Source organism: Dermacentor variabilis, chromosome 3 (genome assembly GCF_050947875.1).
Source record: "Dermacentor variabilis isolate Ectoservices chromosome 3, ASM5094787v1, whole genome shotgun sequence".
Taxonomy (NCBI): Eukaryota; Metazoa; Arthropoda; class Arachnida; order Ixodida; family Ixodidae; genus Dermacentor; species Dermacentor variabilis.
The window spans coordinates 47,463,940-47,608,118 of NC_134570.1; the positions used below are offsets into that span (position 1 = coordinate 47,463,940).

Consider the following 144,179-nt stretch of genomic DNA (forward strand, 5'->3'; position numbering starts at 1 on the left):
CAACGGCCAGTATGCCCGCGTAGCTATAGCTCACGCCATGCGAGCTTGATTTACAGGGATCCGGCATATTCAGCGCGTTGACAAAGCCTATACTACTTCTAGAAGGTCGCCATAAGCAGCCTTCCCTTTTCCGCGCGTTTGAATCCGGAAAAACGGAAGCCGGAGAGCCGGCTAGATAACGGGACCGCGACGGGACGCTGTGACGTAACCTCGTTGCCGGGCAACTGGAGTCGCCTTCACTCTCTCGCTTGTTCTTTGCGGCGAGACTTCGCGAGAACTTTGGGTGGCCGAGAACGTGAGATGGGAAGATGGCGAGTCTGTGCCGAATCAAGTGCTTTCTAGCGCCTTCGTCTCTGTCGCTAGGATCCCATATTGCAAGGTAGGAGGTGCCGGGCGGCCTTTAGGCAGCACTGGCGCCAACTCGCCGACTGAGCTGGAGCTAGGCTTGCTGTTGTCACCACAACGAAGTATGGCGGCGGTGTTTTTTTTCTCGCCAGCCCGGACGGGGTGCGATGTGTGCCGCTGCAGAGGTGACCTACCTCCGATTTTCATTGTGCTGTCGCCGCAGCCAGAAAAGGAATCACCAAGTCAGCCCATCCGGTGGCGAAAATAAGCCTTAATTTCTCGAAAGTGCTACCGCAGAAAGACCGGCGGCGGCCTAATAAACACCACCGTCGTAATGACTGGAGGGTTCATTAACACCAGCCTAACGTAACCAGCCGGCGAAATAACTGGAGCGTAACGACGGGGTAAACGGTCGTCCACAAGGCCGTTACCTTGCGCCACTTGCTGACAAAGAAAAATGTTCACTGGTGCCGTAACTTGCGTTACATTTCCTGTAAAAATGGCAGCTGCCGGATGTTTTGAAGAAACGCGATCCGCTCGTCCGTACCACTGAGGTGGCGACACGGGCGACTGGCCTTACCTTCTCGTGACGCTGTTCACGGCTTCGCTAACTCTTCCGTAGCTGAAGTCCCTGTACTCTTCAACTTCATTCGCGATGTGTTTTAGTTCTCGCTTGGCGCCAACGGATGCTATGTTCCTCTGTCCTTGTTTAGGGCGCTGAGTACGAGCTCGTGCCGGCAAGTGAACAGCTCCGAAGGATGGCTGAGCAAGCTGCTGCACGTGCGGAAGATCGAGCCCGGCAAGGATTCCCACTCCCGACTCCTTTCTGACACTGAAGTGGTTTACGAATTGCAGAGTACGCGCCACTTTCAGCATTTATTGATCGCTCGTTACCGACATGTTCCACCGATGCTTGTTTGTTTACATCGTTTTGTTTACGCGCAGTTCACGATGTCAAGCCGGACGGAGTACAGCCGTATCTGAAGGGATAGTGAGTACCTTTTTGACTTCACCGTCTTTTGTTTAACGCGAGTTTTTTAGCCAGTTATAACAGGAACAGAAGGTCAATATGTTGCACAGGTTAAACAGAACGTGCCCGTCAGTCTATGCTCCCTAGGGTTGCGAGCAAATATAGGAGAGAAAGTAACAGCACAGATCCTTATGCATGAAAGCAACCAATCATAAACGACCCACGCCATGGAAGGCGCCATTATACTTGTACTAGCATGAAGAAAAGAAAAATATAACGAGATTTAATGAACATATTTTGAAAGGAACAAAATTGGCTATTATTAGTTTCGAATTTTCTTGTGGAGCACTAGGTCAGCCTGTGTTATGCAATATGAATAAGGTTTCACATACTTAAGCTTACTTATCGACCACACTGCCTACGTCGGTCTAGTGTGACAATTCAATATGTCTTTCTTTTTCGTTTTCTTTTTTTGCAGTGAAAACTACTGCCAACTCCTCCAGAGCAAGGCACCTGATTGCGAGCTGATTGGCAGCTGGCAGGTGGTCATTGGAGATCAGGACCAATACCGTACGTAGTGTGCTGCCTCATTATGTGTTTGTTACACTGGAGTCTCTGCAGTTGGACATCACCGAAAATAAACCGTCCTAGAAAAGATTGCCTACACACATTTTAAGGTGCACTGTCAATTTTAATGAAAACCTGAGTCATTGCTCATAATCTTGAAAAGTTGTTGAACGTTTGATCCTTGCAAATGTTTTTGATATTGTGCCACTAGCGTAGAGAGGAAGGTGCATGTAGTTGTGGCAACACTGATGTTGCTGTATCTCAAGTTGTCCAGCTGCATGCCTTGAGCTTTGACTGACCTACTGTGGTGGCTGACTGGCTGTAACGTTTTGCTGCTTGATTGTGGGTTCATCATCCAGATGCCATGTGACAGAGCGACTGGGTATCGCAGGGCAAAATGCACGTGTGCTTAAAAATTTAGGTGCGCCTTGAAGAACCTCGGGTAGTTGAAGTTATTCAAACCCCTTTCTGCCATTTCATCTGTTTGAAAGGATCTTTCTAACCTAATGCAGCAGTCATGGCAGCTGTAGCAGTCCCTGTGTCCATGCGTTCTGCACATTCCAACAGTGCTGGTTTACTGTGCCTCACCTAACTTTTTGCTGGAGTTTTATAGGCTCACTGAAATTTCATTTGAGGTCTAATCTGCGGCAGCTTTAGCATGACTTTGTTGGCTTGCAATAAATCTGCTTTAGTGTGTCTTGTGGTAGATAACGCCACTAGAATGTACACTAATCTTTCATTACGTCATCGCAAGAAAAAGTTTGAGACGTCTTATCCAGAAAAGTGATACGATATCCTACATGATCACTCCAGAGTTTCTGCAAGTCGGGCTAGGTCCACATTTGATTGTAATGGAGGCATATATTTCCGCACTGTGTCACTTTCTCACCGCATGCACGTGTCACACACACCTAAAGTTGATTGTTGCGGCTTACGCTATGCTTTTCTCTCATTTCTTCTCCACCCAGTTCACATCTGGCGCTTCAAGCAGGGCTGGCGGTCGGCTCACAGTTCAATCAACCTGTGCAACACAGACAATGACCTTGTCACTCTTCAGACAGATGAGTCAAAGTACCTGAGGGCGCGCCAGAACCAGTACATGCTGCCCTTCAGCTTCTGGGGCAACCCAGAGCCAAAACATCATGGGGGCATGTACGAGATACGCTCCTACGTCCTCAAGGTTAGAGTTTACTGCATTGTCGTTTTGTCATTCTCCCATATAATGGTAGCAGTTTTCCTTGAACTGTGTACATTCGAAGAGCTTGAAGGGCTCCAAAATGGTTGCTGGAGGTATGTGCTATTGACAAGTGTTGTCTTGTGAAAAAAAAAGAATAGAAATGTGAAGCAGAGTGTACATTAAATTGCTCTAAATGCTTCCTCCAGTAACATTAGCTTGGAAACATGTACCCTTGTGCATGTGACTATGATGTTACTATAACTGGAACACAGGAGCATTATTTTGCCATACTGCATTTCAGTTGTCTTTCTTTGTCTCACTTATACTAAGAGGCTGACTCTGGTGAAACCAGCACGTTGGCGTGCTTGTGGCAATGATGATTTTCCTGAGTTGCTGATATTTGCTGGAGTGCCATGTGTGATCGTACAAGGTTTGTCCGTAATATAATGAGACTGCCTGTCGCGCTGCACTGCAGTCGCCAGTAGTGTGCTTCTCCAAGGTAGAATTTGTGGTGGGGGTTCTAAGGTAAGTAATGCACCGGGCGGCAGTCGTGTCTGAGCTCTGACGCAGTGAAGATCTGAAGTGGCGCAGAAGCTGTTTTCTAGTTTTGGCCACGACAGAAAACGTCAAAAATGGAGCATTCGCTGGAGCAGCGGTACGCCATTAAATTTTGCTTTCACCTGGGCAAAACCGCTTCCAAGATGTTTGCCTTCGTTAGGAGGCCTACAAAGACGACACCCTGTCAAAGGGCCCGGCCTTTTCGGTGGTTCAGTGAGCTTAAGAACGGATGGGAGACCATTGAAGACATGGAGCAATCTGGACGTCCTTCAACAAATGATTTAGAGAAAAATGTGACTGAAGTAAAAAATCTCCTGGACTCTGACTGTCGTTTGAGTATCAGATTCAATCGCCAAATACCTCAACACATGCTAAACAACAGTTCACCAAATTATTTCTGAAAATTTGAACATGTGGTAGGTTTGTTTGAAGTTGGCGCCAAAAGTGTTGAATGACGAACAAGAACACCACACTCACACCGTCCTCGTCGTGACCACCTACCTGGCCTGTACTGGGGTTGCAACCTTGCCGCAGCCACCGTGCAGGCTCAATGTGAGCCCGGCAAACATTTTCCTGTTCCCAAAGCTCAAAACAAGCCTGAAAGGTCACCGTTTCAACGATGTTCCCACCATCCAACAGGCTGTCACAGAGTCTCTGAAAGAAGTTGCGGCAGCTGACTTCCAGGGAGCCTTTGCAGTGTGGGAATTGCATTTGCAGCGTTGTTTCGACGCCCATGGAGGCTATTTTTAAGAATTTCAATATGTATCGATCGGATAAATAAATTCTTTTTACCAGACCCAGTCTCATTACCTAACGGACAAACCCTGTATGTGCAAGACAGTGATGAAAGGAAGAAAAGAACAGACCATAAAAATAATTGTAACCAAATCAGGAGCCTTATTTTGCTTTTTACATCTTTTCACCATTTGTTGGTACCTAATTTGTCATAATTAACAGTTAACAAAGGGGCCCTGAAGCACTTTTTGAACATAGTAAGAAAACGTTGGCAACCTGTCGTAGAGGCTACTGTGAACTTGTGAGCCAAATATTACTGCATTGCATGCAGCAGGAAATTCACAATTTCGTGTCGAAACAGTGAGACATTGCTTGCTTCTGCTTACGCAATGTTGTCACGCAGCGTAATTGCAAGCAGCTGGACCCACCAAACTACTGGCTGATTTCAGGATCGCAGGAGCATGTAGCATTCTCAGTAATTCATAGTGATTGCTAATTTTGTGTTAAATGATATACGTTCCCGGCTTAACGTTTTTGGCCAAAACGTTAAGCTGGGACGTTAAGTAAATAAGTCTTCCAAAAAGTTTGTCGTCTCTTTCCTGCGTATATATATAATATGTCTGCATTCTCAAAAGGAAAGAAATAATTTTGCCTATGCACTGCCGATATACGCACAATTGCGTGCAGTCTCTATTAAGGAAGGGAAAATCAGACGTCTACCCGTTACGTGTGGCCTCCGAGACAGCAGCGGTGCACTATGTAGCATAGTCTACCGTGGCTGCCATGATGAACCTTTTTGGCGTCTCCGCTATGTAGCTTCCAGCATGCTGGCGAAGACGAAGAGAGAGAAAGCTTCGTATCAGTGCAATAACTACACTTATAGTTGGTGGATTTGAAGAAATTTTGTGGCTTGAGATTCACAAGACTGTGTCCTTTAACAGGTCATTCTATTATTTGTTAGAAAAGTGTTTCAGAGCTCCTTTAAGTCAAATTTTGCTAAAATATATGCCGTCGTGTGAATATGGTGTGAGGATTCTAAAGTGGTGTTTCCACATGCCACTAGTTTTGACATTCTTTCTGGGTGATCAAATTTCTGCTCATAACGAAACTTACCCATGGGTATAGTCTGCCACTCTCTAACCTACATTTCTGTGTCGTATCCATTCAGATACTCTACCTTGTATTGTTTTGTAACAGTGCTGGCGGTAATCGCTACTTTTCCATTCCAGCCAGGAACCATGATTGAGTGGGGCAACAATTGGTAAGTGTGCTGAGCACTTCCCTCCCACACCATTGTTTTTATTCTATGTTGGCACTGCTGTCATAGTACAGAATTAAGTAGTAGTATGCAATAATTTGAAACTTTCGAATAGTGAATCAAATGTAGTGGTTCAACTTTGAAATCGAATAGTCGCTGTTCATAAGTACAAATCTTTCTGAAATACTTCAGAATCATCAACTGTGCTCACTAAAACAAAATTTGAGCAAAAGTAGGACCAATTTTATCCCCTTGGCCATAGTATACATATAATATGCGAAGTCGTATGCTGGAGCAGGCTATATTGCTCAGGGAGCCAGGTTTTACCAGCTTAATCACGATCATTTGCACTCTCCGAAAAGACCTGTGTATGCAAACGAACAACATATTTGTTCCTAATGTTCCATTTGTGCTTTTAAAGGGCCACACAGCACATTTTGGTTATACACTAGAAGCTGTTACGTGCCCTCTAAAGGGTGTTCTACTGCAAGAATTTTTCAAATTAGTTCATTAATAGCAGAGATGGAAATATGGGAAGTGCGGTGAAACTATGATTTCAGGAGGAGAGTGTCACTGCCAACGTAGACACTCTCTCCACTTGCTCCCATCTCGCTTCCACAAGCAAAATGCTTTCCCTGCATTCTCCCATCCCCGAGCTGGAGGATCGCATGACGGATACGTAACGAGCCCTGCATTCCTTTCGTTTCGTGTTTTCTTTCACGTTTTTTGCTGAGTGGCGCACTTCCAGGGACGATCTTGCACGCAAACTTGTGCGTTTGTCTTGTTTTGCACAGTGCATGATATTGTGTGCCCTGCACAAGAGCACCTGATTAGCTGTATAAGTCGGTGCCACAGTCACGACCACTGAGGCAGACGCAAGCGGATCAAAAGCATGATCGTGCATTGGAACCCTGCAGAAAATGGCGGATGGTTTTCTTTTCTCCGCGCGCGACCGCACGAAGTGTGAACAAGCAGACAAAACCAAAGTATGCCACTTTTTCTAGGGCACGGAGTAAAACAGACTCGCAGACATTCGATTTGTAGGTTTTATTATTTCTATAAACTTTAAATTGTCTATTGAAGCAACAGATCAAAGAAATAGCTGATGTTGTCTTAAATAATTCTCAAAGTCGCCTGTCACTGTGAGTGGTGTCACAGCGCTGCAATTTACTTAGGTGCACATGTGTGATTGACGTTGACTGTCCAGCTGGGAGTGCGGCGCTCGTAAGGAGAAGGGCCCTTTAACAAGCAAGGTTCCATAATGTGCGATGTACACAGAGAAACTTGGTAACATTAATGCTAGAATGTCAACATTGTTCTATAATGATGGTGAAAACAGCTGTTTATTGTTCGAAAACTATTTAATTCGATTTGGTTCTGGCGCTATTTGATTTTTATTTGATTTCGTCTGAGAAATTACTGTACTCCACACCTAGAATTGGGAGTACACACAAAAGTTAGGCACGCAGTTGTGATGCACCTTTCTCATTCAAGGTTTAATCTCATGTACCATATGGTTTCAATTTAATTGTGCATCATGCTAATTAATTGTCTATGGTACTCTACAGCTGAGCGCAATATATAGGTGCCAGCCATGTTAGCCAGAGCCCTATAAGGAAGAAAAAAAAAAGCAAAAAAGAATGCAAGGGCTTTGGTTTGAGTCCAGGAACATTTGTGGGAAGTGTCTGTATTAAGTAGAAGCTGTCTCCGGTCCTAGTGCAGCGCACATCTTTTTTGTAGTGGTGCACTTATGTGGTTTATATAGTACTACAAGTACTATATAGTACTACAAGTACTATATAGTAGTTGTAGTACTACTACAACTATAGTACTTACAATACTGTAGTTGCTTCAAGAAGCCAGAGAACCTTGATCTTAAGTGTTTCTTTGACATGCTGAGAGTACTGACAGAAAATTGTGCGATGGACGAACAGTCGAGCCTAGAGCGTTGCTGGCAATTGCTCCCTGCAGGGCCCGAGGCATCACATTCAGAAGAGCCAATGCTGTGGCCGGCTTCTTTTCCCAGATTGGCCAGCTCTACATGGTCCACCATATCTGGAGTGAGTGGATGACTGCTGCTAATACTTCATGTGTAAAATCACCTGCAAAGTGGCTGTAGAGTTGTTTCATGCATTTTTCTTTGCAATTTGATCAGTTAAATATTGTTAGTTGTCTTAATGGTGAGCTGCATTTCTTTTTTTTTTTTTTCAACTTAACTGCAGAACATTTTTTTACAGTACACCTCCGTTAATTCAACTCCAGTTAGTTTGATTTCTTGGTTAATTTCATCCCCACTAAAAATCTTGGCTGGTGCCCATACCTTCTTATGGGCCATAACCTTCATTATTCGGGTGCTAAAATAGGCCCCTGCCGAACAGTCGGAACTTGGCAACCCCATTCATGACATTGATGGCTCCAGCATCTGTCTGGATAGTGCTGAGGGGTAGCAAATGCATCAATAACATAGTATGTTCTACTGAAAGCACCCATTTCTTCCCTATCCTTGGCAGATTTCAAACTGAGAAATGGCAACTCACAATGAATTATTGCTTGCTTACTCAAGTCTAACGCACCGTTTTCCCAAGAAAATTGGTCTGAAGATTGCCTACATGTTGCAATCAGATACGAAACCGACACCGCACTCACAGTGCTAGCAACAGTAACATCTCAGCCAGTGTCATCACCGTTGCCATTACAAGGTGTCAACAAAACAAGTTATCGCCTAGGAGGGAGATGACAATGCGTGACTTTCAGGATTTAATTATGAAAGCTCATCCAAAGGAAAGTTATTTTACATGCTAAGCTACCGGCAGAGTCCCTTGATAGTTATTTCTGGACATGAAACTCCTATTCGCTGGCTTTATATTAGTTCCATGTAAAACCAGCACTAGCTGTTGCCGGTGGTCATTCTTTTTCATATTTTGTTGCTTTCTTGGAGGTCTTCCATTTGTCTATCACTTTATTTTTGTGCACTTAAACTGTACCAGTTAACATTGAAATATAGATAGCTGAACATCTCGAACGCTAACACGAGACCCAGATAAAAAGTAAGCAAATAATTATGGCATACGGCTGCCGTCTCCTTTAAGCAGGAGAGAGATGGTGTGAATTTGCATGCGCTTTGTTGCTTGACACATCAGAGTCCAACTTGCTGCATACAATGATTGGGACACATGAAACGGGCGAGCATGCAGAGCATAAGCTCCCCATACAAGTGACCAGGGTGTCTACCAACCGGGAAAACCGGGAATTCTCAGAGATTTTGAAGTCTGGAAATAGTCAGGGAAAACTCTGGAAATTTGTGCTTCTATCAGGGAAAATTAGCTGTAATGTTATGGAAAGGTAACGAAGCTAGCGCTAATTCTGGCTCAAGTAACAGAGGAATTGTAACAAATCGTCTTTGATGCCGTGTCATTGCCTGGAGGAGTTGCCAATGTACAGTCAACAACTGATTTTCTGGATGCTAGATTTTTGGGACATGCCCAATAATTTGGACGGTTACGCAGCACCACCACGTGACCCATAGAGTCAGTGCATAAGAACGTATGAAATTTCGGACACAAGAACCCTTTGCCGTGACCGCAGTTCTGAAATGGCATTAATCAAGTCACCGTAGCCGCCACCGCGGCAACGCTACGTCTAGCTACTTCAATGTTCGCTACTGTTAACAATTTGCTGCTGTTAGGTGCTGACTCAGTCTTTGTAATCCTCGCAAATGGCTTCGAAGCTTGGAAAGCAAGACGCGTTGAATTATGCAGGTTTCTGAAGAAAAGCTTCGCCTCAATGCAGAAATGTTACACGGTGAAGCATATGTGAAGTATTGCGGTGAAGCTTAACAAGTGTAAGAAGGAGCAATTGTCACGGGACCCAGTATGTATTCCTTAATTATACACGCATGTAGCCGCCATCACCTGTCCCAACACGAGCACAGTTATGCCTAATAAGTGTACTGGCAGGCCTTCAGAGCGTTTGCAGATGTGCCTGTGGCGATTTGAGCCTTTAAGGGCAGTAAAAGACATGCATTCATTTTTTCGAACTTCCCCATTTTTCGGATGTTTTCGCGACCCCTAGAGAGTCCGAAAAACCGTACTTTCACTGTACAACTGACCAAGAGGATGCTTCAAATGGTCCATGGGGCGAATGCACGGTGGAAGGAGGACAAGAACAGAAAGGATCAACGCATTGAAGAATGAACGGGAAAGGAAGTGTGCCACCGCTTCTTTGAAGGAGCTTGAGCTCAAAGAGCAAGGTGTTGTCTTACACCGAAATGCAGATGTCCCTCATCTAAACCAAAATATACTCTTTAAAGCAGTGAAATGCAACACTGAGGCATTGTGTGTAGACTGAGAGTACGTCAGGACAGTTGGGGTTGACTTTCCAGCTGATGGGAAAGAATCTTACTTGTGACAAAGTTCGGGCCTCATACCAATGAGATTGCTATCACTTTTCCAATATTGGAAAATATTTACTTCTGTATGCTCGGCATGCATCTCTTTTTATTTGTATTTGAAAATGTTCATCTGAATTTGCAAAGGGCTTTACCATTTCTTTTTGAAGTTATTTGATTTGCTTTGTATTTTACTAACCCATTCCTTCTGTTTTCCTTTGAATAAAATAAACACTACACCTTATTATTCAAACTGAATTAAGTCGATTCTTTTAAGATTTTTTAGAAAACATGTTTACTAGAGAATGGCATCATCAAGTGACATTGTTCAACAAGGTTCTGTATCATTCAGGAAATTTTGCAAAGACAATCAAGGAAAACCTAGAAGATTCAGGGAAATGTGGAAATGTCAGCTTGGTAGACATCCTGAATGACGGGCCTGCATACGCGCTCGGAATATACTTCATATTTTTGGGGAAAGAAAAAGAAAAAAAAAGAGCTGCTTTGCATAATCTTCTTTCATTTGACACAAAGAATCTCAATAAAAGCACATCTATTATACATGTGCCGAACTTTGTCCAATGGCGTGCTGTCCGCAGTGTTGCGTGTCGCATCAGCTGACAACTGCTGATCGCTGGATGATCGCGGGAGCTGGTAGGCTTAGCTTGTTGTTGGGTCCACGGCCGATAGCATTTGCAATCCTGCTTTGGCTAAAAGATTCATTAAAAGATTCTCGTACAAGAAACTAATAAGCTATTACATTATTTCCACTAATCTAGTCAAGTAAGTCTATTACAACCGAACCCACTTATAACGATCCCAGATGTAACAATCTGTTGGTTATAATGACCACATTTCAGCGAACTTACAATTTTCTGACCCTCCCTATGGAAACTGCTTCTGGTTATAAAGAATGTTTTCTAAATTGGTGTACTGCTACAACAAACGCTTTGAAACCCGGTCACGGTAAGAAGGCATTAGAAAGTGCCAAAGCATGGACTCACGACCTGACTGGGCACAAGGCAGCGCGCGCCGCCCTATAGTCCAACAACAATGATAATAAGACCTGTAAGATGAGCAAGTGACTACCTCGCACAGATTTCAGAAGCCGCGAAGAAGGTCACGCATGGTCACGCATTTTCAAGACATGGAGGTGTGCCATGCACAGGATAAACAGCACGGCGCGGGATGTGTGCCGGTGCATTATCGGGTGCCACTGCAGTGTCACCTTCGTTTTTGCACAATTATCCATGCGGCATCGTGTGCATTACGCCTGTTTTGATGATTTGGAACAACCATCTATGTTTTTCCACCATGGGAACAATGGCCGCTCAAGCATTCCTGTCGATGTGGCCCTACGCGGCCTGAGTCAGCGAGAACGCTGCCGCCATGCAATGTTGCGAAGGATTGCCGGTTACTACGCTGTTATCAGGAGATCGGGGTTCGACAGTGTTTTGTTTACGTGTTGCCGATTGCTAATAACCATTGGCGGTGACGTTTTACCTTTCGAACATCGCGTTCACTTTTTTCGCCCAAGGCGACATTGATAACATAATTTTACACTCTTGTGTGGCTGACAAGCAGTCATATTGCTGACAACCTTCACAGAATGGCAGCATGCCATAGTAATTTTCGAAGTTTATACTTCCAGCCAACTAGAACGCTTCACTCTAGTTTGCGAAATACTGTCTAGTGCCGCTGGTAGTAAAATATATCACTAGCTCTCGAATAAAAAATGGCAGCTGCAGTTTCTGAATGACTAGTGATCGGAACCTGCCGCTGTTTTGAAAGCACTACAGGATTCCACGTTTCATTTTTAGATGGTCATTTTTAATGGAAGTTTGCAGCTGAGTGCGGGATCGCACCAGGAATAATAATGACACTGAAAATCTAGTTTTGGAGTGAAGTTCTACCCAATTGTAAACTGCTGATGCTAGCTTTAGCGCAGTGAACTTTCACATGTATCTAAGGGCGAGTGCATATATAATGAACTACTGATAAAACGACCATATTTTGTTCAACTACCGTTGTAAACAAGTTCGACTGTAGTGTATTAGTCTAATAGCTCTATTGGTGTATTGATTTGAAAGTGAGTGTTGCATTTGCAGCATTGATCCTCAAACTGATAGCACTAATAGGCCTATATACAGGATGTCCCATGCAGCTGGACAGAACCAAGGTGATATTGTTTGCTGTAGCTTGTAGATACTCAGGTTATTTTTTACATTCTGCCTATTTACATAATTAGTCTCAACCAATGAATCAAGTTCTTGCATTTAGTTGCAAAGTGTCAATGTGAAAATTGTAAAGCAACATGAAAAACTCTCAATACAGCTTTCAGTTGCCCAATATGTGCTACATAAAAGTATTTTTAAGAGCGTGAAAGAAGCCCATGCACGTGAAGCGCGTCGAGCGGCCAGTTGCGCGGAAATTTTGTGTGTATCCGCAGGCTTCTTTTATGCTTCTTTCAAATAATGAAATTGATAGGGAAAGCGAAAAAGCTTGTTGTGAAAGTTCTATTCTCACAAAATGGGGCAGCACAGACAAGGAAGGGGCCTGAAACAAAACTTTATTTCCAAAATTCTGTAAGCCTGCTTTGGCAAGCCTTACCATGCAGTAACTTTATGATGTTGCCTTCATAACGTAGCAAGTGCTAGTCCATTGTGACGTCGTCTTCATGCGTGCCTAAGAATTGTTGAATTGTGTCAAAGGTGCCTAGCACATCCCGCAAGTTTGTCGTCTTCTGCTCACATTCTGTACCCAGGTCTTCGTTATTGTCGGTTTCATACACACAGCTGATGACATCTTTGTTGGTCGTCTCATGGACAACCATGTCTTCATCCAGCAAACGAAATTATCGCTACTGAGTCCATCTGGAACTGCATTGTGAACGATGGCACAAAGCGGTGACATCATTGGCTCATTATCTGCCTGTTTGGGCAAGTTTTCATACAGCAAAGCCGAATTTGCATATCATGCCCATTGGATGGCATCGTAACCCAGTTATACTTCAAGCAGTTCCCAATCATTGCCAAAGGCATGGTATCCCCTGCTGCTCAAGAACCATTAACAAGTCCATGTTGGAAAGACGCTTGAACTGCAAATTGGACAGCAGACGCTAAATGAAGTTTTCTTTCTTTATTCACCCACCGTGGTTGCTTAGTGACTATGGTGTTTGGTAGCTAAGCACGAGGCCACAGAATCGAATCGTGGCCATGGCGACCACATTTCAATGGGAGCGAAATACAAAAACGTATGTGTACTTAGACTTATGTGCATGCTAAAGAACCCTAGGTGGTCCAAATTTCAGATAATCAGATCGTGGTTTTGTCACATAAAAGCACCATTATTTAATCTTTCTATATGCACACTTCACATGCGATGAGTGTTGCAACTGTCCGAAAAAGGGCACACTAACCAGTTTGTCATTCATATGTTTGCATTGAATGCCTCCAGCTTACTGGCAAGCCCTGGCCAACTGCAACTTGCCATTAGCGTTGTACTGAATTTCACTGTGCAAGTTCCTGACTGCTTCCTAACACCTTTTTTCAGCGTATAAGGACCTCCAGGCGCGGAAGGATATTCGTGAAGATAACTGGAGGAAACCTGGTTGGGATGAATGTGTCGCTTACACAGGTAAGGCACCCAATTTGTACACATAAGAATTGAACAGTACTGATGTGTAGGTTCGTTGTGCAGGTGTACTAGTAAAGAAATATTATGAAACAATTATATTTGTCTCTAGCTGCACTAGGTGCCCTTAATCCATGTGCTCACCCAATTTGTCGCTGTGCTAAATCCATATTCATCTGAGGGAGATTTGGTGGTAAGGTTCAATTGCTAAGCGTAGGTTCAACAAGGTAGATTCATTTCTCAAGGCATTCTTAGGTTTCTTGAGAAATAAGTGATTGGAATTGCACCGTGTTTATCAACAAAGACGGCAGAGATCTTGTTTCTCTACAACAGATTATCACTTTTTCAGGACAAAATTTGTTTTTGTTTGTGAAAACGAGCAGTGTACTAGCAAGTGGTCCCTCCAGGGTGCCTACCAACCGGGAAAATTGGGAATTCTCAGGGATTTTGAATAGTCTGGAAATACTCGGGGAATTTGTGTTTCTATCAGGAAAAATTAGCTGTAACTTTATTGAAAGGGAACAAAAGTCGCAGTTATGCTGGCTCATTTCTTAGACAGAAATCCTAAAGAATCATCTTTGACACCATATCATCGGCTGGGGGAGCTGCCAGTATACAGTCAACAACCGACTTTCTGCACGCTCGATCATTCGGACGGCTTCGCGGCACCACCATGTACCCCATAGAGTCAGTGTGTAAGAACGTCTGAAGTTTCGGACGCAAGAACCCTGCGCCGTCCGATTTTCCAAACTTTTGCCATGGCAGAAGGTCCAAAATGGCATTAATCAAAGCACTACCCCCACCATTTGGATTACCTTGCCACCTTGAACTGCTGCTCTCTCATCAGATCCGCAGGCAGCCATAGCCACCACCGTGGCAATGCTAGGCCTAGCTGCTTCGAAGTTCGCTGTTAAGCTTCTTACCGTTCTGTGCCGTGTTTTTCATTGAAAGAATTCACCACTGTCAGCAATGGCACCGACTCCGTCTTTGTGGTCCTCGGGACTGGCTTCGTAGCGCGGAAACCACGGCGCATTGTATAATGTCGGCTCCCGAAAGTCAGCTTCGCCTCAATATAGAAATGCTAGCGGGGAAGCATGCGCACTACTATTGCGGTGAAGCATAAGTGTGGGAGTGGACAATGCTTATAGGACAAAGTATGTATTCCGTATTTATACACACATGCACCCGCCATCAACTGTCCCAGCACGAGCACCGATATGCCTAATAAGTGTACCGGCACGCCTTCAGAGCTTTTTTGGATGTGCCTGTGGCAATTTGAGCCCTTAAGTGCAGTAAAAGACATGCATTCATTTTTTCTAACTTCCCGATTTTTCATATGTTTTCGCGGCCCCTAGGGACACCGAAAAATCATACATTTACTGTCCAACTGGCTAAGAGGATGCTTCAAATGGCCCGTGGGGGGAACGCGTGGCGGGAGGAAGACGAGAAAGAAAGGACCTGCATGTTGAGGAATGAACGGGAAAGGAAGTGGGCCACCGCTTCTTTGAAGGGGCTTGAGCTTAAAAAGAAACAAAGGGTTGGCTTACGCCGAGATGCAGGCGTCCCTCTATCCGTGCCAAAATAAACTCTTTAAAGCAGTGAAATGCAACACTAAGGCATCATGCGCGGGCTGAGAGTGTGTAAGGACACATCTTACTTTTGGTAACAGTGCAAAGGGACACGGACAAAATGAAGAAACGACTACACAGGCTCCCTTGTTGTCGTGTTTCTTTGATTTGTCTGTGTCCCTTTGTGCTGTTACCAAAAGTGTGAGGAATCCTAACCAACTTGCCCACCTTGCTGTCTTGCTTCAGCTTATGTCAGGATAGTTGAGGTGGACTTACCGGCTGTTTAATTTAATTTAATTATGTGGTTTTACGTGCCAAAACCACTTTCTGATTATGAGGCATGCCGTAATGGAGGACTCCGGAAATTTCGACCACCTGGGGTTCTTTAACGTGCACCTAAATCTAAGCACATGGGTGTTGTCGCATTTCGCCCCCATCGATATACGGCCGCCGTGGCTGGGATTCTATCCCGTGACCTCGTGCTCAGCAGCCCAACACCATAGCCACTGAGCAACCACGGCGGGTTTACCAGCTGTTGAGAGAGAATCTCACTTGCAACAAAGTTCGGGCATCATACCAATGAGGTTGCTTATTAGTTGTTAGAAATAGCTCATATTCAAAAATATTTGCTTCTATATGCATCTCCTTTTTATTCATATTTGAGAATGTTCTACTTAATCTGCATTGGGTTTCACCATTTTTTTAACGATATTTTATTCGCTGTGCATTTTATAATCCCTCCCTTCTCTTTTCTTTTTGAATAAAATAAACACAACTCCTTACTATTCAGACTGGATTAATTCATTTTTAAAAACTTTTTTAACATGCTTTCTAGAGAGTTTCTAAGAAAGCCCATCTTGACCTAAAACAAAAACTTAGGGAAGACCTGGAAAGCTTGGAGAATTTGGAAATGTCAACTTCGTAGACACCCTGTCCCTCCCCCTCCCCATGTTGCTTATTTTATCGGTAATGTTAAAGGGGACCACCCCCCATTGGGCTTGGTGAAAAAAAAAAGAAAACACAGTCTGCGGTTAGCACATGCTGCTCTGAACATCTCAGCCAAATTTTGTAGTGGTGCACAGCGCGTGTATCTCACAAGCAGATTGCGAAGTCACTTTCTCTCAATCGCCCTTTTCAGCAGAAGCCTGCTCCTCACTCTTTTCTGGGCACTTTATTTCATAATATAGCTGATTCTCATACGTAGCTGCTGTTGGCCAATAGCTGACATCAATCGAGAAGGGTATTCGGGTCAGTGTGCTTTTTGCCACTGCTATTGTGTACATCTAGTGACAATTGCCAATAACTCCGCATCTGCTGAATGCACTGAACAACCTCTTATGGCAAAGTATTTCTGAAATAATTTAATTTTAACTTCAAATGCATTTCTCGACTTCTGTAAAAAGTTATTCAAGGCCCCTCTAATGCCTTCAGACTTGGTCACACAGAAGTTTGTAGCAGCGCTCCCTGCTAGCTTCTTCAAATAGCACAAATGAGTTAAAAGCTTTTTGCACTTTTTCTTTCAATAGCTGGGAGCTGTTGTAATGGGAAGTGGTCAGTAAAGCCACAAAACATTGATAAAAAAAAGTCTATGTCAGCTGGTAGTCTGTGGGCTCCTCTAATGTCATTTAGTTTGAGCAAGCATAACAATAGAAGCAAATTGGTGACTCTTTTGTTAGTATGCATGTTCAATACTTGGTGAGCTAATCTAGTTAGCATGGCCTCAAGGACTCGACCATGTTTCAGAGATATAACAAGACCTTGATTGTTACTAGCAGCAGTAGATTGAAGGGGCGTCCACTAGACATCCAGCATTCATCCACAAGCACATGTGTACTTAACGCAAGTTGCATCTGCTGTTGATTTACAATTGGCTTCTAACTTCTACTGCCATTTTCTTCCCCTGCCTTTGTTGTCTGCTTCCAGTTCCTCTGATTCGGGAGATGCGGTCAAGATGGATGCGGCCCACTGATTTTTCGCCACTGAAGTAGAGAGCAAGCGTAGGCTGGATTGAGGTGCAGAGGAAGACTGCAGGACTAGGAGTGGAATAGGACTTCACCTGTTAACCGTTATGACTTTTTAAAATCGATTCCTATTTTTTTTTATATCCCTAGTTTATGTTTTCTGAAGCATTTCACTGTCGTAAAGTATAACATGCGAAGGATCGACGGAGTTATATGCCATTTTTTTGCTGTTTGATTATTTTAACCATTTTTTTCCTGTTTGATTATTTTAGCTAACTTTCTTTCCAAGCTCACTTTATTCTTGTTTATGTTTCGAGCTGGGGAAAACGCCTTATTGGTGTATATTGCAGAACTTGTTGCCCAGAGTTTTTTACTCTGTGAAAAGTCTGTTGCTTAGCAGTGTGAGTGTGCATTTGCGCCACACGCTAATGAGAAAATGCGAATATATTTTTTATGTTACCGACTTGGCTAGCCTTGTGCAACTGCTGTAATTGTGCGACGTTATATTTAGCTCAGCAGCTAAGGCTGAGCACAGACTGAGGTTTGTTGAATCAAAGAGCAAGAAAAAAAAAAAAAGGCTGCTGGGACAGAGTGTTCTTGTAAATAATGTGTAGAGATATACAGTGTTAGTTTATAAATAAACTGCCCTGCAGACGACTGATGCATCGTTATTGTGACTCCTTGTTCTCTTTTTTGCATACCCTTTTGATATATATATATATATATATATATATATATATATATATATATATAACCGTTCATTAGGCACCGCGTAATGGTTTTAATTTCGCCGTTTGTCCCTTGTTTTTTTTTTTTGTGCTTGATGTACCAAAGACTGTCTGCGCGATCTTAGCCCTAGTGATGTTGGTTTTAGATAATGAAATGTCACGAGAATTAGGCCTCCCTGTAAGAGAAATGGGTGTTCATGCCCGTCTAAAACTTGGCAGAGGCGCTAACTGTCTTCCTTAGTCCGCTGAAAATGTGCTTGGAAGAAACGCATTTTAGACGCAAGGAACATGGCGTCGCGGCGGGCGCGTTGAGGGTCGGGTGCGGAGCGCGCTTACGCCGGCCGAGCTTTATACAAACGGCATTCTGCCTCTATATATACACCAGCACCCACGTAGAATGGAAGGAAGGCAGAGAAAGTGGGTCCTCCCGACGCCCGGTTTTGGGAGTGGGCGGCACGGAATTACATGCGAAGGGCCGCCAATGGCTCCGTCCCAGGTTTTTGTTTTGCTTCTTGAGAGGAGGCGACCTCTGGCGGACTTTTTTGGAAGCTTGCCGCCGCCTCCCGCTCCTTCGCCCGGAGCAGACGACGCGGTCTTCCGTGTGCCGCAGACGACGTGTTCGCGGCCGTGCGTTGTCGCATCTGCTGCTGCAGCGCGGCATTTGCGACTTTTTCTGTGCACGGTCGAAGTGTGGATTTTCTCCTTTTTCTTTTATAGTTTTTCTATTATCTCTTGTTCCTGGGAGGAAGCTTGTTCTGTGGCGATTTTTTTTTCTTCTACCTGAACTCGCGGTGCTGACGGCCTCAAGATGATGGAAGGAACGCTTTCCGAGTATGCCTTCTATTTACTCTTTCCGTGTTCCCTGCTCGTCGGACTGCTCTGTTTGGCCAAGCACATCATTCGAAGGACCGAATTCTTCCACAGCGACGACTCTCTCGAAGGAAAGACCATTGTTGTGACAGGTAAGTCGTACTAGGAAGTTCCTGGCACGTAGCATCATCTGGGATTTTGTACATCATTGTGCTTGGCGAAGAATAACCGAGGCGAGCTCAATGCTACAGCTTGGAAACGCTGAAGATTTAGCTAAGCGCTGTAAACGTTAAGTTGCACAAGTTGTGTAGATATGTGTAAAAGAAGGCTTTGAATTCTTAATGAATAAAGGGAAAAAGAAAGGTGGGAAAGGCATTCCCATCCTTGAGGGCGACTTGCTGCAAGAAAAAAGATGTTCCAGACTAAGCGTTCGTATATCCACGTAACTTCGCTGTTGTTAAGCTTTCACCTACTCTTGTTGCATTTCGTAGTCTTAACGTTGTGAACATAGCCCTGTTAGGTTGTCTTCCGGTACACTCAAGAATACGAGAGAGTGTAAAAAAGAACGACCTTGCATAAGTCGGTTTTATCGGTGGCTATGGCATTGGTTTCATGAGAGTTTTCGCGAGGAGGTGTCTGCTGTTCCAACATTTTAGCGTATAGTCGGCCATCTCTTGCTAGCTGCGCGCGAAAGCATTTTGCAAAAGTTGCTTATAACCACAACTGTTATGTTTGTGCAATATTTACTTCTTACGGAGGCTGTCTTGTAACATACGCAGACATATGCAGTCTCGGAGGTTCTTTGGGACGATTAGTGTTTTCGTCATAGTCCTTATTTTGTTTAAGCGAAATTTTAGAGTTAAGATGAAGTCGCTCTTACAATGACTACATTATATTAATCATTCTAATGAGGCTGCGCATGGAATATATAAAGGTGCACGTAGAATTCTACAAAAAAAAAAAAAAAACGCGCGCTTGGTGAACATCTAGGCCTTTCCTGTACATAGTTTTGCAGGACCGTAAACAACCACCACCAAAGACGAACCTGTAAACAGTATTAGCAAACTACTGTTGCCTTCGAAAGCTTTAAGACTGCAAAAAGTGTGAAAATATCAAATTCATACTCTCGCTAGAATTAAGTAGATTTATCCGCAATATCGGTTTATGCGAAGCTTTTCGCAGTCACGGTCGCATTTGTACCGGTTTACTCGAAGTGCAGTGGTGCCGGTATTACGATATGCGAAGTGCGGGATATCACTAGCACACGCGACCACACTGTGCAGCATACGCAGGGACCCTTTACTTTCTTATCTTCCTGGAGCGACAAAGAGCGCTGCGATGGTAACTCCACCAAATGATGGCAGCTGCTTAGGCCTAACTGTATCACGCGATGATAGCCAAGAGCTGCTCGCGGGCGTCAGCAGAATATCTGCGCTGGCTTGTCCACTATATCGAGCGTGGGCGCGTTTCAGCATACGTTTTACAAGCTCCCGCGCTCTCGGAGTGTGGGTCCCGCCCTACTTTTACTCTTTTAGAGCCTTTGCTTTTGACGAAATACCGTTTATAACGAAGTACAGCTCTCGTATCGATGACTTCGTTAGAACGAGGGCTTGTTGTATGCGGCGGCCTAAAAGCGTGGTCGGTAGTATAGTACACATTTGGACGAGACATACCGTTTTGGACGAGAATCGCCTGCATGTAGAGCACGCACGACATGCGTTCTTACAAAATAGAGCTTTAGGCTAGGGTACGCAAGGCGCACCCAAGCGTTAGTGGGCGCAAACCGCCTGGCGTGCAAGAGAAATCAAAGCGAGCACAAAAGAGCGCGAAGGGCCCGCAATAGAGTTTGCGTACCCCACGCTTGGGTGTGGCTTGCGTCCATTATCCTAAAACTCTCTATTATTGTAACATATGCACTCTTGAAGACTATATATATTTATGGGCCGCAAAAGAATTTATATTTTCTGTTTAAGCTTCACGATGAAGGCTGAGCGGCTCGTAGTACTTGAATTCCCTTCGCCGTGGCTAAAACTCCGACACATTCGAGTGGTTATACACCAACCTCCTTCGGGTCCGGCTATTAGTTGCAAAGGGTCTAAGTTCCGTTGTTCTTGCCTTCCGGACGTTCTAACGTTATTTTCGAGGCCATAACCTTTATATAGCGAAGAATGCTGCAAAACAAGTCGACACTTCCGTTGCTGTTACGCGCAGCCACATTGTTTCGGCGGCTTCCTGCACAGATTTACGACGCTATCAGTCTCGGCCTCCTCGCGTCGTGGACAGCGAACCGTGCCAAGCGGATCGTTGCAGATGTGGCGGCGTGTATATCTGGCCTGCGAGAACCGCGCGGCTGCAGTCCGACGTCCAGAGACACCGTTTTGCCAGGCGTCGAAAACGAGTGGCCTTGACCGGCTGTTTTCGCCATTGTTTCCGACTCCGGTTAAGGGTGCGTAAACGCGCAAGAGGCCCTGCGCGTGTGCTTTTCTCAGAGCCGATTCTCGCCCAAAGTGTGCGCGTGTGCGTGCGTGTGTGTGGTGCCTGGATAGCGTATGGGGCCGCCCTCGGTAGCACGGTGGGAGCGGGGGAGTCCGGGCGGACACATTTAGCAGCGGTGAGCTAGTCCCCGGCGGGTTTAAGTTTCAACTTCCCGACGGCGGGGGTCTATTTCGGGTCGGCTCGCGAGCCCGTGGAGCGAGGGCTCCGAAGCAGCGTCCAAAGCGGCATTGCCGAGGCGGTCGCCGGTGGTGCGAGCTTGCAGACGTGAGCACGAGTGTATATACAGAGCAGAGAACGCTGGATGTGTACAGTGCACCTGATGGTAAACCAGCGGTATCGTTAACGGTTCGTGTTCAGTGCCCTTACACAACGCTGCGTAATGTCTGCGGGACAGGACGCGCAGAGAGACGATGCGAAAAATCCGAAAGTGCGCTTCTCTGCACACCTCGCGATATATCTAACGAAGATGTATAGAACCTGAAGCTATAGTTGCAAGCGGGTAGAAGAGACACGTGATAATCTTGAAGCCTGCTCATAAAAAGAAAACAGCAACAACAACAAGGAATTGTGGGAAAAGAGCCCAAGCACGTGATGACGAGTCGTCGCGGCTGCGCTGGCCTCATCGTCTGCTTTCGCGCATCTGCTTGTCTACACTGCGCCACTCGGAAGTCGTAACGCGCGGCTAATAGTTCGAAGGTTTCGGAGCTACGTAACGGCAATGTTCAATGTTTCCAGGTGTCGAGGCCGAGAGTTAAAGGCATTAAATGCGGCGAGCAGAAAGGCGATTAACGGCAGGCACGGGCTGCAGCGAAAGGGGCATCATAATGAAGGCGCGTTACCGTGGCAGACAAAATGCCACCATCCGAGCGTCGTCGCCTGTTCCTCCCACGAAATCGAAGCTTTGAAAAATCTTCTAAGTTTTAACAGTGCTACTAGCGGGAACCGGTCATATTAATTATGGCAAGTTATAGATGTCTGGGAAAAGGCCTATATTTACGGTATAAATTTAGACATCCACTGCACACACCGTGGGAGCGGGAGCGCAGCGTCCTGTTGTGGTTGTGCCCGACGTTGCCAAAGTACGCGTAAGCCGATTTGCTAAGTGCAGACTGCACCAGCTTCGTCTCACGCGACAATACAGCGCGCAGTGGATGTGGCGAAAACGTTTTCCGACTGAACAATGATATACTGTCGTGTGACCGACCTCGACGGTAACGCGGCCGTGTTCAAGAGTGAAATGGATCCTTGCAAAATATGACCCCTGATCCGCCATATATCATTTCTCTCTTTCTGTTTCTTTGCTTTTTTAAGTGTCATTCTGTAACGAGAGGATGGAAAGGACCAATGTCCTATTCCATCTTGTGCACTAGGGATGTCTGTAAAGCTGCACGTTATGTTCAAACGTAAGTTGTTTTAGGGGGAAATGAAAACCGCAATGCTAGCTCGATAACGCATGCATTCTGTCACTTTGCGAAACCGCGAGAGCAACAGAGTGCAGTATGAAGCTATATTGGTGGTGAGTGGTCACGTGTTCACATTAGAATCTTATGAATCCACATATGCAGTCGAATCTCGCTGAAACGATCGTGGTTGATACGAATTTCCGGGTGATGCAAACTTTAAAGTTTTAGCCACTTAGCATAAAGAGATTTTACCATATATCGCTTTCATCCACGACAGTGTGATGGACCATCAATAAATATCAAAGTAGCACAATTCCAAGGCGTCGCAGTATATGTTGGAAGACAGTCAAGGTGGGTGGAACGATACGGTTAGTGGGTTTTGTAGTGAGCGCTCCTAATTACGGGGCTAATAATGTAGATGTATTGTGCACGCACTCTATTGTGTGCGTCTGTTTTATCAATAGAATTGAATGACTGGATCTGTGTACATGGCGCACTTATTGCCTGCAAGACTTACGCAAAAAAAAATGAAAAGAAAGTAAGAAAGAAATGGAACCTTTCGCCATCGTTTACTGTCACGTCGAACACACCATCAGATAATGAAGGTAGTTCTTAAAAAGAAAAAAGAAAAGTCCTGTGTGGCAACATGACGTGAAATAAAGCTGAATCGAGTACTTGGGTGGAGGTTGGGGCTCAATTTACCCGAAGCTGAACATATACCAGTCGCATATATGCCCTACAGTGTGTACGACGGGACTGAAAGAAATAAGTAGTACATAGGCACAGCCGACTACGTGCGGAGCAGAGAAAGTTGCGGTTTGCGTTGGTCAATCGTGTGGAACGAGAATCAGAAGAAGGGGTCGTCCAACTCCGACGCTGTAACCGGTGGAATTAGCGGCGGAACGCCAGGATAGCCCCCCCCCCCCCCTCTCTCTCTCTCTCTCTCTCTCTCTCTCTCTCTCTCTCTCTCTCTCTCTCAGACACGCAAACGGTCCTGGTTCTCGATTGTCCGATGAGACTCTTAGCTTTCGCTGCTTATAATATGCGAACCCGGCAACTGCTTTATCGCCAAGCCGGACGCATAAAGTCGGAAACAAAATGTGGCCGACTGCCAAAAGAGACAGAAATTCGTCACACCGCTATATAAAGGGCAGCCGGAAAGTGACTGGTCCATGCATATACTGCGGTGCTATAGCGCGCGCAAAGCTTCGGTTTGCACTGCCGAGTTCCACCCTTGCATGCTTGTAGACCGCGAAGAAATTCCAGTGTTCCCACTGTTCCCGCGCTCCACAATAGTTTGTCCCTGGCTGTACGCACTTATAGTGTTCGTGGTCTTAAGCTCTTAGTGCTTGCACAGAATTTCGAACTTTCTGGGGAACTGACAACAAAACGGCTGTCAGCGTTGACTATACGTATACTCCCACAGCACGCTACACGATCAAGCCTTGTGTAGTGGTAAACATTCGCCAGCTTCTGTGGCGCTTTTTCGAGACTTCGGCATCGCATAGAAAACGACCAGGAGCTCAGCTCAGCTGTAAGGAAAGCCGCGCCTCCGCGCAACCGCGGCTATCTGTACCGGTTCCGCGGGCAGGCGCGGTCTGAATTGCGTGGTTGGCCGTTTGCCTCTCCAGAATTCTCTAGAGTAAACGAAATAAATAAGCTCGCTCCGCTGCGTTCCCCTTTCCCTCTCACTGCCCTGCCCTTGCACCCACTCGCGATGCGTGTATACGTGTGTATAGTACAGTCAGTGGGCAATGGCACACTTTTTTCTGGCCGTGCACAGCTCGGGCGTGGGATAGTTCGCGCACTAGAGGAAGAACTTCCTCTTTGTTGGTGCAGCTAACTAACTCGCCGGCATAAGAGAAAAAGGAACAGCGTATATACTGACCATGGCACAGAATGCCGCTGGCGCCGTCGATTGCGGTTATGTGTGGGCCTTGTCTATTGATCGATAGACTTTTCTTTCTTTATTTCTTTCTTTTTTTTTTGCGATGGTGCACTCAATGCGTATGTATGTTTTGCGAGCATCGTTAATTACAGGGAAGATCGTTGCTTCTTGAACTGGTGGCTCGCGATAGCCTGTTCAAAGGAGATCGACGATACGCACGTGTATTTGGTATAAAGCATCGCACGCGTAATCCGGAGGATACGGGTTCGAATCCCACCGGCGGCGCGAGTGCTTTCATTTCTCTTCTCCTAAATAAGAAGAGAAAAGCAGGCGATAGACATTACAAAAAACATATTCAATGTTACACGGGAAAAATAAGTACGCTCATACAGTCGCACAGCACAATGCAACTGTATGAGGGAACTGATCATAGTACCATTAATACAACGTATTGCATACATAGAATGAACACACATATAAAGAAAGAGAGGGGGGAGCTATAAAGTAGCAACACAAGCAAGGTAATGTTTTTAACAATCGGGGTCTGCCGCGCACTTATATGGGAGGGGGGGGGGTGGCAAAAACCTAAAACATTATCTAGAAACGTATCTCTCAGTTTCAATGGTGACAGTATGATTTCGCTACTGAACTGCCAACTTATTTAAGGATGCGGGAACTAAGCACATTAGCGATAGAAAAAAAAAATTGTTTGGCCGATGATGCTGTACGAGCCATCTCTCTGATTTCGACCTGAGTATGAAAACAGTGCGGGAATTCGTTTAAATGTGCATCATTTTTTTTCAAGAACTCTTGAAAGAGTTTATCTGAAGCGTCTAATTGCGTATCGAAGAATGTATAGCATGCACCGTTTCGTTCGCTTTCGTGGACTTAGTTTTCTGTTGTCTTTATGTGGTCGTGACTGCCTACGTCTATAAGAATAAAGTGTTATAAAGATTGCTACAGTGCAAATTGATTTCGTCGTTTCAACATCGTTTGGTGTTTTAGAACGCCCTCCGAAATGTCGCATCTCGAACATCCAACCTCTGACAGTTTGTCTCACGGACCAGCTGGACAGCAGTTGTTGCGAATTTCAACGTCTCTACGCGCGTAATTTCAGTAAGGGTAGACCCGCTGTGCTGGTTCGGGCCTCCGAGACTGTCTCAGCTAAAATATTCACTGCATTTGGGCAATCTGCTCGCGACGTCGCGGGCACCGCACGGCGTTGTAACCGACAGACTCGCTGTGTTCCTGCAAAATTTATGAAGAGCTCAGCGCTGGATCGCATCGATGATTCTGTAATAGCCGTTTTTAAAAACCTCGCCCGTTCTTTTCATTCAGCTCTTTCGTCTGTAGTTTTCTTTTTTCTTGTATTCTTTTTCTTTTCTTTTCTTTTTTTTTTTTTTTTTTGCTGTTCGTCGTGTCTTTCCACCATCTGCTGTTTCGAACATTAAGCTACGGTTTCAATTACGCTTTTGAAATGACGCTAGCATTAAGCTCAGTTTAAGCGTAGCTCACATTTCTGGAATAGCTAATGGATGGCTTTTACGAAAAGCTGACATTACATGCGCCATAAACCCACGTAACGCTGAAGGATAAGTTGCAGCAGCACATTCCAGTTCCTAAACCATATCTCGATCGTGCTGTGACGTCACATATTACAGCACCGACTGGCTGGGACTGGTACATGCACAGACTGCAGACCGAAAAAGTTACGCAAGGACAATGCACACGGAAAAAGGACACCTGTACGTAGCTATGGTTGTGGAATTTGCATAAAAAGGAGCGAGATATGCATACAGAAATGTGTGGCGTCACTCAGTGACGTTATAAATAGTATTTTACCGTCCAATAAACGTCGTGAAAGTCCCAAAATGGCAATCTACTGAACTAGCCAACCTTGCTTATGTCTTGTGTGCGCGTGCGTGTGTGTGCATGGAGGGGGGAGGTAAACAATAACTTTCGTGTAAACACATCTGAAACGACAACTGAACGTATGGATAAACTGCGGGTTAACGCGCTGTTCCGTTCATTTTCCTTCACACTTTCCGCGGATAACTACACTATATATGAAGAGCGGGATCTGTTCATATATCAAACACTTAATCAATGCGCACCCACGGTTCATACAGGCTTTAAAAAGAAAACAAAACAAATCTTAATCAACGCCACTCATGACGCGAAAGCAAACGATATTCCGCTCTTGCACGGCGAAAGAGCTGGTCATGTCCTTTTCTCTGCTGCATACTGCTCGGCTTCCCAAACGAACGAGCGACCAACCGACCGACTATAGGCAGACTGAAAACGAACGCAACACTACGCACAAACTAACGGAAAGACGGATGCGTTGGCGCACGGAAAAGTGCGAGCTTTCTTCGCGACGGTACATAGAAGGCTCTCAGGCTCGCTGCGTCGCAGTATATAACATCATCATGTGGCACTCATCGGATTCAAGCGTACAGAGGACGCTATATTAGGCTGCATATACGGTAACGCCATTAGCTAATATGGCCCGTGCTAGGTGGCCAACATCTCGTGAAAGCGGAGTGCCTCGATGCTGCAGCGCCGCGGATCGTCATTTTAGTCTCCTCTAAGCTGTGCTCGTCAGCTTTCGATTCCCGATGATTGCATCAACTTTCCTTCCTCTTTGAGGGTGGCTATAGTTGCACCGGTGACCACACGCGCTGCCTGTCCGGTGTGGAATTCCTGGCGCGCGGAAGAAGCCGGCTCTTGCAGAGAAGACCGACAGCTGTAGCCAGGCAATTGTCGCGCTCTCTCAACAATAATGACGCGGACGCACAAACTATGGATGTGCAGTGGGCAGATTCTGATGCTTCGCATTAGTGGCTGGGGTTACGTCAATTTCCAGTATTCAAAGTATCTCAAAAGTGTTTGTGTGAGAAAGGGTGGGGAGATCTCGCGTCGAGAACACCTTGACTGTATCACGTGCATGGCTGCCACTATCGTCAAGAGCAGCTCCCGTCGGTTGATCTACTCGGCGTTCTAAGGTGCTTGCCTTCCCAGAAGGCTGACTGACAGCCTATAGATCAACCTACCTAACCCTTTCGTATTCCGACGAAAACTGGCATATTCATCGGCATAAAGTGGCCGGCGGCCTCTCAAACAGAAAGTGTTGCTTCCCAGAAAGCGGGCATTCTACGTTGCTTTGATTCTCGTGCATTATATTCCGGAACGCAATGGCTGATGTGTTTGCATATGAGCACGACTGCTTTACATTTAAGGTCTCTATTGGGCACCGCTGAATGGTGAAGCTTTTTCCTTCGAACTCCTGAAAAGAAACTTGTGCTACGCCCAAAGACGTGCCGGCTTTGTTCACTACGGAGTTAAGCAATGAAACAAGGAACGGTACCGAAATAGCCTCAGTGCAGCAAATATTCACCTTCAGGCGCATAAGTTCTTAAAGCTTTCTATGCCTTTCTACATAGTGTTTGGCGCGTTTGCTCGGTCGGCTTCTTGCCAAGTAAGGTGGGCCGGTCCTGGAGATAGTGCGATAGTAAACTCTACTGATTCTGGAAATGGCATGACGAAAGATGGGCCGATTCCAGAGACGGTGTAATATGCAGTCGCGTGAACCACGTGCCAGGATGGATTACAGAATGGGTGCCAAGAGAAGGGAAGCGCAGTCGAGGACGGCAGAAGACTTGGCGGGGCGATGAAATTAGGAAATTCGCGGGCGCTAGTTGGAATCAGTTGGCACAGGACAGGGGTAATCGGAGATCGTATGGAGAGGCCTTCGTCCTGCAGTGGACATAAAATATGGTGATGATGATGACCATGACGATGATGATACACGTGCGTCACGTGGTGGGGCTTTCCCCGCGTCTTGCTGATGTGGGAGGGAGGGGGGAGGCAGGCACGTCAAACAGGTTGCAGAAAATGGGCAGTCTTACATAATTTGGCATACCGCATCGCAAGATCTTCGCTTTACATAGGTTTCCAAACGCGCGTGGAGTGTGTGTAATTCCTTTAATTCCTTCTTTTCCCCAGAAGTTTTGAGAGTAAAAGTATGTTATCTCGGGGATCCGAACAAAGACAATATGTTTCACGGGAAGATGGAGGATTGAAGTGATCAATATGCAGCGGTCAGTCAAGGTGTCTCAAGCCGGAGCCAATGTTTCGACAAGACGTTTTCGTCAAGGGACGACGGCGAAGACGAAGGGCCCTGACGGAGACGAGTCCCCTTGCCGAAACGCCGGCTCGGCCTAGCTGCATGATGCATCCCTTGTTAGACCATATTGCCGAGCACTTCTTCATTTGAGAGCGCGAGAGCTCTTGAAAACAAAGTCAATTACAAGGCAAGCAGTCCCCACCGCGCAAATGAGTTCCCAGCACGTCTCCTGTGTATTTTCTTTCTTTTTTTTAACAGTCACCCATTCGAAGATGGCGAGATTTTCCTTGGTTCAGTCAATCGAGTGACGAAGGGACAAGGCCTCCAGGAGCGTGTATGTATAGCACCTAGGGGACAGATATACGACTGCCGGTCGAAGCCCCGGCAACCGACATGTTGTTTGCCTCCCGCTCGTGCCAATAATAGCCGAGACTGACGCGGCGGCGCTCGTATGCCCACCGCTGCAGCATCCGAAAAGACCTTGCTCTGCGGGAGAGTGACGTGTCATATGCCGCATCACGCGGGCGAGTCCGCGATGCGGCGACTGCGTGGCGTTTTGTCGCGTCAGGGCGCCGCTCCACGAGCTTCCCTGCTCGCAGCGTATATTGGACAGAGGATTGCGCAACTTGCAAGTGTTTTGGGTGCGTCGCTCGAGTCTTCCGCGCGCCGCTTGCTAGATTTAGGTATACAGCTAACCGGGGCGAAAGCGACGTCATCAGCGCGCGTTTGCAAAAGAGCGACATCCTTGAAGAAGACGCGCGTCCCCCACCCCTCCCCCTTTAAATCGCCACTCCTTCGCCCGTGCCACGTTGAGAACCGCAGCGCCGTACCGCCTCTGGCTGACTGCCACGCGCTGGCACTGGCGCGCTTGTCGGAAAACATGTTGGCGTCCCTTCCGCCCTGAATGCATAATCTCGGCGTCCGCGACGTCCTCGGTTTGTTGTCACACATACCCGTGTCATGCTCTGTTGCAGTGTTGTCCTATAGGGACGCCCTGGAACGCTGGCCAGAATTTTTGGGGGACGTTCAATAAGATCTATAGTGACTCGATCTCCGAGGTGCTGGCCTCTCCTGCCGCATATATGCGCGATTGAATTAGCAACACGTATCCATGTCATTAATCAGGTTATCGAGAAATCCGCAGAGTACAATAAGCCTCTCTGTACGGCTTTCATAGATTACGAAAAAGCATTTGATTCAGCAGAGATACCAGTAGTCATAGAGGCATTGCGTAATCAAGGAATACAGACCACTTACGTAAATACCCTAGAAAATATCTACAGAGATTCCACAGCCACCTTAATTCTACACAAGAAAAGTAGGAAGATACATACAAGGAAAGGGGTCAACAAGGAGACACAATCTCTCCAATGCCATTCACTGCGTGCTTGGAGGAAGTATTCAAGCTATTAAACTGAGAAGCTTTAGGAGTAAGGATCGACGGCGACTTCTTCAACAACCTTCGGTTTGCCGATGACATTGTTCTATTGTGGTGGTGGTGGTGGTGACGATGAACGGTGCAACACGGCACCGCTACACGACGTCCCAATAATCAGTGGCCACCCATATATACCCCCGCGCATGACTTGGTCATCCTGTAGATTTACCCTGCACTTCGCGAACTGTGTGGTTCCCTACAGTTCGGGGTGCCCGTTTCGCGATATATATACATATAAATAGAGAGGAGGACGAGCCCGGGACCTTCGCCACGAATCCTGTGCGCTACCTGTCTCACGACACTGGTGGATTCAAATATCCACCATCGAGAGAGAGAGAGAGAGAGAGAGAGAGAGAGAGAGAGAGCGTCGCGTTCGCCATTTCTGTGCTCCTCGACGAACTAGCCACACACACGCACGCAGGCTTGGTTCAAGGGAGGGTGCACGTATACCGTCCGTGCGCCAGAGTGATGGCTGGTGCCCGCCGGAGCGAACAACGCGCGCGCGCCTTCCCAAATAACCTGCGCGCATTTTCGGCAGCAGCAGATTGCAGGTGTAAACGACCCTCGCGGTACATGCGGCATCAGGGGGCGGCTAAATATAATGCGACATAAAATGCGCAAGAAGGGGAGAAAAGAAAAGCGAAAAAAAAAAAAGGCCAGTAAAAGCGATACCGAATGTGCCGACGTCATCGTCCGTCTGCGCAGCCCCCATGCTGCTGTTGACTTTTTGAGTTGCTTGTCTGCGGTAAGGGAAACGAAACACTATAGGTAACACGAAAAGCAGCGTCAGCGGGCGACGTCAGCGCTTGGTTGGCTGAACTCGATGACATTTTTTTTTTTTTTGTTCTTCCTTCTTGTTGCAGTTTTCGGGTAACACAGCGGCGTTAATGAACGGTCGCCATTTACTTTATTTATATCTCTCCCCCCCCCCACCCTCTCTGTTGGTCTCTTACTAACATCCTGTGGAAGGCGGTAACGTAACTTAAATATAACCACGGGCGTGCACCTGAAATGTCGTGCTCTTTTTTCTTTTTTTGATTCGGTAATATGAATGACCCCGCGATGAGGAGGAAAAGAAACAAAGATACGCCTCGAGGAGTCGCTGATTTACTAATGAACCTATTACTTCGATTCTGAAATCAAATTGCAATGTGCTTTGTTTCTTTCAGGAATTGTTATCACGCGATCAATCCTTATCTCCCCTCACACACACAAACGCGCGCACACGCCTATATAGGTACTGATAATGTCAATTTACGAACAAGAGCACCAGTTGATGGGCTACCCACCGTGGTGGCTTTGGCGTTACTCTGCTAGGCCCGAGGGCGCGGGATGGAATCTCGGCCGCGGTGTCCGTATTTCGATGGGTGCTAAATGCAAGAAAAAAAAAACGCGGTGTACCATGAATAAGGTGCACTTTAAAGGATCCCAGGAGGTCGAAATTAATCCGGAGTCCCCTACTATGGCATGCCTCATATTTGTATCGTGGTCTTGGTTAAAAAAATCTGATTTTTTTTTCATTGAGTTGGTTCGACATAGTAAGGCAGCAGCGCAAGGAGGACGAGGATAACCAGGACACGAGAAATCAGAAATCACTCTGTCGTCGTCGTCATCATCATCATCATCAAAATGCCGCGAGCGCAGCGGATACGTTTAATCAAGCAAGTAGTCAATCAATCAATCAATCGATCGATCAGTCGATCGACTGTGTTAGGCTCTTGCTACAGGTCACAGTGGTTCAGCTGAGCACCAGAGAATAACGTGACAACGCATAACACCGCTACGACCACACATGGCTTCGTTTTAAATGCGTAAGACTTTCTATGCCTACCCAACGAGGAGACCCGTCCGTCCGTCATATAAAACGATCGCCTTCGAGACAGGGCCCACAGCATGCAGCGAGCGAATTGACATTCGCGCTGCCTCTCCAACGTAAACTAAGCCGCGAGAACGCGGCGCGCACGAAGCTATCAGTACTCGGCGGACTCCGTCCCCATCGCAGATCGCTTTCAAGACAGGGCCCGCGCGCCCGCGCCGTACGCAGCCGTGAAGGACCATACCGTCGGTCACGGTGGTCACGGTTGATAATTTCGACGCGGATGGATGAGGCGCTCAAAGCGCGATGACGGCTTTTTCTATCTTTCGAGTCGCGTGGAACTCGACCGCGCCAACTCCGGCGGGTGAACTATAGGCCAGCATGCATGCAAGAGCCTGCAAGAAGACCTGCGCGGACACTCGCCGTTTCCTTTGCTTTGTTGCCCGTTGAGCTGCAGCGCATGGTCGCCGATCGTCGGCGGGAAGTACGTGGGCAAGTGGCAACGAGCGGTGGCAACGAAGTGACCAATGGCGTTCCGCGAGAGCTTATGCGAGATCGGCAAGGACTGTATCGAGACTGGCGAGGAGACCCACGGAAATGCAGATAACTTGAGCGAGGCGTAAATAAGCCCATGGATAATGAATGGCGTTTTACACATTTCAGCTTCCTTACTTTCTAAGTTCGCATCATAGATATGAAGATCGGTTTTGCATCGGAATAGCCACTGTTATCTGAAACATTGTTCCGCATAGTTGTGCCTATTATCTGGAACATTCTTCCAGGCACCCTTAATTTACACCGTGTCTAATCATGTTTGAAATCGTCCCACACTTAAAGACAGACCCAGTGCAATACGCGGAACGCTGTTCTTTATATTTTGTGATTTTATGTGCAACGCACGCCATTAGCATTCAAGTGTAAAACATTCGTAAGAACCGTCACAATTATATATAGCCGGAACCTAAGCGGCACAAAATTAACGGTGATAGGAAAGCAAGAAAGGAATTATACGGGTCCAACGCACATCTTTGGAACCTACGTGAAACGAAGCTTTCACGAGGCGGGCTTAATCCAACGCTGTAAATTTGCCCACTTCATTCTTGCATCTTCGGCATAAAGGAAACTGACACGCGCACATGGGATCGCGCACACTCATGCCACGCAATATGTGTACACATGCGGCGAATTGTCTCAAAGAGGTACTACGCGGCACGATACGGAAGCGTGCGGTGGTACTGTGGCTTAATGGTACGTCGTCACAGCTATATAGTTGGCGCCAGATATCGCATGGAATGGGGATTCAAATCGAATTTAATGGACGTCGCGAAGATGTCTCTCGAACATATAGCCAAAGTACTGTTTCAGTGCAGGTTTTACTGCCAAAGTACAGGTTTCTGAACGTTATTTGAAGAAGAACGTTTTTGTAGATGGAGGCAGAGGACTGATTGGAATGCATAGCCTGTGGAAAACAGATATGTTGGATCTAAAGGCCGAGTCTATAATTTCGTCAGCAACTATAACTTCCTACAAGTGATCGTCCGAATGAAAAGAAAGCTATACAAACAAATCAAATTTCGTTCAGATTTGGTATTTTGTATTGGCAAGGTGCTTATCCTTACCCCCACTTTAGAGTTTCTTGTGAAGATTGAGCGCGACCTGAGCAGAACGTTTCAAGAATGAAGATGATCTCTATGATGCTCATGTGTGTCTTCTTCGCAGTCAAACTAAAAGAGACTTCTTAGCTCCTTCATCTGTTTGTTTCCCGCAGGAATCATGCGTGCCTGAAATAAATACCACGAAAGGAAAACATAAATACAAGTACCCTTGTCTAACCCTGTGTGATGTGCTACAGCTTCGCTGGTTATCCACCTACACAGGGTGGAATGACACCTCAAATTTTTGAGAAATCGGGGCAGAAACAAAGGGGCTGCTATATTGCTTTGGCCTCGTCGCACGCTGAGCAGGCCGGGCATAGAGCCAGGCTTTTGCTGTATACCTCCGGGATGCTGTCCAGGAGCACCCGGTCAGCAGGCGCAGCAGGAGAGTCTGCTTGCTGCCTTGTCAGGCCGCGAACAGGAAGTGGACGTTGGGGGTCGAACGCTGGCAACGCGCAGTTCCGGGTGAAGCGCCGTAAGCATCCGCTGCAAGTTATAGCTCAGCGAGCCAGCGGGCCAGCGTAGACGGCAGTGCGCATGCGCGTTACAAGATGCGCTGTGGCGTCTACGCTCGCCCACTGGCCCGTAAACCCGCTCGAAGGCCGTTACAGCGGTGTTGACGGGTGCAGTGGCGTGGTGTGCTGCCTTTGCCAGGGCGTCAGCCAGGGCTGCCTTTGCCAAGGCGCCGAAGTGCGAGGGGAGCCACTGCAGCGACAGCTTCAAGCATTTCAATGTGACTGCTGACGGAGTGGCATAAAGATGGCAAGAACGATGGTTCTCTTGTAATAAGTACGTCATCGGTTTAAAAGGAGAACCACTACCGAAAAGAAATCGAAAAAAAAAAATGTGTGGCTATTAGTAGCGAGAAGTTGGAGTGGCGCCTTCTCGCGTGCGACGTCACGGCCAGGACGCCGCTCGCTCCGGCTCGCTCGGCTGCCGCGCGTGGTCGCTCCGCTCCCTTCGTGCATGCTTGGGGTTGTAGTGAACTAGAAAGTACTAGTGCTTCAACCGGCCGGGCTCTGGCGCCCGCTTTTTCCACGTATGCCACGAGATGGCGCCACTGCTACCTTTTCTAGACCACAACATTGTGTGGGATATTCTGGAAGGCAAACGCTTGGGTGACGAATGTCTACAGCTTTTGGGAGATTTACCAAGAAAATACCGTTTGCGTTGAATGGGAAGGGATGAGGAGCGAGGAGAAGGTTCATATCAACAAGGGACTGAGGCAGGGGTGAACTTTATCCCCACTGCTGTTTGTGATGTACATGGTGAGGATGAAGAGGGCGCTAGAAGGAAATAATATCGGGTTTAATTTCTCATACAGACATGCTGGTACATCAGTAGAGCAGCAGCTTATAGGTTTATTTTATGCGGACGACACTGCGTTGCTAACGAGCAAAGGGATTTGCAACGTCCGTCTAATATCCGTGGACAGGAAGGCGAGAATTTAGGTTTGAAATTTAGTGTTAGAAAATCAGGTGTTATGGTATTCAATGAAAACAGCGAAAGTGGCAATACAGGGCCAGGTACGAGAATATAAATACCTTGGTATATGGATAAACGAAGGCGATAAATATATGGAAACACAGGAATAAACAACAGCAGTGAACGGGAAGAGAAATGCAGCCATAATGGAAGCACAGAACGCTATGGGGATTCAATAGGTACGAGGTGCTCAGGGGTATGTGGAAAGGTGTAATGGTTCCAGGACTTAGTTTTGGAAATGCGGTTCTTTGCTTTAAATCGGGTACAATCAGGCCTCGATGGGAACCAAAGGTCAGTGATCGTCTCGCATTGGGCGCTCACGGGAAGGCTACACATGAAGCTGTGCAGGGTGATATGGGTTGGAGTAGTTTTGAAGTGAGGGAAGCTCAAAGTAAAATTGATTATGAAGAACGACTGAGGAATGTGTAAGAAGGTAAATGGGCTGGGAGGGTGTTGACGTATCCGTACAGTAAAAACATTGATTCGCAGTGGAGGAAAAGAACTAGGAAGCTTACCAGCAAGTATGCGGCCTTTAGGATGGGCAACACAAGAACAAAGAACGTCAAGTGGAAAGTCAGAGAGGCTGAAATAATCTCATGGGTGGCGGCAATGGAAAAGAAAGCTGCCTTAAGTAACTACTTAAGAGAAAAAAACGAAATAAGGAAAGAAACAATTTATGATAACTCAAAGGGAAGCTCATTACTTTTCGAAGCGAGATCAGGCGTGCCCGCGACCGGGCCGGTGGGCTAGACCTGCCGGTCCCGACGTGGGACTAGCCGGGTGCGCGACGAGTTCGCGTCCTCGCCGGACCTGCAATAAAGTTTACTCACTCACTCACTCACTCCCTCACTCACTCACTCACTCACTCACTCACTCACTCACTCACTCACTCACTCACTCACTCACTCACTCACTCACTCGAAGAAGCACGTGCTTGTTGCGGTAAAGCTAGGGAAACTATCGAGCATGTTTTATTATAATGTGGAGATATCTGCCCAGCGGTTGATTTAGGCACCACTGGCGTCCTTGAAGCTCTTGGGTTCAGCGAGAGCAGGGGAAAAGTAAACGTGTCCGCGATAGAGATTAGTAAGAGGCGATTGGAAGATTGGTGGAAGAAAAGCAGGGAAACGACAAAAAACGGAGACGTACAAAAGCAAAGTTCGCAATAGGGGATCAGAAAATTTGGTCGTGGGAGTTCATAGTGTTTTTTCTTTTTTTTCTTTTTTAACCTAGGTAGGACATTAAGCAACATAATAACAAGAGCTTGGTGGTGCATCCCACCGCCCCGTTCCAAAGGGGACGCTCATAACATCCATCCATCCATCTTAGCAACTTCAGCCGCATGGTACGGTTCCTTCAGTAACTTCAGCTGCGGCTCTGACGTGCGTGTTTTCTTTCTGGCTAATGCAAACATAAAATAGTCTGGGGAGTCACTGTGTGGCTTAGCTGTTTGTATATATTTTGACAACCAGTATATATATATATATATATATATATATATATATATATATATATATATATATATATATATATATATATATATATATATATATATATATATATATATACCGCCCGCGCTCCGAACCTTCGATACACAGCGACCGCGATTTACGGCTTATTATGGGAATACGCGTTTAACGTGAATTCAACATAATTGTGGTGCAGGCTTATTATATAGGAGGTTAGGGTACAAGATAGCGCTCTGCATCCAACATGACAAGGACATTTCTTTATTTCACTCATTAACGTGTGTTCAAAAGCATTACAATGATTAGCAGCACAAATTACACGTCAGATAGACATGAGCTCAACTCAGCACCTACAGAACTTTAATTGCTTGGCTGCTTCGCGAATGGTGAAGTAAAAAAAAAAAAATGTGACCTCATCTGCAATGCCCTCAAGATGGTCAGGACAGCCAAGCTAGTTTTTCTGCTTCGCCTTAACTTGGCTTAGGACGTCCAGCATGCCGTCAGTATTCTGGACATCCTAAGCAAACTGAAACACATTCTGAAATCTTTTCGCTAGATCAAGAACAAACTGATATAACAGGCTGGAAGGTTAAATAAGGCCACCATTGTCCTTCATGCGTGTTAACTGTACTAGGTTTAGATTTTCAACCTACTTATTTTGCATTAGAAGAAGTTTCAGACACTCTTCGCAACCTGTCTTCAATAGGTTCGCGCGGAATATATCTGGCTACAATATATCTGGCAAGATATATTCGCGCAGAATACAGGGTGTCCCAGCTAACTTAAGCCAGTGTTTAGGAATATGCGAATGCCACGTAGCTGGACAGAGCCAAGGTGATGCTGTTTGCCGTCGCTTCGAGATACTCAAATTACTTCTTTATTCAGCCTAATTAGATAATTAGTCTTAATTAGTAACATCTGCTGCCGGGCTAGTTAATACATGGCTTTTAGAAATGGCTTTAGGCGCAAAAATAGGACACGGACATCAGAATAAAAGACACAGACAGTGCGCCTGTCCGTGTCTTTTATTCTGTTGTCTGTGCCTTATTTTTTTGCGCCTAAAACCATTTGTAAAATAGTCTTAATTAATTTGTCAACTTCTCAAATATCATAATTAGATGAAAAGTGCCAATACGTGCTACATAAAAGCGTTTTTCCGAGCGTGAAAGAGGCCCGCGAATACTCGCAAAGTACTTAGTACTTAGCTATGAGGGATATTGCATTTTACATGGAAGAAAAATCTTGGTATATCGCGTTGACATACGTTATAAGTCCGTGTTAGAAGGACACTACCCAGCGAAGCTTTCATAATTATTCTTACTACTCTGGTGAGTTGTTCTAGTCAATATGACCACTTTGTTAATGCGTAAAAAGAAGAGTTAGGCGCGTTTTTCATGAAAACGTCTGCCGCTATGCTTTCACCGTTCTCTGAATCACTCACCCCGAATACGCATTGCTCGTAGAGGTTAACACGACGACGGGTCACGTAAATGCTTCACGAATAGCATAACAACAATCACCTGGAAGAAAAGTTTCGTGATTATGATCGGGAGCCAATCAAGTGGCGCTATGCATATCGTATACCACAGTGGCCTTCATAGTGGTCCTCGGTAGCCTTTGTCGACAATACAACGGCCCTCATGCAACGGAAGCAACCGACTGTCGTTATGGCGAGACACGCGTTGTTCGCGAAACCCATCAATTCACTACAACTTAGAATTGAAACCATGATGCTGTTTTCACAGCGCCAATTACAACGCCTAAAGTTTACTCGAGGCACTACAGCATAGCATATAGACTGCCTCGAAAAGGAAAATTCTAATACCCTCTGCCTCACCATGCCGCGATCTCGCGTTGTTTAATTATACAAACTGAGAACTATTCGCTTCGTCAGTACGTAAAAGAAAACGCATACCTCCCCCCCCCCCCCACCCCCTTATAAAGAAAACACCACAAGCTTCACATGAATTCACTTTATTTTTGACCACCACCACGGAATGGTGATAGCTTCAATATGTCCCATACTACTAATAAATGGTGCTTCGGCTTCTTTCTGGCTGCATCCATGCGCAGTCCAAAAGGCATATTTCACTCAAGAATTTGGCCGAGCAGCCTGCGTCAGTTCGCCAAACAGATTCAGTCATGTCTGTTCCTCAATCAACCAGCACCAGTACATCGCTCAAGTGAGTTGAATGTAAAAGGGAATAAATATTGGTACTTTCCGTATCCTGCAAACAGTTGTACACCTCAATTAGCTTTACTTGAAATTACCGCCACTTAAAATTAACCAGTGAAGAACGGCCTAATTTTGAGAATCAGTTGAAGAAGCAAGTTCTGCTGGTACAATCTAAACTGCAGTGTTGCTCTTGCAGTTAATAAACACAACGCCAACGTGATAAGTCCTCGTGTTACTGCCGAGCACAATTGTGAAGAAATCCAGAAATTCGTTATTATACCCTTAACTACTCGTCGTGAGCAAACAAGCTTTAGCGGGTCAAAATCAAGGTAAATGCTGTAGAAGTCATATATCGCCAGCGTCTCTGAGATGCTTGTAGCATCACGCCAGGTATGATATCCTTAGTGGATTCTTATGTATTGTGTTTCTGCGTTTATGTTTTTATTATTCACTTGAGCTACCGCTGCAAAGTGTAGCTCCGCGCATGAAAAGCCCACAGTGGGCTGAGCTCCTTCAGCTGGCACTTTAGCGTTTACCTTTAAGAAATATATTGCCGTACAGAAAATAAGCTCTTCGAATAAGTTTACGCGAACGAAGACGTCATCAAAATATATTTGATGCGACCGTCATAAGTATACAAGCCTAGGCAACGAGAGCGAACAAACGGAAACGCTCCAGAAGGCGCCCAAAGGCGTACAAGGAAAACATTTTTCCTCGGCTCGCTATCGCTAGCATGGTGCCACCCAGGGCCTCGGCCTCCGACGTTGCCTCCGAGATTTAAGTTTGTTTACGCTCCGACGCTGGACCGCCGCCGCGGTGAACGCGATGCAGCAGTGGGCACTGACGCCCATTTGGCGACAGGAGCACGCATCACTTGCGTTGTGGTGTATCCTAGGCAACTTCAAGAAACGCCTGTGCAACGTTGCGCAAGGGTTGTGTGCAGGCCTTTGACAACGCCATGCCTCGCTGCCGAAATCCGCGTCGCTCCGTCTTCAACGACACTGAAAAAGCATTCATGCGGAAAAGACAGGCGCCACAGCGAGAAGAAAACGACGGCGGCATGATCATGGAGCCATGTGTTGAGGCCACAACAATAACGATGACACGGTTAGTTTTTGTTTCACTTCAAAGTGCATTATTACCGAGGACGCTAGTACATCAGGAAAGGCTTAACGCCGCATACGTTACGCGGAGCGCGTAATTGGCCAAAATAATTCGACGCCACACAGAGTGACTGAGTGCATGCCATGCTAAATGAGAAGCGCGCATATATTTGCAGATGTGCGTCCATAAGCCTTCAAAGCGGGCTTCAAACCATGAGCACTTTCCTGCTGCCGCGCGAGCTGCTTAGCTCTGACTTGAAGTAGTAAAGGCAAGGCGCAGAAGACCTGGACTCATGCTCAAGTAAAACTCTTGCTTGGGCTAGTTGGTCCATGCTTGAAGCAGTTTTGCTCAAGTAAAACGGCCTTGCCTTTACTACTTCAAGCATGAACCAACTAGCCCAAGCAAGAGGTTTACTTTAGCTCTGAACCCCCCCTTCTTCGTGGGATGTGATTTTCTCAGATCCGCTATGCGTGAAGGAAAAGCGCGTGGCCAACACGTAGTTGTCTCGTATCTTATTGGAATAAAGCGTAGACGAAGGGGGAAACTCTATTAAAACAGCGAGCTTGCTGGGATTCTTCAGCTATAAAAAAAAAAAAAAAAAGAGAGAACGGTAATTTTCAAGGCTTCAACGCACGTCACTTGTGTAATGCGGCGAAGCGTTCAGTGTATTGCAGTGAAGCGAGTGAGAATTTGCGCCCGTATGCAGTGCAAGCAACGCGTTATAAAAACTGTAAACCTCACTTGTCCGCGCTTCTCACCTTTCCCCCGCACTTACTTACTTAGGTCTGAATAGTGCAGTAGATTGGCCGCTGCTGCTCGTGCACTGCACGTGCTACATGTGACAGGGCACGTCACCCATTGCGTCGCATCAATTCACACATTAATTATCGGACAACTTCAGCGTGCGCGCTTCATTTAGAGCTCACCGGAGCTCACAGAGACTAAGGCTTTCAGGTACTAACTACTGTCTGACGCTTTTGAATAAGCCATCGCCAGGTCTTTCATTATTTTAAAGTCGTGCTTGATTATGGTTTTCGGAAATCCCGAGTTTCTCAATAGCATCGCCAAATATTTGCAGGTCGTTTTTTTTTGTACACTTCATTAGAAGGTACAATAATGCCAGAATTGAGCAGTAATATAAGCGCTGAATTGGCGAGTTGAAGAACTGAGAGAGAGAGAGAGAAATAAACTTTATTGTGAGACCAGGCTTCTTGAGCCAAAAGGTGGGTGACTTCAAAGGTGGGCTGAGGAGGCCACCCACCTTCGAAAAACTGAGTGCAAAATAAAAAAAGAAATACCGATATCCGCTGATTTTTCGCGGGAGAAATCTGCTACTATATATGTTTAGATGTCGTGGCAACACTGCCTGGTGAAATTGTGCCGCGATTGTGACTCACTGTACGTTCATCTCTTGTAGAAATAATCTTTTTTCTATACACACAAAAGTAGCGACAGACTCTGAGTGCGCTGTACTGTTGGTAGAAGTATCCGATTTTCTAACCCACAAAGCAATGCGCGGAGAAGAAAAGCGCTCACGCTGCTTCGTCGACCATGGAGGATGGTCTCAGACAAGCGTTCAAAGCGGCGCGCGGGTTTGTAATTCTTCTGCGCATGCTCCGAAGTATTCAACTGCGTCCATATAGACCAGTGCACATTATGGCGTGGTGTGGTGTGGTGCAGCAGGGTGTGGTGTGGCGGGGTGTGCCGTTGCGAACATGCACTACACCCGTTTTAAGGTTGTGGATAGCATCATCTCCAACCAATCTGCTTTGCCGGTAGCCATTTCATGCTTACATCTACTTTCGATTACGGGAGAGCCAGCATTTTTTTTTCCCGCGCGTTCATTGTCCGCACACGCTCTCGCCTGCGTTCTAACTGCGCCACGGTAAAGCCAAATCAAAATGCGCCCCCTTGCCCGCGAGGAGTTCGTAACTCGAAGGACTAGCTACGCGACGGTGTTCAATTGGACATTCATGCTTTTTGTTTTATACGCATTTTTACTCTTATGACGTGGCGCCACCTCCTCCCCATTGGCTGCGCCACCACGTGGCCAGTGGAGTAGCTAGGTCGTCTGGCGTCCGGGGCCTTTAGCTCTTCTGTCACCGCCCCCCTCCCCCCCTCCCCGGGTGTAGTCGAGGAAGGCGAGGATATCGACAATTTTCGGGTGTCTTCAGACGTATATGACACCCCCCCCCTACGGGCCCAGTAAAGTTTCGTTCGTTCTCCGTCCTCGCTTCACCGTTGGAACTTGAAGCTTCTCGGACGATGATCGGCAGTTGTTGATCAAACGCAGGCAGGAAGCGATGAGATCAGATGTACAAGAAATATTTATACGTAAACTTTTTTATATACATGGCAGGTAAAACAAATACATTACAAACTTGAACAATTGAGAAACGAAGTCTCGCTCTTCGACTGTCTCAATGACTGTTAGAGCCCAGACTCGTTTTAACGTACATAGTACGGAGGCTCACTGATCTATCAGCAATCCTGATTTCAGCCAAGTCTAACGTACATGGTACGGAGCCTCACTGATCTATCAGTAATCCTGATTTCAGCCAAGTCTAACGTACATGGTACGGAGCCTCACTGATCTATCAGTAATCCTGATTTCAGCCAAGTCTCAGGGACAGCATGTCGTCCCGATTTTTATAGCCCAATTACACAAAGAAAAAAAAGGCGGTAGGGCCGTTGGCCCGTCCCACAGGTTCAGTTGCCAATCAGAGTCAACCGTTTGTTAAGCCACAACCCACAGGGATGGGCTTACTCTTCAAAATAAACATATTGGAAAACAAAGCTATTTTCCTTCTTCCCTAAAACTCCGATGCCCTCTCATTTCTCCGTAGTTAGTGACGGGGTCAGCAAAACACGCCAGGCCCGAACAAGTTATCGCTAGACCGTTTCAAATCCCAACGGCGTCTAGGCCGCAAATGTCTCGGAAGCAGGGGCATCGATACCACGTAGTGCGGCCGTACTCAAAGTTTGTCCGCGTGGGAGACTGATGGCCCTCCTTGTCCTTCAAACTTATTGTCTACAAGACAAAGTTCTCCGAGTGCGCGTTTCCAAGACGCCGTCGTCCGAATGCACTCTTTACGTGTGCACCGCATTCCTACAGCGTGCACTGTAAGCTGGCCTTCGACACCACACCGGCAGCCGCACCCAACAACAAGGCTGGCGATTGCGTTCCGGACGCGTAGAAGATTAGGTCCCTGCTCACTGCATGCGGAACGGGGTCAGCGTTGCTAAGCCCTTCTTAACCTCGGCGGCGCCTCCAATTAGTCAGGCACTCGGGAGCCACAGCCACAATACCTTGTACAGCGGTCCCTTTCAAGGCTGGTCTGTGTGGACTCGTGTGACCGTCGGCGGACTGCCAACACCGTGCGCACAATGCCGACTTCCCGGAATCGGCACTCGCCCACCTGACACCTGCCGCGACGCGTCACCCAACACCGCGCGGTGCCTGTGACCCCACATAACACAGCAACTGTCGCCCGGCTGACACGGGGGCAAGTGAACCCCCTCTCTATGCACAAAGCACGTGGCCGATTCGCGACACTTTAGAACCCGAACAATCAGAGCGACCTTACACGTCCCTCCTAAAGAGTATACTGGGCTCACAATGTGCCCAGCTATACTACAAGAGCCAAAGGGCGCTGTATCCTAGAATTTAGGCTCTGAAAGTTCCGTCAAAGAAAATTGACATACGCTGCCCAACACGGGTGCTGCGGAGTCCATAAGGAACATGAAAATGAACTGAAAGGACCACGAAAAAAAAACAATTTTCTCACAGCGATAAAAGAAAAGGGCGAAAGCTCAACACATTCATGACAGTGAGCATGCAAAAGAAACACTCATGTATGTACAGGAACACTCCAACGCACTGCACGGCACAACAGCAGCAAAGTAACATATGCAGGTTATATACATAGTATGTCCACAGTCTTATAACCCTCACACACATGGACGACAACAACCACAGAAAGTTCCATCAAGGCTGAACTGTCCCACGCACACGTCCTTCGGGTGAACGGGAACATTCACGCCTGTCCCAGCTGGCATGGCTGTTTTTGTCTATCCTTTCTTTTCTGCTCTTTACTCGATTGGCTCCCATGAACGATTCGAGAGCCTTGATAATGCATCAACATTGGCGTTACATGTTCCTTTCCGGTGACGCACCGTTAGATTGTAGCGCTGTAGTGAAAGCGCCCATCTTGCTAACTTGGCCCCCTGCGGTGTGTTGGTTGTCAAATATGACAATGGGTTATGATCAGAGACAACATTCACCACTGCTCCGAAAAGCCAGTAGTCAAATTTCTTGAGTGCCAAAATAATAGCAAAGGCTTCTCTCTCTATAGTCGACCAGCGCGCCTGTGTCGGATGAAAGCGATGGCTAGCAAAAGCGATCGGCTTTTCTTTTCCGTCCGCTGACATTTGAGCTAAACAGGCACCGGCCGCCGTCGCCGACGCATCAGTGAATAGCCAGTACGGCTCATGAGGCTCAGGCGTGTTCATGGCGACAGCCTGACAGAGAGTTAACTTTTGACTTTCGAACGCGCACTGCGCATCTTCCAACCATGGAATTGAATTAGGAACCCCTCGCCTTGTCAAAGCTGTAAGCGGGCTCCCCGCATCGGCGTAGTTCTCTCTCAGAGTTGAGGGCACCGCAATTTCACCCGTCCAAGTTTGCTGCAACATTGATAGGGACCCATTTGGGTTTCTACCATACAATGGCCTGAACGGCGCCACCCCGGTGGTATCATGCGGCACTTCGTGATACGCCCACAGAACAAATGGGATCAGCTTATCCCACTTTCTTCGGTCCCGTTCCATTACATGATACAACATATTTTTGAGGACTCTGTTCCATCTCTCAACCACTCCGTTGCCCTCAGGGTGTTCGGCAGTGGAGAACCTGGGTGAACAGCCCAGTTTTTCTAACATTAACTGTGTCAGTTGAGATTTAAAGTTAGTACCTTTGTCTGAACAGATCGTTCCCGACACTCCAATACGACTGAGAATTTCCAGTAAAGCCTCGCATGCGGCCCTCGCTGTCAGGGATCGGAGCGGCACTACCTCATTGCGTCTTTCTTCTGGTAGGACCAGCTGTCTGACCTTGACTCCCGCTAAGGAATCCCAATGGTACAAAAGTCCGTCTGACACGAACATGCTAGCTTTTCCATTTCTCGCATCATCCGAGGCCTTTTTCAGGCTTTCATCGGCTATCTGAGCAGCTCGAAATTCCTCCCGCTGACTGGGCACCCCATTGATATCTTGTATCAAACTATTCCCTTGCAATTTAGGGATTTCATCTGTCATTTCTTCGCAACTTAGACCGCAGTCTGGCTCAGTGTTATCGACCATTTCGACTGATCGGACCCGAACGGAATTGGCTACCCGCGGAATATTTTCCTCTCCAAACTCCTCTTTTTCCTGCGCCTGTAGTAGTTCCCAATCTTCCTTTGACAGCAGGCAGTCAACCCCGTTTGCAAGTTCGTCTGTAACCGCGCACACCAGATCGATCCTCTGCGGTTGTATCACAGCCCCTGGGCGATGCATGCCTACGGGCAGCGTAGCTAGGTTAGCTCGAATGGTGTTTCCAAATGCCGACTCGAGCCTTACAGTTCCCGATGGCTCCTGTAAAACGACGGGCAACATACTTTTACGGACGACCGTTATCTCACTACCTGTGTCCAACACAGCTTCTGTTGCTATATTCCCGCACATGATAGGGATAAGGTCCAGCTTTGACCTCCCTGAACTAGCATTTTGAGCTACGACTTGCACTCTAGCGCTTAGCACCCTTTCTTGCTCTGGTGGAGGTTCTTCACTTACAACAGCAACCTTCTGTACCCTTTGTTTTTGCACAGTCGGCGCCTTCCCCTGCTGTTCTTTATTTGAAGCTTTTGGGCAGTCTCTGGCTAGGTGACCCTGTACATGACACACGTGGCATTTTAAGTTTGTCCTCTGCGGGCTAGCTAGTTTTGAGTGCTGCAGCAGTGAGGCTGTTGCGGCTGGCTTAGTTGCTCGTCCTTTCCCTTTAGCTTGCTCGAAAGTCTCGAGCACTTTCGCCACCTCCACTGGCTTAAACCAATCTTCACCCTCCCGCAAAAGAACATATTCAAGGGCTTCTGAGCTTAGACTGGCTTTCATGCGGTCAGCGACCATAAGCTCCGTCATAGCTTCTTTGGTGTTTGCATTTCGAGATTGAAGGTAATAGGCCAAATAAGTTCTCCCGCGAGACGCGAACTGAGCCCAAGTTTCCTCCTTTCGTTTAGATGCCTTTTCAAACCTCTCCAAGTATTTGGCTGGCGTGAGCTTAAGTTCATCTAATACTGCCTTCTTTACAGTCTCATAATCTGTACATTCCTCGTCATTGAGGCCACGCAACAGATAACGAACCCGCTCGGCCAGCGCAGGCATGATCAAATGTACACGGCTATGTGCTGGTACTTGAAAAGATGCAAACAACTTTTCGACCTCATCAAACCATATCGGAACGTCAGCGTCACACGGCAACCGGTATGCCTTAAGCACTTTAGCACATTGTGCTATTCCATCCGTGATGGCACCGCGCCGATCGCTTCCTTCCGACACCGAAGGCGGCCTGCCCGACTGCTCAAGCTCCACTCTCCGTAGAGCAATGCGCTCGCACTCTAGCTGTAGGCGCACCTTTTCCAGCTCCAGCTCCAGGCGTCTCACCGCCATGGCTTCTGGATCCGTCGTGCTCGGAGCCTGCGCAGCGCCTTGCGCCTCACTATCCATTTCAGTATCCGACGTCTCAGACTCGGTCTCTCCGACGCGTTGCAGCTCCTGCCGTCTCTGACCCTCTATTTGTTCAGATGCAGTATCAATGTTTATGTTAGCCTCAATCGCATTTGCTGTTCTGCGCGTGAACACCATTAACCTCACTGAACAACAGCCATGCCAACCTAGACAAAACGCAAGGAATCCCGCTCACCCGTTGCTGCTGGGGGCGCCGCCTGACGTCCTTGTCCAGATGAATTGCAACCCTTGCGGAATTCGCTGGTGGCCCTCCTATTCCTTGCGCCTGGCTCGCCGCTCGTTGCTCGTTGTGGGGCTTGCCGATCCTGTCGGCTGCGCCAGTAAAGTTTCGTTCGTTCTCCGTCCTCGCTTCACCGTTGGAACTTGAAGCTTCTCGGACGATGATCGGCAGTTGTTGATCAAACGCAGGCAGGAAGCGATGAGATCAGATGTACAAGAAATATTTATACGTAAACTTTTTTATATACATGGCAGGTAAAACAAATACATTACAAACTTGAACAATTGAGAAACGAAGTCTCGCTCTTCGACTGTCTCAATGACTGTTAGAGCCCAGACTCGTTTTAACGTACATAGTACGGAGGCTCACTGATCTATCAGCAATCCTGATTTCAGCCAAGTCTAACGTACATGGTACGGAGCCTCACTGATCTATCAGTAATCCTGATTTCAGCCAAGTCTAACGTACATGGTACGGAGCCTCACTGATCTATCAGTAATCCTGATTTCAGCCAAGTCTCAGGGACAGCATGTCGTCCCGATTTTTATAGCCCAATTACACAAAGAAAAAAAAGGCGGTAGGGCCGTTGGCCCGTCCCACAGGTTCAGTTGCCAATCAGAGTCAACCGTTTGTTAAGCCACAACCCACAGGGATGGGCTTACTCTTCAAAATAAACATATTGGAAAACAAAGCTATTTTCCTTCTTCCCTAAAACTCCGATGCCCTCTCATTTCTCCGTAGTTAGTGACGGGGTCAGCAAAACACGCCAGGCCCGAACAAGTTATCGCTAGACCGTTTCAAATCCCAACGGCGTCTAGGCCGCAAATGTCTCGGAAGCAGGGGCATCGATACCACGTAGTGCGGCCGTACTCAAAGTTTGTCCGCGTGGGAGACTGATGGCCCTCCTTGTCCTTCAAACTTATTGTCTACAAGACAAAGTTCTCCGAGTGCGCGTTTCCAAGACGCCGTCGTCCGAATGCACTCTTTACGTGTGCACCGCATTCCTACAGCGTGCACTGTAAGCTGGCCTTCGACACCACACCGGCAGCCGCACCCAACAACAAGGCTGGCGATTGCGTTCCGGACGCGTAGAAGATTAGGTCCCTGCTCACTGCATGCGGAACGGGGTCAGCGTTGCTAAGCCCTTCTTAACCTCGGCGGCGCCTCCAATTAGTCAGGCACTCGGGAGCCACAGCCACAATACCTTGTACAGCGGTCCCTTTCAAGGCTGGTCTGTGTGGACTCGTGTGACCGTCGGCGGACTGCCAACACCGTGCGCACAATGCCGACTTCCCGGAATCGGCACTCGCCCACCTGACACCTGCCGCGACGCGTCACCCAACACCGCGCGGTGCCTGTGACCCCACATAACACAGCAACTGTCGCCCGGCTGACACGGGGGCAAGTGAACCCCCTCTCTATGCACAAAGCACGTGGCCGATTCGCGACACTTTAGAACCCGAACAATCAGAGCGACCTTACAGGCCCCGTGTACCCTCCCCCCCCCACCCTTTGGCGCCAAAAATGCACGCTGGTCTGGTCTGGGTGTGGGAAACCACCACTACAACTGCTGAAGGGGGTGTGCAGTGCTTTAAGGCTTAAGAGTAATGTTGGTACAGCGCTATTTTATAGTAATGGTAGGAATGAGGGTAATGGTAATTGTAATGGTAACTTTGAGAGCTCGCCGGCCCCCATAGCGGTGCTGCAACAACATATGAGTCAGTCGATAGGCTGGTTATTTTATGTACGAAAGGCTAACGACGTCACACACCATGCATGTCGAAAGCTGGCGCCGCCGATCGCAGCTTGCGCAACAGTAATCTTTATCGGGAAACGTATGCGGGGAGCGCTACGTGCTTCGCATTGCTATCGCGAGCGCCTTATCTATTATATGGTTCTGATACTTGTTTCGAGCTTGGTCTTTATTGAAACGTATGCTGTTCTGTATGTTGTATGCGTGATTCCAAAGATTGCATGCACTGTTCGCTTCACTCTGCTGAGTGTTTGTAGCCTCTACCTTACCAAAATTCTCATTACTATCATTCTACCTTACGGGGCTATACGAGCCATTGCATATTTTGCTTGCTTACGGGGGTGTGAGTCATTGATGATGATAGTTTTCTGTCGACGGACGCGATGAGGATAGCAATAGGGGCTTGTTGGTATGGCATATCTTATTTTGTTATAGCGCAAGCTTGACACGGACGACAGAAGGCACATCTGACACACACAGCGCCACACATATCGCTGTGTCACACATAGCGTCACACATAGCGCTGACACAAAAAAAGCACCAGACCACACACACATAAGCACTGTGTGTGTCAGATGTGCCTTCTGTTGTCCGTGTCAAACTTGCGCTATAACAAAATAAGATATGACGGACGCGAACGAACTTCGCTGTGAAATTGTGGCGTAATGTTGAAGAATCGGGCTGCTGAGCTAGGGGACCAAGGTTCTATCCCATCCGCCGGGCACGTAATTAGTTTTCTTTCCTTTCTTTTTTTGTAAGCGTGAGTTATTCAGCAAGACGGCAACAGCACGCAGCAGCTGCAGTCAGGAAAGTCCGTGAGGGTCCACGAAGAAAAACTTCACTTTAACGCTCGCATTGCAAAGCATCCGAACCTGCTGCAGGTGACGGCGCGATGTGACTCAGACGCGGTAGTTTGGCCCGAGAACTTGGCTGCGCCACCGAGCGCAGCTGCGAGAGGGTCAAACCAGGTAGACTGAAGCCGCTTGTGTGTATACCAAGGCAGGAAGCGACAAAGATGGTCGGTGCCCCACCATGTTAAGCTGCACAAGAGGAGGGCGGGGACACAAGTGGGGGGGGGGGGGGGCAGGGCACAAGGGGAGGCGTGAGAGGGGGGGGGGGGTCTAGGCAATTAGAGCGCCTCTTTGGCTGTGCCGCGGTCTTTAATACAGGTGCCAAGCCGAACCGAGGGCGCCGAGGAACGGGGAACACTGGAGAAACCAGGAATCAAGGAATCACAAACACAGTGGCCCTCGTGGGGAGCAAGCAGGGAGGAGGAGGCAAATGAGAGAGGAGGTGCGGAACGCAAGGCCACCTGGCCCTCAGCCTCCGAGGGGTGCTCGAGAAGAAGAAAAGCGCCGGCGTGCCACGCGCCAAGCCGGACGATCCATCACTGGCTGGTCGCTCGGGGCGGCCCGCGTTTCGCGGCGCCGGTGCCTTACTGCGCCCGTCGGGATCTGGTGCTTTTTTAGCTCGGCGCGCGGATACCTGACCTCCCGCCGGTGCTGCGTGCATATGCCCGAGGCTCATTCCGTCCCCACGAGGATATCATTTGCACTGCACGGTCGCGGTTGAGTCACGGACGCGTTCCTGTCCGTTAGTGAATCTGCGTACTGTCACTGTGCTCTTGGCATCTACGGAGAAGGAAATGGCTGTCGCGCGCCTCCGTCACAGCGAGCAATTTGTGCGACCGACGCCACGATAATTAATTTCTCATAACCTGTATAGGTTGGACCGGTATAATGTGCCGGTACAATAGATCGGTGTAATAGATTACACTAGGATTACAAAATGGTTGCCAAGAGATACATTCCTGAAATAATTCTTGAGGGGAATAAAGGGTTCAGTATTTCTTTTAGTCTTGCAAATCTACACAGACTCTAGATCGGCGGTTAGCGCCTTTACTTCGATCTGGCTCCGTTTCCGTCGAAGCCTCTAAAATGCTGGACACTAAGCGCACCATTACTTCGTTTCCGGCACATCTCGATTCTCAGCTAGATTCCCTCACCAGCCTCAATGACACTGCTCAGTCGGGCGCGCTCTAATCCTCCGCGTCGGCGAGGACGCAAGTCATACGGGATGGGTATATACGGGGAGTTTAAATACATTTTATTCACCTTCAACGAAGTCGCCAAGTGCTATCAAATGGGCAGGCGGGCTTTTCCGCCTCCGCGCGGTAAACTTTCCAGGCCTCATGCAGTCACACTCAGGATGTTGCAGACTAGGTCACATCCCAGTTTCGCTTTCCTCAGCATTATTGCTGCGGACGTTTTCGAGTCTACCTGCCCGGACCGCGGGTCGGTTAGCAGCTTAGATCACGTGCTCTGGCGGTGCCCCTCGTTACGGGGGCCCAGTCAAGTCACCGAGGAGGAGTGGCGCTCTGCCATCAAGAGTTCCGAGCTTCTCCCACGACTCCGGGTTGTCCAGAGAGCCCACGATGCGGCGGCGAGGCTATAGGCTTCCCCGTACCCACGTGGGAGCGGCCCGCGATGCTGCTCTAAGGGCGGCTCTTCTCGGGACCCCAGTAAAGTTCTTTGTCGTGTCTGTCTGTCAATGGCTTCCTTTACAAAGCGTAGAAGAAGAAAAAAAACGAATAAATGCGCGGACTTTAGCTCGCGAAGAACACTTCGTAATTGATAGCACCTACAAATTTTTACTTACACATAGCTGTTCTGGCGCCCTCGCATATTTATTCTTCTTGCGGGGAAGATGAGTATATAATTTCTTGATTCATTCTAAAGGATTCTTTATTTTGCGAGAAATAACCTTACAGACAGCACTCCACATACTCGGATTACATTTAACCCAGCCAGATTAGCCGTATCGTTTGGTGCATCGACTCTTGAGCGCAGCGAAGGGAAAATATTTCTCTGCCATGACAGACACTTTCTTTCGGGTTAAACGAAACTTTAACTTACTATATTCTGACCTTAATGTCTTCATCGGCAAATTTAGCTTAATCTGTGTTATGTTCCGAGTTATTACTTTATTTCCCATTGCTATACGTTCTCCAAATTCTGTTTCCTTTGATCCTTATATCTACCTATTATAAACTTGTGGTTGATTTCTTTCTCATTTCATGCGTACTCTCTAATTTATTATTTTGGGATGCTCGATTCTTCACCAATCCCCGAGAGTGTATATGAGCTATAGAGGCGCGACAACAACAACAACAACAACAACAACAACAACAACAACAACAACAACAACAACAACAACAACAACAACAACAACAACAACCTTTGCATACTTCCCGTGGTCTTCCGCGCTCCGCATGATCGGCGGAGTCATTCCGCTTGCCTTTGTCTAAAATTTCTCCTTTGTTCGTGCGCCCGTCCTTTGGAGGTTTCAACGCATTTGCTCGCCCAGCCCCAAGTTTTGCTCCCCGCAACCTCAGTCATCAATTGATTAGTTCAACTTATGAGGAATTCCATAGCTTTATTGATTTCGTTATAGCGACGATGATAAATCGACGACGAGCAAGCTAAATGGTGAACTGGGTGAGTTGTAGTGCATTCATTGTTAGGAAAAGCGCGAACGGGCAAAGACGACAGAAGAACACAGGACAAGCGCTGTATAATATCAAATGAAAAAAAAAACTGTTTTATATATTAGAAACTGACACGTATATCAAAGCTCCATCCAGTGCGCTCGCATGTCACATATAACAGCTTGTCAGCACGCGGACGACGGTGCATGGATTCACGAGACCGAAATTTATCTGCGCTTGCATGCGACAGGCCTCGGGAAATCTACCTCACACGATGATGTACACAACCGCCGTGATACACAACTGCGCGATCGCGACGAAAAAGAAAAAAAAAAAAAAATACGGGGATCACACACGCTGTGGGAATCGATGTAGGCGAAACTTTCCGTGTTGTTTGCTTCGATTGACCATACTTGGCAGTGGCGTTTACAGTGAATGTTTATAAGTTATTCAGCGTTTAGTGCAACACACGAGAGCACGGTGAGAATTGATGTTAAACGTTACCTTGCGCGCACGACTTGTGTTTGTCTACGCGTTGCACATAACACGCAGCGGGACGCGCTCGGTTGAGGCGTTGTTGCACGCCTCTGTTCACAGCCTACGAAAAGATCTGCACTGCCATTGCCTTACACGACGTATCGCATCATGCTGGAAGTGTTAAACGTTAACTAAATCATGTGGCCTTATTTGCCAGACTCGCCATCTAATTATGAGGCACGCGGCTTCAATTGACCACCTGGGATTCTTTAATGTGCCCCTAAATCGAAGTAAGCTAGCATTTTTTTAACCATTTGCCACCCCCCCCTCTCCCCCCATCGAAATGCGGATGCCGTAGTCTGGCTCGAACGCGGGACCTCTAACAACGTCAGAGCCACAAAGCTACTGCGGCGTGTACGGATGTGTTGATTTGATGGGCGGCCGCTTCCGTAGTGTCGTCTGGTCGACGCTGCGGTGCTTTTCTGCACGCCCTGCGTCTATTTTCCCTTGACAAATTTGCGCGGTGTTTATTTTCGCAGAGATAAACAAGACAGTTCGCAAGAAAAAAAAAATAAAAATAAATAAATAAAAGCATAATTAAGCTGAGGCATTTGGCTTGGATTCTCAGTCGTGTAGGAGATAGAGCCGAAAGCATGCCCCGAGGCCGATATTTGCATATAGACTTCTACACCGCCACCGAAGCTCCGAGCTATATACAACAGGAGTCTTCATTCAGGCGTACATTCGCTGTGACGCGTATTTCTCAACTAAGCTTTACGCGATCGCTCTCTGAGCTAAAATGTGATAAACGTTTTTTTTAAGTTAAATTAACGTTTTGTAACCGGTTATATTATTGTGAATCGGCTTGTATCTTGTTATAAAACCTTCATTTCGAAATCGTTCTTGTGAAGTGGACGCGCATACTGGTTCACGACCTTCAGATATCAATGCCCAGTTATCAACCTGCTCAACCGGCACGCGTTCAAGAAAAGGTAAAAGAAACCACGAGGAAGGTGAGAAAGAGAAATATTTAATAAAGTATAATGCTCGCAAGGACAAATGTGTGTGCAAAACGCGCTAATGCTTCTTTGCCGTTTTTCCATGTCACTCACCGTGCGTAAGCTTTGCCGCAATCCAAGCGTGTGCTAAGGCGAAGAAAGATTGCCGGTGCGAATACAGTATGAGGGATAACGACTCTACCGCCGGCCCGGTTCTTGAAATGCATGCAATTGTCGCCACGCGAAATTCACGAAGTTTTGTGGCATCAGACATTTCGTACGTCGCGTTTTGGCGAATACTTTTGGTAATTCTTAGAGATAGTCCAAGCGGGATCAAGATATCTCTTTTTTTTTTTCTTTTTTGAGGGCACGCTATTCGCTGCACGCCTACAGGCTATCATAAATTATCCGATAATCGGCAACGAACTGTTTAATAAACTAAAGTGAGCTCACTGGCTTCGTAAGCAAGTAAAACAAAAAGCTATATTTTTCCGAGTTGTAGCTTAAACTACGCCCCGTTGTCGTTAAAAGTATTTTCCTTGTTCACTTTTTCTGTTTCTCTTTTATTGTAGATTTCTGCGATAGTGTCACGTTGTGGTGGCGTTGAAGAACAAGACAGTTCGAAAGCAGCCCGTCCCTATTATAACTCTTTATTGGACGAACTTGTGCCCAGAAAAACAAGTGACGCTCGAAGCAAAAATGATGGAGCGCCCAGCCCACTCGTCGGATCGCCGAAATCTGATGTACGGGTCAATCGCGTGGGCTATTTATACACGACTCATAGTAATTTATCTGGTTCTCCGAACCGGGCATTGAAGGTGGACTGAATCGAATCGAATTTCCCGAATTGTACATTCCAGCCTAATCGCTGGTGCCTCGCGTAGATTGCAGAAGGTTAAAAACAAAAATAATTACACCATGGCGTTTTACATGCCAAAACCGCTTTCTGATTATGAGGCACGGCCGTATAGCGGGGGACTCCGGATTAATTTTGACCACCAGGGGATCTTTAACGTCCCACACGGGCGTTTTTGTATTTCGCTCCCTTCGAAATGCGGCCGCCGCGGCTGGGATTTGATCCGGCGACTTCGTACTTAGCAGCGCAACGCCATGGCCTCTAATCCACCGCGACGGATCCTCGAGTTTATCGATGAACAAGAATCACACTGGATTTGAAAGAACCTAGCGAGTTTTGAAAACTTTTTCTGAACAAACACGACCCAGACTTGCGAACTACTTAGAAATGCGTGGCGTCTTATCCACGTAACAGAGTTGCGGTCTGGGCGCGAACTTCAAAGAAAAGAAAGTGTGCCCTGTTTTTTTTTCTTTTTTAGTAATAATCACGATCTTCTTCCCCAAACAGACACAAATCGAGTCTTGAAGGTACACTTCACCAGTCTAAATGAAGTGTCGTTCTTTAGTGTCTCCTTGGTACAGACTTTAATAGTAGACGTTTATTTTTTAAAGAATTTGCCGCCCGGCTGTGACATTTCGCATATGACGTGTACAGTGGACGAGTGACGCTTTTGCGGAGCTGGAACCCGCAGTTGTTAGGAGCCTGCATGGTATTGGCAACGACCAAGGCCTCTTTCTTTCTTTTTTTTCTGTAGCTGTTGGACTAATTAATTTCTATTTCTGGGGCATTGTTTTAACCTCATCAGTCCTACTAACCCTAACCTTTCAACCGTCCCCGGAAACGCCTGACAATGCTTCAAGAAGCCCTTCTAAAACAGGCTCGTTTGATTTAGTTCGCCGCGTTAAACGTTGCCAAGTTCAGTGTCTAATGGCTGCCTGCCCAGATTCAAAGGTTCTTAGCATCCCGGTCTGTTATTGCAGCATATCCGACACTGTTGCGGTGCTAAGAACAAGAGATTAATGGAGAGAGGAAGATGTCCGCCCTGATTATGCAAGGCTTGCTACTTCAGCTGAGGTACTTGAGATGACACGAAGAGAAGAGTATATGGCTGTGTTCCAATACTCGCCGTAGGCGGCAAAGTAGACGGCTAAGCGGACAGCGGCCATCTTAAAGGGACACTAAAGCGGAACAATAAATCAGTTTAGACTAATGAAGCATCGTTAAAGAACAAACACTGCAGGCAGTCATTTAAAAGAAATAGTTTGATTATTAGATGAGAAAATGAAGGTTTAAGTATCAGTATTTGAATTTCGCGCCGAAACCCCAGCGCGGGTACGTCAGCGTGACGTAAGGGATTCCAAAGTACGTTTTCGCATTTGGGCCGCGTTGCCTGAATAAAGGTTCCCGAAACTTGCCATGTTTAATATTGGGTTCCTTTAGAACACAATGTGGTCAATCTGTACCGCTACATATAATTAGTAGGCCCTAGAAGATGCCATCAAAATCCACGACATCACAGCCCTTAGGTGCGGGAACTTAACTAGGCGTCACCACCCGTATTTAGTTTTTGCGCTTTTTCTGGCTTACGAAACGTCTTATCGTTGTAAGAGTGGTGTTTTTGGTGTTGTAGAACGGTAATTTACTGATGCAGAAGAAATAATTTTTCACTTCAGTGTCCCTTTAGGCCTCCTTCGAATTCTGACGAAGTCAAAGAAGACAGCTTCGCGAAGACAGCGCACGTCGAAAGTAAAATACGATGCAGGCTACTTTTGCTGTCCAAACAAGATGGCGGGCGAGCAGAAGGCTTGGAAACTCGACGGCAAGGTGATCTGCGCACAACAAAAAATAGCCACACTTTTCCATGCGCTTAATGGAAGTCACGTCGTGTTTCTGATATATATGTTCGCACGCGCAAAGAGTTAGAGTGCAGAAATAATATGTGCTTTTCTCAGCTTTTCTCGTCGACGCGAGGTGGCGCCACGTCGCAGGGCGTCACGTCGCAGCGGTGGATGGCGCAACCCACCGCCCCGTTCCAAAGAGGACGCTCATAACATCCATCCATCCATCCATTCAGCCTTCCCGTCGTCTTCTAGACGGTTCCAGACGCGTTCCATGACTTGGGCTCGAAGCTGTCTCCTTAGCTGTCTATATAGTGCCTAGAATATACTTATACTGTCTACGCAGACTGTCTCCGATGCTGGCCAGAATTGGAGCCCAGGTGACTAACAGACTGTCAGAGAACGTCCACAAGACCCGACTAGGGCAAGCACAATAGCAGAAAGCCATCATGGCTCTGATTGCGTCCCCACTTCTGTTTCAGAGTCCTATAGCAATATATTCCTCGTATACCGAGTGAATTATTCGATGCTTTATATTATAGCGGAGACAGTTGCACGGCACTTGCTCAGTATCGTCACGTGGTTTGCGCTCGTTGCACAGCGGTCAACTGAGTTGCCCGATTGCTTCGCAGCAGCCGAGGGACATGGTTAATTCAAAATTCATGAGAGAGGCAGTGGCCAGTTATTATACCAGCGTAACCGATGATGTTCTAGAGACGAGGGAGTGTGCTTGTCATTCAGTGGGCCTTCCTGTAGTGCCATTGAACCTGCAGCTATATAGTATATACTTCAGCAAGATGGACAATTGGGCTACCTGGGTGGCATTGATTAGGACTGATTTTTCTCTGTTAGCACATTTGCAAGTACAGCTTTCAATTTTAGGATTTTTAAATGCTTTTTTTTTACGATTACCTATCGCTATATCGTTTGGTTTCTTACCCCCTGATTTGCTTTGCATGCGTGATCACATCTATGCACCGTATGTATGTTCAATAAATTCCGGTTGTTCAATAAATTCTTCAGTTATAAGTGAGAGCCCTGTCTTGTCGTTTCTCTGGCTATCGTTTTTTTTTAATTTTTTTCGTTACGCTTTACAAAGTCCTGAAAACAATACCATACACACCCATCGGCAGGCTTTCTGCCGGAATCGGGCTCCGCTGCAAACCTGATGCAAGGTATTGAAACGACCTCATTACACCGTTGTAAACGTCACTTGCAGCGCGCACATAGACAGAGGGGCCGAAAGAACGACGAAGACAGCGCTTGTCATCGTCGTTCTTTCGGTCCCTCTGTATATGTAAATGCTGTGAGTGATGTTTACAACGGAATACCAACTAGAACGTACCCAAACACTGCTTGTTACACCCTCGCATATCCCCTCACGCCCTGATGCATGCACGGGGCGGCGGGCGCTACAACCGATCTCGGAGGCCTGACGCGCCACGCTCTCTCTCTCTTCGGCGCTTTTGCACGCAGGCGGTTCCAATGGGCTGGGCCGCACCCTGTGTCTGGAGCTGGCGCGGCGGGGGGCCCGAGTGGTGATCGCGTGCCGCACGCGACTGCGGCGCGACTCGACGGCCTTCTTCCTGCGCGAGAAGACCGGCTCGTTCAACGTCCGGGTCATGTACATGGACCTGACCAACCTCGAGTCCATACGCGAGTTCGCCAAGGAGCTCATCGCCTCGGAGGAGCGCCTGGACTGCATCGTCAACAATGCCGGTACGCGCATGCATTGTGTGTGCATGCAGTCAACCGCGCCCGCTCTTATACACAGTGCAAGCTGCACTTGCGGTAAAAAATTGACGGTAGACGAAATCTAACAGAGCCGCGCGCGCGAAGAGTCGCCTTCTGCGAATGACTCGAAGGGGCAGAAACGACAGTTTAAACAACTTTCCCTACGCTTTGGTGGGACAGAATTCGGTTTAACAGCAGTTCTTTCTTCTTTAACTGCGATATGGCGTGACATTGCTTTATTTTCTTCTTTTTTTTTCTGCTAAAGATAGAGAAAGGATGGAGTTGGGAACTTTATTACTTCTTTCACCTAGTGCATTATTGAGAAACAAAAGACTCTATTGCGTCAACAAGGGTGCGCAAGACGTCTTCTGAGGCTTGCCAGAGTTCCATGCAACTGCCAGCATGCGGTAACGTAGATGAGTAAACCATCGCCTGAGCATACACGTAGGGTTTACTGCTGCGCCGAATAATGGCAGCGTGTCTTCTGTCACGTTGTGATGATATTAGTCCTCGCGATCACCGTGATCGTGGCTGACTGATTCGTTGTATGATTCATGTGATTTAGGGTCCCAAAGCGACAGAGCTATATGGCTCTGGATTGATATTGACCACTTGTTGTTTCTTTAACGTGCACCGAAATGTCAGTTCCCGGACGTTTTTTCATGTCGCCTCCATCGACGAAATGCGGCCGCCCCGGCAGGTAACCGAACGCACGACCTCGGGCTCAGCAGCGGAACGTATGGCGGGTGGTCATCACAATCTGCCCAATTAAGTCCACTCGCGGAATAAAGGCCTGCACCAGCAGACTGCAGTCAGCTGGTGGAATCTATCAAAACATTTTTCAGCGAAAATATGTCTCAGCTTCTACGGAGGGTCTTGTCAACATCATATTTTTTTAAACAAAGTGCACAGAGCGAGAGTTGCCATGGTCGTTGTCAACGTTCTGAAAAGTACATCTGTCAAAAAGCTGTCGGCTGACTGACGCATTGCGGTTAAATGTTGTCGATCGAAGGTATACTAGCGTATACTTTCGATCTTGCAGGCGTATCAAAGAGATAGATAGATAGATAGATAGATAGATAGATAGATAGATAGATAGATAGATAGATAGATAGATAGATAGATAGATAGATAGATAGATAGATAGATAGATAGATAGATAGATAGATAGATAGATAGATAGATAGATAGATGGGGGGGGTCGAACACCTGCCTCGACGGTCGATACACTAACCGCGTTCGCGTTCGCAGCGATCATGACCGGGCGCGACTTCACGGCCGACGGCATCGACCTGATGATGGGCGTCAACTACGTGGGCCACTTCTTCCTCACCACGCTGCTGATCGACAAGCTGCGCTCGACGCCCGGGGGCATCGCGCGCGTCATCAACGTGGTGTGCGGCGGGTTCCGCAACGGCCACATGGCCGACCTCGAGGACATGGAGGACAAGCGCGTCCGCCACGAGTACGACTACCGCACCGTCTACCGGAGCTCCAAGCTGGGACTGGTCCTCTTCAACAAGGAGCTGGCCAGGAGGTACGCGCTACATGCCGGGCACACTCACGTGCTGGTACATACTCACGCGAACTAGATGGATCGAAGCCGTGGCTTCTCTGCTCCGACTCGTGGAAAGGAAACAGAAACATAATTGTGCAGATCCAACAGTCATGTTGGAATCTATACGCTAAGCGAAGCTATTGTGATGTGGTGTCTAGTAATTTCTCTACAACTAACATGCGATGCGAACAACTATCCTTTATTTCATTTTATTCAGCGAGTAATCTCATTCAACGTTCACGCACTGCACAGGTCGCAACTTTTATGTCATAACGCGACGTCTGGGTCCATGCACCATATACGCCGTTCACGAGCTATGCCGAAATGCAGCCACCAGTTCAGGCCGGCGCACACTGTGAGACTTCGGCGATGTTTGATTTTTGCCGGGGGAAGATATGCGGTGCGGAGGGAAGGGTAGAAACGTGGCCTGTTGCGTGCGCCGATCCCGGAGGTAGTGCCCAGCCGCGCCAAAGAAATTACGCCATTTTCGGGTTTCTGTTATCGTCTAGCACTTTTAACATTTCAGTTTGAGAATATTTAACATAAAAGACATGCGCTGTGGCGTTTTGTTTCGTGAAATTTGTTTGAGCGCTGTCCTTCTCAAAATTCCCAGGAATAACTTTGTCAAGAATGAGCAAAACGAGAACAAGGTAAAAGCAGGAGCCAACGCTTCGACAAGTGGACTTGTATTTTTCAGGACTTGCCGTGAAAAAGAAAAGTGCACTTGCCAAAACGTTGGTTCCTGCTTTTACCTTGTTCTCGTTTTCCTCATCGTCTTGAATTTCCATCTCCCGCCTACCCCGTGTTCGTCAAGAATGTATGACAAGCTATGAGCAACTTTAGTGGTTGTGGTAATATAACCCGTATATTACCGCATGTCATATAGCAAGGCGTGGCATATACATATGCTTAAGCATGTACAGAAATTTCCGCTCACGGCGACGCCGGCGCAGGACGCCGACGCCGGATTTTCTGCGACATGGGTCCCTCAACGCTGTCGCATTAAAACATGCTCTTATACAGAGGCATAATATTATACGGAGCTGTCAACACTACTTAAGCGCTGGCAATGAGCCTGCGGGAGCTACGTCAGTTTAATTCACGAAAATTCTGACGGGCATGGTTCCTATATATAATGGTACAGGATATAATTCTGCAAGCGCACAGAGAAGGCGCGTCTTTATTGTGCATGCTGACTGACTCCCCCGCTTGGCGAAGCACTTGTTTTGTGTACCATGCATGCTCCCCCTTTGGGGCATGCAAACAAGCGTGCCCTATAGACTGTTCCTTTAGGAAACATTTCACAGGCACTGTTCTCAGAACAATGCAGCGAAGGACCATCTCCAGCATGTCTCGGAATCAGCTGGCCCACCGCAAAGCATTATCGGAGAAATTTGAACGCACAAAGACAGGTCCTTGTTAGCATACCCTTCGGCCAGCATGTATATATTTACACGTATTTCTCCTTTTTCTGGTGACCGTTTTACGGGACAATGTGCAAATATATAGCGTCCACTACAGCAGAAGGGCGCAGAGAACCAGAGCGTCGTTTGTACATACGCTTCCTCGAGCCTTTTCATTACGCAGAAACCTGCATACACGCATCTCGAACAGCTGGCCGCCACTGCCGAATTCACATGGGCGCACGTACGTCCCAACCCCCCTCGCAGGTACCGTCCGTTCGACGTGGCCGCTTTCTGCGTGGATCCGGGTCTGATAGCCACCAGCCTGTACAAGAACCTGCCGGGATTCCAGGGCCGCTTCATGCAGACCTTCGCTCGCATCATGTTCCGCTCCACCGAGGAAGCCGTGCAGTCGGTCCTCTACGCCATCATGGCACGCAAGATCGAGTCGGACTCCGGAAAGGTGGGTTGGAGCGTCGCAGTGTTGTATAGCTGTGCAGCTGCCGACCTGTGAACATTACTCCCTCTTCCAATTAAATGGACGCTGAGATCCAGCGTCACCGCGGCTCTGTTACAGAAACTCAGGGTACACAGATCCCAGCTGCATGACCAGCTCACTTCGTTACTATGCCGCATTTCTAGACGTGTCGCTTCCAGCATTCCTTTTGAACGGCCACCTTTTCGCTTGTCATATAGGCAGCCGAAAGTGCTTCAGCGGTTTCCTTAGAGTGCAAGTAATTGGATGACGATATAGACTGCAGTTCCCTTGGAAGCGCGCAGATGAAAAAAAGTTCGCTTCGTTAACCACTTTAATTAGCAGGCAAGCAGTGGGTTTTGAGCATTCTTTCTTTTGCTTCATACTTTGGTTCTTGTTTCTGTAAAGGACCATGCATGTGACGTTGCGAAGGAGATCGCGAGACATTGCGCCCTGATGCAGGCTCCTGTGGAAGGACTACCCAATAGTTCCACGCGAAAGTCATGAAATTCGCGTATAGAAGCGTTTCACCACGCTCTTCGCAGTCAGTGAAGCGGATTGCTCAAACTCCCTGTTGTTTTACTGCTTATTTCTGGGCTAGCACTGATACATACATCTTGCGGTGGGAAAGCTTCTACAGCAAGTAAGGAAACGACCGCACAGAAAAGAGCGTCAGGTGCTACACTACTGCAGTTGTCGCCTATTGTTTGCCCCGTTATTCCCTGACCGCACTGCTTCTTTAACGTGAGCGCGCGGTCTGTTTATTCGTCGCAGGTGATCAAGGACCTCCACGCCTACGACGTCCGCAGCTCGGAGTGGAACGAGGAGGCGACCCGGGGCCTGTGGGAGCGCACCGAGGAGCTGGTCCGCTCCAAGGGCATCCCCTTCTCGCTCTCTCAGGAGGCGGAGGAAGAGGACCTGGGAGGAGGCGTCGAGGCGGCCAAGATCAACCTGGAGGCGTTCGCCCAACGGATGCAGCAGGGCATCCAGCAGGTGCGCCCCGAAGAAGAAGAGGAAGAGGAGGAGGAGGAGGAGGAGGAAGAAGAAGAGGAAGAGGCCTAGGGATCGGGGGAGACGCGCGCTCCCTTCACCGCAGGGCTCGCTACAGGCGCGCGCGAAACCGTGCAGCCGCCGCATTGCCCACATCTATAGCGTGAGCTTCGCCCTGTCCCACGTTATATCGAACAGGCCCCACCATGGCAGCCTTGGGCTTTGCGACCCATAGCGTGTAAGGCAAGGTTGCTTGCCAACGAGGAGTCTTTCAGTTTCAACTGCATGTGAGCGAAGTTTACCGTTGACCGTGGTCCTTGCGGCTTACCAATGACTATGCACTGCCGCGTTGAAAAGCCTTCCCCCGCGGGTTGCTAGCTCGGCACCTTTAAAAGGTCCTGTGTCGCCATCGAGGAGCATGCCCTTGGCTGCAGCAATCGTGACGCTTTAGGCAGACTCCTGTCGTTGCGGCTTGTAAAAGGAGGCACTGTGGCATGCGAGGGAACGACGCTAGCACTGACGTCCCGGCCATTTGACCCGATTCGGACACCCTCAACGCTGGCTTCATTTTGCCTTCCTTCGTAGATGCACCGTATGTGGCCGGTACATACGCATTAAATATCACAATAAATTTTAGTGTCGCTGTGGAAAAGCTACTGTGGAAACAGCTGGCCGTCGGATGTGCTCTTGACGAAATTTCCTGGAGATAAAAGCCGCCTACCTGGAGGCCACAGGAAAAGTTATCCAGCTATGAAGGTTTCGAGAGTAAGATACGTGTAATTTAGGGTTGAAGATTTTCGAGCATATTATGCAGGGTGCTTCAACGAACAGATCCGGCCGCAATGTAAAATGAATGGACTAGCTTAATGACTTGAACGTAAGTGCGGTGCAGTATGCAGGCGTCGTCGTACGTTAAAAGAGATGGATGATGGAATGCGCCGTGTCTCCTTCTCAAGGTGCATGCGTAGCTTGCACCTGTGGAAATCATTGTGAGGCGCGACAGCACGGCCGCCGTAGTCATAAAGTCGCTGTAGCGAGCCTTTCCCTGAAGGGGAGAACCTGTAGGCTTTCTAAGTTCTTACATGCCAGAAGACCACAACGCATGAGTTAATCCTGAAAAACGACCTTGTTTTCGAGGTGACCATTTCCAGTGTGTTTTTATCAGTTGTCAAACCCCTGGCGCCGTAAAGTCTTCTTGAAAAAAAAAAAAAAGAATCAAGCCGCTATGAGTAACATCGCGTGTTACCGTGAGTTCCAGAGCCAGGGCAGGACAAAGCGCCACCTGAAAAAAGAAAATTAACATAATGGACGGATAACAGCCTCTTCTTTGACGTAAGCGGAAATGAACCATGTTCTTTTATGAAAGCGTTATTCTACGCTGTTTTGCATTCGATGCCATCAGAAAGTACAGCCCGCGTCACGCTTAAGTCGAACGAAAATCCCTTCTTTACCACAATCGCCATTATTATATATCACCATTATCGCAATCGGAAGCCACAGTTCGTCCACCACCGGGACAAAGGCCTCTCCCTCTTCTCTTCACGTGTTTGTGTTCAACATCAACCTCATCCATTCCTCCCCCCCCTAATTCCCCCCCCCCCATCGAGTGTCCTTACGTCATCCCTGCACTTGGTTATCTACTTTCCCGCACATTACTTCCCTGCCACCTTTGTGCCCACTTCGCGGATACGTCAATTTGCCCATCTGTTTTCCTGCTCTGCGTATCCAAAGTCGTACACCCAAAGTCGTGCACACACAGGCCTGCTTTTCTCTTTCTCTCTGTTTATAACCGGTGTCTCGTCTCGTATAGCGGGGGTTCTGTGTGCCTGTGTTGAGATTCCCTGCTTCTGCAAACGTCTTGTCTCGGGCTTCCACTATGTATGCGTTATCAAAAATGCCTGCCACAACTGCGGGGTCCCTTCGATAGGACAGCACGAGACTAAGCCAAAGCGTATATGCAAAGCTTCACTCTTCAAGTGCGGCGCGGGCTGTACATTCTGTTTCGGAGGGGTAAAAAAACACACCTCTTATAGAGTTCATTGCTGACCAGCGTATTTTTTTTTTTTTTACCCACAATTTATCCATTTGCGTGAATCGTAAGCGCTTATTAGCTTGTCAGCGGATGGAAGCAATGACCTCCGTCTTTTTCCAGGTTGACGACTGACCTGGCGCTGGAGTTCACGGTGAAGACGCTGACTCATGCGCACGAGCGTCCTTCGTTGTTGTTCTCATTCTATCCTTCCTTCCTTTCCCTTCATGTGTACAGATCGTTGTGACTCTCGTGTGTGTGTGTGTGTGATGTCGCTGTCCTATCTTTTTTCCTGCCCTTTACGTACTTATTTTCGGTTGCCAAATGTCGTATATGTGTAACGCGATTGCAACGTCCCTTTTCGCTTGCTACGGAGTCCAAAGGCCCGTGCCCTTCGCCTCTGTTTGTAGTTGCCCGTGACGTTTTGTTCAGAGATCCCTGCGAAGCGAAAAACTGGCACGCACTCTGATAGGCGATGAAGAAACCTAGACTATACGGCGAACTTACTTGGGCCACCGGGAAATAAACGTTGACTGGGACATGCGGCCAGATGGGAGTCAGTTATAGGGCTTGCGGAACGTACCACGTTCAACCTCCACGTTTCTTTTTTGCGACACTAGTCAGGAGTGCGGCCGTCAGAGTCCATTTAGCCGCCTATCAATGCCAGTATGAAGGAAAGGCAACCAATGCGCGGGGTATCTTCGCACGGTGGGGATTACGCGTGGTTGACCTTTTGGCTGCATATCCTGTAGCGGAGAGGGGGTCTAGCGGTTGTGATTGCTCTGTGAGCAGGCTATGTCACACGGCCGCATATATGGTGATTCAGCTTTGATAGAGAAAGTGTGCACATTGATATACGTTCGTCGTGGGTTCTTAAGCAAACCAAATACTTTATACCAACAGCAACTGCTGTTCTATTTTTTTTTTTGCGTGTGGTTGCCAAGCATTGCAAAGAGGGAGGAAGCAACGATTTTAAAGTCAAATATTAATGAAAGTTGATTTATAAGCACTTGAATGTTTCGTCATCTTTGAAGGATATCCCGACAGGTGGTAGAAAATTAACCCCACCGACGAAACTGTTCTGTGATCATTTCCAAGATCTACATTGTGAAGCACAGATCGGACAGTGTTTTGCTGAACCGATATTATAAACTTTCAACGGATATTGCTTTGTCAGGCTAAGTATACGTGCCAGTAGCGCTGCGCCGTCTAACATAGAAAAAGGCAACAAAACCAGCACAACTACGCTGTGGCATTATCGGATATAATGAATATTAATTAAGTTTTTTTTTTCAGCCTCGCTTTTTAATGACATGGCGTGTATAAATCATGACCCAACCCCACAAGTCACAAGTTCTGCTGTCAAATCGGCAGAATGGTGCCATGTTTTGTAGATACCTATCCAGAATGTTCTACCTGAGTGTGAGCTCGAAGGGAGAGTAATTGTCAATGTTTTTATTGGTGTGTTTCCAATATTCCATTATAGTCTATTCCTTGTTTGTTTCTCTTGTTTGCGTTTTCATAAAAGAGGTAAGTTAAGCACACATCCATTCAGCCGCACAGAGAGAAACTCGACAGCTGGTAGCATTCGCAAGTTAGGCAGCCTTATCAAAAACAAATTTACACAGCTGTGGCCCACGCCACATCGAAATGACTGCTGAACAGAGGCGAAGATCGCACTTGCAAAACAATAGGTTTATCGAAAGCTATACGTCCAGAATGAACGTTTCATTTAGGCCAGGACAGCAGCAGTGTGTCGAGTTCGGTGCCTTCTCGTCTAAAGAAGAGACATCGAATGAAAGTGTTGCGCACTTCTCAATAAAGAAACAAAGAGAACTTCCGTCAGCGTGGATAATCACAAGTCGCTTGTCTCTGAGTCACTTGTTTAACTTGCGCACTTATGGCGGTCACAGAAGATCGTCAACGGCAGAAGAGACGATTGGATGGATTAACACGATATGCTTACATTGTGCATATTGGTGGTAAGACGTACGCATTGAACACACACTGGCAGTAGCACACTGGCGGTAAAAGTGTATGTGCACACTGTGAACACACTTGAATCACACTGGCCCATACACAGCCAGTGTACACAAAGCACTCAAACAGGTACAGTCGGCAACACAGCACATACTGTGAGAACCCTGCACACTGGCGCTAACAACGTACACACACTGTACGCACTATAGTGTACGCTGTGTTCACACTGTATGCACGCTGTCACCGCCAGTATGCGCAGTGTGCTGCTGCCAGTGATCAGTACACGTGCTCACAATATGCGCGCATTGTTGTCACCAGTGTGATCTATGCTGACGGTACGTGTACACTGTTGCCGCCAGTGTTCATAACGCGTTACTGCCGGTGCGCAGTGCCTTTGCATGCAGTGTGTGTGAATTACACACATATGGCTGCCGGTGTGCGCAGTGTGTTACCGCCAGCGTACAATTTGATCGTAATATGCGCAGTGTTTCTGCCAGTATTAGCACTGCCAAATGGCAGTGACACTGTGAACACTGGCGGTAACGCTACACACACGCTGTGAACACAATGCACACTATACACTGGCGGCAACACTGTGCACGTGCTGTCAGCACACTGCACACTGGTGGCAACACTGTGCACATATTTTGAGCATAATGAACACTGGCGTTTACATACTCTGCACACTGGCAATAACAGTGTACGTGCACCAGGAACACAAGCAGACTGGCGTTAATACTGTACACACCGCTGTGAACACAATGAGCATTATAACACTGGTGGATAGCCATGGATACGCACTGCAATCACAACTAATAGACATTAAATACTGTCCGCGGCACTGCACATATACTGTGAGCACACTGTGCACATTGGTGCTAACAGTGTACATATATGCACTGTGGCCACAAGCACGCTATAGTGCTATAACGCAGTGCCTACTATAGCGGTAGCACACTAGACACACTTCTCGCGGGCAGTAGCATACGGAGCACGCTAGCGGTGACACACTGTACACGCTGGTGGCACGAGAAAACAGTCGCGTGGAAGTCAACGTTTGTCTGCTGCTTTTTTTTTTTCTTTCTGCACGGCTCAACCTCTGCACCGCCTTTGCCCGGAGTCGTCGTCAAAGGAAAACAAAGGTCGAGCGTCTCTAAAGTTAACATTTCAGAATATATTGCAGAGAGCTACAGCTGCCATTGCGCAGTTAAATTATTTGGCTTGGCAGGCACCAAGCTGCGCTCAAACTTCACATAAGTGGAATTCGAAAAAAAAAATCATGCGGCTGTATCGAGGACGCAGCCGCATGCTGGGTACGTGAACCGTCTTGTGCGTTCAGCTGAGGGTGTATGTCGCGCTAAGGTACAGAAATGGCGTTAACAGATGCTCAAGCGACATTTATTCATACGTCGCAAAGCTAACATGCTTAACTTATGATACAACTATACGAGGGCCTACGATCTAATCTTGTAACGGTACTTGCTCCCTATTCGTGGTGGGCTCACCGTGGTCAAACGTGGTGGGAGCGGATTGGCATCCCCCTCGCTGCCCGAGCCTTCTCACGCCATTTCTGGACCCTAGGTGCCGAACGCGCGGCCGCCGTATAGCCGAACAACGGTCAAAATTCTGCAACACATTGCACGCTTGCAAGCCTTATAACTCCCAAATGAGCTCATGTTTGAGTTTGGCCGATTACAACGAGCGGGACCACTCCCGCTTAGAGCAAGCTGCGAAGGCCGAGCGGGATGCTAAATTTAGCTCCGATTGCTTCACGCGTAGCGCGACAGCGGCGCCATCTGTGCACGCGACACGTGCATGATAGAGTAATAATTTCAGTCAAACGGGAAAGATCACATGGATGGATGAGTCTTGTTGCATAAGCTGTTGGTCCATACTTGCAAAATAAGACCTGGACAGTAAAGACCATAAAAGGGGGTGACGAGAATTGGGCACATTCTGAAAGCGTACGATTGTTTCGGTTGACTCGGGACAAATCACTTGCAGCAGGTCCCTGTCCGGCAGTCGACTTGAAATAGGCGGATGGCCATCGCTATTACCACAGCTATTACCACCCACCTGGCAAAAGAAATAAATAAAAGAAAGAACCAGCCAGCAACTTACCGAATTATGGACGTCCAACATAGGACATTGGCCCTGCATGACTATTAGTCCTATGATCATACTGGTCCAATCAGTATTTTGGTCTTATAAGCTGTGCTGGCCCAACACGGCCTATTAAACCGATAGCTGCACGGCACACTCGCAAAAAAGTTCAGTACGGAAACCAATAGCGCCTCGGATTAGTGGCACCGTATTCGTCCTATAGACATTCTGGTCATGCATGCTTATTCGTCCTATGCGTATATTCGTCCAATAGGAGCTATTGGACTGATATCTAAACCCCTCCACCATAACCGTAAGACCGGCTTCATGCGCCGCGCCAAGAACCATGCATACTAGCGTACGAATGCTTACACACACACACACACACACACACACACACACACACAAACGATATAACTTAATAAAAAAGTAAAAGTACTTTATTTGCACTTTGTGGGGGGAGTATATAAGAAGACATGTGTGCACGCTAAGTTCGAAATTGTTACGTACTGTGGCAAAAGCAGGTCGGCAAACTGATGACTTGATACAGCTTCACAGATGTCCAGATAGACAGCAAAAAGTAAATAAAAGCATGTAATTGCGTTTAAATGACTCCATAAACTATATATATAACACGCACGAAATATATTTCAAGTGTATCTTATGGGAATACCACGACTTTTGTGAATACGTACCCTGTCTCGACTGGGAGCTTATCCACAGCCGCTGGATAAAAGAAAAGTAAGGCCTGCCGAGTGCATCGAAAACGCCGGGATCCGCCGTTGCGCCACCAATCGGGGATTGTTGTTTGGGGTCAGCATAGAAAATGCATCAGGAATGCGCTTGGAACGTCGTCGCCCATGGAAGCTGACGCATCCCATCCCCGACAGCTAGCGCCGTTCAGCCCAGTCAAGCTGCCGAGAATGCAACTACGGCTGTCATGTTCGCTCCCATTGCAGACAGCCTGACGTGGCGGACCGCACCTTTTTTTCAAGCGAAGCTTGTATTGGCTCACAAGTGGCGGCGTTGCGAGGTCACGTAAAAACCCAGTTGCTCCCAGAGCAGACAGAGCAGCTGCGGGAAAGGGCGGTTTGATGAGTCTATAACTGCGCCGGCGCCGAAGCGTGAGTCGTTAGCAAGGATTCCAGCTGCATAGGCGCGCGCTCACGCCACGCGCGCAACGAATCAGAGCCGTTTCGCTTCAGCCAGGAAGGAAAAGGGCGGCTTTGGCTGGGCCGACTTCGTTTCCATTCAGTTCAGTCTCGGAAAACGGATGGGACGGCCACGCGTTGTGCGTTCCCCCGAGGAAGGGGCAGCGTTCGACGAGCGGCGGCGAGAACTCGCCCGTGAAGAGGCTCACTGTCGGCGTGTCGATTCAGCCGTTAGAGCCGCCCGAGCCCAGGCAATCCGACAGCAACGAGAAGAAGATCCAGAGCTGAGGGAGCGGGAGGCCGAAGCAATCCGGCACTGTTACCTGCAGGGTCACTTAACTGGGACGAAGTTCGGGTGATCGAAGGACAAGCTTCGCTTACCCCCTTTTCTGGTAGGAGAAAGGTTGGTCAAGTTTTATCTGGCGGCTGTCGTTTAAAAGAAAAAAGAATGCAAACATTGTATTCTACTGGTGCTAACATACGCGGAAGAAACTTAAATTGGAGGTTAACAAAAAAGCTCGAAAACAAGTTCCGCGCAAAGAGCGATGGAACAAAAAATGTTAGGCGTAACGTTAAGAGACAGGAAGAGAGTGCTGTGAATCAAAGGGTAAGCGTGGGTACCCGAAATTCTGTTGACATTATGACAAAAAAAATGGAACTGGGCAGGCCATGTAATGCGTAGGGCAGATAACCGGTGGAACATTAGAGTTACAGAACGGGTGCCAAGGGAAGAGGAGCGCAGTCGAAAACGGCAGAAAATTAGGCGGGGTGATGAATTTAGGAAATCTGCAGGCGCAAGTTGGAATCAGCGAGCGAAAGACAGGGTTAATTAGAGACAGCCTGGAGAGGCCTTCGTCCTGCAGTGGACATAAAAATAGGCTGCTGCTGATGATGATCTTCCTAAAGAAGAGTGTGACGTCATCATATCGCCTATACGACATGCATTATATGAAGCATTATTCCAAGTAAACTTTCGTAGTAACTACAACGAAAATGTGTTTCACAGCCAACACCTTCTTGTTAACTAAGCACGTCCGAGGCAGATCGCATGGTCACTCGGCTTCAACACTTCACGTTGTACTAGCCGCGCGAGTCGTACGAGTCCCACAGGGCCCCGTACGGCTAGTAGAGAAGGCGCGCGCGAGTGTGCGCCATTTCGTCTTCTAGCCCAGCCGTGGATACGCATGGCGAGCCCATGCGTCTGCCCGCGCAGCTGAGCGCATACGCAGCCCGCGCGTCCAAACGACCACGGTGCGCTTCACTTTTCAACCTGTGCCTAAAGGAGATAAATTTTTCATCGTTTCTTTATACTTTTAACTTTGGTTTCGCTTCTCGGTGGTCTTCAATCGTGACCACGCGCTATTTTGCCCATTTTTCAGGTGCCACGTATGGCGAAATTACGCTAAATGCTGCAGAAATTACAAGAATTTTCTACTAATGCGTAAGCATTCTTTGGCTTGGCTGTTACTTCGCTTTTGCTCACTTATGTTGCTAGCAACGCAGTGCCGTTGCAACCGCGTGATTCGACGAACATACCCAGGACTCTGATGGTGTCGACCCTGGGTCGGTGAATGTCACTTGCGTGAAGTGACAGGTGAATGTCACTTACCGAGACCGGCTTCCAGCCCTTGGGTCTGCCGCCTTTTTCTTTTCTGTAAAGCAGAAGCTCAAATTTGGTCGGGGAGCATCTGAGTCCGGTGGGCAGCAGGTACTGTTCCGTGACGTCTACTGCCTCTTGCATGGCGCTTTCCACTTGCCCTTCGCTACCGCCGGTGCACCAGATCGTGACATCGTCGGCGTAGATGGTGTGTTTGATACCTTCAACTTGGGCCAGGTTCCTCGAGAGGCCGACTTGCAGATGTTGAAGAGAGCAGGCGAAACGACCGAGCTTTGCGGCGTGCCCCGTGGGCCCAGGAGCACCTCGTCGGAGACAAAGTCGCCGACCCGCAGCTTCGCTTTCCTCCCCGTCAGGAACGAACGGACGTACTTATATAGTCTGGAGCCTAGCTCGAGGTCTGCGACGGAGGCCGGAATGTACTCGTGGAGAACGTTGTCAAATGCTCTCTCGAAGTCGAGTCCGAGCAGGGCCCTGTTGTCCCTGGTACTGCCGTCGATGATTTGATGTTTGACCATCTTCATGGCTTCCTGCGACGAGAGGCCGCCACGGAAGCTAATCATGTTGCGAGTCTAGATGTTGTTCTCTTCGAGATATCTGTTTAGTCTGTTGAGGACGACGTGCTTCGCCACTTTCCCCACGTGAACAGACGCCGATTAGTGGGCCACTGCTGGTGGACAGGGGACACCTGTGACTTCGCAAGCGCTCTGTTTCTTGGGCGTTTGAAAAGCTGCGGACCCCGAAATTTTCTATAGTCTCTATATTCTCTAGCTCTATATCCATATATAAATTTATCCTCTTGGGATGATCAAACACATGCGATTTATAGAACCGTATTATACATATATATATCGCTCCGATTTCGGTAAATTTCCCGAATTATTCCGGGTCCTAAATCAAAATATTTCTTCCTTCAAGTTTCCTTCTCAATTGCAACACATTTCATTCAAATCGGTCCAGTACGTGAGGACCTCAATTCAATTCAAGTTTATTTGCATCTATACATGTACAGATGACAGGAGTACAGACAAAAAGCCAAATGAATTTGGCTTGACGGGGTCTGTACCCCCTACAGGAATGACACTGTGCACAATAAAGACAACACAAACATACAATAATGGATAAACGAGAAAAAAAAGCGAACATGAGTGAACATTGTATAAAAGAAATGCGTACGGGTAAAAAAAATCAACAATACAATGATGCAAGAAATTATATTACAGAAAGCGAATAGTATGAAATGATACAAATAATACAGCCTTGAAATTCACGTCTATAAATAATAAGTTATTGACAAGCAGAGAAAATTGGTTAAGCATTCATGGCGTCAGTATATACCAGAGCAAAAAAAAAAAAAGAAGGAATCCACAATGGGCCCATTAAAAGGAGAGGTAGGTGTCTATTGAGTTTCTAATGAGTTTAACGAAGATATCAGTCCGTGGCGTAACATTTGTTGACCGTAGTTAATGCGCGCTTTAGGAACGTACCATGTTTCTCTGTGACGTGGGTTGTAAATGTTAAAATTCATTGTCAATAGAGATAAATGCTCGAAAAATTTACATGAAAGCATTTCACAGAAATACACGAAATACACCCAATACACGAAAGCATTTCAGCATTTTATGTGTTTTTGAATGAAGAAATTCGAGTTGGTTCCGAGCTAGAGCTACCTCATAACATGGTGGTCTGTTTGAAACATTATTCAAGCTGCAAACCACCAGGACCGCGATGGGCGACTCCATTTCGGGTGTGCGGTCGCCGCACTCACGACACTCGGCGAATACCCCTCTGCTGTTGCACCTTGCGCGCGCCTTTATGTTCTATAGTCTTTATGGCAGCAGATTTGTAAGCCTGTTACGTCGTTAACCGTACATGTGCAACAACCTCGTCCGGGAATAGGCGTGTTTGAGCGCAGAAAAGAAAGTCTGCGACCTTATCCGAGCACTGTGCTTGGTTAATCCCGCGACAGCATCATTCTTGTCGCCAGCGCTAAAAGTTACAGAGGCGCCTCATTGCGTGCATTGAATGCGAAAGCATTCCGCGCGACACTTTTCACTTGGTCGTGTGCTCGAATTGGGCAAAGTCAATTTTGGGAGTGGGCCAGGTCGGTTTTGAACGTGGGCCAACTCACTCTTCGGATTGTGAAAAGCCAATTTTGGACTTGGGCCACCCAAATTTTGGGAGTGGGCCAAGTCAAATTTGGGAGTGGGCCAGGTAGGTTTTTGAACGTGGGTCAACTCAATTTTCGAATCGGGCAAAGTCAATTTTTTGGGTCTGGCTGCGACGCCGTGGCTATATCCACCGTGGAATTTCGCAGTGCGGGCCGCAGGAGGTCCAGTGCCGGGAGCGTGACGTCATCACCTGGTCACGTGGGTTTTGGTACCACCGGATGTTAACGCAGGACGGACGCCGGATTTTCCACTTCATGTGGCATATAATGCTTCTGCGTTAATAAATTGGTAATAGTTTTCCGATTACTTACAACGCGGATTTTAAAAAAAATGTATTCGAGTACGCGTGGGAACAAATGTTGCAAGTGGCCGAGCGCTCGCTCGGCGGCCGTTTGATTCCCGGTGAAGAAAGAAAACTCGCGATGCCCGCCTATAAATTGATTGACGTTTGATTTCGTTGCTAAGGGAATTGAAAACGTTGCTCGATAATGTCAGTCGCGCCTGCGTGGGGAGGACGTAGCGCTGACTTGCATGCTTATTGAAGTTCAACATTCTGTGATATTTTGAGCCAACAGTGACGGTATCGCTGTTGCTGCTGCAGGCAGTGTTAGCATGGTGTTAGCATGGTGTTAGCATGGAAGTCATTGCCGGCAGTTGTCCATCCAGCACTCGCCCTGCGGAAAGTTGTGCATTACGAACACGGGCACTCCTTTTGCAGCTGAACCAGATAAAGCTCACACACAGTCTCATCCCAAATATGAGTCGCAGTTCTTGCAGCTCACGACAGTGCACGTCTTCCCACTGGTATTCCATATTTTTTAAATAAATAGTATGCCATAACCGATCACCGCCTTGTCGGCGCGGAACGTTGCTGGAGCGGCCGGCGGCGGCTGATGCCTGCTTGCTCACGATTAATTCAGAAGGCATTCAATGGCGGCGCGCCTGTCGTGACCCCTGGTGCGCGTTACGCAAACTGCTCGCTGCAAATGGTACGCTCTAGAGGTATAGCGCACGCAAGGAGGGACCATGGAAGACAAAAGAAGACGCAAAGACACACACCCACCGATGTCTTTTCGTGTCTTCACTTGCCCTGTTCCTGCGTGCGCTATTCCTCTACACGAGTGACCTTTCGATGTTATTTTCATTCATGTGAGTTATCTGTGCGTTTTCTAGAACCATCAGATGAATATCCTATCTTCTATTGCGGGCTTACGTGTCATGGTTAAAGATAATCATTATCATCACTTTATGTGCGGCTTGGGAGCGCCGGTGACGACACAGGAAGCACTTAAGAGGAAGCTTTAGCTCGGGCCCAACTCCGACGCGGCCTATTCAAATACATGTGAAAACGCAAAAACGTTTTTCTGAGATAACCCCTGGACCGATTCTAATGAAATTTGTTGCATTTGAGAGGGAAAGTGAAATTTTAGTGACTGTTGGTCGCGGAATTTCTATTTGGGTCCTGAATTTTGTTAAATAGATTTTCAAAAATTCGAAAGTTTGAAAAAAATAGAAGCACGAAGTTTACAGATTCATAGCTCTGCATAAAAAACAGATATCTCGGTTTTGTAAACGGGATCCATTAGATCATTGAAAGCGGACAAATTCGATACATCATTTTATATCTTACGTGAATTTGTTACGTTGTTTACAAGGGTTGTGCAAAAGCTACATTTCCATATTACTAAATTATTTGACATTCATGTGTAACATATCAGTTTTGTCCGCTTTAGATTTACTATTATATGCATTTCACGTAATTGTATTATCAGTTTTGGTTGCTGACTTACATAGTTGTAAACTTGATAGTTTAGTTTTTTGAAAATCTTCAATTTTTGCCAATTTTTAATAAAAAATTGACGACCTAAATCAAAAATCCGAAACCAACAGTCACTAGATCTTAAGTTTTTCTTTTAAATGCAACAAACCTCGTCAAATTTGGTGCAGTGGTTGCCGAGAAAAACGAATTCTGCTTTTACATGTATTTAGATAGGAGCACCCGAGCTAAAGCTTCCTCTTAAAGCGCCAATAGACGGGGCGACACAAATACTACATGCGAGATTTATCTCGTCCCCGTATATTATTAGCACCACATCTTGCTTGTGTGCCGTGGTGGAACAGCCATTTCACCTTTCGGCGCACGTCCTGGTGCAGGAAAAAGGCCGATTTGGCGCAGCAGCGAGCACTTTTGGCGCAGGGTCCAGCGCACCCGTGCTTACCATATACCATGAGAATTCTAACTGATGTATAGTCGATATGTTGTGGAGACGGGTTTGCGCGAGGCATATACCCTGCAAGCGAGGTCAGGAAAGGACGCGATGCTCCTCCACACCGCGACGCCCAAACGGCGCTTATACGTCCGGGTTCGTCGATACGGCGCAAAGAAGGCACCACGGACAGATCGTCAACAAACGCGTGTTTATTAACCCAGGCGGTGACACGGTGCGACAACTAGTCACGGCTTGTGGGCAAAGGCTCGCCGCAATAACGATCGAGTACGCGCGCCTGCATTGAACACGACATCGTGCAATATACTCGTGTCATGCGCAATGCACATTAGGGAGTTTTCGAACAGGGATTTTTGCCCGCAAATAAAATAGCGTCAGCGCCACTGCGCATGAGCGACGCGCAAATACGGTTTTGTGTTTGCGTCGGCGACCCTATTTCACCGAAATAGCGCAGCGACCAAAGCTCGACGCAAGTTATGCGTCAACGAACATGGAGGCATCCGTCGAAGTGCCGGCTCTCGCGGTGTGTACCACATTCGACCTAATTCGCTGATACCATTCTCAATTATGCAGCACATGCGATTCTGATCGCAGGGACTATTTTGCAAAACCCCGCTATCACCTATAGGAATCGAAAAAGCTTACGTTTAATCAATGCGACATCATCCTTCGGCAAACTCCGCTGCACTACGCGGGCGAGTTCGATGAACGCCGAAATAAAGCACCAGCAAGACGGTACAGCGACATTACATTGTACGTTTGTAAGGGGGGGAAAAAATGGAACCGGATGGCTCCGACGGGCCCATAGAGTTTCTCGCTATATATGGTGAGAAACTTTATGGATAGGCCTCTGGTTCCTTCTATATGACGATTATGATAGCCAACTGCGAAACATCGACGGAAATAGGGTTTCGCTCTTAGACATGCTTTGGCGCCGGCTCGGCGCAACTTTCCACTAAAATGCCGTTTTGGCGCAGGATGTTGCAAAAGTCCGCTCTCGGCGCGGTTTAACGTATACTGCCACAGAACACCTATAATACAACCAATATATATATATGTGTTGGCTAATATGACTGACTAATATGATATGACTAATAAAAATCGGACCCCTCGGTTAACCCCCTTTTTTTCTCGTTGATATATATATATATATATATATATATATATATATATGTATATATATATATATATATATATATATATATATATATATATATATATATATATATATATATATATATATGCGAAGATTGTGGGTTCGGTTCCCACCTGCGGCAAGTTGTTTTTTCATCCACTTTAATTTCCTATAATTTATCGTTTCTTTATTTCATTTGTTAAGCACAAGTAATTTCCCCTATGTTGTCCTTGGTGTCAGTGTTTGCTGGCTTCTTATGATATGACTAATAAAAATCGGGCCCCTCGGTTAACCCCCTTTCTTCTCGTTGATATATATATATATATATATATATATATATATATATGTGAGTGCATGCTTATGCGTGCACTCAGAAAACGCAGTTGAGCAAGCGGCGGGTTGCAGCCCGTTCCCTCGTGCATTGTTAAGAACGGCCTGTTGAGGTGCAAGTTTTGCCAGCCAGTTGCGACAGCGGCGTCAAACTTTTCCTGGAAGGCCGCCGCAACCGTCTAGCCACGGCGTCACTAAGTCGACTGTGCCCGGAGGACAATACGCGCGTCCTCGACTCTCTGTCGCAGTAGCCGAGATGAGTTCGACGAAGCAGGCTTTGTGCCGGAACACGACACCGCCTACCCGGTCTGTCGCGAGCGGGGGAGTCCCCGAAAGAACGTAGTTCGAGGCCTCTTCTCACGCGCCGTTCAAGACGCAAGGTAATGGGCAACTGGCGGCCGCGCTGCGAAGGTCAGCTCGGGGAATAAAAGGCGCCTTTCCTGACGTAAGCCCCGAGTTCAACGAAGTCCGTCTGACGTCGGTTGAGGACCATGAACCTGTGCGGAAGTGTGTGTGTGTAATCCCTCGCGCAGAGAGGAGTCTCGTATGCGGTGCGTGGTCGAACGCTTCCCTCACCTTTGGATCGATTGAGGACCGAGTGTTTATAAACCGCTGTTGTGCGGCTGCTTAGTGCACTTTCTCTCGCAGTCATGCTAGACTGATGAACTGCAACGTCCTTATGTAGATGCTGTAAATAAACCCATATTCCTCGTTCTCGATGAGAAGCAGTCCTTCCCTTCAACAACGTCCTCAGCGTGGATAAGTTGGACGACGGCATGGGCCAGCTACCATCTAATTCATGCCAGACTCCAATCTTGACAACTGGTTACAAGCGGTGGGATTGAGCCCCCAACCCTTACAGCATGCGCACAACTTGAACTTCACGCTACTTTCGATCGAGTTCGCGAAGACTGCAAGAAGCTCAGCAGGCCTCAACAAAGTACAGGACTATTCGACTGCGCACGTTTCGTGTATCATGAAGCCATGATTGCGATTAAATATAAGTCAGCAGCGGCGCTCAGGATGGGCCGCCCTGGCGTTACAACAGCCGAAGACGTAAAAACAAAGAGGGTGAAACAAAAGCAGGCAGGCTCTGCTCGCTTTTCCGCTGACCCACATGCGATGACGACGCCGACAGGAACAGTCGTGGGCGCTATTTGGGCAAACAAACAACTCATCTTTCAATGGATAACGCGCGTATACACACGCACATGCGATGATGAACCGCGCTGGATCTCGCGCTATATTTTTGTCGCGCCTGCAGGCCATGGAGACTGCGGGCGCATCGCGAGTCCACGTCCCGGGGAAGCGAGCTAGCGCGGCGTCCGCGTGCGGGCCATCTGGAAGACGGTGCCGAAAAAGAGATTCGCGTTCCGTGCGCCTCTGCGCGCACCGGAGGAACACCGCGCGCGTTTCCCAAATGGGATCGCCGGAGAGGATTCTTTTTTTGGAACTGCTCCGAGTGGGCCGCCGCTGCTGCTCTCATCGCGGCGTCTTAGCCCCGCATGAAGCGCAGCCGCTGCTAACGCCGCGCGCACCAGCGGGCCTCGGAGCGGCGCGGTCGTCGGCGGGGGCATGCTGTCACTTCCCGGAGTGCGCCGCCTCCGAGCGCGCCAGGCCGCCCGTCGACCAGCGACTCTTGGCTGACCTTCGATTGCAGGTGAGTACCGCGATCCGCTGCATATATATATATGTATGTGTATAGTCGTGAATTGCAGTGCTTGCGGTGTGGTGAACCTTCGCGTCTGTAAACTTCTGCGACAGAGCCCGTCGGGGGTCTCTCGACAACCGTATTTTGCACGCAAACGTGATATGGCCGTCTTCATCCACGTACAGTACAGTTTGTAGATGTATAGCGCATATGCGTTGCATATATGTATGCTTAGGTAGTCGAAAAGAGGCTGTGCACGTATACTATATATAAGCCACGCGTCGCGCCTTACACGTATACATGCACAGCACGGGCCGACGAGGCTGTGATTTTGGAAGCTATATCGAGCCCGCCAGAAGACGTGCCTTCTAGCTTTGCTATAGGGTACAAAAAAAAAAAAAACGTATGTTTATCGTACAAAAACCGTACAAATGCAACCGCCCGAATGAAATCTAAACGACTGAGCCCTTTTTGAAATGCTTCACTGCAAATACTTATATATGTTCGACTCACGTTCCTGCACATTGTGTCTGGTCTACCAACGCCGCGGCGTCTGTCCGCGTCTGTCTGCGCGTTGCCACGGCCTGAATCGTCACCGACGCCGGCGTCCCACTGGGCGTTCTCACGGACGCCTATAGCATACACTTGCCGCTTCGGGCTCCGACGTGTTCTTTGATTGACATTTGATACCGACCACCATCGCCGAAGGACTGTTGCGGAACTACGCCCGGGAGCAAGTTTCCGGTGGATTTTCAGCGCCCGGCCGACGTCTTCAGTACAATGCGGCGCTGAGGGCGAGGCTCGCTCGATGCCAAAGTCAGTCCGTGCCAGATCACAGCGCCGACGCCGCGTGACGTCGGCAAGCGCCGAAAATCCGATGTGTTCTTTGTGGCTCGCTGTTAAATCTAAACTCTCAGCCGCAACTGCTACATGGAGCGCCTTCAACAAACTAGGCCTATACTGTCAGTGTCCGCTGAAAAACAAGGCGTTCAGATCACGCTGGTTCAGAACACCGCTCCGATGCGTGCGGAAGTAGACAACAAGCGCTGCACGCCTGATCGCCTCAGACGCGTCTTCCGTTGTAAACCGCGAGTCGCGTGAATACATTGAAGAATGTATTCACATTCCTTCACCCGCATCCAAATTACGAGGACTCATCCAACAGGCTATATGGTACACGCAATTACTATAGAGGATTCGTTGGTATAACGGGCTCTTGCAATAATTACACATGCACAATCACAAAGTTTCATTTGGAAGTATCACGGCTGTCGCATTACTCGAAGTTGCGCATGCGAGTTGTACGGAAAAACAATGCGGAATTCTCAAGCCATGAAATGCGATGTTTTAGGTGATGAATCATGTACTGAGACCCTAAGCCATTGTGCACCAAATGCTCACGCAGACTCACATTATAGACGATGGCCAAATCACACTACCAGCGAACGGTTCCTCGGAGTAACTACGATAAAAACAATTTAGAAGCCAATGCTTTCGTGTACTGCAAGCGCCGGTCCTACACTGTTACACTCTAAAAACAGTCGCACCATTTGGGGTGTATATTTAATTGCCACACAACGATAATCGTCATCTGTCTTGCCCGCATTTCTTTAACGCTGCGAGCCCGGTGTATACTTCCAAGTCGCGAACGGCATGCGCGTTATCAGCATGACATAGCATTCTCGACAGGAGAGTAACGAGCGCAGCGTTTTCAAGAAAGGAAATGCGGGTTAAGACAGGTGACGATTATCGTTGTGTAGCAAATATACACCGCAAATAGTGTAAACTTTTCTTACATTCTTAAAGCGGTTGCACCCTTTGGGGTGTATATTTGTCCCACAATAATCGTCATCTGCCTAGCTTGCGTTTCCTTTCTTGAAAACTCGGCGCTCGATACTTTCCTGTCGAGAACGCTCCGTCACACTGATAACGCGCATGTCGTTCGTCACTGTGAAGAGACCCGCCGTGGTTGCTCAGTGGCTATGGTATTGAACTGCTGAGCACGAGGTTGCGGGATCAAATCCCGGCCACGGCGGCCGCATTTCGAAGGGGAAGAAATGGGAAAACACCTGTGTACTTAGATTTAGGTGCACGTTAATGAACACCAGGTGGTCAAAATTTCCGGAGTCCTCCACTACGGCGTGCCTCATAATCAGAAAGTGGTTATGGCACGTAAAACCCCATAATTAATTTTTTTTGTTACTGGGAAGTACCGGGCTCGCAGCGTTAAAGAAAGGAAACGCGGGCAAGACAGATGACGATTATCGTTGTGGGACAAGATAGGCCCCAAAGGGTGTAAATTTTTCTAAGAGTGTAGAGTGCGGACAAATGTACAGGCGCCGACAAAAGTGGTATACTCCACGCAGATTGCTACTGCAGCGGCGTCGCTCGGCATTTTGGCGAGCTGAAGCACGAAACATTGACACGAGTCAAGCGACATGCTTGCAGATAATAAAGGGCACCCATTGGCTGTCTCGATCCCAGATGCTGCCTGTAGATGGTGTTGCGATGCAGTTTGCCGTTGCTCCGGCTCCCGCTGCGTGGAGTATACCACTTTTGTCGGCACCTGTACACCCTTTGGAGTGTATATATGCCGCGCAACACTCTAAGAAATGTTTACACCCTTTGCGTCGTGTCTTGCCACACAACGATATACGTCATCTGTCTTGTCCGTATTTCCTTTCTTTAACGCTGCGAGCCCGGTACTTCCCAGTAACGAACGGCATGCGCGTTATCAGCATGACAGCATTGCCGACGGGAAAGTAGCGGGCGCGGCATTTTCAAGAAAGGAAACGCAAGCAAGGCAGATGTCGATTATCGTTGTGCGGCAGATATACACCCCAAAGGTGTAAACTTTTTTTTACAGTTAACTATAACTGTCATCTGCCTTGCTTGCGTTTCCTTTCTTGAAAGCGCTGCGCTGCGTATTGACCATTAACTCTTATCCCCAATTCGTCCGAATCCAGGTCTCTGAATACCTCCTGTAAACACGCTGTGAATAGCATTGAAGAGATCGTATCTCCCTGCCTGACGCCTTTCTTTATTGGGATTTTGTTGCTTTCTTTATGGAGGACTATGGTGGCTGTGGAGCCGCTATAGATATCTTTCCGCATCTTTACATACGGCTCGTCTACACCCCGATTCTGTAATGCCTCCATGACTGCTGAGGTTTCGACTGAATCAAACGCTTTCTCGTAATCAATGAAAGCTATATATAAGGGTTGGTTATATTCCGCACATTTCTCTATCACCTGATTGATAGTGTGCATATCGTCTGTTGTTGAGTAGCCTTTACGGAATCCTGCCTGGTTCTTTGGTTGACAAAAGTCTAAGATGTTCCGGATTCTATTTGCGATTATCTTAGTAAATACTTTGTAGGCAACGGACAGTAAGCTGATCGGTCTATAATTTTTCAAGTCTTTGGCGTCCCCTTTCTTATGGATTAGGATTATGTTAGCGTTCTTCCAAGATTCCGGTACGCTCGAAGTCATGAGGCATTGCGTATACAGTGGCATGTGGCGTATACACTCTAAAAAAAAACTTTGCACCCTCTTTGGTGTATATCTGCCACACAACGATAATCATCATCTGCCTTGATGCGTTTCCTTTCTTTAACGCTGCGAGCCCGGTACTTCCCAGTAACGAACGGCATGCGCGTTATCAGCATGACATAGCATTCCCGACAGGAAATTAGCGGGCGCGGCGTTTTCAAGAAAGGAAACGCATCAAGGCCGATGACGATTATCGTTGTGTGGCATATATACACCCCAAACGGTGCACACTTTTTTAGTGTACATGTGGCAAATATACACCCCGAAAGGTGCAACTGTCTTTAGAGCCACGAACGGCAAGCGCGTTATCAGCACGAGAGAGCAGCGTTTTCAAGAAAGGAAACGCAAGCAAGACAGATTACGATTATCGTTGTGTGCCATATATACACCCCAAAGGGTGCAACCGTTATAGAGAGTGTACTGCTTACACTCGAAAGAAAGGTTACACCCTTTGAGGTGTCTATTTGCCACACAACAATAATCGTCACCTGTCTTGTCCGCATTTCCTTTCTTTAACGCGGCGAGCCCGGTACTTTCCAGTAACGAACGGCATGCGCGTTATCAGCATGACATAGCATTCCCAACAGTTTTCAAGAAAGGAAATGCGGGCAAGACAGATGACGATTATTGTTGTGTGGCAAATATACACTCCAAAGGGTGTAAACGTTTCTTACACTCTAAAAACAGTTGCACCCTTTGGGGTGTATATTTGTCCCACAACAGTAATCGTCATCTGTCTTGCCAGCGTTTCCTTTCTTTAACGCTGCGAGCCCGGTACTTCCCAGTCACGAACGGCATGCGCGTTATCAGTGTGACGCAGCATTCTTGACAGGAAAGTAGCGAGCGCAGAGTTTTCAAGAAAGGAAACGCAAGCAAGGCAGATGACGATTATCGTTGTGGGACAAATATACACCCCAAAGGGTGCAAGCTGTTTTTAGAGTGTAGAGTGCAAGGCCCAAAGGGTGCAAGCTATTTCTGAGGGTGCACCAACAGCGTTTGCCGCCCAGAGGGAGTAATAATACACCCTTACGTGACATCCATAACGAGTCAATTAGCACGTAGCGCTTTTGAAAACCGGCCACGGCTCCAAGTGGACAGACAAAAAAGCTACAATCCCGTACGTGCTATGTCGTTTCAGAGGACACTACAGCTGCCGTACAGCAGCGTACCCACATGGCTATCCGACGCAAGAAACCGGGCCAGCCGGCTCGTCTGTCCGACCAGCCCGTCCACCAGTACTCCAAGGCACATCGCGTCTGCAAAGTCAACAGCAGCAACCCAGCCGTCCGCAACCTGATCGCCACGACGACGATGACGACTGCGACAAGGCTTCCGCGGCAGCCGCAAGACCGGAGAAGCGACGGCACCGAGGCGACCAGCAGCAAATGTTTTGCCGGCCCGACGACCAGCAGCTGTTCGGAACTGCCGAGCGCAGCGACGCACGGCGGCGGCGACGAGAATCGCTCCGACAATGCGGCGCTGCCGCAGTGCAAAGATGGGGACAAGAGGACTGGCGAGGGCACCTGCGCAGAGGGCAGTGCGCAGGAGGACGGTGTGCGCAGGTTGCAGAACCGGTTGCGCGACAACTGGTCCAAGCTGGTCACGGACAGGATCACCATGATGGCGTTCGCGCGCTCCCTCAAGGGCCACAAGTGTCCCACGGTTCTCTACTGTCAAAGTTAACTCCGCCTAACAGTATGCGTCCGCTCTCTTTCCTCGTGTGCATATACCGCATTGTACGCTGACCTTAGCGATATGTATTAGAAAGCCAAAGCTAGCATACAACGGGCGTACTTTTGAGGAGGTTCCCGCAATCGCAGACTGTTTTAGCTTTGATGCGTTGTCATCGCATTGAAGATGGTGGCCTCTGGCGCGAAGCGTAAGCTCAGAGAGAGAGAAAAAAATGTAACAACGCATTCCCGAAAAAATAAAAAAAGGGTATATACATTTACGACCCAAGCACAAGCATAAAATTGATAAATAGAAGCTGCACTAGCAGTGTACTAACCCCGTGAAATTTAAGCTACGAGTCTAGGCAGCCAGCCACTTGGGCCTTCTTTGTTTTGTGTGTGCGAAACCCGTCATCTGCACACCAGAATTTGCTTATGGCTATGCAAGAGTTACACAAGCAACAGCCACATTCTAAAGAACTTGCCTGCAGCATAAGCATTCTTTCTCTGAATGGTCAGTGCCACTAAACGCGTTCAAAAGTAAAAAAAGGTACTAAAGAGAAGTATACTGAACGTAAATTACACACCAGCGCCCCACGGCGTCACGATCGTGGCAACATCCTGTTGATGCATGTTGATTGTAAGGTAAGAAATGATGATAGAGCAGAAACGAACCGAGATTTAACTTGGCAGAGTTTGTGTTTTCCATGCGAAAAGAATCAAAAACAGAAAGATATTGCATGCTGATGTTGTTAGCACTGCAGATGGCGTGCACAATTCAAGAAGGAAAACTTTACTCTTCATACTTTGCATTAGTAAGTCATACATTTCCGCCAGACAGACACAGAAGAATCTTCGAAATATTAATCAGCCAGTCCCACTGGCTTAGCAACTTTCTTCAGTGCCCTTGTAATGTAATTCATCCATGGTGGTACACGATGACACTCGGTTACTGCTCTTGTACAATGGTCAAAGCCTCCACAGAGCTTCCATACTGTCATTGGTGCTAGCTGTTATGGAGTAAATTGCTAACAACAGCTCTACTCCCATCAAGGCATATCTCAGAAAGCTGTGTGCAGCTGAAAACAAACAGCAGTAAAAGGCTTACAGACACGGTGCAGTAGATGAGCTGTTCTTCATGACTGCACATTTATGGCACTTTGCTTTTGTTTTCATGGTACATACAAGCTTCTTGACCAGTAAACTAACAAAGCTTGAAGCCATGGTTCTATACAGCATCACCTTTGTAACAATGTGGCTTTCCTCAGGTTCTGTGCGAAGGCCCTGCGCGATGGTAGCATTTTTACCCAATTGAAGCATACTCCATCTGATCTAAGTTAAATGCATTAACGCTGCTTATTTATGATTTTAAGAAACAGCACATACTAAAGCCAAAAACAGCTAGTGTAGTTGTGTGGACCTTGTGTAACATCAGTGTTCTAAATTGAAAAGATTAAACTATAAACGGGTCTGCAGTACTTTAAGATTTACCACAAACGAAGTAGAAGTTCTGAATGGTTTTGAAATCTTAATGGTACAAAATCACTTTACAAATGTACAGTGTTCTGCTGCCACAAATGTCCAAGTCTGGCTGATCAAGACGATGAAAATGTAACTACGATAGTATAGAAAAAAAGCTATTAATGCGTTACTTATGTCCACTGCAAAGTGTGCTCTAGGGCATCACTGCCAGGTTTGTGCGACATTGCTTCATTGCTTTTGTTGTAACCGGTGTTGATTGTTGTTGGCAGTGAACCCTGCCATCTGAGGAATGCTAGTCAATGAAAGTCTATCTGCTCTGCAGCTATCGTATAGTCTCTGTGTTCTTTTGTGTTGATGATTTGATGAAAGAGCAAACAGTAAAAGGCAAAGTATTTTTATTACAATGAAACTGAGTATGCATTATTTGTGTCCACGGTTCCACACACTCTTTCACGTACACTAACATCTCTACGCTAAAATGAAAATGCGCAGACGTAAACTGCCACTCATGTCACATGTCAAAAACGCAAACACCAGAGACCAGTCAGTTATACAAGAAGCGGCATGCCTGTGGCAGTCGAGCTGCCCTGGCATGTTTTTTACCCATGCATCCAGGCGCTGTCTATAGGTGCAATAAAAAAATAGTGGCACATGTCACATTATTGTGAGGCAATCAACCTGAAAGCACCATTCTCACAGAACAGGACACCAACTCTACGCCAGACGTCTGTGAGGACAACGACACAACAATGACCATCTAACGCCCTTACTACTACAAATATAGAAGCGAAACTGGCCAGTGTTTATTGCACTAAACAGAAATATGCCCACTTAATTATGTGAGCATTTTCTGAGAAAGCCTAGTGCAGTTAGGACATTGTTACAGCTATGGAAAAAAGAAAAGAAACAAAAACATCCTCTTCTGGTACACTCGTCAGTCAAGTTTGTCTCAGCAGCAGTTATCTTGTTCTTTGTCTCGTCACAAAAACTACATCTTGGGAATCGCAGAGATACGACAAGTGCATTCAGCCACACATAGCGCTAAAATACAGCACTACCTGAGGAGTGAGGAATGTATCAAGCTTGACTGGGTGGTCAGCCAAACATAAGAGTTTGGGAAAGCCAGATCTGAGGAAAAAATTGCAGTAAGTAGTAAGGCAATACTCATTTAAGTCTCAATGCAATACCAGCATGCTGATGTGCTCAACTAGATGAGTATGACAAAAAATGTGCACAGCAAATTTTGAAAGAAAGTGTACATCACTGGATGCATCTGCCACATGACGTTGATTAATGCTCTGTTAGAAAGTATGTTTAAATAACAAAAGAATGCATGTGTTTGATATACTAGTACAATATTTGCTTGTTGTAAGATAATGTTGTAATATAGATTCAACATTACAAATTTGCCTTGCTGTTTTAATTAGCACGGTACGTCAGCTGCAGACCAGTATAGCTGCTGCAAACAGAAAGATGGTGTGCTGTTGTTTACAAAGCACAAGTTAATCCTGTCGGACATGTCGGTTCACCACAAGCTCGGTACCAAAGGAGTGTACGGGTTCAGCTTGTCACGGCCAGTGCATATGTACCTCCTCACATTGGCCAGCCAAAAAAGATAATCTAAAATGAGAAAGTGAAGAGCAGTGAAACACACTGGCACATAAGACTGTACCACTGGTTAAGACAATACACACATAAAGAAAGTGCCTGTCCTAAAAGAAGAGTGCAAGATTCCACAACTCATTCAGTATGAATACAACCACACAAAGGCAAAGCAAGAGCGTACGACAATGTACGACATACGAGCATACGACAAACCACTAAGTGTCCCAATGTGAACAGTGTGACATTAGACGTATGGAAAACGAACGAATACAAAAATGGCACTAGGATATACAGCAAAGGTTGTCCCTGAAAAAGACAGTATTCAAACTCTATGCAAGCATGGCTCTGAAAACAATGATGTGTGTGTGTGCCGAAGCTCAACAGAAAGTGTGCTAGGCAAGAACACAGGAGTCGGAGATAGCACACCACTGTAAATGTAATGCACGGTACACAATGGTAGTATAAATGCTTGCATGTGGATGTGCAACTGTGCATGGTAAAGAACAGGACTTGATGCAGCTGTGCAAAGGTAGTTAAAGCTAGTTTTAAGATGAAGAAAATGGAAAAAGAAAGAAAGTGGTGTCAAGGTTGCCAGAACTACTTGTGGAAAAGAAAAGGCATAATTCTGTAATTGCTCTTTGCAACGTCAAGCAATGCAATAGCGGCACATCGTACGTAATAAATAAAGCATTTTGGATGCACAGAAGTCATTATAAGTGGATGATGACATACTGATAACATATGACAGCAGGTGTAGTAACGACAGTAGCAAGAGCACATTCAGTAGCAGTGGCAATGAATTCCATATAAGTCAAGACCACACAATAGTCTACTGCTTCAGCTGAACAGGCTTGGAAATGAGTATTTTAGTGCACAATAAATTACAAAGAAGTCATCCTCTGATACAGGAATCAACCTATGAATGCAATGCTTCAGAAAATCATTTGCAGACAACTGACTACGGACTGAAAATTATGTTTATCCTGAGTACACCATAAAGTAGTAAGCGGGTGAGCATTCTACATAAGCTGACGCTACCAAAGATCAATTCAAGCGTGGCAGTTCTTGATGTTTTGTGTTTACACTTCTAAATGTCTCTTGCAAATTTGAACACACAGAAATGCACAGACGCTATCCCGTTTGCCTTCTGCCTTACAGCTACAGTAACTACCTAATGTATGCGCAACCTAAAACCATTCATAAAAGATGTTTTACTAACCCAAAAGAAATAAATATAAGCTGGTGTCCTTGACACCTAAGTCCATGAACTGGAATGCAACTAGTGCTAAGTATTGATGCCTCTAAAAAAAACAGAGTAAGTACAACGGAAATTGTATTTTGATCCAACCGGGGCTAGAAAAGTTTTTGGAAGATGTAGTAAGTTGTTCCTCCACAATCACCAAAGCTCCTGACTGGGAGAAAATGTCTCTCGAGAAATGCATTTTTCAAATGCTCAAGCTTCACCTCCTAACTTGAAATTGTAATAACTGCAGAAAAAAGTGAACATGCCATAACAAAAACGTGCAAGCAACAACAAACAATGATCTATATTGACACTTCGCACTTCCATTGATTTTCTTGCTCTTGCCTATATCACAAGTGACTCAAGTTTAGCTTTGAGTAACACTAGTGCATCAATTGACTTGAAAAAAAGAAAGAAAATCTCCTCTGAAATCAAGTTGACATTCCAGCAAGCATTCTCACAGTGATGGCACATGTGATTTCACCTACACAATCAATTGTACCATTGCTACATCCCTTTTAAGAATCTTAAAAGGTTGAAAGAATGAAAATCCTAGCAGCACAACATATGAAAATGTGCACGTTTTTTCCACAGACCACAGCCAACATACCACCCACACATACGCGCGTGTTCACATTGTTCAGAGCAAACAATGTGCAGTTGCTCAAGCACAATATATGTTTGCCTTATTAAAAGTCTGCATGGAGGTGCCGCTCGCTGTAGAGTGAGCAGCATAAAATGGCATAAAAGGAATGACTTTTTTCTCCCCACCAGCCAAAAATTAATAAGATGCCCTGCTTACTAAGAATCACTGAATGAAGCTATAAATGCAGGTGAAATAATTATTGAGGGCATCACACCAACTGCACAGCAACAAAGAGCCACCAGTGCGCACGCATTTTTCATTACAGTTCTTCTCTCTGGCAGCGAGAGTGAGCTGAATTTCTGGCATTCAAGGCACCAAAAGTGGACCAAAAATTCTAAATTAATGCAGGTCATAAAGGTGAGGGCCAGTTCGCTCAACCATGCGATTACTTCTCCTGTCAATCTTTGTCTACACTGTCTTCTACAAGTGCCACCTGTCCGCTACAAGGCTTGTTTGGCAACTACGATTACCCTTAGGATGCGCGGTGCCAATGTTTGTACATTAACCGTAGTGACCACCCACACTGAGCCCAGCCTTACTCTTATTTCCACGAAAGCGAGTAGCAGTGCTGTGCACTTGAGGAACCTACCAGCTTCCAGACGTCCTTCGCTGCAACGTTACCATGTGACCGAGCCAAACATGAACACACACTTTGAAACTGCAAGAACACACGTTTCCCCAAGCCATCAATTCGTAAGGTGGGAGGAGATGAGGGCATGAAGCTCTTGACAGAGAGGGCACAATTTGGCTGTGACGGCCTCTTTCATGGCGGATGCCATTGGTCAAATGGGAATGGACGTCTGAATCCTCATTTGAACGCTTCCGATTTTTGAGGTCTGAACTTCCCAGAGGTTGTCATATGTGGTCAGTTCAAAGAACTGCCATCTGGTTACCACGACTGACACTACGTTACTACAATTCTGCTGAGTCTACATACCTACTGCTACCAAAGCATGACAATCATGTTGGTACCTCCACAACTGTCATTCGAGCAGCCTGAGTAGCTGCAAGAATGGTTGGTGCAAAAGTTAAGCCCCTGCAACAACAATGGGACAGAACACTTAAAATTTTAACACTTATGTTACAGTGAAGCTAATGTTCATTGCAAAGTGCTAAAACCAGACAAACCCAGCCTCACAGCACGCATCACCCGCAGTGCTCCCTTGAACTTGCAACTCATCACAGAGTAGGAGACAGCTATTTAGTGCAAAGCAAGCTGATTGAAAACGGTTACTGCCCCTCACCAGATCAACTAGACAGCTTTCAAAAGGTGAAGCGCCAATAGTGACGACACACAAGAAGGAATACAGACAGGACAAGGCAATACTTGCAACTGTGACTTCAATAAACAGTTGCAAGTAGCGCCTTGTCCTGTCTGTATTCCTTCTTGTGTGTCATCACTATTGGCGCTTCACCTTTTGAAAGATATGCACCAACTAGCCCCACGTGTTTTACTGCAACTAGACAGATTTACTGTTAGTTCATGCTTGGTCATGTTACAAGCTGTGACTGGGATACAGACGGGCAGGGTGCAGAATGGTGCACAAGGCGACTGCAAAACATCTATTCAGAATGTCCAGCTTCTATCATTCTAAACTACACTGTACAGCACAGCTGTGGATTGCAATATGTCTCAACAGCTGATGATATCAGGCTTTCAGAGAGTGTTGTGCTGTTTTATGGCTTTCGGCACCGAAAGAATACAGTATTTTAACAGTGTGAAAGGCAACCAAGTAATAGTGACTGTCGTACTGGACCTGTACTCGAAAAGTTTTAAGGAACTATGGGGTCTAAGCTTGTAAACCTACAGTGGGTTATAACGAGAAGAAAAGGGGTTAACCGAGGGGCCCGATTTTTATTAGTCATATTATAAGAAGCCAACAAACACTGACACCAAGGACAACAAGGACACCAAGGACACCAAGGTCTCGAATCCGGCAACACTGATGCCTTCAGGTAGCATATGTGGGTTTATTGACCAGTTGCCTTCACCCTAAAAAAGATCACATTCTCGTGACGCCTGCGGCAAAAAAGACGTTCCACGTCCGCCGCCAAGGTCTGTGAGTGGTGGCACTGGCTAACACTCCCAGGGTTCTACTAGGACACATAAATACCCAAGAAAGTGGATGGGAAAACGGCGCCGCAGTAGCTCAATCGGTAGAGCATCGCACGCGAAATGCGAAGGTTGTGGTCGGTTCCCACCTGCGGCAAGTTGTTTTTTCATTCACTTTAATTTCCATTAATTTATCATTTCTTTATTTCATTTATTAAGCACAAGTAATTTTTCCTATGTTGTCCTTGGTGTCAGTGTTTGTTGGCTTCTTATGATACAGTGGGTTATGAGTGACACCATGATTGAAGGCTCCAGATTAGTTCCGACTACCTGGGGTTTCTTAATGTTCACCCAAACCACTGTCTACGAGAATTTTTGCATTCTATTGCCATCGCAATGTGGCTGTCACTACCAGGAGTTGAACCTGTGACCTCACGCTCAGCACCACAGCATGGTAGACACTGAGCTACTGCAGGGGGCACACTTGACTGTTAAAATGCGCAATTCAATACCAGATAATCAAAACAAAACAAACAAGAACAATACAAGTTATCAGTTATCGGCTAAATGAGCAGAGTGAAGCAACAACATTGGAGTTTATGCAAGTAGTACACCTTACACTTTGTAAAACAAACCTGTGTAATTATGAATGCTAACATATGAGCCAGCTGTGCCCACATCACTGTTCTTCAAGCCTTGATTGAATAGATGTAACCATCTTTTCTGTTACAACAATAAGAAAACTCCACAGCAAAAAACTAGTGAGGTTTTCTAATTTTTGATCCCAGTGGCATAAGAAGCCAAGATGTTCCAAATTCGTTAAGTTGTAGAACAAATATTAGCACTTTCAATTATGAAATCATACTATGTGACATTAATTTATATCAGTTAGTCATGTGAAACACAAAGCGCTGAATAATCACTTCACGCTTAACTTTTGGTATAACTTTAACAGGTTATGATACAAAACATGTTAGTGCATTTAATGCATTTAACACTGTAATAAGGCAAAGTCAAAATAAACAACAGGAAATATGCTAGTGTCAGAAGTTTAACAGGTGTTGACACAGGTTTTGCAACTGCTGTATTTTGTAACTCCAAGTTAGGCAAAGGAATTTGGCAGTTTTCTTTTATATGAAATTATAATGTGATTTGGCCATTTAAGTTGCCGTTTTTTTTTTGCAAACAAAAACAAACATATTGGGTTTTTCTTTTTTTTTTTTCATGACTCTCCCATGAATGTGCTCTGTGTCTATGATTGACTATTTTATACACATGAGTGTCAATAATGTTTTTGGTGACTATATACATAACAGTTTACCACTTTTCCCAGTAATATCTAGCAAGATGTTATGAATGCTGGCTGGTTGTTCTGATTAGTTAAGAATCATAGGAGCCTCATCTAGATAGAACTTTTATGAAATCATGAGACTAACCAACCACAAAACCAGGCTTATGTATTTAAATATGTGGTGAAATGCATTGCCAACTACCAGTGAGTTTATCTCACTAAGGAGCATGTATGCTTGATAGTTACAGAAGATGTGCAGACACACAGGCCCTTACACTAGCCTTGACTGGAAATCAAATTTCAATTTCATTTAAGTTTTGTACCAATCACAACTACTTCATGACTTGAGAGTTTCAAGCATGCTTATCATACTGGAGTCCTACACAGCCACCAATCCTATGCTGAATCTACGGAGCTTTCGAGCAAATGAAACTATAAGTATTCACGGGTACGATACTCTTTCTAGCGCATCATGCTGCCCTTGAATACTGACCTCTTACAGTTAAAATCGAATTTCAGAAAATTCTGTCTTCAGACTCTGGCCAAATATGATGACCCTTACTTGTAATACCATCAGCAATTAGATTCTTATTTTCCTACATCCTAGGAGCTTATCAGTATTTTGTCTGGCAAAGAAAAAAAAGAAAGACGTTACTCTGATATGATTCATTCACTAAAACCTAGGATGCGTAAACGCACTCAACTTGACTGGCATATGACAGCTATCAAAGGTCGAGCGCTTCACACAAATATTACTGCAGTGGAATCTGGTGCTAGAGCTCAGCAACCACAATGAAAATGGTGCAATGCTACCTTGCCAACTACACGCTTAGAGTCTTTATAAATGGCACTGCTGTCTGCTTGCAACACAACATTCCAGTACCAACACAATATGCTTGACCGAGGAAGCCAATTATGCTTGCAATGAAACTTTCGGCACATTAAGTATAAGAAGGTCGCTGCTAAAGCAAGGTATGTTTTTAAAGGTAACAACCCCCCCATGGGCAGGTCCTTCCTTTTTCTATTATATAATGGTCTCCCTGTCACAAAACTTGAGGGAACCTTGGAAATCTGCTTCATAAGGAATTCGGCTTAACAGAAGTTCGCTGACCATATGGGAAACTAAAGTCCTCGAGCTGTGTAACTTATCAGAGAATCAGTTTAAGGAACACTGACATGCCATTTTCTACTTTAATATTTTTCTGAACAAATGAAGGTCCGAGTTTCCTATTCTCTAAAAAAAAAAAATGCTGGCTATAGTCAGAAAATCTTAACTAATTTATTACAATTCTTGTTTGTAAGAAACAGTTCTGGTTACAGTACCCAGAAGACGGATGTGTCGTAATATCATGATACATCAGCGTCTTGATTAGCTCCTGCGATCACTGTGGCTGCCACATACAAGTGCAGCCACAACAAGTGCACATAGCATACTTCTTTATCTTATGCGCATCACCATAGCTAGCCTTATAGCTAAGTTATGTCAAGGAATTGCACTCCATGTCACAATAACACTGAAGACGTCACATCTGCTGCTCTGAGATCAACTTTAGTATCAAATTAAAATATGTTATGTTGCCCAAACTTTATGCATGCCAAGTGTGATCCTCTTACGTGTAAAATGCGCATGGTAGAGCTTATACAACTTCAAAAATATGTGTTGGTACTTTAAATTTGATGGGACAGAAGGTTGCCAGAAATGGTGTTTTGCAGCAACTGCTAGAATATGAACCTTTCTATAGGCAACTCAATTAACAGCACTTTTTTCTTCCTACCATCTTGTGATGGGTATAAATACATCCCAGTGTTCTTGCTCTGGCTGCTTCACCTCACTGGTAACCCTACAGATACAAGCAGATCTCATGCCCCTAATCAACACAAAGGACATTACAACCAAAAGGATCACAATCATTACTCATACTGCAAAACTCTTTTCGGCATGTGATGTTGTGATGAAAGCATGCACGAAATTGTGCACGTTTCTGTGAAAAGGAGGGAACATAAATGGCCACAGCTTACCATACCAAAGCAGCAAGTCGAGTGTGAAGGATGCTGAGTCACACCGCAGGCTTGCTGATTCACATGAGTTCGCGGGGTGTAAGCTGCCAGATCCAAGTGTTCTAGGAAGCATTCGTCTTTAACAGAACTGCTCCTCTACACTTTCAGCACATGTCAATATGCCTCCATACTACTTCGATAAGCAATGCTGGTTCCGAGTCTCCCAGTGATGCTTTGGTTAGAGCAAAGCGTCATTATATTCAAAACTACACCCTTTTCAGCAGAAAAGTCGCTGCAAACTTTGAAAAAAAAAAGGGAGGGGGGGGGAAAGCTTCAATCCCTGCAGCAGGAAATCTGCAGCTGTTAAGCACCACTTCCTTCTGTTCACAAGTATACGAAATGATTCCAGGAACATTGTACTCTTCACATTTCGTTCTGTTCATCACTTTTGCGGAAAAGTCGAGAGGGAGGCGCTGCACTGGAAGCTGGCTGGTCACTCCAGGCAGATGAAGAAAGTCTTTTGCTTTGACATAAACAATGCACTAGAGAAACTAGGGCAACGAAGCACAGGGAAAGCAAGTTTGGTGGCCACAACCTATGTTGTCAGCACGTTTATAGGCTTTTATGGCATATTAAGACTAAGCTGCGGTGCTTTGTAGGTCACTGCTGTTCCTGCTAGGTTCATTGCTTAATGCACCGGGCAGGCACTGTCAATTCAGTCATACATGCGACGGGCGCACCACCGAATTGTTGTTGGTTCTGACTGCACGTTCATTGTTGTCATTGCAGTCGGGGCGATCTAGGAGAAAGCTTTCCTCCAAGTCGACCTCGAAGCCAGGGTTGGCAACAATGTGCGGCACAGTTGACGATTCTTCCTCCTCTTCTACCTCGTCTTGAAACTCCTCTGCAGAGAGTAGCACAGTGGAATATTAGCGATGCAGTCGAATTCAGGCTTATCAGCACAGATGTTTCATTCGTAATTTTTCTAAACTTCTCTTGCTTGGTTCATAAATATTTGCAACAATGCTACCCCTATCATAAGCCTTCAGATATGTCTGCATAAGCGGTCCCAGGGTGTGTTATAAGCATGTAACATGTTACTATTTTTAGGCCTAAAAATATCTACGTTCTGTCATATTTATGGTTGTGGCACGTACGGTACAATCCACCGTTTAAGAGAACATCAAATTAGTAGTTCAGGAGGCTGATTACGGCTTCGTTCTGACACAAAGGCGTCAGAAACAATCTCTCCTAGCATGTCACATTGCACACTTTTTTTCCTATGGAGTTGATGTTGATTTGAATACTAGATAAGCTTTCCTAGATAAGCATTCCCTTTGAGAGTGGACTGTTCTTTAAATGGGAACAATATTTCCCAAAGGAACATAGTGTTGAGAAAGCACTGGAGATGCACCATCTGGCTATTAACAATGTTGTGTTCTCACTGCAACAGTTTACTCATTGTATATTTGAAAATTTTTACAGAGCTGTGCTACATTTCACTACACTTCACTTAGTTTCACTGCAAGCAAATCGAGAAAATTGTTACAAGTTCTGTAGAAATCCTTACGGTGAAGCAAGCTTCAGGTAAGGAAAAACATTTCCATCTACCTGACAGGTATTCACTGCAGTGTCGTTGAAAAGCAAACGTCACAGTTGAAGAAAAATTTTGTAGTTTGTGGACTGTGCTCAGGATCGCTGCCTTTCCGGGGCAGTTGCCCTACCATATAAGCCAACCAGGCAACTATAGCAGACGGCAGCCAGGGACCAAATTATTATGCAGCTTGGTATGCTGGAAGTTTCAATAAACGAATTGTCCAATTGAGTTCGGTGAATGTTCACAGGGGGGTGAAAGGTTCACATTGTAAGTTTCACTTACAGCAATTTTTCCTGACGTAAAGTGAGGATGTTTTTATTAAAGCTCAATGTGGCAACACCATGGACCAGACCTTTACCCAACTGTATCTGATAACTTCACTCAGACCGTGTAGTATAGGCAAGACACCACTGATCAGCATCTGAGCCTTCAGAACGAACAATGAGTAAATGAACGCACCATGTCGGCCTTCCTTGTAGATGAGGAGGCAGCTGAGGCAAGAGAGAATCAGAATGGTGCCCATGACCATCGAGACGGCCACCATCCATGCTGCTGTGCTGAAGTCATCCCCGCCAGCAAACATCTTCTGCACTACTTCTAAATAACCAGAGGAAGCAAAAGCAAAGCATTCTTTCAATACTGAGGACACTGCTGCCATGTTTCTTGCTTGTTATCTATGAGCACATTATCAGTGTTATGCTTTTAGGCTGTTATTGCTTTACACATACTGTAGAATGACAGGCCTGTCAACGTGACATGACCCTTGCACAAGCCATGCCACAGAGAGAGAGAGAGTGAAGGATGAGAGGTGAGAGCTGGGACACCATGGACACATTTTCAGCATTGTGAGAGCCATACAATCATAGCTTATACAGGTGTTGTAGCTTATGCGATTGGCTCCTTTGCGCAAGCTGCGGGAGGGAGCCAACTGCAGTAGAGAATTTCGATCCAAATCAGGCTCGATAGGAATCCAAAGTGGCTGTGTGACACCGGTATTACTTAAGGTAGCATGGCAAGGCAAAGACAGAGATTGCAGGAAATGACAAGTCAGTGCGTGTCCTGTCGGTTCCCTTCTTCTTTGTCGTTGTTGCACTAACTAAAAGGAATTTTCTCTAACTTGCCCACCTATCTTGTTCTTTTGCAGAGCCACACGCCGCTCTTGCAGTAAAACATAAAATTTACTGACCTCACCCTACTGTGTTTCATAAACTACAAAGGCTGGAAGGACATCTCTCACTGCCCGCATTAACAACCAAAAAATAGTGCGGCACATATGAAAGATATAGGTATGCAGTCAAGGAAATGTCATTTTCATTACACAAAAAAAGGCATAATTACTACATGGAGTTCGCAATAGGTATGGATCTACTTACCACCAAGCGAGTGGGGTGGAACACACAACTTGCACTTGCGCCAAAACCATTGGTACACTGAATAGTGCATGCACAAGGGTGCACAACTAAAATGCAATTTGATGTAGCCTTATGGCCAGATGCTGCAATTGTAACATACTATATAGGAAGTAGCTATTTCATCCGAGGCGGCACAACTAAAAGATAACTGAACTGCTAAACATATAGAGTGAGACTTCTATGACTGCACTACTTGCACGGCGTTACGCAGCGCTGCCTGCTAAGTATGAAATGAAGTACAGGTACTAACCATGAAGCCAACACCTAAGCATCTGAACACCAGTCATCCATAACAGGACAGAAGAACAGACTTTACGTTTTCAGAATTAAGGCACCTCTGAGTGACAGTGCTGTTTACCAATGCTGGAGCCATATTTTGTAACAATTTTTTCCATTTCTGATATTTTTTTTCTTTGCCCTTTCCCACGTCGGTCATCAAGAAAGCCACTGAAGATGTGATAAAGCAGACACAGTACTGCGTATCTGCAAAAGGAGACCTATTCGAACACATCATCTAGGCAGCAGCTGGCGTTCAACGGAGCTTATGAATTCAAAGATAATAAAGGCACGCTGAAATCTGATGGCTTTTTTTCCTTTTTTTTTTTGCGCTGACATCATGATTGCCAATTCAGCTCATTTAGAAGTGGTGTATTGACTTTCTTGAAGGCACTGGTTTCGCCTTTTCCCTATGTGTTGGTCGCATCCTGGTCCGTTCATTTCGCTTTTATTTTTCTGACACGAACCTGTTTTTGCAGCACGTATACACTTTCATGAAAAATAAAATCGACACTTTAATTTGGCTTTGGTCCGAAGCAAGTTGCTGGCGCAAAATACAGCTTCGCGAGCACTCTTTCGATGCGGGGCGAGTAAAGCCGGGATTTTGAAACATTCTATGCCTATTACATTGCTTTTCACATTTTGTGCGTGGTCAGAGCGGCGCTTCGGCACCGTTATCAAGGGGCTTTTGTTATCAATGTGATCAGTCGGCCTTGAGAGATGGATAAGTGTGGCGTAGAAATGAGAGGAAGGAATAGCTGCGAAACGCGAAACCTGCTGTTGGTGCTCCTTCCGTACCATTATCAAGGCGATGTGCTACCTTCTTGGGTCTGCGACAGGCAGCGCAGTCGCTTTCAAACAGCTTATTTGAGGGCGCTGCCTTACGATGTGGGCGAGAGTGCACTCACGTGGTATTTTTCATACTTCGTGAGGTTTCTTTGCCATTCGGAAAAAATTGTACGCAATTAGTATGTCGCTAAAAACACCGCCGTTAGATGTCATTTTGGGTGCCTACAAATTCCTCATTGACACTTTGAAAATTAGGACAGTACTTTGCGAGTGAGATAATTAATTGCAATTACCGAATTAAATCTCAAAGAAGGTGCGAGAATGCAGCTGTAATACGCACTGTTTTGCCAAATCCTTTTTTTCTACAAACTGTGGCCAGACTGGAATTCATTACCGTAGGAATGTGTTTCAATATCTGATAATCACGATTTTTATTCCCGTCTGTGTTTGCGGCAATGCATTACTGTCTTAATTTTGTTTTAATTTTCTGTTGTGCTTCAAAATGCTCACTTACTGTGTGCTCCCACCTTGATGTTACCTTAATTTATATATTCTTTACTTATTTCTGTGAAAGATTTAATACATCTTTCTCGACCTGTCCCCCTTGCGATAATGCCTTTGAGGCTATGCAGGTATTCCGTAAATAAATAAATAATAAACAAATAAATCTCTGTAACGAAAGAACTACTGGTGGCTACTCCACTGTACTGGAAATAATATGCACTAGGTTTTCTTCGAGTAACGTAACTGCTCTTTGTTTTAAGTCTTGGTGTATGATAGTTGGGGAACAGTGTATAATTCACTCAGTAACCAAAATGGGGCTAAGCTGGATTCACTCGAAATCAGAATGAACGGCAGTCATGCACAGCAACGGTTATACTCGAACTCATAGAAAAAGAAAAAAAAAAAAGAAAGAGAGGCTGGTGTTTCGCCGGAAGGGTGAAGAGGTATTAGTGATAGCCAAGTACACGACAATTACACGAAGGAAGATTACAGCACCGAGAGGGCTCAGGCTGTGAAATTGAACGGTCTTCTACTATGAGGTCTTGTATATACTCATATAACAATGTCACTTCAGCGCTCAATTCTTCGAGGTCACACGAAGTTTCCTGAAGTGCAATATATATATATATATATATATATATATATATATATATATATATACACACACACACACACACACACACACACACAGTGAAACCTCGTTAAACCATACCCGCTTAAACAGTAGTTTCGTTTAAAAAGTAGTAAAGTCAAATTCCCAACTCAGCGGCCATTTAACTTAATGTGTTTTGTATACACATAAACCGTACCAGCTTATTGCGTACGTATCGGTTTGCACATAGTGTTCCACTTTTCGTCGCGCAAACCTGGCGGTGCGTCGTCTCCATTGGGCAGAACAACAAGCCTCAGAGATCAGAAAAATGGCCTCCAAGCGCCCTGCGCGTTTGCATGTGAAGCCACATCAACATCAACAACATTTCGGCGCTGTGCCAGAGAGCGTTCTTTGTTCTATGAGAGAGCTTTGTGGAATTGTGCAACCTAGGACTTGCGCCATGCCGAAGCTCGAATAAAAAAGACGCTGGGTGCTCAGCATATAAGAAAAATTAGACATTGTTCGTGCTATCGAATGTGACACGAAGTCGGTGCTGGCACGCGACAGGGAGCTGCTGTTGAGTACGGTGTGTGGCATTTGGAATGCGAAGAAGTTGCTTGGTGGCGCTGCTGCGACCGCGAAGAGATGTCGGCTACAAGGTTTTACTTTTCGCCATCGTTGCCTCTGTTGTTGCCAAAGTGTGCACTAGCGACAGTGATGAGAATGACACGGAAAGCAACAGCACGGGTGATTCAGGCCCGACAGGGGTAGAAGCTGCGCGTTACGTTAGCCTCATGAACGCAATCGTCACGACGAGAACAGCACCCCACAATGAGAAGGTGCCCCGCGACTTCTACTTCTGCAGCGCTACCGTGCCTGTGCATGGAGAACATGCAACGCCAACGAGGAATCTGCCATGCGAGTGTTTGCCGAGGAGAGGGGGCTGGCTGAAAAGCTGGCTCGCAGCTTCAGTAAGTTTGAGACCGCTGTCATCGCTGCTAGGCTGCCTCGGCATCAAACGAAAATAACACTTCTGTTGCGTGAAGTGAATAAATACTGCTTGTTTTTTCCCCTGTCATCGCACTCACTCTGAGTTCCGTTTTTGACAGATAAGTGGGCGATCTCGTGGTATTTCGGTTAAGCAGTACTACTGTTTAGTACATACTTTTTCCGAGCTCCGGCCAACTACGGTTTAACGAGGTTTCACTGTATGTATATATATATGGGGTTCGGAAAGCTGGTCGCCCCCTCCCCTTCCCCCTGAAATGTGAAAACTCTCCGCCTATGAGGCCGACACCTAAACATCTGAACACCAGTCAGCCATAGCAGGATGAGAGAACAACAGACCTTCATGTTTCCAGAATTAAGACAGCTCTGAGTGACAGTGCTGTTCGCCAACATTGGAGCCATATTTTGTAAGAAAATTTTTTCCATTTTTGATTTTGTCTTTGCCCTTTGTCACTGGCTTTCACAAAGTCAGCCCCAGCAATCACCACGATTGGCCAGTCAACAGGGTGTATGAAATGAAAAGTATGGAATTGGAAAAAGGTAATCTTATCACAATATGGCCCCTGCTTTCGATGCTATTCGCTCTCCACGAAGTTGTCTTACGTAACACGTACACTGTGTTAGCAATTTTTGAAGTAGCAATATTTGTGTGTGGTCACCCGTTCGGTGGGTCAGATGCCATATTTCTCTGGTGTGTTGTGACCCACAGGCAAGTCACCAGAAGGTATTCTATAAGAGTCCACCTAGTGGACTGTCCACTTCGGTCACTGCTGATTGGATGCAGCTGTACGAGCGGCTGATATGGACAGTCCACTAAGTGGACTCCTACAGACTACGTCCCCAGGAAAATGTGCTCCTTTTAAAATTTCACAAGGTGCACAGAGATGGCACCACACCCCATCAGATCAGAAGCAACAAGAATTTTTTTTTTTCTCCGTTGATTTTTAGCAAAGATGCCACTTGTGTACTGCAGGAAAGCACTGCATAGCAGCACAGGGGGAACAACTACTGTGAAACATATGTGACCCATATCACAGTGAAAATTTTAATATGAAGATTTAACTGCACCTGCAGGGTCAAGCGGCTTCGAGGTAGAGGCGTAAACCGTTGTGGCCTCTCCGGGACCCAGGCGGTTAGAAGCCCACATGCGGAACATGTACGGAGTACCCGGCTCCAGGTGGTACACAAAGAACTGCCGCTGCATAGTCCATCATAAAAAGAAAGTGCGATTTTAAAAGGATGCAGGGTTGCTGTTAAAGAAGCAAACACAACAACAAAAGTACCACACCTTTAAAAACATTGGTCAGTGCCTCAACTGACAAGAACTTTATTGAAGTGACCTGAGGAACATGATTGGCGGAGCTGAAAGTACCCCAATCAATTTGGTGGCTCCGCCCACGGTGAGACTGGGAGGTGGTGACTCTGCGACGTTGCAGGCCCTCTGGATGGCCTGTAGTTGGTCTGTGAATTCCGAGTTCTTCAGCAAGGCGTCCCACTTGGACTTTTATTGAAGTTCGGAGCGTGCATTGTACACGCACAGCCAAAGCATGTGGGCAAAGGAGCAGCATGCATGACCGCATTTGGAGCACGACTGTGGGAAGTTGGGGTCTATCCAACTATGCGCTTTGGGCTGAGATACGATCTCATCTGTAAGAGCCTGAAAGTAACCGCCTGAGCCCTGTTCAGTTTCAAGCTGGGGGGAGGGAATTTCCTCCTGCTTTGTCTGTAACGCGGCGTAATTTCGTGATAGGTAGTAAGAGGATCTTTGAAGGGACAATCCTGTGCGAGAGCCGGACCGTTAGCTCGAGCACGGTTCGTGAATTCAAGCGCCAGGCAATTGGCCCGCTCATTAGGGTTGCAACTCGCTTGGTTAATTATATTGTTCACGTGGGCCGGGAAGCATGCTATCCTATGACCTCCAGTTTCTTCGCCAGTAGTACTATGAAAGGAACTGTTGACAATGCCGGCTGCATGTTTAAAAACTAGAGCGGACAAGAAAGCCCTGACCGCCGTGTGCGAGCTGGAGAAAATGGTCGCCGGGCCTTTTGCGGCTTGAAGAGCCTCGGTGACCAACATTTCAAGGCATGGCACTTTCCTTAGGGTGCATCTTCCATTCCTAGGTGGTAGATGTAAACATTTGCAAATGCCAACTGCAACTGGCCGTCCAGCAATTCAGTGCAAAGTAACAAAACCAAGGAGTCCAACAAGCCTCATGACAAAACCACGGATGTAAAACCTGAAACTGTTAACGACAAAGGTCTGCAGTTTATGTTAACCACATGGCAGTGTCATCTGTGATAGCATTTTCTCTCCTTCCTGGGGTTGTTGTAGAGAATAACCTGCCCATGTGTGACAAGCTCTGAGTGAGTTTCAAGAATTGAAGAAGAAACCATGTGGAACAGAAGACACAATCACTTTAACAGAAGTTGGATTGCGTAATGTTTTGACAGGACACACAGAAGGGAAACACGGAACACGCACAGCAGAGCGCTCCACTGGGTGTGTTTCTCTTCTGTGGGCCCCGTCAAGATGTTGTGCAATCCAACTTCTAGTATGCTATACCAACACACCCAGTCTTCAACCTTACCACTTTACCAGAGCAGCAAGCAAGAGTAGCAGGATCTCACGAATTCACGGACTCACTGTTGGGCTAGTTGGTCTTGCATACTATGAATGTTGGTGCAACATGCTCAAACACACAAGAACAAAACATACAAAAGCGCTCGTCCTTGTCTGTTTTGTGTTTGCATCCATTCAATATTTTGCACTGATGAGTTAATATGTTCCAACTATGTGTGCAGGCATGTTCATTCCGCATGATACATGATTCCGTTAAATCCACGCAAACTTTTGATGGCCATGCTGTATTCATTTGTAACAATTGAGGCAACTCATGGACAGAACACCTGAAGGGGGAACCAGGGGTACAGCATGCTTTTCCTTTTTAAGTTTACTCTGAGCACATACTTTTTATGGGATACATATGCACCTTTCAATGTAGCACACAAGCAGCACCAAACTTGTACAGCAGAAACTGACGTGCAACACACTGTTTTTATATCAGAGTGACTTTCTCAGCAGCTTTGCTGTTGCCGGTGTTACCTGCTTCAGGAACTTGTCTGAATAAACTTTCTCGATGCAGGTACACCTCCGGTATTATTTCATCGCGGCTATGGTCGGAGACAAATGAGTAAAACTGTTTGGCTAACGGAACTGAATTTCCGGAAAACTTGATGATGTGTTCATAGTCATAGAATGAGTCCAAATTCATAAACACTTTAAAAAAATCGGGGTAGTTTGCAGGTATGCCAAAGCTCAGCACGCAAGCGTGCCTACATTTCACCCTGTGGGGATTGCAGAGCACCACGTGGCCTTAGAGTAGGCGTTCACCTATTCTTACGCCCCTGCTCCTCTCCCTTTACGATCCACACTGGGACGGTATGACTTGTAGACTGTCACTCTGCCTTCATTAAACTATTCTCAATAAAGAAAGAGCCTTCGGTCTTCAAGCGATGTGCTATGCAACTACAAGACCAAATGCAGAGGAGATCTCTCCAAGACACTTCAAGGTGCATGTACGTTTTTGTTTCATCTGAAGGCCGATTTGGAAACCACTCGAACTTGAGCTCATTTGTCCTGTCTTCCACCTACACTGAGCAAATACCTTGCTTTGTTCCTTTTCAAATACTAAACTGAAGAGCAGTACCTAATGCGTGTTGCATGGTTCTACCAAGCATGGTCCTACTGAGCCAAGCCGCACTTGTCAGAGGGGAACATGACTAGGACTGGCCGACCCTTTTATTGCCCTACACTCAGTGCTCTTCGTAGGCCAAGTGTGCGTTTGCAGCAGTGCACCAGTATATGTGCAATAACGGCTGACCCAGCCCTGCAGCTCACTAAGCTCAATCTTGCAGTGGTCGGTACACTTTTGATTATTGTAGCAATACCAAAACTCCCACGGAAATGAAGCAACTACAGCCACAAATTGAGTCAATTACATCTCGCTCAGCAGTAAAATGACATAGCCAGAGCTATCATGGCAGGTACTGGTGGAAAGGGTAAAGGGAATGGAACACGAGAGGAGAAATGAAAAAAAGAAGGAATAGAGAGAAAATGTATCCATAGATGTGACAAAGCACACAACAGATGAATTCACTTACAATGAATGCGATAATTCCACAGAAAGCAGTCATTACATTTGGACTTGCCACATAGAGGGCATGCAAAGTGAGGATAAAGGAGCTGGTTACAATGAGCGCACCTCTTCTGCTGAAGGAACTGGCTGAAGGCCACTTTCTTTTCAGCTGCAGTACATTACTTGCCAAATTTTTTTTAGGAAGTTCACGTACCCTTTCGCATATGTGAAAGTGAAACACTTGAGCTTGTGCAACTAACAAATTTTCTCATTTGTCCCTAACACCTGGTTGTGCCTCTTATCTGCAGTGCAAGCTGCGAACTGGTGCAAGCATTTCTTGTCAGGAAACTCAAAAGCATACTCGGTCACGTCAACATGGCAGCATTTTAGCCCATGTTTTGTCAAATGTGCTCGCACGTGAGCACGTGCTTGTTTACACCTAGTGTACATCGTCATCGCTCTCAGAAAGCACCATATCGCTGCCTGTGAACCACACGTCCTCTGCATGGCCCACTGTGGGCTTAGTACTCTGCATTTATCCAATGACTCTGCAACAACAGCAAACAGGAATGTCGCCCACACGTAGACCAAATTCATCCTGCAACATGCACAATTGCGTAGAATGTCAAAAACACAGGACGCGACTTGTTGCCTCTAGCATATCATGTAAAATGACTTATCTTGTGAATGAGCTTTCACAATCAAACACTGAAAGCTGTGCGTCGTCGTCGCACGCAGTGCGACATATACATCTGTCACCATCTTAAGGAGGGCCCTGAGGCTAGTAATTGAAATATTGGCCAAAAAAAACATATGTCCAGATTACAGCAGTTTCAGGTTCCTTTACTATCCAAGAATGTGCAAAAAAAAAGTTACCTTTACCAGTGCAGCAGAGCTGCTAAAAATAGCATTGTTTCAAAAGCCGTTGACTCTGCACAAACAAGAATGTCCAGATTTCCTGCAGCTTCGCTGCGTTCATGGACAAGCCACAGTTCACTCATACGCAGCTGCAGAGGGCAAGGAGGAATACCGCATGCTAACTGATGGTCGCAGCAATAAGAATCATCCACAATATGAAAAGATGGCATCCAATGAGAAATGAAGGCAGCAATAGTCCGTTTTCTTTTCTTTTTTTTATAGCTGCCGCAACTTCTTCGCTCCACCATGCCCAGGGCCCATTTCGTGCCATTTCTCCTGGCACTAATTTCGCTTGAACTGAAGGTCCGCTTTTGGAGACCTTCTTTGGCTTTCCTATGCACTGTGATCGCTCTTCAATATTTCCAGGCAGTGATTGGAAGCACCAGCGCCAGGTGGTGCTTGCCATGGGCAAAAGCCAGGGCCCCTGACAGCACAAAAGTGGCTCAGAAAAAAGAAAGCTTGCAGCTATTGCCACAGAACAAAGCCAAATTGAAGAAGAAGGCCCACCATATACTGCAGGAGTTTTAATTACGAGAGATGCAATTTGAATAAGATGACACACTTCAGAACTTTTGGAACCATTTTTCTTAGTTTGTGTTCTTTCACAAAAGTCTGTGATTGCAAAAACTATTGTTCTTGTATAAGAAAAGGATGACTTATTAGTAGGGTCTTTACTGCTGCAGAATGCAACTGTGGACACTAACTTTCAGATTCCAAATTTTTTTTACATGAGAATAGATATTTTGGCTAGAAGGTGGAAGTTAAATTCCTCGTGAAGCCAATTATGCAATTTTCTTTTTCAATTAAAGGGTCACTAAAGGTTACTATTAAGTGAACCTGGACTGTTGAAATACCATCCCAGAAACCTCGAAATGCATGTTTCGTGCCAAGGAGAGACTTATTTTAAGAGAAAATGCGTTCTGAAGCGTTCGCGTACCTCTAGCGCAGTTCAAATCGCGCGCCCTCCGATCGAGGAGTACTGACATCATGGTCTCATAGTGACGTTGCGCCATCGGTGAGTAGAACGGCGTCCGCAGACGGCGCTACGGCTATTCCGCGCAAAACGCAAACGCGCGGCCAGAAACAGAGCCAAGACAGAGCCGACAGTAGAGCGAAAGCGGCAGTATGGTGGCTAGCGGAAGGAGAAACGTGCGACCATAAGCCGGTACTTTATTCTATGACGCAAACTTCGACGCTCGTCGCAATGGAACCTGACAACGACAGATTGGCTCGCGATGCTGGGCTCAACTTCAGCGATTTGAGCACTGACGAACGTGACCTGCTGCTGAGGGCTCGCGCTGCCGGCGTAGTTGCGTACTACGACGGCGCCCTCGACACCGGCTCTCCGGAGCGGGAAAGCAACGAGGGCTTCCCACGACATCACAAGGACGTGGCATTCTCACTGCTTGTTCGAAATGAAAGTTTCGCGAGCCAGCAGAACCCGCACAGCACGACGCGATAACGAAACTACTAAAACTCCAAAGCGTGCGCGGCGCAGAGTCGAGCGCGCCGAGTCAAGCGAAAACGAAACCTTTCGACCACCCATACTACAGAAGGGTAACGTCAAAATGTTATTTTTTTCTTAGAATCGAACAGACGTAGACAAGTAGCATTTTCTTCCGTCTTATAATCGAATGAAATGATATTTTCAATACGAGTAGTTGAGTATTAGTAACACAAATCATGAGGAGTGCTTTCGTCATCAGGCTAGTACCGGAATGTCGCTGGGGGGTCTCAAATCATGTCATGCATTTACCTCAATTTCTCGGTTACTAAAGCTCTGTTCGCTATTATATTGACGCCTTAGACGTTCTAGAACACTGCTCTACCACTTTAACTTGACTTTCTGGTAACATTTAGTGTCCCTTTAATGCTGTGGAGATGTACAAAACAGCTGTACAATGACATAGTTTGTGCCTCTCTAATAATATATAATACACAAGAATATCAAATTTTTTGTCGTTTTTAGAATGATTGCTTTTGCAACTAATCATAGTCATTTAAACATTTCAAAATCAGTAACACTCAAGAAGTTTTCTAGAATAATAAAATTTGGCACCTGGCCTTAGAATATTTTCCTGAACACATCCTCCACTGATTATCAAAATCAAGTTAACGGTACAAAAGTTGACTTTCGCGGACCATATTCTGGTTCTGACAGTAGGCTGTTGCGAAGGCTAGAAACACAGTTTTGGTTTTGCATTCGATTGCACCATACTGGCAATTTCTGAACCAATTAGCTCTGAAGAATAGGAAAGTGTTAGAATTGGTTAAATACTGTAATCACTTATGGCAGAAAACTGGACTGGTTGAATTTCTGATAGCTGCTGCATTTCCATCGCTTTGAAAGAAACAAAATATTCAGAAAGTAAAAGATAATAGTACAGGGAAGATACTAGCATTCCTTGTCCTGTTCTCTTTTGCTCACTGTATATTTTCTGTTTCTTCCAAAGCTCTGGAAATACATTAACAGGGTGTCTACCAAGTTGACATTTCCAAATTGCCCGAGTTTTCCAGGTTTTCCCTGAGTGCCTTTTCAAAATTTCCTGAGTGATGCAAAACTATGTTTTATGTCAAGATGAGCTGAAACCATATCGCCCGATGCTGTCACTTTCTACTAAGCATATGAAAAATTTTTTTTTTAAAACCGACTTAACCCAATTTGAATACTAAAGAGTAGTGTTCATGTTATTCAACAAGAGAACAGAAGGGAGGGGTTAGTAAAATGCACAGCAAATAAAATGTATAAAAAAAATTGCAAATCGAGTCGGACGTTCTCAAATACGAATAAAAAAGGAGATGCATACAAAATCAAATATTTTCGAATATGAGCTATTTCTATCAACTGATAGCAAGCTCAGTGGTATGAGGCATGAACTTTGTCACATATGAGATTATCTCTCAACAGCTTGTAAGTCAACCTCAATTGTCCTGACATACTCTCAACCCGCGTGCGACGCCTCAGTGTTGTCTTTCACTGCTTTAAAGAGTTTATTTTGGTTTTGATGAGGGACACTTGCATCTTAGCATCAGCCAACACTTAGCTTTTCGAGCTCAAGCTCCTTCGAAACGGCGGCAGCATGCTTCCTTTCCCATTCATTCCTCAATGCGTAGGTCCTTTCTGTTCTTGTACTCCTTCTGCCACTAGTTTGCCCCATGGACCATTTGAAGCATCTTCTTGGTTAGTTGCACAGTCCACGTCCAAGTTTTCGAACTCCTTAGGGGTCGCGAGAACGTCCGAAAAATCGGCCAGTTGGAAAAAAATAAATGCATGTCATTTACTGCCCTTAAGGGCTCAAACCGCCACAGGCACATTCGAAAATGCTCTGAAGGCGTGTCGGTACACGTATTAGGCATATCGGTGCTCGTACTGTGACAGGAAACACCGGGTGCACACGTGTATAATTAAGGAATACATACTGTGTCCCATGGCAATAGCCCTTTCCCACGCTTATGCTTCACTGCAATGGTTTTGCATATGCTTCACCAAGTAACATTTCTGTACGGAGGCAAAGCTGACTTTCAGGAACCGACATTACGCAATGCACCGTGCTTTCCAAACTTCTAAGCCAATCGCGAGGACCGCAAAGGCGGAGTTCGTGCCATTGCTGATAGCAGCCAATTTCAATAAAAAACATGGCACCCAACGGCAAGAAGCTACATAGCGAACGTCGCAGCAGCTAGGCCTAGCGTTGCCGCAGTGGTGGCAACGGCTGCCAGCGGATCTGCGTGCGAGAGCGCCGGTTTCAGGCGGCGAGGTGATCAAAATGGCAGCAGCGGTGCCTTTGATTAATGTCGTTTAGGACCTGTGGTCACAGCAAAACATCTGGAAAATCGGATGGCGAAGAGTTCTTGCATCCGAAATTTCAGACATTCTGATACATTGACTCTATGGGGTGCGTGGTGGTGCCGCGAAGCCATCCAAATTATCGGAAGTCCGGAAAGTCGGTCGTTGACTGTTGTTAGATACGGGACCTTTTCCTGAGCCTCCTTCGAGTTCACGAGACCACACTGAATCGCGCCACAGCTAATTAAGGAGCGCAGAAGCACATCTACCCTGTTCCCGAGGTGTGGCACGTGCAAACGAGTTGGCGTCCCCCCACCTCATGCGCCGCAGGTGGAGCTGCTTGACTCACTGCTTGACTTCAAGCATTCACTGCTTGAAGAGTCAAGCATTCACTGCTTGACTCTTCCCGAAAGTGTAGCGGGAGCCTGGCACGGTTCCAGGTAACGCAGGTCCCGAGCAAAGCTGCTTTGCAGCACTGAAACGTCGCCCCCTTCTGCTTAGTGTGACGGCGCTTGCAAGCCCGCAAAGCAATACCGCAGGGAGAAGTAAATTCTCGGACAATTGGGGCCCAAGGAGCGACCCTCTCCGCCGGATGTGACACAATCGCACGGGCGCCTACCATTGGCCGAAAATGACGACACCTGAGCGGGCTCGCCGATTGGCCGAACGTAACATGACTTCGAGACACCGAAGGGCTTAAAAGCCAGAGACCCGGAGCAGCATGAGAGCATTCCTTCATTCATCTCTTTCGAGCTTCTTGCCACGGGCCGCAGCGTCCGAGTTGCTGCCGGCTCGTAATGACTTTATGACTGTTAATTTCTTTGTACTCTCACTGTAAATAATGTAAATAAACCTCCAGTTTTCATCCCCACGTCCTGCTCAACTTCAACCAACTCCCGCACCCAACGGCAAGGTCCAATATCTGGGGGACAGCAATTGGTATTGTCCTCCAGATCCAACACCGTACACTGGCAACTCCTCCAGCCGACGACAGGACGTCAAGGTCGATTCATTATGATTCCTGTCTGTTACTCGAGCCAGCATTACCGCGACTTTTGACTCTTTCAATAAAATTACAGCAAATTTTCCCTGATACAGGCACAAATTCTCTGAGTTCTCCCCGAGTTTTTCCAAACTACTCAAAATCCCTGAGAATTCCTAGTTTTCCCGGTTGGTAGACACCCTGATTAATTAACTGTAATCATTCGTTGTCAGCTACTGTTCGTGCTAGAAAATCTTCCTAGGGCACGACAAAAAAAGCTTTTTCAGCAGGGATGACATGTCTTCGATACATTAAATGAACCCTAAGCTTCACCAAGACGTCCATCGCCATTAAAGGAGTCGCTAATGGAGTCACCATTGGAGCCAAGCAAGAGTCAAGTTTGAATTTTCTGGCGAAGGCCAATGTTAGGATCAAAATAACGAAAGTTTGAGCTCATAAAAATACATGGGCGATGACTGGGACCATCACTCAAGATTGAACTGACCGAAAAATCTAATTAACCGGAGTCAAATTCAAGTATGTCTACTACAGATAGGTTTGACTGCACAGCCTCTCACACAGTCCAAAAGTCCTCAAGAAGCACAACAACATGCCTTAATCTGCTATGCAGATGTTAGTCTGTACCAGTGTCCTATAATCCTCCACTCTGATTAAAGGCCCCCTCACCAGCTATGGCTATTATGAACTGACTAGTGCAGTGCATACAATGCGCGCTCATGATCACGTTTGCTAAGAATTACATGGTACGCACCGCGGAAATAGCTGGAATTTCAAACTAAGCGTCGTTTGCCCTTCTCTTCACAGATGCAGCGCTCCAGACGGGGCGATGTCGTACATCAGCAAGTGCGCCTACGTACATGTATATGCTGTGACGTCGCTCACAGTGATCCGTGACATTTCCGAGAATTACTCAAGGCAATATCTGTTATTTGTGTAATCTGTTGCTTCAACAAATGAATTAAAGTTTTAGAGAAATAATAAAACACAAACCGAATGTCTGCATTTTTTTGTTTTACTTCACACTGCAGCAAGAGAGATGCAGTACTTCCGTTTGGTCTGCTTGTTCCCATGTCGTGCAGTCGCACGTGCTGAGAGCGAAACTATGTAAACATTTTCTACCACATTCCAGCGCATAATTATGTTCTGTGAGCTGCTTGTGTCTGCCTCAGAATTCGTGCAGCACTGACTTACGCCGCTAGTCAGGTGTTCTTGTGCATAACACACAAAATCGTGCGCTCCGCGTCACAAGACAAACAGAACTGCTCGTGCAGGCGACCACCAGCGGACGTGCACCGTGCAGCAAAAGAGCGCGAGAAAAGAAAAAAGAAGGCGGGGCCATTACGTATTTGTCAAGCGATCATCCAGCTCCAGTGTGGGAGAACGCAGGGAAGGAATTCGGCTTGGGGGCTATACAGGGTAAGCGGAGTGTCCTTGTTTGCAGTGACACTCGCCTCCTGGAATCACGGGTTCGCGGAACTGAAATATTTCTATCTCGGCTATTAAGCAACCAATTTGAAAAATGTCTGCTTTAGAACGATCCAAAGTGGGCACGTAACAACTTCCAATGTATAACAAAAATTTGCCACGTGGCCTGGTGGGGGGGGGGGGGGGGGGGGGGGCCTTTTAAGGGTAGTTTCAGAAAAAATGCCTCGTCATCTCAGAGCCACAGATGTCCCACGCAAGGATTTCAGCTCTTCCAAAAGAAAATTTCAAAACATTGCTGATGACCCTTTGACTGCCCTTCTGCATAGAGGGTCATTGTTCAACTTCAGTACTCACAGCGGCAGGACTGATGTGCACAGGCAAGTAGTGGTGGACTGCGGCTGAGCTATTGGCCGGCGGCTCCTGCGTGGGCTGGTAGGCCAAAGTGAAATGGGAGAGGGGGCAGCCTCCGTCACTGGTGATGTGCCACCTTACAGTGGCTACAACAGTCGACGGATGGACTGTTATGTTTGACAGGCGTCCTGGGGGAGCTGGGAAGAAAAGCACATAAAATTAGCATAACTGTGTGCGGTTACCAAAGAACAGCTCGACACTATGACAAGTATTGTATTTACTGGTGTATAAGCCCCGTATATTTTTTCTGAATTTTCATCGGTGCGTCTTATAGAGCGGTGCGACTTATATGCAGTCAAAATCAGAATGAATGCCATGACCATGCCCACTGTATCGAGCGGGCATCAAATGACGCCCCACTCCACATCACCTTCTGCCACGCACAGCAACTACACTTCATTGCACTCATTGCCGTTGTTGCTGCGCACTTGGCGTGTGTTGTCGCAGCCTCGTTAACCATGTGCCACCGGAACACTTTCTCACGACCTGATCCTCAACGAGTTTTTAAATTGCTTACCAAATGACAGATGCACCTTATATACGTTTCCACCCCCTGGAAAAACTGCCATTTTGAGAGAGGTGCAACTTATACAAAGGTGCGACTTATAGACCAGGAAATACGGTACGAGAAGTACAGTACAAGTACAGTTGACAAACTTTAATAAACCACGGGACCTGAAAAAAAAAAGAGAAAAAAGCTGAATATCTCCACAGCCTCACAATGCAGCCTGGTATTCGTCTTTCTAGCCTCAACTGCGAACATCATTGTGATGTGCTGTTTTACTGGCTGCTGTTACAGGCTGCTCGAAATCCAACATTTTCCGAAATCCAGTGGTCCATAAAATTTTGTGGTCAACTGCACATATTGCATGTTTGTACAGGGTTGGCCACTTTTAGGGAAAACACCTCATTAGTATTCAAGAGCTCATAGTAGCTGATGTTGACCATAAAAATTCAGAAAACTATTTTTTCATTTATCAACATTATCATGAAATGAAATCGTGATTTTAGCCCCACATCCCCCCTTAAGGGATTCTGAATGCACTCACTGCGGACAATGAGCTGAGCGCTGCTATGTGGATGCGGCGTGTCGAGGTAGCAGGAGTAGTTTCCGGCGTCGCTCAACAGAAGCCCTGATGACACCAGATCACCACGGTATTCGTACACCGTCCAGCTGAGCTCGGGGCCCAGGCCACGACCGTCCTTCAGCCAGACAATGCGCTGAGCTTGGTTGTGGTGGTGCGGCCGGCTAATGTTGCACTGGAGCGTGAGATGCGAGCCTAGGTCCCCTTCGATGACGCTTGGCAGCAACCCAGTGGAAGAGTGGTGGCGCAAAGCTGCGGGGTGACCAGCAGGATGGAGCCAGAAATGACTGGCACTGAACGGCAGCTACACAGAGCAGGCTTTACACTCGTGTTCTTAAGCATTCCTCTACTCAGCATACTACCGTGATTCCAAAAACTAGAGGGCAGCACTGCTAGACGGCTGATGCAATCACTGCGCTTCAATTATAGAGCTTCCTACAAAAACTTTCACCATGGAGCTTCCTTTGGCACTATGTGTCCACAGGAGCTGCAAACATGACGGTTCAGCCAGCGCACGCATAACTGAATAGTACGTGGATTTGCCTAAACTTCATCCTTTTGGCCAGGGGCTCTGGAATCGGGAGAGGCAGCGGTGGCGAACACCCTATAGATTCCACTGCAGCGGATGGAGAGGAGGGACACTGACCTTCCAGCCCCGAGTGCTGACCCCTACCCCCCCTCTTATATAGTAAATTAAGCCTTAGTTTCACAGCAACAAAAAGGAAACAGAAAGTACATCTAGCACCCTTTTACCACTCCCCCTGCTTCATTCTTCAATTGTTTGTGTCCTCATATCATCCCCTTTCATCTGTTTGTCCTATACTATGCACTTTGTCTCTATGCACTTTGTGCACAGTGCAACGTAAATGAAACAATTTGCAACAATTATGCATGTGCAGAGGCTAACTGTCTAGCTCAGTTCAGAAAACTATGAGTGCTTGAAAATTTAGAAAGATAAAGTATAATAAAAAAAGACGCAAAATAAGCGTCTGAAGCCACAGGCACGAAGATTAGACATATCTGTGCATCATTATTATGGTAGTTAAACAATCGCAGCCTCCAGAGTTCTTTCTCGTAATTCTAGTCTACGACTTCAATGATGTTTCTCAACAGATCCAGAGCTGAAATTTTGCTACTGGCCACTGTCAGTGCCTACTGAAAAGCCTCAATATCAATAAATCTTGTGGATGGAGACATCTGCTGGAACAACGTAACAATTTTTGTTCTAATGCGATTCCTCTTCATGCTTCACCAGTGGCTCAAGCTATGCTCCGCCCATGTTATCCCTGGGATTGATCGGCCATGAATGGTGGATGACAACAAAGGAATAGAATAAAGTGAAAGGTATCCTCCCGTTATACCAGCCCTCACTGCAGGAATTGTAAAGGAACAGAAACACAGTGTTTATTTTAGTCAAGAAGCGGCGCTGTCCTAGACACGGTGGACACGACTGAACCTTTCAAGTCGAGGCCCATTTGCACACCTGGGAATGACACATTTTCTGATGAAGGGCTAACCTTTCCGATAAGGAACTTTCTTATCTTAGGAGGTTATCATTTGTGCATGCGTGGTGGCTTAGTGCGAGCGTATAAAGTTACGTTCCGAAAGATAAACCTTTGCTGGTAGTTTGCACTTTGTGCATCGTCTTGTCCTTATTTTTGTGGTTGTTCCCTCTGTGCTAGACAACACGAATATCATGAACCAACAAGTCCAAATTTCCACTATCTCGGAGGGCTATATTTTTTTGTTAATTACAACTACATGAAGCCAAAAGACAATGAGGCCTGGAAAGGCACAGGGAAATTAAACTGTTCTTTTTAACTGAAACATAGAAATTCAAGTAATCAAAAAGGCAAATTGCCACAGGTGGGAGATGAATGCATGAAGCGGTATGCACCGTACAAAAAAGGCGGCGAAGCTTCTTTGGAGAAAAACAGTAGGCTCGAGCTGCTTGAGCGACGTAAAGAAAAATGAAGCATTCGCAACAAATCTGCATGAACGGCACGGTGTGGAATTGTCCTATAGCAGCATGCGACTTATTCCAAGTCCTTATGGAACATGTGTTTTCACGGATGAACAAAGCACAGTATACATGCATAATGTCTGTAAGACATACTGAACATACTTGTATATATCAGCGTTCCAAATAATCGATGCCTTATTAGACTCTGCAAGAAAATGCAAGATGGCGAGAACAGTAAGGAGAAATGTGGGGCTACAAAGAAAACGGAGGGGGACAAAAATATGATTTGTGACATGTAGAGCTGAATCCACATCTTCCATATAACGACTGCTACGCCCTACACTTGAGCTACTGCAGCGAATGTCTTCTGCCAATCTGGTTTCTTAGGTATTTGTGTTTGAGGACTAGAGCGTTAGCCAATGCCAAGCCAGAGCAATACAAACAGAGTAACAAGTGTGTAAGGTGCGAATTCCTGTACAATGTGTAATTCCTGTATACTGCTCAGAACACTTAAGAGAATCACGCTAAAAAGTGAACCAGCTTCAGCTATTTCCACAGAACTTAACACAATCTATTTGGTTAATACCAGCAATATTATGGTAGCATTACAGCAAATTTTCTTGCATAACATTATCACATGTTGCATGCATCTCGTAGCATAGCTACTTACAAGCATGTAAGCTTAATCTTTGTTGCACTCATACTGTGCGTGCAGGCCATTATGCATTCAACTTGTTTGCACATCCACTTTTAGCTAGGACTAGCAATTTTCTGAAGCTTGACATGGGATGATTCTTGGGATGATCACATTTGGTGATACTATCACTTTTGCACAACATAGTACACAGCGTGCTGGATGATTCTTGAGGTTTTGCTCAACCAGCCAATCAGTACGCACTGAAAGTGACATCTCCGAAAGTGACCATCCACGAATGCATCCGCATGACAGCTATGTGTGCTAATAATACGGAGAAGTAATGAAATAAGAAGAAACAAATTTTAATTGATGCAAAATGACACAAAACTAGATGAAGTGTAAGCACTGAGGAAATGCTTTGTAGACAAGAAAGTGAAGGGCCCAGTTGACCACAAACCATTGTTCTTGCATTTGTTATGGCAAAATCAACTACTTTTCTGACCACCATGGAGATAAACATCACTTTTAATGGCCACTCACAACTTGTCAAATGCATTTTATGGTCCACACAACATGTTGACACATGCCTGGCACTGCCAATAAGGGGTAGCCTGTTGGCTAAGATTTGCACAGCTCAGCACAGATATCCAGTGCAAGTTTAGAAGGCAATACACCTGCAACAGATGCAGCTGTCGCTAATTTTGAAGCACACAACTGCTATCACTCTCAAGTGTCAATGCCTATTGTGCTTGACTATGTTAAGCTAGAGATACCTTGTGAGCAAACAAAAGATTTTGCTTAAATATTTTCAGTCACATCTTCAGCAGAATAACTGCAGGATTAGCCACATCTTTGTGTATTCTGCACAATACTTAGTGCTCAAGCACCGTTGGCTATCTGAATCATGCATGTCCATCTTATGCATGCCAGATAACCCAGAATCGGCCTACGCCAGGCCTCCTGAGGCATCTCCTCAATCTATGTTTCGATGCACATGAACGCACATGCGAAATATTTTGCCTACAGAATCGACAGAATGGTAGCTGAATGAATTGCAATAATGTGCACAGTATGCTAAAGTATATTTTTTAAAGCCACAGCTCATATCTGCTCTGGAACAGTAGCTTTCTCTCATGCATGCAATGCTCTCAGAAAGTTGCTTATTAAGAAGGATTTAAACGACCGAAATTCTTTGTTTCAGAAGTACGAGGGGACCAGACAGCCGCAATCAGTGTCACGAGAACGTCAATAAAAATTTGGGTGTCCGTCAACGCAACAGCGAACACTAGCAAATTTAGGATAGTGACTTGGAACGTCACGTCGTCTTTCAAATGTAAGCGCGTTCACATGGTTAACGTCAAACGGTATTATCAGGCTACCTAGGTAGCCTGATAATACTGATAATAACTGTGATACGGTGATAAGAACTGTGCTCACTGGGCCTTGTAAACTGTTACTAGAACCCCGGTGCCGGCAATATTTTTTCGAAAATTAGCTGTTCTTTAAACTCAAAACTCGCAAGTTAGCAAGGCGCAAATATTTACACTTATTTAAAGATCATCGTCAAGCTCGTAAGCGTGGCTTGCAGTTCAGGAAAAAATTTGATGAATGATTGTACTTGTACAGTATCTACTATTATGAAATCAGTGGATCGTACAGATTTCAACGACTGATACAAACGCAGTCATTTCTGGCACAAACAAAGAATGAGTTTAGTTTGTGAAGCGGTTTTTGGAGCGGGATAAATACGCGATGTCGTGTTTTAAACGCGGCTTCATGGACAAACACAACGTCGGCTACATTCCTGACTTACCTACAGAATCCCTTCGCATCCTCACCTAAATGAGTTAGGAGCCTCGGTGTACTTACGAGACATCGTTAGAACGTAGCCATTGAATGCGACAGTAGGGTAATACACAAATGTCTGGTATCAGAGTGTCGCTTTGCTTTCGTGAATAACGCAATATTGGGCGTATCATGTCAGAAACCTGAAAACGCAGCACAGGCATTTGACAGCTCGCTAACTGAAAGCGGATCCCGCATTCAAATGATCCAGTTAATTCGCGAACCTGTGCTCTAAAAGCAGGCGAAATAGTGAAAAAAGCTCTTCATACGTACCTTCCAAAAACACATCACTGAAAGGTAAAATCAGTAAGAAGGAATAATGGATTATTTTTCCGAACATCATAAGATGCTAAGAGTCCATTTCGGCCATGTTGAACATCCGCGCAGTGATCCCTAATCCGTTCGCATCCACTCATAAAACAAACAAGAAACAGAACTTAGTAACTTGAAACTTTTCGCTGATCGGGAAGTCATTCCAGTACTTGAAATAAAAAGAAAATTATTCTATTGTTGTCTTCTTTCCGTAATCGTTTCGAAAATACAGAACTCGTTTCGAGAGCGCATACGCACAGACTTCAGGGCGCTAGCCACACCGTAACCATGTGCGTGCACCTATGTGTGTGACAGTTCCGTTCCCGCTGAATACCAGTGAATGGGGCTAGCTGGGCTAGCAGTATCGGTCGCGTTTTTAGTGGCAGCAAGAGCGGCCCGACAGTTCAGCGAGTGGACCAACGAAATCTCGTGCTGCGGTTGAACGCGTTTGCGCGCAGGCATCCTCAACTCGTCGATTCACAGAGAGGTAAGAACTGAGGCTAAGTTACCGCGCTACGTAGCGCTCCAGGCGAGTGGCGTAGCGCTTACGCTGTGGCGCACCTTATCGGTCATAGTTTCTTATTTCTTCCCGCTACCCAGCGTTTCGGCCAGGAACATGGTGCCGGTCAGGCGTTACAAGCTGAGGGATGGCCAGCGCTTCCATGCAACGAATACGACAGATGCCTGTCCCTACGTGAGAGACGCAACTACGAATCGATTGCAGAAAAGACATAGCGTTCATATCGGCAGTAGGTACCAGGCTTTGGTACCGTGTACTGTTTCCGCAAATCTACCGCTCGCTGACTCTGCCCCCGACAAGGCAGTTCAGGTATGGTCACCCAGCGGTTGCGTTCCGGAGAGTGCGCTAGACGTGTACACTAACTTAGCAACCGAACAGTACGGCTACAACGAAGAACAAGCCCTGGGACTGCTTCAGTGGCATGGTCACGACCTGCCTAAAGCGGTCGCCGAGCTCGGAAACTTTACGCCTGTTGTGGACGAGTGGACGGCGGAGGACGAAGTGCGGTTCGAGAACGCTTTGAACGTTCACAGCAAGAACTTTCGAATGATACAGTCCGTGTTTCCGAAGAAGACCATTTCCAGCTTGGTGAAGCACTACTACCTCTGGAAGCAGACTCGCACGCACACCAGCTTGCTGCAGTATCGGGTACTGCATCCGACCACAGCACCACGTGGTAGAAGTTTCTCCGTGGACGGAAAAGCGCAGGGTGGTAGTACTCGCATCAGGAAAGGCAGCTTCTGCCGCCGCTTCTCGAAACGGGTTGATGACTCTGAAAAGCAGAGAAGTGATCAGTTTCATCCAGAAAAAGTGAACACAACCACGAAAAAGGAGCGGTGCCACCAGCCACGGCATTTTTTCTTAAAACGTGAAGACATCAAGCAATTAACTTCGGGATTGAATTGCAATGTTGACACCATTCTGCGCGCGATGGACCGTGAAATAGTAAACCTGCGAAAACAAGTGCAAAAGAACAAGCAGGACCTAAGCCGACTGAAGCATCTCTACTCCAGAAGCATTGATATGATTCTTCATTCTCGTGACAAAGGCCATCTGTGAGCCTGTGGCAGATCACAAGACAAATGCCACCAGTGTGTCTCCGACTAAGAAAAAAAAAAAGAAAGAAACATTGAAACTGATGCACCACACAACACATCATTTGTGCAGAGTGGTATCAAAAAATATGTGCAATGTTTTGACTAGTCCTTGACTATTTAGCATTATGAAAGTGGGCAATTATTAAAATATTTTTTATAATGCCAGAAACTGTTATGTGCAGCCTATGAGTGGTGATATGTCTGCAGCTTGCCCACACTCTTTTACGAGGGCCAACTTGTTTTTGGTTATCATTTTGTTTCAGCTCACTACCTCATCTAGTCAGTGCATCTCTCTTAAGATACACTTGATTGTTTCACCGATCTCACATTGTGCACAAAGATACTTGCATATCTCATGTAAATGTTTGCTTTTATGCCCATAAAGTAACGATATCATCCCATACCATTGTCAGTATGTTATTAAACTGCCACATATTTATGCTGCCATTAACATACTTTTGTGTAGCCACACGATTGTGTTGTTTTGGTGCCAGTGTACAGACATCATTAGGAGGAAGTGCATACATATGTCTGTGAAGCTTGGTGAAGCCCATCTAGAATCTGCAAGTGATAGTGATTGAGCAATGTACCTCTCCATCTTTGTTTCAGAACACGTGCTCATCAGGTTCTTTGTCCCTTCCTAACTTCCTGCAACTTGGTAGGCGGAATGGAAGGAGGCTTGCCGAGCATTGCTGGTGACTTTGTTGGAGATTACTTGGAACACACATGGCGAAGACGGGCACAGCGCTACAGGCGACGACTGAGAGAATTTTTCATGCCGTCTGGGCTGCACGGCACGTTTCGAAACTTAGGCTCACTAGCTGATGCAAGTTCTCCCAGCTCTGAGGACTTGGAAGAGGATGACAGACGTAGTTGCTGTCGGAAGTGTCTGGACTTCGTTGTGACGCTGCGGCTTGAAGCATTCTTTTTTCTCTTCACCCTTGCCTACACCATGCAGTATGCCACAACAGCCAATCTGCTTGAGCTGAAGGCATGCTACCAGGTGCTTAATGAGACCAAGGAAATCTGTGGAAATTTGACAGAGAATTCAAAGGAGCATGTGAAGGTTCGAAATGTTGCTACTTTGTACATTATATATCAGTCTCTTGTTGGGTTTTTGCCTGGAGCATTGATCACTCTTGTTGTCGCAAGTTGGTGTGATGAGTCCGGTAGGTTCAAGATTCCATTGTATGTTTCGCTCATTGGTACCATGCTCAAGATTTCTGGAGAGCTGGTGACTGCGGTGTATGAAGATTCGTCTATCTACTTCAACATGATCTCTGCCATTCCTGAGGGCCTGTCTGGTGGCCTTCCAGCTATTCTCATGTCGTCTTACACAATTACAGCATTGTCGTCTTCAAGGAAACAGAGAACCATGAGGTTCTTCACCTTGCAGATTGCCTTTGTCATTGCACTGCCAGTTGGTCAGCTAATCACTGCCCTTGCATTTGTCAACTCAAGTAAGTTTGTCCCTTTGATGGGCTCCTCGCTAGGCATTCTTGCCCTGTCATTCCTGTGCGCAGTATTCCTAGTCAGAGATATGGCTCCTTGCGTTGCAGAAGATCCAGGAAATGTTCAAGCTCCTGGAGAGCTTTTGTCTCGAGTGCCTTCCTCCAACGCAAGACCTTATAAGCTAGTCAAGCATCTCTTTAGTACACAACATCTGGTGGGCAGTATCCGAACTGTCCTTGGCCGTCGTTACGATGTAGACCGATTCAGGATTCCACTGCTTGTTCTATCTGTGTTCCTTCTTGTACTGAACAGCCAAACATCTTTCATGGGCTACTTCTACGCAAAAAAGCAGTTCAACTGGACCTTCTCCCGATACCTGGTGATTACATCTGCATTTTCTTTAGCTAGCGTATTTGTTTTGATTCCACTTCTAGTAATGTTCCTGCGTTGGCTTCCAAACCAAGAGTATGGTCTTGCTGTAGTTGGCATCATGGGTGTCGGTGCCAAGAACATCTTCCATGCGTCTTCTGGAGCTGCAGGCAGCCCTCTTTTCTTTCTAGGCTATGGCTTTGGAATGCTGAGCAATATTGCACCAGCTTGCATACGCTCACACATTTCGAAGCTTCTTCCAGATGCTGAATATGGTAGGCTGTTTTCCGTGATGGCAACCTGTGAAGCCCTTGCTCCTCTCTTGGGGCGTGTGATGTTTGAGCGACTGTTTGGTTTGTCCAAAGGTTTCTTTGCGGGGCTTTCGTTTATAGTTGGCCTCTTATTTTTGGTCCTGCCTCTAGCTGTAGTAGTTTATTTCTGGCGCAAACGTCAGAATGAGTATGCTGTAATGGCAGAGGACCCAGCAGCCGAAAACGCAAATCCTAGAGCTTAGTTCTACTTTGTTGGCTTTTATTCATGCCTGTTCAGGCTGTGTGGTAATCAACTTGCACAAAATAGTTCATGTTACTTTTACTGTTGAGTCGCACAAATTGTGCAGCACATCGGGCTGTTTTCTTGACTACATATTGCGTTTTGGGGTATTTCATTGTCAGCATTTACTTGTGTGTGTTGGAAATGGGCAAGTGTCCTGAAAGTGCCTTTATATAAGAAAGCATGTTGTACCTGTTCTGTTTTAAGCCTAATGACACAATTGTTCTCGTGTTTGTGATGCCTAATGTGTGCCTTAATAAACAATCAAGAAGTTCATCTCCTTTAAAGCAGTGGTTACTTGCGGGTCATGCGAGGTTAACTTTTTCCTGTGCTTGTTAATGTTCTCATAATGATTGTGCCAATCACTAGCGTTGGCTTGCAAAAAGACGTTTGCAACTACAAGTTCCTAATTAGCATGGATGTAAGTGTGTTAAGTTCATATTGGAAAAGAAAGGAGCGAAAGTTGTGAAAGGTGCACATGGGAGAAATTATTATTCATTTTCAAAGGTTTTCTTTTTTTTTCATCTCAGCTTTGTTGGTGTATAAATATTGTTTTGGGACAACACAATGACCCCACTAGCATACCTTTGCATGATTGAGCCAACAAGTTTACCAAAGTATGAACTTTATTGAAGGTGAAGTCAATACATAGCCATCCAAATGCTGAAAAACAAAGATAACCTCAAATGTCTACTGTATGAGTCCACCAAGAATTGACCAAAGATTGTCCATGTGTGATTAGTAAAAGCTGCGAGATGTTCAACTCATCTGTGATTGCATTATTCACTCTACTGTCCTTCAAAATGCTGTTAGTCTCCTTTGCATGTGTGTGGTCTATCTACAGTCTCTTAATTAGCTTTTCCGTGGCCGGCATTGGGTTAGTAATGCACATTTATGCATAGTGAATACCATATGCAGAAGTCGTCATCGGCCAGATATGAAATAATGTTTGGGCAGGAGACCAGTCTTAGTTTTCTTTTTTTTCTCTTGTGCTCTATATTCTTAACAGTGAATATTTTTAACATGCTTTGCAACTAGCTGAGCCTTACCATGGTTTTATGCAATGAATCATTGTGCATCTCATTGTATTTATTCACATTCCATAAGTTTTAATCCTGTGACATGACCACGGAGCAAGAATTTATTAGGAGGCGAAGCAGCGCTAGCTCTGGCATCCCAATGATGTTATGGCGGAGGTCACGGTGCCGACGCACCCTCCATTGTTCAAGTCCACTTGCAGAGAATGAGAGGACGCGCAGTCGCCATAGTGGCCTGCTGGTTCAAGAACACCTAGGTCCATCGCTGCTAGCAGCGTGAATGCATGTGCTCGTTTCTGATAGCATTGAACATTGATAACATGAACAACAGCCCATGGAGTCATGGCAAATGTAAACAGTGGCAAGGTGCCCCATCTCATCTTGACCCACTGTCGCAAGCAGGATGTATCCCTATATCTTGACCCACCGGCATGCGCTGTCGCAGCTGGACAGATTCCCCTTCTGAAATACTTCTTTCTCCGTGGACCACGCCATTATCAACACTTTATTGTACCTTTCCGCTTAGATACCACTGATATACTCTACTTTGTGCATTTCTTCATTTCGGCAGCTCTACTGGTTGTGTGTAAGCATAACTTAATTTGTAGTGCTAGTCATAAGAAACCTTGTTGGCTAAAATCCCAGTGAAGAAGGTACCTTTGTCACAAAAAGAGGTTGTGTTTGGTAGTGGCAGCCTTGTATAATGCCTTTTGTCTTTGTGTCAGTAACATTAGTTTGATATGGGCAACTCAACTGTCCCAATTTGCAGAACTTTGTTTTTTTAACAAGGTGTGGCTATATTTGGTTGTGGTACAATGATGTCATTTAACTTATTAGACATAGAACTTCAAATATTTACTTTCATGCATTTAAACACACAGTAGTGCCCAATGTTGTGATCTAATGTTAAGGATGCTCGTTAAATGTTATTATCTTTTTCTTGCAGTGTTGCTGTTTTGACGAAATGTTGTGGTGCTTTAAAACCATTTTGTGCTTTTGCAAAGTCACATTGAGCACTTTTGTTTGTTTATTTTCGTTTGTCTTGCATTTTGTGTCGTCTCTGATGAAAAATAAAAAAGAAAAGGTTGTTTGTTTCTTCATTCCCATAGTATCGTTCTTTATGTCTTCCCACTTGTGCTCAGCTGCTGCTTGACAGCAGTACAATAGGTTATGCTGGCCTAGGAGAGAACTCGCCATCACAAATGGCAAAGCGGTACTTTGTATGCGAAGGGATAAAACATCAGTGCCTATAACAATTTGGTTGTAGGTTTTCTGTGCCTAGAATGCGAGGCAAACCGTTGTGCAGGGAGTCGTTATGTTTGTTGCTTCAGAAAGAGAAAGCTAAACTCAACTGACTGTAGGAAGCAGATTTTTTATTTTCCCCGTCAATTTTTGTTCAAAACTTGCTGAAAATTAAAAAAAAATGTCCTAATTTCATAAACTGCACTTAATACACATAAAGCAGTCAAAATTGGTGTATCATACGCCACTCTTAAATATACCTCTAATTTACGAGTATAGGACTTTTGCAAAACCTTCTTAAACACTATAACAATTTCACAAAGTTGTAAACTCTGATATAAATGTTTTCCACTTCAGATTCTCTAACAAATGCAGCTTGCATAACTGCAGTGTCTGTTATTGGTGTAGATTTGCAGATTTGTAAACTTCGTGTTTCTACTTTTACAGAACACCAAATTTCGTGAATTAAAAAAAAATTCGCAGTTCCACCCGAAAGGCGAAGCACCAATGCGATAGCAAATTAGTAGATAGCTGTACGAAGTAAGGATAGTAGTTTTGTCGGCCGTGTAATCTTGTAAACATTCGCTTACTAAATAAATTAACAATGATAGAATATGTAAGCGTCCAGGACATAGAAATAAACAGACACACAGAGACAGTGCTGTCTGTGTATCTGCTTCTTTCTACGTCCTTGTTCAATCACGCTTACGCATACTATCATGGATTCAAATGAACTAGCCCGTCAAAGTGTTTAAACTAAATTAACCAGCATGGTGTCATGCACGCACAGGTAAACATGAACACATCTCGCTCGATTACAGCGGAAACTGTCTGCGAAAACGCTGGAGTTGGCAATCGCGGCAAGAGCCGCGAGCCAATTGACTTCCGCGCATCTGTCGCTCCAACGCGAACGAAACGTCGAAAGCACGGCGCATACGAAGCTACCGGCACTACGCGCACTCGGAAAACATTGCAGATCGCTTTGAAGATGAGGACCGCGCGGGCGTGCACTTTGGCCGCGCCGCAGATTGCTTTCAAGACACGAGCGCCGGCAACGTGTCCTTACGGCGTCCGCGATTCGCGTTGCCAACGCCGTAGTAGGCGCCGCGGTTGTCTCCACTCTCTACGGAGCGGCGGAAGGAAGGAAGGAAATACGCTTTATTTTTCAAAAAGAAAAGTAGGCGAGCGTGGTTGGGCCCTTAGTCCAGGGCTCCACTGGCGCGAGCGGCTCGCTGGGCTTGGTCCAGGAGAGCCACTTGGCTCTCCTTTCCCTTGTCCGCAAGACATGCCTCCCACTGCCTATTTAACATAAGTGGATGTGCAGTTATATATGGGCTAGTAATATGTGAAGGCCGTTCCAGGGAGTCCCATGCGATATGTTGTAGTGTGGGTTTGTTAGAACACCATGGACAGACGTCCAGAAATCTAGTTGGGTTTATTTTGATGCAGGTTGGTGAAGCTGTTTGTTTGAATGCGTCGCCAGTCCCTCCTATGATGTCTGTTAAGGGCCTTGTGTGGATGACCGTACTCTCTGCGTTCCTCCCGCTGTTGTAGAAGAATGTAACGAGTGCTTGGAAGAAGGAAAGACATCGAGGCACCCTAGCAGCCGCTGGGGAACGCAACCGGGCCGCGTTCCTCGATCGCGCGCGCGATATTCAACGGCCTTCGCCGGCTCTCCCTCACTAGTACTGAACCTCACGACGACGACGCCGACAAATTCCGTCAGGACCAGGGGCTGACAAGGGTAAGTTAGGAATCGCTTGAGCTAATTCAGGCAATGTAACTTCACTGAACACGGATGTTGGGGCTGATTTTTGCAAATTATAGGACATTGATGACGTGAATCTGCTCTCCAAGTCTTTAGCAATGAATTCAAGAGATTTTGTAATTTCATCGGACGACAGATTTACATATTCAATATTAATTGGTGATGGCAGAATTTTGCGTTATCACATATGTCTGAAGGATTTTTTTTTTAGGCTTAGAAAGGAAATCGTAGTGCTCCCTATCATAATCGTCTTTAGCTTGAGTGACTGCGCGTTTAAATAAAGCAGCGTGGAATTTGTAATCAGACCAATTTCGAGGCGACTGGTTATAAAGAAGCTGCCCCCAAGCGGCCTGTCAGTGACGGTGTTCTTGCGTGCAGTCTGCATTCCACCAAAGGCTATAGGATGCTTTCTGTGCAGATGTAACACTAAATTAGTTTATTTTAAATATTATTTTGATTACAGCAGAAAATTTCATAGCCTTGGTGACTTAACGCTCTTCAGAATAGGAAGCCAAATGTGCCTTAAGATCGGATTTAAATTTATTATAATATACAAATACGCGTACCTGAGAGCATGATGGCATTATCGGGCAAGCAATTTCAAACATTATTATAAAGTGGTCCCTGTTGGTGGTACAGTCCATGGCTGTCCAGGATGAGCTAGTGAGGGACAAACTTAGGAAACTTAATCCCAATACTGAGCGGGACTGATTTCAAATATATTGTGACACGCTGACGAAGATGTCAGCTTGGTCGGAAGAAGACGACGCTGTGGACTTCGCGCGCTGCCTACCATCTTGTCAGCCGCTACGATTATTGTAAATATCCTGTAAATATACGTCTGACTGTTTTTAACCCCGTAACATTTGTGGTGGAGGTTGCGGGATTATTATCAAGACTGATTTACGCAGCGGGCGCTCCCTGGCTGTTTCTAACCCCGTAACAATATGTAGGAATTCTAGAGTTCAGACAAGACAGATGATTATCTATTGTCCAATCCCACAACCGTGTGCCGCACTGGACGGACGGAAAAAAAACTTTTATGAGCAAAGGACCTGCGAGGTTGCCAGCCCGGGCTCAGGCCACGCGGGCATTATGTGCGGTGCAGGCATAGCCTTTTCCACCGCTGCCCGGGCCCGCTGGATAGCCCATAGTTGGTCGTGTAGTTCCGAGCTAGTCAGATCACTTAGCCGTCGCTCCTCGAGAAGTTCCGGTTCTATGTTGTCCTCTACATATCTGATGTGATCTTTGTGCACTTCCACAAGATGTGTGCCATGTCTGCGCGTTCGTGCTTGCAGAGCTTGCAGCTCGCGTCTGGGTATTGTGTTGAATTTACTCTGTTTAAGTGTACTGGGTTTCGGAACGTTCTGGTTTGCAACCTTCTCCAATCTGTTCCTTGAGATCTGTCGAGTAGTGTGCCGCACTGGTCCAGTTCGAAAATTTCCAACAAGAATTTTGTCCTTACACCATGAAGTCGCAGCGGAATCCAAACTTCGAGTGTTCTGCACACCCGCAGGAAAGTACAAATTTACTAACGGGAAAGTAGGCACCTTGGTATGGTTATATCTTAGGCAAAAGTTTCACTTTCGGGAGACATATGCTTATATGAAATCTTTTTCTTAAGACTAATTCATGCTAATTGATAAAGAAAGCTAAAGGTCCATCCTTCGATGGACGGTCCAGTCACAAAGATCGGTAGTTATTTAATTGAAAAGATTGATGTCCTGAAAGCCATGTTTCTTACAAACATAGAGAACGTACCCTAAGTCAGCTTATCGACGTCAAGTCGTTGCCTTAAGGCTAATTCATGCTAATTCTATTAGTGGTAGAGAAAGCTAAACATGCGCCCTTCGATGGACGGTCCAGTAGGAAAGATGGGTAGTTAATTAATTGAAAAGATTGATGTCCTGAAAGCCATGTTTCCATCAAACATAGATAAACTACGCGGTACGGGCTTTACGACAGATGCGCGCTTTGCTACCGCTAAGACCGCAGACTGAACACACCTTAAGAGGAAGCTTTACCTCGCGCCCAACTCCGACGCGGCCTATTCAAATACATGTAAAACTCAAAAACGCTTTTCTGAGGTAACCCCTGGACCGTTTTAATGAAATTTGTTGCATTTGAGAAAGCAACTTAAATTATAGTGACTGTTGGAAGCGGAATTTCAACTGAGGGCTTGAATTTTGTTTAAAAAATTGAAATATTCGATCGCTTGAAAAAAATAGACGCACGAAGTATATAAAAAAGTAGCTCAGTATCAAGAACAGATAATGCAGTTCTGTAAACGGCGCCCATCAGATCATTCAAAGCGGTCAAATTCGATATGTCAGTCAATATATTATTTGAATTTGTTACGTTGTGCACAAGGTTTCTGCAAAAGCTGTATTTCCATATTACTGAATTTTTAGGTTCACGTGTAACATATCAATTTTGTCCGTTTCAGATATGCAATTCACAGAATTGTGATATCATTTTTCCTGGCTGAGTTAGAGAGTTGTAAACTTCGTAATTTCGTTTTCTGAAAATTTTTAATTTTTGTCAATTTACTATCAGATGCAATTCGCAGAATTGTTCAAGAGTTCAAGAGTTCTTTATTTGCATAATAATAAGGTTACAAATGGGGATTATACATACATACAGAGGGAGGTCCCATAGTCAAGAGACTGTACAGGGGACCTCCCATTACAAATGATTAGGATATATAAATACAAAGCAGCTTTATGAAAACACAAAAGACACCATATTAAGTTCGTCACTAGCTTACGCTGTAAAATATTTGACGACACAAAGCACTTATTAATAAAATGATAACGATCAAATTGTTATATTGAGTGCAAAAATTTACGAAGGTTTGATTTGAATGTGTAAAAATGAGAGGATATCTTAATATGACACGGTAATGAGTTCCAAAGTAGTGTGGCTGGAAAATTAGTAGTAAATTTACTATAATTAGTTCTAGGTTTTGGTAGTAAATAGCTGTTGGTAGAAGCGAAACGGGTAGACGTTGAATATGGATACTGGCTGGTAGTAATTATAGGGAATGGGAACTTTCCGTTAACAGATTTATAAACAAGTATTCCAAGTGAGTATTTATTTAGTTTCTGTAACGATAAAATGCCGTTAGATCTGAGCAATGGAGATGCTTCCGATGTGCAGCTGCTACGTGTAATGATGCGAATTGCTTGATTTTGGGTATGCTGTAGTGGAGATAAATGTGTGGGAAACGTGTTTCCCCATGATGATATGCAATAATTAATATGCGTGTGAATAAAAGCGTTGTAGAGGGAGATGAGTGTCTTCATATTAAAGAAATTGCGAACTTTAATTAATATTCTAATTCCTTATGCTGCCTTCTTTGTTAAGGATAAAACATGCTCGTCAAATTTTAGGTGTTTATCTAATATGACGCCAAGAAACAGTACACTATCAGTAGGATAAAGTGCACTGGAAGCAAAGGTTAGCGATGGATACACTGAGATATGTTTTTGTTTAGCTGAGAAGATCACGAAGTTAGATTTGGCAGTATTAATGTGCAGTCTGTTTAGTTGGCACCAGGTTACAATATTTGCCGCGTCGTGATTAAGCTTACACATCAATGAATCAAGACTTTTGTCTGAGGAGAAGATGGTAGTGTCGTCAGCGTAAAGGATACAGTCAGAGGACTTTAGGTACTTTGGGAGGTCATTAATGTATATTAAAAACAAGAGAGGCCCTAATATAGATCCTTATGGTACACCAATGTTAGTTGTTTTAGGGTGCGAGTAAGTGCTGGAGATTGATACAGTGTATTCTCTATCTTTCAAATAGTTACGTAGTAATTGCAGTGCCGGGCCAGTTATACCAATAGAGTCTAATTTAGCAAAAAGGATGTTATGAACAAGTGAATCGAATGCTTTAGAAAGGTCAATAAATAATGCGCCAGCGAAATTTCCAGTGTCAATTGCCTGCCGAATCTTGTCTGTTAGAAATATTAATGTCAAATCAGTTGAGTAACCTTCCCGAAACCCAAATTGATTTGGTAATAGGATGCAAAATTTTGATAAATATCTTGATAAGCGTCTTACGATTAGTTTTTCGATAATTTTACTGAAGAATGAAAGTATAGCTATAGGGCGATAATTAGCTGTTAGACGCTTATCTCCCTTCTTGAATACAGGGATTATTTTGGCTTTCTTCAAAGAACTTGAATAGATTCCTGTTTTAAAGATAAGGTTCACTATGTGACAGAATATTTCAGATATTAGGTACGCTATAGTTTTTATGAGAGATGGGCTGAAGTTATCGAGACCAGGTCCTGTATTTTTTAGTCTGGAAATGACTGTGACTATGTCTTCAGGTGTTGCGGGATGAAGGAAAAAGCTATGGGGCACACGGGGGTAAGTCTCGGTGAATGAATCTTCGCACTCTTCATTATCAGCACAGAAGGAATTAATGAAGGAGTTTGCGATGTCCAAGGGATTATCAAGGAGAAGATCCCCCGATTGTATCGCAGTTATTTCAGAATTATGATTCGACCGACCTAAAAAAGAGTATAATACTTTCCATTGCTTTCTGACATCATTACCTGCAGACTTAATTTCATTTTCATAATACGTCGTTTTAGCCTGTTTGAGTAGTTTTCCTAGTAAGTTAGCATACTTATTATACCTTTCGTGAAGTGCTGTGTTAAATGGCCGTTTCATTGTTTTTTTTTTTTTGTAAAGGTTATCTGTCTTCCTTAAGCAATTTAGCAAACTAGTGGATAACCATGGGTTACGAGGAGCTGAAAACGTTTTTTTACAGTTCATTAGTACCGTGGAATCTGAAATAGCATTATAAATTATTTGTGAGAACGTATTATAGGCAGTTTCAGGGTTATCACATGCCATTACTGGGGACCAGTCTGCAGCGGCAATTAATTCAATAAAAATTGACGAATTAAATTTCTTTCTGGTGAAGCTTGCATCGGTAGTGCCAGCAGTAGAAGTTAAGCGCACAAATGCTGGGTAATGATCGGTTATTGAAGCTTCGACAACACCACAGTCAGGGTTAGTAAGAAGATTGGATACTATGTGGTCGATAAGCGTGCCCTGTTTATCTGTGGGACAACGAGTTGGAAGAGTAATTAGGTTTTCATATCCGAACCCATTGAGGCAGCTAATGTAATCATTAAGTAATGTGTTGGATGTATCTAAAAGGTTCTAATATCTAATATCGCCCATGATAATGACATTTTTCTGTTCGAATGTTAAATTATGTAGCAAATTACCTAGGGCTAAGCAAAACGCGCTTCCAGATGATGAGGGTGAACGATAGATGCAGCCAACTATTAGGTTCTTATCTTGTGAAAAGAATGTATCATCAAATTCGACCCAGACAGATTCACAGTTCGCCACGTTGAGTGTCAAGTCAGATCGCCTGTGAAAACGCAACTCTGAGGACACAAAAATACCAGCACCACCATGATTACTGTTATCACGGTGGCAGTATTCGGCTGAGTACGAGGGAAAGCAATACAAGTTATTGTGGGATGCGGAGAGCCAGGTTTCACTAACGCAAATAACAGAGAAATTATGACGGGTAGATGATAAAAAATTTGTGATGCCATCCATGTTTTTTTGCAGACTTCGCGCATTGAAATGGATTTGTGAACGGCAGTGCGATGAAAATTAAGCCTCAAGTTCTTCAGGTAAAAAGTACGTAGCCATTGGACAGAATTTAAAAATTGAAAGTTGGAAGGCTTATGCAAAGTTAGGTAATGCTGGATAGATCAGAATCAGAAGCGATGCGAAATACCCGACTATCGGGAGATTTCCGCACTTTGATCTGACAGTTTTCCGTCCAGATGAACTACCAACCCTTTTCCTTCTTTAAGGCAAACGTCCTGGAGAACAAACGCTTATTGTCTGGCGATAGATGCTCATTGATGAATATCGCCTGCGAGTGCTCTCCTGAAAACCCTATACTTCGGGTATTCAGTCGGGCCTTTCGCGCCTTCTTCATGAATTCAGTTTTTTTTTTATCGAGAGCAAAACCGCACGATTATATTCTTTTGACCAGACTTTGCTGGTACGCGATGAACTGTGTCGACATCTGTGGCTGAGACTGTGCAGTTGATTTTTGCCGGCGATGGCAGTCAGGATTGCGGTACAATCCTCCCCCTGGGTACAGGGCACCCCCTTTATTTCCAAGTTATTTAATCTTGAGTATTGCTCAAGGTCAGCGACTTTCCTATGAAGGGCGTCGTTTTCTGCTTTCAGAACGCGGTTTGCCGCAGATAACTCAAGCTGTTGAGACCGCGGGTTGACTCGACTACTTCGTTTAGAAGCTTTAGGCTGTCGTCCATGCGACCAACTTCAGTTCCCATTGCACCGACGTCTAATCCTGCGTCCCGAAGCTTAGTTTGTGTGCTAATAACAAGCCGGTCCACTAATTCATTCAACCGATGTTTGAATATAGCTTCTAGCTCGTCCATTCGCTTACAAAGTTCAGCATTTGTCAGCATTACAAGGATGGCTAAATAGTGAACACAATGTGAGCACAAAAGCAGAGAAAAACGATAGCATCAACAACAGTAGCAGCAGCAGTTTGCAGGACTTGAGAAATTCTAAAAACATATCGAGAGTAATAAAAGAGTGGAACGCGACAGCGTTCCCGTCGACCTACCAAGGGGTATTGGGCTACGGGGCAGCGACTACGCGCCCCGCATCGGACGCGGTGAGCGTCGAGCAACGCAGCGTTCGGCGCGACAACGAAATGTGCGCCTGAGCAAGCGACGCACGCCTGAGCCTTAGAAACAGCTCGTTTCTAAGGCAACACCGCGTTCACTAGAGGCACTTTTGTACCGCCTTGAAGCATCGAACTCGTGGCTCAGTGGTAACGTCTCCGTCTCACACTCCGGAGACCCTGGTTCGATTCCCACCCCGCCCATCTTGGAAGTTGCTTTTTATTTATGAAGTGCCTGCCGTGATTTATCGCTCACGGCCAACGCCGCGGACGCCGACACCGACGCCGACGACACCGGCTTTTCTGCGACACGAGCTCCTTAACGCTATCGCGTTAAAAGCAACCGACCTGTGAAACCAAGGATGTTTGCTTAGATGCGTGCTTGAGAATGCAACTGCTGCTGCTACAACAGTGATGCTCTCGTCGGGACGGCTTTTATGGTAGGAATCCGGACTGCGTATAGAGTGCAGCTTGGGGGTGGTTTCAGCGGAGTGCGCGCCGAGATCAGCAGAGTAGTCAGTGCCGCGCAGGCACGTACGATGCAAGGACGACCAGCCAGGTAGTCACCGCAGCTATCCAAGGGACAGCCGATGCAGCTAGCCTGTGAAACCAAGGAAGTTTGCTTAGATGCGTGCTTGAGAATGCAACTGCTGCTGCCATCATTGTTCCTTGCCGAGTTAAGAGTTCTAAACTTGTTAGTTTCGCTTTCTGAAAAATTTCAGTCTATGCCAGTTTGACGATCCAAATCAAAAATTTCCAACCAACAGGCACTAGATTTTAAGCTTTTCTTTTAAATGCAACAAACATCCACGGTGGTTGCCGAGGAAAACGTATTATCATTCAGACCAACAGCTTCGGAACCAATCGTTACAGCAAGGCCACTAGATACCATTTTGTATAACCTAAATAGTTTCTCAAGGTACTTACATAGATTGTTTTAACATTTCATTTTAAGTCTTTATATTTTGCAAAAGGGAACTACGTGGCGCAATGCAATTGCACACCTAGCGTAAACCTTTTATCTAATCCACGGTTGAAAAAAACACGTGTACCGTTTATCGCTAATACAAAATAAAATAAAATAATGCTCAGCCAGCCGCTACCGGCAGCCACCGTCCAACCATTATGTTTTCGTTTTTGCTTTAGGCAGTATAAAGCGCTTATTTGTTTCTTTTATTCTGCATCTTTCTGCGTGACACAAAAGGAATTGCTTCCTATACTCGCGGACAACTTCCTGCGGCAACGAAGAGGAAGCTACGGGCGCGTGGCTGCTGCACTTTCGTTACGGCGCCAGGTAATCCGCCTGCAGCGTTTGACAGTGCTTTTGGTTGCTCGGAACAGACGCCGCTTCACGCGCGACGGTTTCGCGTTTGCCCAGACGCGGAAGGGAAAAGCCGCAAAATAAGTAAATTTTACATTGAGTGGGGGTCTGTTTCATCTGATTTAACGGTTGCTAATAAGGTGTTTGTTTTCTCTTCCCCAGCTTAAATTAACGTGGATGAAAACACGGGACTCTTTTAGAAGCGCTCTCACTTTGCCTCCGTAGCTATCCCTTCATTGCCACAGAAAGTTGTCGGACAGTATATAATTCTTCTTAATACTTAGTATGCTCACATAACTTTTTAAATGCGAACCATTTCTTGGCGAACATTTGCAACCTTTACAGTACCTATCTGTCTATCTAGACGCCTAGGTCTTGGTGCTCTCATGGCCGTTTTGTTAACTTGGTATTTACGAAAACTGGCACGGTATGACAAGAGTGTATGACGAACATAAATGATAGGTCGTGACATGCGTGCCATGTAGGTCACGAAACAGCCGCCTACGTCTTGGCATGCGCCAAAATTGGCATAGTATGACAAGAGTGTATGACGAACACAAATCATAGGTCATGACATGCGTGTAATGTAGGTCATAAAACAGCCACCTACGTCTTGGTGCTCTCATGGTAGTTTCGTTAACTTGGTATACGCTCCCCGCACACTGCTTCGCATAACATCGATTCCCACAGGGCACGTGATCTGCCGGCTTTTTATGTGATGCTAGATACTTGATCATTCCTATCTGTAAAGTAGACACTTTAAATCCCATTTTCAAGGTACTTATTTAATTTCGCCTCAACGTATTTTTAAAAAATGATAACAGTTCTTTCACCGCCCTGTTCATGACTGATCCCCCATGCAGAGTGGGTTGCGCCATTTCACTAGGGAGCGAGAACAAGAAGAAGACGGCCGAGTAGAATTAAAGCAGGACCGTCCTACTAGAGGCGCAGGTATTGTACTATTTGTCTGAACTAAATTTGGGCAAATAACAAAGTTCGTATACACGTTAATGGCACTCAGTGCACCTAAGCCCAATTAGAGGAGGTCGATGCCAGAAGAGAACCCAGCCCCGCTCCTTCGCAAGTCGCAGCACGACGTCATGTACTAGCACCACCGACGGAGGGCGCGATTCTCAGGGCCGTTCAAGCCTCCTCTCAGCCTAGCCATGGATAGTGCGGACGAGAACTTTAGTATTTGGCAATGGAACTGCGGAGGGTTTCCCAACAAGAAGCCGCTTCTGCAGCAATATTTAAGAACTCTCACGGTTAAGCCCCAAATCATCGCTATTCAGGAAGTTGCAACTAGTACTCCTATCAAACTCGCAGGTTATCTGGTAGTATCCTCACATTCAGGAGGTAGGGGAGTTGCTACCCTTGTCAGCAAAAGGTACAATTGCCTCTCTCGCGACCTCGGCCCAGTTGGTGATGGCATCGAGTACGTCATGACTGAAATCCTCATGAACCCACCCAGAAAGGGCCTCAGAAGAAACAGCCTTTATATCCTCAACGTATACTGCAGCCCCAGCTACCGCAGGGCGAGGGCGAACTCTCTCCTCAAGAGGGCCGTCAGCCTGGCCGGTGGGCACCCCCTTGTCATCGTCGGGGATTTCAACGCTCCACATAGGGTGTGGGGGTACACCCATGACACGCCCAAGGGACGCGAACTGTGGCAGACTGCGATGGAACTGGACTTGACCCTTATCACCGATAAGGACTTCCCCACTAGGAGAGGCAACTCCGCATGCCGGGACACTACCCCAGACCTCTCTTTTGTCAAGAACGTAGGGGAGGTCAAGTGGGTCAACACGGCTCTAGACCTCGGAAGTGACCACTACGTCATCGAAGTCTCCCTCCCGATAGCCCGCTATAAGACGAGGAAATTCAAGCTGATCGACTGGGACGTTTTCCGCAAGATCAGAGCCGAGCGCGCGCCGATGGCGGAGATAGATTTTGAAGGTTGCTGCAAAGGGATCAGGGATGACGCCGCGGCGGCAACCAAGGAGGTCGTCACTGAGCTCGACGTTGACAAGATGGATAGCAGATTGGCGCACCTGCTGGAAGCCAAGCAAGCCCTCCTCACGAGATGGAAGGGGCAGAAGCATAACAGGCGGCTCCGCAAGAAGGTTTCGGAAGTTAACAGGCAGATCGAACATCACTGCAAGAACCTGTGTAAGCAACAATGGGATGAGCTCTGCGAATCCGTCGAGGGTCAGCTCAGATCAGGCAAGAGCTGGGGTCTGCTCAAACACCTTCTCGATGAGGGCAGCACCAGATCCAGCCAGAGACGATCCCTCGCGCGAGCCATCCACCTCGCTACGGACTCTACCCCGGACGTGTCGATTGTCGACAGGCTCATAGACAAGTACCTGCCGGTCGCGGATAGCTCTGCCCCTACCCAGTTCCCGGACTACGCGGGGTGTGCGGTGCCGGAGTTAGACCAGGACTTTACCGCGGCCGAGATCCGAGATGTCCTCTTCTCACTCAACGTCAAATCTGCCCCTGGTCCAGATGGCGTCACTAACAGGATGCTGAGGAATCTCGATGATGAGTCGATCGACTTCCTCACTGAAAGAATTAATGAAGTCTGGCGCAGTGGACAGGTCCCCACACAGTGGAAGGCGGCCTGCACGGTACTCATCCCCAAACCCGGTAAAGCACCAGGAATAGAGAATCTAAGACCAATTTCCCTGACGTCGTGTGTCGGTAAGGTTGCAGAGCATGCCCTGCTCAACCGGCTCAAGGTGCACATCGAGGCCAATGACATGTACACCCACAATATGATTGGTTTCAGAGCCGGCCTCTCGACACAGGACGCCATGAAGCTGATAAAGCATCAGATCATCGACCGGAGCACGGGAGATACCAGAGCCATCCTTGGACTAGACCTGCAGAAGGCATTCGACAATATTTCACACGAGTTCATTCTCCAGTCTATTGCCGGCCTCGGGCTCGGGAAGAGGGTCTACGACTTCGTCCGATCCTTCCTTATAGCCAGAGAACTGCCAAGCTCAAGATCGAAGGATACCTTTCGCAAGAGATCACCCTCGGTTCACGCGGCACGCCTCAGGGCTCAGTCATCTCGCCAACATTATTTAACATCGCAATGGTCGGGCTTTCTAAGGAGCTCGCGAAGATTCAAGGAATCAACCATACTATCTACGCAGATGACATCACCATCTGGTGCGTCGGCGGGAGCGACGGCCAAGTTGAAGCCGCCATGCAGAGCGCCATCGATGCGACCGAGCGCTTCCTCCGCCCCACTGGGCTCAGATGTTCTCCATCAAAATCTGAGCTACTTCTCTACAAGAAAAGACCCAGAGGTGGCGGCCATCGTGATTGGAAACCGGCGTCCGAAAGCGAAATACGGCTTTTCACTGGTGACGGGTCTCCGGTGCCTAGAGTGGACTCAATCCGAATATTGGGGATGTATATCGAGTCTAACGGTTCCAATGGAACCGCACTCAGAAGGATCACCGCCAAGACGGAGAGTGCTCTCGGCCTCATTCGGAGGATCGCCAACAGGCACCGGGGAATCAAGGAAGAAAATCTCATCCGCATTATACATGCTTTTGTTCTCTGCCACCTTTCATACTCGGCGGCCATGCATAATTGGCATGTGGCTGAGAGGAACAAGCTCAATTCACTCATCAGAAAGGTTTTTAAGCTTGCCCTCGGCTTGCCTGCAAGCACCCAAACCGAAAACCTGTTGAAGCTCGGAGTCCACAACACGCTCGAAGAGATTATCGAGGCACAAGAGCACTCACAGCTGCTCAGGCTATCCGGCACCCCGACGGGCCGCAAGATACTCGACGAGATGGGCCTCAATCCTGTCGACCAGTGCCCTGACGCCATGCGGATTCCCAGCGACATCAGGTCTCAACTGCACATCGCGCCGGTGCCCCGCAATATGCACCCCGCAAACAACGTCGGCAGACGTCGGGCCAGGGGTACAGCTCTACTCGAGCATGTCCGCAATAACCGCATTGAGGCAAGCTTCGTGGATGCCGCGGCATATGTCCACCAAGAGGCATTCGCCGTCTCCATCGTAGACTCCAATTCAAGGCTCACTTGCTGCGCTACGGTACGCACTTCGAGGCCCGTGGTAGCCGAACAGGTTGCAATCGCGCTGGCTGTGCTCGATGGTCGCAGAGAGGCAATATATAGTGATTCCAAGGCAGCCATTAAGGCCTACCAAACCGGCATGGTCTCCCCCCAGGCCCTCCGCATTCTCCAAAGCGCCAAAAGTATCTCTCCGCATTCTTTATTTTGGTTTCCCGCTCACTTGGGGTCGATTGAGGGTTCTCCCTCTAACCCTAACGAGGGCGCACACGAGGCCGCGCGAGGACTCACTGACCGCGCCGCCTCAGCAGTCCCTCAGCCCCGCGGGGAACCCTTGCTTACGTTTAATGAGATCACTACGCACTACTATCTGTCAAGACGGGTCTTCCCCCTCCCGCACCCCGCCTTATGTAGGGCGCGGGCGGTTACCCTTCGACTTTTACAAGCCCGTGCGTACCCTAACCTCGCGGTTTTTCATGCCATATACCCCGAAAGATATCCCAGTGCGGACTGCCCTGCCTGTGGACTAAGGGCAACATTGGACCATGTGTTGTGGGAGTGTGAAGCCATCGGCTCCTCCTTCAGCGAGGATAGGTGGGCTGCGCTCTTGGGCAGCCCCGAACTCAACGACCAAACCCTGGCCGTCCAGAGTGCCCACGATCGGGCCGTCAAGCTCGGCTTGGCGGTCCCTACGTGGGACTAGCCGGGTGGCGCGGGATCTCCCCTGCGTCTTCTCTGGACCAAAATAAAGTTACTTCACTCACTCTCTCACACGTTAATGGCCCCAGACAGCGAAATACTTGCGGTAGAAATAAATATTCCTGGATGTAGACCTTTCACAGTCGTAAATTCTTACTTTTCTTTGGGGGAAGGGGGGGAGGAGGTGCAGGGCATACGTACCTTAGATTCAATTATAGCAAACTGCGGAAAAGGTATAATCTTAGCTGGTAATTTCAATTCGCACCATGCATCATGGGGATGCAAAACGGACCAGTGTGGTAAGCGACTGTGGGAATGGACAGTAGATAATGGGCTCTCTTGCATGAACACTGGAGCAGTTAAGTTTCTGCGAGGATAGTCTCGCTCTGTTTAAGACCTCACGTTCTCTGGAACACATACTGTCGTATCATCATGGTCAACGATTGAGTGCGCCACGAACAGTGACCACCTGCGTGTTGTTTTTTGAAGTGGCAGGCCCGCTAACCTCTCCGTAGCGTAAAAAGGGAAGGTTTATTAATTATACTCATTTTAAGACTTGTTTGAACGCAGTGTTTCTTTTAGATCAGACATATGAGTTGGAATCAAAAGGCTGATAGCTTGTGCTCGGTATTCGAGGATTCTCGAAAACCATCTAAATTTTTAATTCAGTCGAGCAATAGTCCTAATAAATGGTGCAATGATGACTGCACTAGAGAATATAGGCGGAGGAAAGCTGTGTGGAAAAAGCTTCTACACAACCAGTGTCTGACAAACTGGAACGACTACAAGTACCCAGCGGCCACCTTTAAACGTACAGTTTCTAAAGCGAAAGACGACTATAACATCGGGCATTTTGATTCCTTGTCCCAAACACGCAACAGAGGGGCATTGTTCCGCTTTCTGAGATTACAGGAGATGATTCAACCATCAGTTAATGTTGACTCACTTGTTCTCACGCCAAGTGAAATTACTGAGTTCTTGGGACAAATTGGCAATCGGCTTGAGAGCCACTTTTCATTTTGCCTCCCTTACCGGCCATTATTGCTTGGCTCTGCATGTGGACGATTTCGAGGAGGTGTCATTACCGGAATTGGCCTCTGTGGTTGTAAGTTTGGCCGCGACTGCCCCCGGTCCGGACGAGTTACAACTGCAATAACAAAAAATTTGTTTAAGAAGTACCCTAATTACTTATTGGCTCTTCTTAATCATTCTGTAGAAAGGGCTTGGATACCATTGCAATGGAAAATCGCTAAAGCAGTTTTAGTGCCCAAAAATTAAGGTAGCGGACATACACTGGAGAACGTTCGGCCGATTTTATTAACGTCAAACCTTTTTTTTTTTAATTATGGGGTTTTACGTGCCAAAACCAATTTCTGATTATTAGGCACGCCGTAGTGGAGGACTCCGGAAATTTTGACCACCTGGGGTTCTTTAACGTGCACATAAATCTAAGTACACGGGTGTTTTCGCATTTCGCCTCCATTGAAATGCGGCTGCGCGGCTGGGATTCGATCCAATGACCTCGTGCTCAGCAGCCCAACACCATAGCCACTGAGCAACCACGGCGGGTTAGGGTTTATTAGTCAGCCCACTTTATTCTTTAATTTCCGTTGACCCCGTTTTCATACGCCACAGGGGGTTTTTGTGCAGGCACTACTCGCACCATTGAATGTTAAACTCTATAGGATAACTGCAGCAAAGTCTACTACCGTCTCTCTAGAAATTATTTTTGATAGCATCTACCCAAATAATGTATAATCTGCATGAAATCTCGATGACCGGAGTTCCACGGACTTCAGAATGACTCCATTCTGCGGGTGCAAGCAGCCAATGCGCTCGGCGCTCTCATGCCTGGCCCGACAACACGGTATCGCTGGGTTCGAGGTGGCACCGAGGAGTGGGACAATTACTAACGTCACAAGTACCGGTCCTGGGCAGAAGGGAGCGCAGCTTTGACGGCTGTTTTCTGCCCGCTCTCGTACGCCTGCGACGAGCCCGGCCAGCACTGCCGCGCGCGGCCGGAGTTCCACGAGGTGCACCACCGTGACGCGGCAGTGGTGCCCAGCAACGCCTCGACAGAGAGGTTCGCAGGCTGCCCCACCACAGACACCGGCTCACCGGGTGTCGACGTCGGCTCCACACCGGGCGGTGGGAGGCGCGCGACGACCACCGATCGCGTGTCGTCCCACCACATGTTGGTGCATCAACAAACCACCACCAATGGCTCCAACGCAGCTCGTAAACACGCAACAGACCACCGCTGCTACATTGACATGGCAGCTTACGCCAGCTGAGCTGCACTGACGAAAATCCTGCGAAGCTCCGGAGCAGCATTACATATCTCATTGCTGCAGCGGCATCTAGAAAGATGTCGGCAAATTGCTTTGCCACATGCCCTGCTGTAGACGCCGGATGCGAGTCATTTTTTTTTTCCCCGCTACTGGTCTCGAACTGTTCGTCGGCATCCGACGCTATACCATCGCTTCTAAGAGACCGAGACCACTTTCCGCTGTTAAGAACGGCCAGCTGCAGTGCGCCAGCCATTTACGCCAGCGGTGGTAACCTCATCTTGGAACGCCGCCGCCAACCTCTAGCCTCGTCGCCGTTGCGAGTGAAGGAGTTCGACGAAGCAGGCTTTGTGCGCAAACGCCGCCCTGTTCTGCTATGAGTGGGGGAGCTGCCGCGGGAACGTCGACAGGGGCTCCTTCCCGCGTTCCGACCAAGACGCGAGACAATGTGCTACCCGGAACGGCTCAGAGTTCTACGAAGCCCCTCTGACGTCGGCTCCGGACCTTTACACCTGTGTATATGTGCGGCACGTGTATGTGAGTGCTCATCCTCCTCCAACAGCCCTCATCCTCCTCCAGTCGTTCGTCCAGTCATCGTTCGTCATCAAGGGGGGACCAAGTGCTTATAAGCAGCGATTGCCGGCTGCTAGTGTGTGCTCGTTGTCGTGATAGAAACGTACTAGTGAGCTGCGTGCTCGTTGTCGTGCTCGAGATGTACTAGTGAGCTGAGTGCTCGTAAGCTGTTTGCTGTATGCGTCGTCTTGCGTGCTCCATTTGGGAGTCACGCTAGACTGTCGATGTATGTCTTGTCTAAGATGTAAATAATGTAAATAAATCCTACTCGCCTAGCCCTGTCGTCCCAAGGTCGTCCCTACAACTACGACCGCTCCAATCCCGACACCGCCCACAGCGGTCGGCGAAGCGGCTCCCAAACTCATCAGCGCTGGGGCGCATGGAGGCGCCGACGCTACCGCCCCCAGATCCCGAGCTGTCCACGGATCACAGCTGGGAGACGCTTCTTGATCCGTCGTAACCCAATCCTTAGATGTCAACGCAGTCGTTTCCCGAATACACGACCATTCATTCTGCGCTGAGGGCTCAGGTCGTCATCATCAAAGAGCTGCCCGCACGCGAAAGGTGTGCAAGGGACAGGAAGATGCGCAAGTTACCACCGCATAAAACCATCGCAATAGACGCTCGAGAGACGCGCAAGAGACCAGACGCGTGAGGCACTCGGTATTTCGTCGAGCTCAGCTACAACACCTACCCCATAATTTGATTGGATACAGACATCACTTATCTACTCAAGACGTTCTGCTGCAACTACACGAAGAAATCACGAAGGAAACAAGCAGCGCTCAACTTAAAGCTATTCTTGCCATAGACCTCAAGAAAGCTTTTGACTATGTTAACCACGATGCTATGCTGCAAGAGCTCGAAGCTACTGGCTGCGGAACCAAGCTTTATAACTATATTAGGGACTTCTTACGGAGTCGCACGTACACGCTACGAGTAGGCGACATCACCTCACAACAGTATCCCCATCCGCAGAGAGGTATCCCGCAGGGTTCCGTGATCTCGCCCACTCTCTTTAATCTTGCCATGTGCGTAGTCCATAGAGCGCTACGAGACATCCCCGACATCAAGTATGCGATCTACGCAGATGATATCACCATCTGGATCAACACGGGTTCGCCAGGGCATATCCAAGAAACTCTCCAACAGGCTATGAACAGAGTGCATGAGGCTGCTCAAATTATTGGCCTTAGATGTGCGCCGGAAAAATCTGAGTTGCTACTGGTCCATCACAAAAGATGGAGACCGCCCACCATACAAATTGTAAACGAAAGCGTGCCGATTTCCCAACCAAAATGTATTAAGGTACTCGGTCTCCATATCCAGAAAGATGGAGGTCCCGCTGCGACGGTGCATCACCTGCTCAGACAAGGAGAACAGGTGCTGCACATGATGCGTAGGGTCTCCAACCGAGCAAATGGAGTGAAAGAGGCTGATATGATTCAACTAAGAAACGCACTAATTACGTCGCGCCTGCGCTATCACCTGCCCTATACCAATCTCCGCAAGCAAGATATCAATCGCCTTGATGCGCTCATCAGGAAGGCGACAAAGCTGGCCATCGGCATCCCGTTTAGTGCCAGCACTAAGCTCCTACTTGACATCGGTTGCCATAACACGGTGGAGGAACTAGTCAGCATTCATCGTCGTTCCCAAGAACTGCGTTTGCAGCGCACGTGTCAAGGTACGCACATCCTCCACAGCATCGGCCATCATCCTGAAGCTGCGCCCCTTCTGAACACGCGCCCACTACCCCCGAAACAACGCGAACTTCTAACTATAGCTCCACTGCCGCGCCACATGAATCCAGAACGAGGCAAGGAGAGGCGACGACAGCGAGTTGCCTACTTCAAGAGGTACACGGCAAGACACCCTGACGGCATATACTTGTACGCTGATGCTAGCGTTGGTGCACGGGGCTCCGCTATAGCAGTCGTGAATAACAACCTCCAAACTCTACATACTGAGTTACTCCCAGAGACAGATCCGACCTTAGCGGAACTGACAGCCATCGCAACTGCGATCAAACACATGCCCCTTAGTAACTCAGCCTACCCAAGAATCATATTTACCGACTCCATGGCGGCTTGCACGAAATTGTTGCACAACGATCTCCCTGCCCACAATTCGACATTTATTCAAGAGCACCTTCAGGGTCCTCTGGAAATCATCTGGATACCTGGTCATGACGGACTGCCGGGAAATGAAAGAGCTAATCAGCTCGCCTGCGAGACTTTGAACCAGGCACCCTGCATTCCGCGACCAGCCCAGACGAAAAGGTGGGCTCCCCTGCTTCTGCGGCCATATCAAGAGGCAAGACGCAAGTTCCCCAAGCTCAGCAAAGTGCTCACCCGTGAACAAGGTGTACTGATTCGTCAGGCCCAGACTGAAACACTCCCTACACCAGCAAGAATGCACCTCCTCCGCGGCCTCTTACCTGAAGATCCCCCACCCTGCCGATACTGTGGCGAACACCCGAACACATCCCATATCCTCTGGTCCTGTGGACCACCCCCACCTCCCCTTCCTGCCCCC

At 46.5% G+C, this 144,179-nt stretch overlaps 6 protein-coding genes across 9 annotated transcripts; 5 read left to right on the plus strand and 1 right to left on the minus strand.

The window, feature by feature from the left end:
• Window positions 1–226: 226 nt before the first annotated feature.
• Window positions 227–17,830, plus strand: Nipsnap (protein nipsnap). The gene is made up of 9 exons (XM_075684957.1): window positions 227–379; window positions 1,059–1,201; window positions 1,291–1,336; window positions 1,794–1,885; window positions 2,851–3,062; window positions 5,582–5,613; window positions 7,582–7,670; window positions 13,550–13,633; window positions 17,122–17,830. The coding sequence occupies exons 1-9, from the start codon at window positions 309–311 to the stop codon at window positions 17,184–17,186; spliced, it is 834 nt and encodes a 277-aa protein (XP_075541072.1). The 5' UTR covers window positions 227–308; the 3' UTR covers window positions 17,187–17,830.
• A 631-nt stretch (window positions 17,831–18,461) lies between these two features.
• LOC142575533 (retinol dehydrogenase 13-like) lies at window positions 18,462–66,215 on the plus strand. The gene is made up of 6 exons (XM_075684958.1): window positions 18,462–18,849; window positions 57,642–57,884; window positions 59,151–59,436; window positions 61,128–61,323; window positions 62,110–62,328; window positions 64,478–66,215. Exons 1-6 carry the CDS (start codon window positions 18,696–18,698, stop codon window positions 64,487–64,489), a joined length of 1,110 nt encoding a protein of 369 aa, XP_075541073.1. The 5' UTR covers window positions 18,462–18,695; the 3' UTR covers window positions 64,490–66,215.
• Window positions 66,216–78,539: 12,324 nt separating this feature from the next.
• Window positions 78,540–85,830, plus strand: LOC142575538 (uncharacterized). The gene is made up of 2 exons (XM_075684963.1): window positions 78,540–78,727; window positions 83,408–85,830. Exon 2 carries the CDS (start codon window positions 83,443–83,445, stop codon window positions 83,950–83,952), a length of 510 nt encoding a protein of 169 aa, XP_075541078.1. The 5' UTR covers window positions 78,540–78,727; window positions 83,408–83,442; the 3' UTR covers window positions 83,953–85,830.
• Window positions 85,800–118,115, minus strand: LOC142575535 (contactin-1a). Of its 4 annotated transcripts, none has more exons than XR_012826662.1 (7): window positions 117,918–118,115; window positions 113,164–113,451; window positions 112,058–112,251; window positions 101,504–101,633; window positions 96,314–96,451; window positions 94,279–95,161; window positions 85,800–86,549 (listed from the first exon to the last, which is right to left on the minus strand). XR_012826662.1 is itself a non-coding variant. In XM_075684960.1 (6 exons), exons 1-6 carry the CDS (start codon window positions 117,985–117,987, stop codon window positions 94,977–94,979), a joined length of 1,005 nt encoding a protein of 334 aa, XP_075541075.1. In that variant the 5' UTR covers window positions 117,988–118,115; the 3' UTR covers window positions 85,800–94,976. The 4 variants fall into 4 exon arrangements, 2 of the variants coding, with proteins under 2 accessions (XP_075541075.1, XP_075541076.1); XR_012826661.1 differs by having other exon boundaries at window positions 85,800–87,041; XM_075684960.1 differs by having other exon boundaries at window positions 85,800–95,161.
• A 101-nt stretch (window positions 118,116–118,216) lies between these two features.
• LOC142575536 (REST corepressor 1-like) lies at window positions 118,217–119,548 on the plus strand. The gene is made up of 2 exons (XM_075684962.1): window positions 118,217–118,443; window positions 118,557–119,548. Exon 2 carries the CDS (start codon window positions 118,573–118,575, stop codon window positions 119,533–119,535), a length of 963 nt encoding a protein of 320 aa, XP_075541077.1. The 5' UTR covers window positions 118,217–118,443; window positions 118,557–118,572; the 3' UTR covers window positions 119,536–119,548.
• A 679-nt stretch (window positions 119,549–120,227) lies between these two features.
• Window positions 120,228–124,083, plus strand: LOC142575534 (proton-coupled folate transporter-like). The gene has a single exon (XM_075684959.1). It carries the CDS (start codon window positions 120,241–120,243, stop codon window positions 121,906–121,908), a length of 1,668 nt encoding a protein of 555 aa, XP_075541074.1. The 5' UTR covers window positions 120,228–120,240; the 3' UTR covers window positions 121,909–124,083.
• The last annotated feature ends 20,096 nt before the right edge of the window (window positions 124,084–144,179 follow it).

Excerpts from the sequence above, each read along its gene's own strand:
- Nipsnap (XM_075684957.1), top strand. The coding sequence starts at position 309 with ATGGCGAGTCTGTGCCGAATCAAGTGCTTTCTAGCGCCTTCGTCTCTG. Across the intron at positions 380-1,058 it reads CTAGGATCCCATATTGCAAG|GGCGCTGAGTACGAGCTCGT; the intron begins GTAGGAGGTGCC and ends GTCCTTGTTTAG. Across the intron at positions 5,614-7,581 it reads ATTGAGTGGGGCAACAATTG|GGCCCGAGGCATCACATTCA; the intron begins GTAAGTGTGCTG and ends TGCTCCCTGCAG.
- LOC142575538 (XM_075684963.1), top strand. The coding sequence starts at position 83,443 with ATGGCTATCCGACGCAAGAAACCGGGCCAGCCGGCTCGTCTGTCCGAC.
- LOC142575533 (XM_075684958.1), top strand. The coding sequence starts at position 18,696 with ATGATGGAAGGAACGCTTTCCGAGTATGCCTTCTATTTACTCTTTCCG. Across the intron at positions 18,850-57,641 it reads AAAGACCATTGTTGTGACAG|GCGGTTCCAATGGGCTGGGC; the intron begins GTAAGTCGTACT and ends TTTTGCACGCAG. Across the intron at positions 57,885-59,150 it reads CTGCATCGTCAACAATGCCG|CGATCATGACCGGGCGCGAC; the intron begins GTACGCGCATGC and ends TCGCGTTCGCAG.
- LOC142575535 (XM_075684960.1), bottom strand. The coding sequence starts at position 117,987 with ATGATGTTCGGAAAAATAATCCATTATTCCTTCTTACTGATTTTACCT. Across the intron at positions 113,452-117,917 it reads CAGTGATGTGTTTTTGGAAG|CTTTGCGCCACCACTCTTCC; the intron begins GTACGTATGAAG and ends GTCACCCCGCAG. Across the intron at positions 95,162-96,313 it reads CTACAAGGAAGGCCGACATG|AGGAGTTTCAAGACGAGGTA; the intron begins GTGCGTTCATTT and ends TACTCTCTGCAG.
- LOC142575536 (XM_075684962.1), top strand. The coding sequence starts at position 118,573 with ATGGTGCCGGTCAGGCGTTACAAGCTGAGGGATGGCCAGCGCTTCCAT.
- LOC142575534 (XM_075684959.1), top strand. The coding sequence starts at position 120,241 with ATGGAAGGAGGCTTGCCGAGCATTGCTGGTGACTTTGTTGGAGATTAC.